The sequence below is a fragment of the Phoenix dactylifera genome, chromosome 11 (assembly GCF_051530095.1).
Source record: "Phoenix dactylifera cultivar Ajwa chromosome 11, Ajwa_hap1_PhDact_Kaust_v1.1, whole genome shotgun sequence".
Lineage (NCBI taxonomy): Eukaryota > Viridiplantae > Streptophyta > Magnoliopsida > Arecales > Arecaceae > Phoenix > Phoenix dactylifera.
Window position 1 is genome coordinate 5,476,772 of NC_143200.1, and position 112,490 is coordinate 5,589,261.

Genomic DNA, 112,490 nt, shown 5'->3' on the forward strand with positions numbered 1-112,490 from the left:
ACGCCAAATTTTTTTTGGGCTTCGGAACAAGATTAGTCCCAAAAAAAATTTGAATAATCCAACCCAAATCCGATTGCGTCAGTCCGAATTACACATTTGGGCCACAAAGAGGTCCAGCCCGAACTCGATTGAAGTTTAATATTTCAGAATATTACTTCAAAAAAATAAGCTAGTTAAAAATTAGGCTCTCTCCTGTAATACAAGTAAATTATATATAATACATTATTCTTAGCTAAATCCATTTTAATTTGTTCTTTACTTCCTTATTATTCTCTCTAAATAACAACATACAAAAACAAATTGATTCGGGCCTACATTCGGGGCTTATTCGGGCTATGGTTTGGGTCGTGCCAGTAACATACCCAAGCCCGGCCCAAATAATAAATGGGTTCTATATTCAAGCCCAAACCTGATTTGAACTCTTTCGGGCCTAGCCCAAAATCCGACCCGAGCCCATTTCCAGCCCTAGCTCTCCAAAACTTTCTTAAGGTTCGATTCAAACCTCCTAGTTACCGGCTCCTTGTGTCAATGGCTCCTTGTTACTGTTTAGTACTCTAATTTAAAGAACTAATGAGTTAAAGTATCCCCAAATTTTTAGCAGTATGTTGTAATTCAATCACGATCTATGCCTAGAGAGGGAATAAAGCTAGAATGCTTTTGAGAGCATTTGTCCTCAAATCTCACAGACATGTACAAATGCACATCTCATATAAATTTGTGTATGTATTTATATATATGTATGCTTTTGTGTCTAGGGAGTAAGCTAAGCTAAAACGCTTTCAAGAGCATTTTTCCTTAAATGCTCACACACATACATTACACATAAATTTGTGTATATTTGTGTGTGCGTGTGTGTGTGTTTCTGTGTTCAGAGAGGAAGTAAAACTATATTGCTTTTGAGCATTTGACCCCAAATGCTCCATATACATGCGCACACATGCACATACGTAGAAGCACATGCACACCCACAGCCGCACATATATATACACACGCCCGCGCCCAACTATACATTACATATAAAGCTAGAATGCTTTATGTTTATGTATGTTTTTGTGTCTAAAGAAGGAGTAAAGCTAGATTGCTTCTGAGAGTGCTTGGCCTCAATGATTTCCAATGAAAATTAATGATAAACCTCTAAAATAGAAATGCATGCCATTGATCATAGTCTGCAACATCTAAAATGCCTAGAAGACACAAAATATAAAATAGCAATATAAATAGTGAGCAAAAGTATATAGTGGATTACATGATTCAAAAATCCAAATCACTGATCTTGACTAAAACACATACTGAACAAAATACAGATGATTTGGATGCTTCTATATGATAAATAAAACCAAAATATGGTATCACACCATTAAAATTGTCCATTACCTAAAAATACATGATTTTTTGTTTCTAGGCAACTTAGATATTGCAAATCATGATCAACAATGTGGATTTTCATTTTCGGATAGAATTATCAATAATTATCATAAGGACGCATTTGGGCCAAATGCTCTCCCAAGCATTCTAGCTTTTCCATCTCTATCTCTAAACATTCTAATAATCATAGCCATCAAGCCTGATCCCAGATATTCGGAGAAAGTTGCAATCCATGTACTCTTAAAAAAAAGTCATGTGCATTCGGACAAGCAGTAACCATATAAATCATGTACATATAGACTTCAGATATTTATAAGGAGAATAGTTTGACGATAATGTACTCAACATTTGGACCAGAAACTTTAAACTAGTACTCAACAATCATATCCTTGATACTTGTGACAAATATGCATGTTGATCTTTGTTTGCTACAGCAGTAAGTGCCTCCAAAAAAGAAGTGTAAAAAGGGAAATGCACAAAATTGATCAATAGATAAGAAAAAGGAGTTGAAGAGGTAAACCTTGTCCATGGTGCTGGTCCGTTATCGCATCGCACAAAAAGATATCTGCAAACCTTAAAACCCTGAACAGGTTCCAAACCATTATCAATAACTACATTTATTTCAAAGCAGTTGCAAACAAGCAAAAAAGGAGGAAATAAACAGAACACCTGAACACCAACTTTACGCCAGCATTTCTCGATCCTGTATATTCCATCATATCTCACACCCTTTTCAGGTGCATATGAAGAACGCTTCTCCTTATGGGATCTGCTCATAATATAAAAAATGGCATTCTAATAAGAGATGTTTGGTAAAGCGGGGATGTTGAAAACTTATTTAGTCAATGACTTCATGCTCCAAAATTAAATTGCAAGAACAGTAAAGCTTCTTAATGAAGTCACGAGCTGATGGCACATCATAAATGCTCATCCTTACTGGTATCAAGAACACCTTTTCAAAGCATGAAAACGTTAATGCTCAACTAACTGGATATTATATAATATATTGTATGAAAGAAATATCATAACCATAACCAACAAGCTTTGTCATAACCATAAAAGAACATATCGTGAATCTAAAAAAGAGAAAGAATGATGTTTACAGATGTCGACATTAATTTTGCTGCATCTATTGCCATTTGAGGAAGAAAAATAATCTGTAACTATAGTAACATGATTTTGCTCTCCAAAAGAGTCAAGCTACCTACCTCACCACTCGAACAGGATAACCCTTTAGGCAACTAACTCGTAATGCTTTGTTCAGCTTCTCGAATTTCTGGTCAAAAGACTGGTTCTTATTTGTTCGCTTGTTTCCACTCAAGTCCCTCCCTCCACTGTCACAATAAAATCAACCACATTCATATTTGTTCATGGAGAATCAAAAAACACTAAAGATTGGAATAAAATAGGTCATATAAAAAAAGAAGTCAATGCCCAATGAACAAAAAAAGGTGGATCTTCTCAATTTTGTTTTATGAAGAAAAACTTGAAAAATGCAGCTCACAACAGATCTCCTAAAAGAGTCTTTATATTATTAGCCAATAAACCAATTAATTTCAATAATATAGTTAAGCTAGCAGCTAGCTCAAACTACAGTACCTCCCAGTGTAGAGGAACCAATCTCCATGATCTTCATCATCTTCATACCCTCCTGACAGTGCAACTGATTGAGCGCCTTGTTCAGACTGCCCTGCAATTCCTGCAACATGAGGCAAGTGGGCACCCCATTGTCTGCATTCCATACGGTCCTCCCATAACTCCCCTACCAACACACCCTTGCTCCTTTTGGGGTCATGCTCAGCAAGGATTGGACCAAAATGATCAGGAGGGACTGTAACAAAGATTTGACCACTGCAAGCATTCGACTTCCCAGCCTTTTTGGCCCGCTCGGTAGTGAATGCTTTCTCAGGTCTGCTCTCATTGCGCACAAAATGATATACACGTATTGAATTACCCGTTGATGCTAATTTTGTGGTCTTTGCCATGCGAATAGCAACAACAAGTGCTGAATTAATTCTTGGCTGGGATGCCATACTGGCTGGGATATGATCCCGACACTTTGCACATTTACGTTTACCTTGCCCGACCCATTTCTGGAAACATTTTAGGCAGAAGTTGTGACCACAGGGCGTCTGCAGGAGCAAGAAAAGGAAATCAACAGGGGATCAAAATTCAAATATAAAACAATTATAAGAAAAAATTCAAAAATTCAGAGATCAATATCTAAAATTGAACAGAAAGAAAATGGAGAGATCTAGAACTGTAAAATTGTTTGCAAACTAAACTACCATCAATATCTACAAAATATAATATGGTTACAAATGTAAACAAGTGATACTTATTTATCGTCATATTCATCGGATCTATATCCTACCTTTTAGTATCTCATATCCACGTCCTTGTTTCGTAGCTAGCCAACTAACACTGATTTTTATACAGGTCCCACTCTTGCTCAGAGTTAACTTAACCAGGAATTCAACACAGTTCTTATATGATTTACAACAAATTAGCAGCCTACCATAATATCTACTAAAATGATCCATGCCTTAACAGGAAAATGTAGGCTTTGGAAATGAACCAACTTGTTCAAAAAAAGCTCGGTCATTTTCAGTTAAATAACAGATAAAGCTTGAATGTGTATGATTTAGCATCGCTCAGACATAGTTCAAGTGTGAATACTTCCTTAATATAGCAACCAAATCCCAAGCAATGAAAAGCTCCATATAGGAAAAACATTTGGAAATAACGGCAATGATGTGATTCTCAAATTAGTTTCAAGTTATTTTCAGAAAATCCTGATAGTGTTCAAGAATGTCTGTTTTAAGCTGTAGCTCATGCCGCTCATCCAATCATGTCTTCAGTGATTTCGTAACTATTTCTTAATACGGTAAATTTTTAAGTTGGTTCCATTTTAATGGTTGTTTGTGCAATACCCCATACAATATACAATTATAAGGTTGTTTCTGAAGGAACTTCATTATTAGGTATATATATGACTTCGCTACGACAGATTTATGTTAACCTAAAGCAGAAACATCAAAAGTCATTGAAAACTCTAGTTCAATCTACACCAGAAATGATGGTTTTACCCACATCAAAACCCATTCACAAATCTAATTCTCTCCAAGCCAACCTCTGACAAAAACAAAAAGTTTCTCAACTCCTGGTCCCATGACAAATGAAAACATGATACCCCAAACATTAATGAGAAGTGGGCTTTCTTTGACTGAGCACTCTTAAATAGATTGCTAATGCACAGCCACCAATCTTTCATATCTTTTCACAATCTGAAACCCCAAATTCTTGATTCCTCATCAGAGATGGATATCTTTTTTTTACTTCAAAGAGGATTATATTGAAGCTTTAAGATACTTCTAAGTTCCAATATCCACTACTTCAATAAACCTATTTGAGCTTCAAATTTGGAGCAATACACAGGCTTTGGACATGATAGTGGTTGGTGAAGTTATTCCTCGATACGCATTGGAAAGGAGTAACAAAATTTTCATGCATTAGAGAGCACAATTTTTGCCTGACAAAGAATAAGAAGAAAAGCTCTCCCTGGACTCTATGACATCTTCTAAGTCTCACATAATTTGAATTTCTCTAGCATTCCACATTTCCAAAAAGATCCTATATTCAATAAAAGGGAAAAATGGAAATATCACTAAAAGGAAGGGCACACACATAAATTAGGGTAAAATATAACAAGTTCTGGATTAAATCCGATGGACGCACACAGAAATTAGGTATAACATCTAAAACATTTCAAGTTCCTTCCATTGGCATGATCTGTTGTAAATATGCATTTTAAAAAATTACGGATTGATCAATAATGCTGACATTTTTCTAGGGCATTATAAGCGAAAAACTTTTTTCTTTACAGAAGGGTTTAGAGAACGTCATAGACTTTTAAAGGACCCAATTAGTGACCAGTACATAGTTTTGAGCTTGCCATAACCTGTTTTGTATAGATTGTATAAGCTGATGAATTTACAGTGAGTCACAAGTGAACTATTATAATCATGTATACCAATGGTGGGCTAACAATAAAATTATCATCTCTTTTTCTCTGTTACCGCTTGTCATTTCTCTCCATTTGAAAAACTCTTATTAAGACACACAACCTCTTGCAAACCTCCATTGTCTTTTTTTCACCTTCTTTTCATGCCAACTAATCAGAAAAGTAGTGATGTTACAACAAGAGAAATATGTCAAAAATCGAGGTGATAAGCTGAAAAACCGATAACAGAAGCAAAAATATGGTGACCACACAAAAACAAGGAGTTAGATAAGATATTTAAGAGGATGTTCAAGATGATGAAGAGCATAAAGCAAAGCCTTCGACTAGAAGTTTCCATCTTCTTCATAATTCTCTTACCGAAGATCGAAGGGGGAAGCATGGGAATGGCTTACAACTCAAAATCAAATATTATACTCAGTATATTGCCACTTACAACCCAAAATCTAAAATTATACTCTGTATAATGCTGTTCTTGCAAGAAATATTGGTTTATTTATGCAAAAATCTCCTTGACAACATCATGATATCCTTCCACAAGTGCAAGTCAGGAGAAGATATTGTGTCAATCCATCTCCAAAAGCATTATCTTCTTTTAGGCTTCATTACCCAAATGAGGATAAGGTGTCAAGGTATATTCAGATGCTGGAGCAGGAAACCAATAATCTCAAATATTTAGAGTAACAAGGAGTAAGTGCAGCAGTGAGATGCAAATAAGGCTCTGAAGTGCACAGAGAACACTAGGTAGAAGTTTCTAGTTACTATGCTTCGACAATAAAAGACTGGCTTGGCTTTTCTCTCAAATCATGACAACTAAGAAGGTTGTTGAATAATATGGTGTAATCAACAAGTTGTGGACATTTGTTAAGCAATAGGGATGAAAAAATAATTTGAGCTTGACTGAGAAAGTTAGGAGAGAAGGCAATCCTATATCGAGTTACAAAATTTGAATAGCCTGGTTGTTTAGTATCAACCAGTCGGTCAAATCTAGTTTACTATGCACCAAGTAAGCTAAGAGGTCTTGGAAAAATTTCTGGAAACAAAAGAAAGACAAGACCATGTAGGTGTGCATAAATGTCATTCTTAACTATACTAATTACTGGCTCCTAACGCTAACCAATTTTCAATAAAATATTCAATGAAATGCATCTGTTAAAATTAGGAAGTTTAATAAATAAACACCAAAAAAGGAATATGAAATTAAAGTTCTTCTTCCTAAATGCAAGTCCAGGCAAAATTATTTGTTCTCGTGCAATTGAATGCCAATTATGGATAATGCAAGTAATTGCTACATTGACATGGAGAATCATGCAAAGCATGTCCCTGCAATTAAAGTTGGATGTAAAAGGATCAACTCACAATTATATAACATATACAACTTTAGCCACAACTAGACCAAATATAGTTCAATTCTCTTTGGATGCTCCAGTTTAAATTAGCTATATGTATATAGATAGAGAGAGAGAGAGATGGACTTGGCTACATACTAATGGATCTCCAATCAAATCTAGCTAGGTCTGGATGAGATGATAGGCCCACATCAATGATTTGAGCCATTAGATGCGATCTATTATCTCGAAACTGCATACATACCAAAAGTCATGTGATTTGGAGATCCCTAGCTTATGCATCAAGGGGTCAAAATATTGGATAGCTTAAAGAACATGAAACAATACATGTTTTCTTAACCACATGATGCATAGGCTAGAAGCCTCAAAATCGCATGAATTTTTTTGTAAGCAATTTACAAGTAGTAGATCACAAGAATAGCTCAAATCATCGATGTAGGACCTCCATCATCTAATCTAGACCTGACCTCATCTAAGTGAGAATCCATTTGAGTGCAGCCAAGCATACCCTCCCTCTCTCTCTCTCTCTCTCTCTCTCTCTCTCTCTCTCTCTCTCTCTCTCTCTCTCTCTCTCTATATATATATATATATATATATATATAACAATTTCATCCAAGGTTGTAATTAGGAAATAGTCGTTAATCACTCAAAGTTTGAGATGGCGAGTAATATATGACCCATCCAAACCGAGGATTAAAGCAAAGGCAATGTCAGTCTATTCAGATAAAACATATCAAGCTAGTCCTATATCAGCATGTGGCACAACTATGTGCCACTAGCACATACTACTATACCCATTATATGCTGGCACAGGACATCATATAGTACTTACAACCTTGATCCATACTCATATATATTATTATAAGTTTACTTAATTAACTATGAAGGCTTGCCATTTAGCTATATAGAGAATCAGAATTTAAGACAAACTGTGAAAAACCTTCTTGGCATTTTCTAAGTCCTTTTGGATTGATTATATAGTTTCCCAAAGTTACTAGCTTACTGCAATATGAAGCAAATTTAGAAAGATCAAACCAAGGTTTTCACCACCTATTAGCATCTCCACCATCCCATTCTAAAGAATATTTGTAGTACACAAAGCAGGTTAATGCTTTCAAGCCTTCCCACATTATTAAGAGAACCTATCAATTGGCAAGCCTGGCAGACAAGTGATTGAGATAAGATCAAGTAGAATTGGAATTGATAATGTCTAAACCTCTGTCAAACCGCACTTAAATTAATAGATCAGGATCTATTTGCTTATTTAATGCTCCATGGGGCTATGCCCTCTATTTGGATAAATAAATAAATATCTATGTGTGTTTTAGGGGAGGGAGTTGTTGATCTCAACCAAGATACCGATTTGCATTGCTACAAGGCACACCAATATGATATATTCAAAATCCTAGCCCATATTATCTCAGCCAACAAAACTAATGTATGCCGAGATATCAAGTAACACAATAACAATATCAACCAAGATTTTTCCTTCCTTTTATATAACCTTAATATATTTTTATAGTATCAAAATAAATGCCTTAAAATAGTATTAGATCTAAATTTTACTATATTTGCCGAGATAACAATATCTTGGCTTTTATATATTAATCTAGCTATTGGATTGCAATATCTCAGTTCTCTTACCACACCTTCCATTTTACCAGAGATAAACTGCGACCTCAATTCATCCAAATAAGAATGTCCCATCAACATGATTTATATCTCAACATTCAAAAACATTGGATTAAACACCTACCTATCTATAGTAAAAATGAAAGTAGGCATGAAATGACTAATGATAGTCATACATGCTTTGAAAAATATGCAACAAGCTAAAATATCAAATCTAGCCTTATTAAATCTAGAATAAATTTCACAGACCCTATCAACCAACTATTTCCTAGAATAAATTTCGCAAACCCTATCAACAAACTATTTGTTAATAGCTTGGACACAAGAGCCTTAAGAAATATTCTAATCTGAAACAACCTATTTGCAGCCATTAACATAGCACAAGTGCCCAATTCTCCACTGCATTAAATTGTTATATGCACAGGTTTCCACTAAAACCAACTGGTAGAATGTAGGAGTTCTAAAAGTACACCAATCTCAAGCAATATCAAGACAACCAAAAAAAGGGAATATATATACCCTTTACATAAATTTGAAAAATAGACTAAATACAAAGATGCCTCCAATGATGAAGAAAAATAACTTTCATGAGCCAAAAATAGGCGAGGCTTCCTTCCCAAAGCCATCCATTTAAAGAAGAGACCAAAAAGGGCTTAACATATTCAAGGCAAAAAAAAACTTGTACAAAAGAGGGTCATAGGCCTTAAAATGTCAAGTAAAGGCACTAAAGACCATGCTCTAAAAGGATTTGATAAAATTGCTCAGAGTATAAAAAATATTATTAGTATAACTGATCGCAAGAAAGTAATAGAAGAAAGGTGGTGCCTTATTTCTATATAAGCATTCAACCATATAAGCCCATATATCAGCTGAATTTGTCCATTAGGGATTGTAGTAGCATATAATGGCAGTTCACATGATGTTGTGTTTGAGACAATTACAGAAAGGGAGCTCCCACACAACTCCCAACTCTCTGACTCCATCATGCAGCCTTTCTTACTCAAATCTTTCCCTGGGCCCTCTATGGGTCCTCTCCAATGCCACAAGTAGTTGAAAGAAGAAACTGTCTCTCAATAAGACCAAAATGCAAAACTACAAACAGCTAGTGGGAACCCATCAAAGTGAGAGTTGATTATGAATTGCACCATTTATCCCCACAAAATTTACGATAAGATCAATTCTTAGTCTCTAAAGAATTAATAGTCTAAATGGATTGCTTATAAGCCTAATATCATGCCTTCTTAAGTCTTCATTTAATGTTCCACTGTAATTTCTTGTTGACAAGTAATCTTTTTTTTGGAACAAGTCCCATGATTATATCTTAAACTTGTCTTAAATGAAGTGAAAGCCCATTTAATATTAGAAATCGCTATGCTAGGCTTATCATGACATATTTTAAATGGGTTCATTTGAAAAGATTTTAGAATAAATCTTAACCAATACCAAGCTCAAACCAAAATGGAAAAAATAAATTGTTTGAACATTTTTCATAAATTTAAATTATCAAGATTCCAAAAATTTCAACCAATATCACAGTTGGATATTAAAATTTGGCGAACATAGCTGAAAATTAAAAAATATTAATATCTCTTCATGAATTAACAAGAAAGAAGCTCAAAACTCAGACATAGTTCAAGAAAAGCAAAAATACAAAAAAGAAAATAGAGACAGTTTTACATTGTTTACATTCAAACACATGTACTTATACTTAAGAAAAGATATAGCATTGTTTATGTAGTAGTGATGTGGTAGTGGCACCACTACATAAACATAGGGATTAATATTAACATTAAATTAAATATAATTTGTACAACATTGTAAACATAACACCACTTACGGCAAATTTAATCATCAAACTTATTATGCAATGTAGTTAAGAAAGTAGCATTAACAAGAATGTTATATAAAATCAATATATTCTATGATCTAGATAAGGTATATGAACTATCATTTTTTGCTTATTCAGCATAAACGAATCTTAATATGATATTAGACCATAACCATACACATTAAATTTGGCAGCTCATGGATTAGCACAAAAAAAGAATTAACATATATTTTCAAACACAGCAGCTTTTTTAACTACTTCTATGACTCTGTTTTTTCTTTTTTGTTTATTTTTGCAGTTAACAGCATAACCTTTTCAAATGCACATATGAAAAAAGATAATTAATTATATGACAAGTGCCTAATAATACCTATAAAAATGTAAGGAATAACAAATGAATACTCACATCAATAAAGAACCAAAACTATGGACATCTCAACTATGTCTTCTAAGATACTAGGGACATATTTTAGCTTGAATTAGAAAAATTTAAAGGACATCTTCATCTCAATCATGATTATCAAGGACATGATTATATCAGGATATATTTTTGCATATATGTTGAAAAATATCAACCAAGACAACAAGTATATCAATCAAACTTTTCAATGTATACTAGCTTATATCAACAAAGAAAAATGGCCAACATATCCATATAAAGCATCTCAACATCTGGCCAATATTGATAAATATTGGCATTTAGGTCAAGAATACTACCATAATATGTGGCAACTAAATTTTCAATTTTGAGTGACTTTGATCATGTTTTTGATAATGAATTTCAAAATGTCGATTCTTCCACTTCTCTGACTTCTACTTTTATCAACTTCGGAGCTCCAACTATTAAATCTAACCACTTCTACCGCTAAAAGGCTATGTCCTTCAAGCAACCACATGAAACATTTTGCATTACATAAATCAGTAGCAGAATAACCATTTATCTAAGCAGTGAGATGCTTTGATGCTAACTAGATTATAGTATCTACACTCGCTGATTTAAGTCCAACCAAAGCAAAATGCAAGACAGAGAACTAAAAGGAAAAGAATTTTATAATAAGCTTGAAGGACAGCTAATTGCAGCAGGTGAGCAGAATTGAAAAACAATAAGGTTCATACTTTCAGCTCATTAATACAGATATAACACAAGCAAAATTTGTATTTAAAAAAGGAATGAGAAAAAAGGACAAATATAGGGAAGAAAACAAGGAGCAAGGTTTTTTTAATGGCTATACAAGAAGAATGAAGGATCACTGACCATTGTTGGGCAAAGGCATGCTGCTTCTCTCTATATATCACTAAGAGCAATTGCAGGTTCAAACAATACTTTATCATTTGTCAAATATGCAGGCCCTCAGCAAGAAACATGAAGAGAAAGAGATAGATGAATGCAATTTAGAACACATGAACCATAGAGTAAATAAAAAAAGAGCATCCCTATGCATGAGGCTCCTGCTTTGCAAGGTCTGGGGAAGGTCAAATTATATAGCCAAGTCACAATAGAGCAACCATACCATTGCACCAAAGCCCACCCCCATGAGCCACAAAACAAATTAATTCATAAAAAAAGGCGTGAAAATAAAAACGTGTAAAACATTTTAACAAGTTCCCGACAATGTAAAATATTAAAAAGGAGAGGGAAAAAAATCATTTCATCGTGAAAGGGAAGGATAAGCATATAATGCAAGATGTATGGTCAGAATTACAAGATAACCAAAATACTCGGGAGAAAGCTGGTTATTTAGAATATAATGCAACTATCCCAAAAAAAATGATTTTTTTTAAAAAAAAAAAACTCTGATGCTCATTTATTAATAAACAGAGATTACAGAAAAAAGGCTGATAAATAAATAAAGAAAACTTTGTTAATATCAACTTTAAGCTACAAGAACCCTGAAAATTAGACATGAACACAAACAACTAATGATCACCTTTTTTGCCTCCTCAATTTTGCTCAGCTTCTCCCACAATCCAACTCTCCTTGGTAAGAGTTCGATCTTTCCTAATGACAAAAAAAAAAAAAAAATCGTATGCATCTCCTTGAAACTTCTCCTATGAAATGAATAGTAAAAACCCTAGCAGATATCAAACAAGGGGTTTGACTTAACTATTTTGTTGGAGTTTGTTGTATTAGAAAAAATCGAACGGATCAGACCACAGAAATTCATTATAGACTCGATTTTAGGCTCTATAATCATACTTATCTGCATGTTCTCTAATTCATGATAAAAAACATACAAGAAAGACAGATATACGGACGGAACGATGCTAACATAAACACTCAAAGATCATATGAATCGAGAGACATCACAGATTAGATACTAAAGATTTGAGTAAAGCTATTATTTTGTCCGGTGAGCAGCCCAAGGAGCAAGATAGCAAATGTTACGTCGAGAAAAAATAAATTGAACAGATATCTTTGACTTTCAAATTATATCTAAAAATCTCTGCAGATCGAGACAAGGGCATCCATCAGTCTCCGATCACAGCTTTTTTGAACAATATTAGTCATCAGATTTTAGTAACAAAAGAGTGGGGAAATGGAGAAAAGGGGGAAATCAGTACTAACGGTGACCGGTCGCTCCGGCAACTGCATGCAGAAGGCACATTTGAACTTCTCGTCGAAGAGATCGAGAACGTCGTCGTCCTCCCCTTCGCCTTTATTCTTCTTTCCCTTCTCCTCATCGACGGTCTGCGCCGCGCCTCCGCTCACCAGCGCCTGCCGCCGCCTCGCCTTCTCCTCCTCGGTCAGCGATGTATCGGCCTCGATCGCCCGGATGGAGGCGATCAGGTCGCCGGAGGCGCCGGACAGGGCGGGGGCGGGGGCGGGGGCGGGGATCGACGTAGCGGCCGACGGGGAGCAGTCGGGGCACTCCCAATCGGCGACGGAGGCGAGGGTCTCCGGCGGGCGGGCGAGACACGGGGCGTGCCACGGTGTGGCGCAGGTCCGACAGAGCACCACCTCCGCCTCCGGCGGTGCCACCTTGCAGACCATGCAGACGCCGTCGCCGTCGCAGGGGAGATCGCAGGCCGGGGCCATCGGAGAAGGCGATGGAGGGTGATCGAGCGAGCGAGGAAGACAGGGAGAGACGATGAGATCTCGGGCTTAGGATTTTGGTGGGGATATGGGGGAGGAGAGGGGCGGGTGGGGTTTTGGTAAACGGGTGGAAGAAAGTGGGCGGGGTTTCGAAAAAACAGGAGGGTGTTTTGAATTTCCCCACCTCCAAGGGGAAAGTCGAAGGTTCGCTTCGCTATATACTGATCTGGTGCTAGATTTTGGGGGCTATATGGAAAATGAGCGAATCATTTCCTAAATAACAAAGAACCTTGCTTTGTGAAATTCTTTTTTTCCTTTTTCCTGGCCATTTGAAAATCTTAGAAGGTTCTAGAGTTATGTTAGCGATTTAGGGATTAGTGTCAGTTTTCTTGTGTGTGACACAATTTAAAATTTTAACAAGGATTAGCATATGCATTAGTATTAATCATAGTGGGAGGAAGAAGAGTCAACGTGATTGTTTTATTTGTTATGATTTTTGTCTAGTGATCATAATATGAAGTTCATGTAGCAAATGTATGTTAATTTGTTATTGTGACTTAAGTTCATGTAACAAATGTATGTTAATTTGTTATTGTGACTTTCTCTGAAAGGCGATTGAGTAAGGTAGCCAAGTCTTTTTTGCAATATATTACGTTTTTGTATTATCCGGCAAATGTCTATTTCTAGTGTCAACAAGCTATGCTAGTATAGGGCTGGCATGATTGCGATATTCAAAAATATCTACCGTCTCATTTTGTTTTTTAAATATATTTGGTAAAGTTAATGTTTTAGAAAGTATAAGCATTATGATATCGGGGAGATGATGGTGATAGACGTGCGACGGTGTTGGTGGCAAGGCTAATTGTATAGGAGAGATGACAATAATAGTAGCAATGGTGTGGCAGTAGCAAATGTAGTTTTAGTAGTGGTGGTGATGACAATGCTGATATTATGGCAATGGCAGATATGGAGTAGAAGATAATGGTGGCAGTGGTGTGGTAGAGGTAACAGGCAGCAATGTTGCAGCGACGATGATGGGGGTGATGGCGACGATAACAGCGATGTGTTCATGAAGATTTGGCGGAAATAATATAGTGGCGACAGTGTGTTTGAGGCAACAATGGCAACATTGGAGGTGGGAGAGGTGACGATGGCAACAATAAAAATAATGGCGATAGTGATGGTAGAGGTAGTGATGTGGATGGTAAAAAAAATATCTATTTTTTTAAAATATTGAAAGTAAGATTTTTTTCTATTTCCTTTTGTATAAATGTAATAAAAATAATTTTAAAAAATAAAATATAAAAATAATAGTACTAAATATATTATTTTCTATTTTAAAATTAAAATTTTAAAATAAGAAATAAAAGCGAGGACAGACCAACACTAACTATGATTTTGGTTTTGATGTTTGTTTAACTTTGAAATTGATATTGCCTTCAAATTTGTGCATGAAATGATGTGAGATAAAATGTAACACTTCGACAAATATATCTGGTGCGTTGAAGAAGACATAATTCACATCATAAGGTGATTTATTTTTTTAATAGAAAAAGATGATAAGTATATCTCATGATTTTGAAAAATACTTAACTCCTATAACAATTTGGGTGACTGCTGGTTAATACAAATCTCATGAATAAATATTACACGTTCTTTTGCCATTAATCCAAAACACAGGTTCCCTACTTTAGTTAATATTCCACAATTCGAGATATACAAAGACATTGAAGCGCTTGTCACAAATTGCACTAAATTAATTTTGTCTAATTGGAAGTTTGAAAAGATTCGTAAAATGTGGATAATATTATTGCTTGAGGAGTGGACGATGCGTCTCGCAGCAATATATTGGTTGACGTAAAAAATGTAAAAAATGTTTAAATTATACAAGTTTCAATTTCTCACTTTTTTGTACAACTGCAAAGAGCACAAGGAAAAGGTGCTCGTGCTCATAAACAACAAAACTAATGTTTCAATTAAAACTATACAATGTTATGCTAATGCTGTTGCAATTTCATTAGTTCTAGTGCTTTACATGTATTTTTTTTTAACCCATGTATTAATCCCATATATCTGTAAAGAAAATTGTCAGACTTTCGATACATATTTTAGAAGAACAAAATAATATTGCCATGGACAATGGTAAAGTTATTTCGAGCCCAAAAAAAGGTCAGTCTTGTCCATATGATGGGGTTTGGAGCAACGATGTTCAATGATTCGAGCCATTAAATATAATTTACTATTTCTAATATGTTCACATCAAAAAATCATGTAACTTAGAGATCTTTGGCATATGAATCACTTATATATTTAGTGGTAAGGATGATTAGTTTAAATAACATGAATAATGCATATTTTTTAACCACTAGATATGTAAGGGCTAAGGTTTTTTAGATCATCCATGTCACGTCCTGATAATTTGGTCTAGATCGATCTCATCTAGACTACCGTATAGGCTCCCACATGTTAGATCTATTATATATGTATGTGTGTATGCGCGTACAATGAGTCGGAGAGGTGTTTAGGATTAAGTTATATTTGGTGTGACTTATTAAATTATACATTTTTTGAATTGGATGATGGGGGTTGCTTATCAATGATTCGAACTTATACACCAAAAAACATATAATTTAGAGACCTCTAGGCTACGCAACGAGTGTTCAAAAAACATATATTGTTTTATGTTATTAAATTATCTGATTGTTGACTACTTAAGGCAAAGGATAGGATTCTTCAAATCATATGATTTTTTATATATAAGCAGGTTAGACGTAATAGCTCCCATTCAATAGCTTAGATCATCATTGTGGGATTCCTATCATCCAATTTAAAAATGATGTAACTTTATCATTATGTTTGGTTAGGGTTATGAGAGGAAGAATGGATGGGGTTAGAATGATAGATAGCCCTCCTATCTACTGTATAGTTCAAAAAATTTTAGGAATGGTGCATAACAAGGAGAGATTGCCCATCGGTCCTCGCTCACCAATTTGGAGGATGCAAAGATGGATAGAGCATGTGAAGGGTGGTTTCTATATATAACCGATATGGAACTAGACACAAACCCATATGAATCTTCACATACACCCCCCGTTTAAACTTTATCATCCTCATTAGGCTAAGGGTTTAAATCTATTAAAATCTAATCATAAGACCACGATTGGCCCATGGTCAGCCTCAATAAGCCTGTACTGCAGTATTCCCTAGTCCATATGGGCCATGGGCTGGGACCACTTTGATATTATTTATAACAACCAAGGATCTCACCTAAAATGGTTAGTCGGAAGATATTTTTTGGATTATTTAGTCCTGTATAAGTACCCCAAATTTTTTGGTGAATAACAAATGTAGGACTAAACACATGTCTGCACATATCCTCACACTTAACCTATGCATTAAGTGATTAAAAAGATGGACGGTTTAAATAACATGTAACAATATATGATTTTTTTTACCACTTGATGCATGGGTCATCATCTAATCTATACTTGACTTATATCTCTATATATATAGCTATCTCTACCATCCTGCTCCTATCTAATCCATATCTCTTGTTATATTTGGACTCATGCAAAACAAATCTCCATCTCTTTTGTGCTCCAGATAGAATTGAGCTCCTGATGAAATTAAAAATCCTATATCATAGTCTTCTTTGAGTCCTCAAATCTCTTCCTTTAAATTAGGAACTGACATCAAATTAACTCGGACTCTCTAAACTATATTAATTCTACTATAATCAATCAAGAAATATGACTATTTTCAAATATTTTAAACTATGTGGGACTCCCCAAAATGTGTCAATTCCACTATAACCAAGTGGTCAAAGGAATGATTACTCCCCAAACCGTGTGAATTCCACTATTAAGACTTAATGAGATTAGAGGAATGATGTTGAATGGTAATTATGAACTCTTCCTAAAATCATTTGACGGTCTGGGATGCTGGAATTCATGGATATTGAAAACTCCATACCAATTCATACTCCTTTGTCCTTGGATCGTGCCAATGGTTTCTTGATCAAAACAAATTTCACATCTAAAAACATATATCAATCAAACATGGAAATGAGAGCAACCTCTTTCCTATGCAAGCTTTTTAAATCTGGAAAGCTTCTACTATAACATAACTCTCAATAGTCTAGTACTAAAGTATTTTGATAAAATCTAATAATTACCTTTCAACAAGAATAACAATTGATAATTTTATTTATATTATCTTTTTATAATTATATTTAAAGATTTTTTGCATGTGTACCATCCAAAATATATAAAATTATATAAATACCCTAGTAAAATTGTTATTTATATGTATATCCTCATAAAATATTTATTTTGCTCATATACCCTTCTCTTTCTTTTTATTATATATATATATATATCCACACTATCTAATGTTGTTAAAAAATAAACGATTCAAATTTGAAATAACTGAAATATTCTTATAGATAGACATGCAAAAAGAAAACTTTATAAGGATACATGTGCAAATAGCAACTTTGTAAGAAAATTCATGCAATTACGCATATTTAGTTGGGTATACACTGAAAATAATAATAAAAAAGATCAAAATTCAGTAAACATAATTTAGTTGTTCTTAATAAAAAAAAAGTGTCAAAAAAAAGATTAATTATCTCATATCAATATCAACTCTTATAGAATGAATTATGCACTTTTTACAAAATTCTTGTCTAAAAAGCAAATAATAACTCAATATTTATAAATCACTAAAAAATATTTTATTAATCTAAGCATCTATAATTAATTTAAATTTGATATGCTTTAATTTTTTAAAAATAATGAAAAATACATAGATATCATAGATTCCATAATGATAATTATATCAAAATCAAATAGAGAATAACATTACTAAAATGATCACCTAATATTCCAATTTGATCAAGTCATGATCTTATAAAAAAATTTGACAATATGGCTCAAGCTTTTTTTTTTTTGACTTGTTGATCCAACCGAATCATAAAAGACTTAGCAATCCGACCGAGCTTTGTTCTTTTTATAATATTTTTTTTGAATGTATACATTTCTAAATATTAAAAAGTATGTGAATACCGTCATAAAGTTACTATTTGCATATATACCCTTATATTTTTTTTTGCATGTCTACCTATAAGGATATTTTAGTTATTTTAGTTTTAGTTTGTTTATTTTTTAACGAAGTTAGATGGTATGTATACACATGTAAAAAAAAAAAAGATATATATGAAAATAAAAGTTTTACGAAGATATTCATGTAATTTTATATATTTACGAAGGTAACTCTATATTTAAACATTCTCTTAGGCCAGCACTAGTGCTACAATGTTGGATGCCAACTACTTTAGTAACTTTAGCTATACACCAGCAGCCTATTATGCACTACTTTATTTTTTTTTTTATTTCAATAAATAGATGAGAGGCAAAATATTTTTGCTATTGATTAAAAGAAAAATCCATTGGCAAGTGACAAGTGAAGTCAATGGACTGTGTCCCACGGTATTATAGCAAAGACTTTAGGTGGCATCTCTAGAAACGTTCTTGATTTTTAATTAAAAAATGAACGTAATTGTCTAGGTCGTATCAGTTTTATAACCTAGATTGACCGGAATCCATGGACTACATTATGATATAAAGGACATTTTAGCTTAAGGGGAAAAGAAGACGGAGATCAAGAAACCAACTGGAGAATATTATTGTCTAGTCCCTACTCCAGGAAAAATTTTGTGATGACTATGTCTGCACGCTTTTTTTTGGTCAAAAGATAGGAGGGGAGGAGGAGGGACCAGCCCACCCGCGTAGCAGCCCCATTACTGAGCCCCCCTTCCACTAGGGAATGTTCGATACAGGTCGCAGGTTTCGCGTGCCTTCTCCGACCCGTGGGCTCACCCCACTGGGTTCACCGCCTCACGTGTGGGTACGTCACCCCAGTGCCACCTTGGTACAAGTGGAAGGAAAGCATAACCGCCAACAAGCCAGCCGAGCGTGGGGCATCCGGTCCCCTAATTTAATCGACGCCCGTGCGTTTCGAACCCGGGCAACTTGGGCGGAATTATCGCCCCCTTACCACCAGGCTACTACCTTGGTGGCAACTATGTCTGCACGCTTAATTCCCGGTACGTGAAGGAATATTTTTATCGCGTGAGACATCAAAATCCCACTGGACGCGTACCTAGGCCTATGCACACGTGCACATGTCATCTGTTAGCCAGGGCAACCGCCCGCACGTAGTTTGCACGCGTGCGGTAACGCCTTCCATGGGCATCGAAATCTTGTCGATTGCGATCCTCGATCTTAGGGCAGCTACAAATTGTTGGGTGGCATCACCCATGGATCCATAGCTAGATTGAAGTTAGGATGGAGAGTAGAAATAGATTTCAGTTATAAAAGCAACTTTTCTTAAGATCTGGAGATAATGAAATAGGGGTCTTTCAATCCATCTTGATCCCTAAAAGTTCTAGATTGTGAATTATACATGATTTATCATCCAAAAACAAGTCCAGAAAGTTTGGGTTTTTTTGAGAAAAAAATGATAGATATTCGCTATACTTTTATGTTAATGCAGGCCAGTCTATCTTTTTTAAAATTTTATAATAATTAATATTTCTTAAGGAAACATTCAAATCAATCCCTGTAGGATCTTAATTTGCATATGCTAACTTCACCTAATTTCCAAATCCCTAATATACTATACACTTTTTAGATGTCTCTCTAATTCACCATCATGTTTATGCAGCCCGATAAACATACAGATTACACTAATTTCTGTTTTTCAGATCAATATCATACAAGACGACACTAATAAACATATAGATAAGTCCATAAGATGACACTACTAAAACGTATATATAAAGTCCTAAGTATCATACATGATATACTGAAGATATACTAAGATGATAATGACCACATATCATTATGACTTTAGCTAGGAGCACTAGGGACACTTCACAATTTGCAGACTAGTCAACTTATTTTTGTACATGCTATAAAAGAGGAGATGGAAGGATGCTGGAAATTGAATATATAAGCACAAAGTAATTTGTATATATGCTTTGACCAAGTTAGCAAATATTTCTGGTAATATGACAACCATGTCTTTATATTTTTGTATATATTTGGAGTAATTTGTACAAATCGTAAGATACGAATAAACAGAGATCTAAGATATATCGTATTTGCTGAGCTTGGTAGGACCTTGCTATTATATTATTAGAGTCATCATGAACTCCAAGGCATCTATTACTTAATTTTTTTCCTTTGTTCTTGGTGTTCGTCTAGGATAAGTAGATTGAGCTTTAGGCTCAGATACAAAACTTTGTCTTTTAGTGGGCGCTGATTTTTTTTTTTTTTTCTGGTGATTTTCAAATTTGGGTGGAGACCTTGTTTGGTCCTATAAGAAGCTCTTTTTAAGAGGCATGAGTTTTTTTTAGGCATCCTTTTTGGTAGCAGGAGGCATCTTGATAGCATGAGGCACGCCGCATAGAGGGAGAGGTGTCCTTGTTTTTTCAGAACAAGAGTCGAGTACGATTGTTGGCTTATAATATTCTTCTTGAATAAATTTGTTTTATTCTCTTCTAATTTTTTTTCCAGCACCTCTTTTTTGTTGTTTGTTTTTTTGGTAGTTATTTTAGATCCTGAGCTGGCACATTTGATCTACAAAAATTATTGTGCCATTCTATACATATATGCTTTGTCCTGGCTTTGGCATTAATTTAGTTGTTTCAGGATTAGGCACAAGTGATAGCATATATATGCAAATTAGCTCAAGCGAACATCTTATGGTAAAGTCTCTTGGCATATAGGCAAGGGTTAGGGAGTGGGTTTCTTCGGTTGTGGTTGGCATACATGACAATATCTAGGATTTATACATTGATTTTTATTTGAATCGATCATATTCTTCAAATATTGTTTACATCCCATCTCAACAAATTAGCCGACGGTTGTGAGCAAACGATGCATGAGCAAGACTAAAGATAAGGATAGAACTGGATTGCGTGAGCCTCATTAGACATAATAAGACTTAGCAATGACACTGGCCACAACATGTGGATGTACATGCCGAATAGATAGGACTCAACCATGATAAGTAGGTCGAAAGGATGGTCATGACCAACCATGACGAGTGGAGACACAAGCGAAGCGGGATAACTTTGCTTGAAATGGAATTCGGCTCACGGTTTTGCCGAATGTGAAGTGTGTGGGATTGTGAGACAAATTTTTGGAAATGTTGAAGAACGTTTCGAGCTAATGTAGATTGTTATAGGAATCAAAGGGTTATTTGGCAATTTCATTTGTGAATAAATAATAGATTGTAAACCAAGCGAAGGACCCTTTGACACATAATGAATCCAGCTTAACTTTGATTATCTTTAATTTATCTTTAAATTTTCTTGTTCATAGTTTACCAATAGGACTCTAATTTAGCATTAGGAGTAGCAGTAGAGTACTCTAATCGTAGCCCTGACTACACCCTATCCTATCATATATATATATATATATATATATATATTTTTAGACAAGTGTGTGATAGTAGCGAAAATCCTTGAAAGTCAAAGCATTTGAACTCATGCTACTTTATCATCATCTTTTGATCATTCTATTTTTAGCTAGTCCAATGCCGTTGACATTCCCGCACATCTACCCAACGTAGCCATAAGGCTTGTTTATCCCCCTTGCTTGTCTCTTTTGAAAGAAAAAGGTGACAACATGCTTTTTTGGCACACTCAGCGAGACAATTGCGTGGCTATCATCATGCAGCCACAAAAAAAGATCGATGTTCTAACAGCCGAATAATCAAGGAGTTCATCATACTATGCCAATGAGGGTTTTGTACTCTCAAGCAGGGCCATCTGAATTACCTTCTCCTGCCCTGCAAAGAGTCGATGACTTTGGCGATCAAGTGATGAGCTCCACCCCTTAAGAGGGGACTTGTCCATAAAAGTCATTCCTCTCAGATCGAGGTGACTCATTCTCAAGCTAGTTCTCTCTATGATATGGTTGTACAAATCAAGTTTCATATAGATGAGAGTCAGCCTGATCTTTTGCGGGCTACTGCCAGTCACATGGCCATGGTCTTAATGCCATTCATGGAACAATATGAAGCTTCTTTAGCATTGTGCCAAAATAAGTTGAAGGGCTTGTTTCAGTTATCACTGGTTAGTATCTTGCTTCGTACTTCGCTCTGTGTACAAGGTGACAAACCTGGCCAATCATGCATCCACCCTTCAATCTTTACAGTATGAAAGTGCCAATCTCTCGGAAAGGCCTGACTTTCAGAAGCTTTCGGCCTATGAGAAAGACAAGCCCGAATTCCATCATGGTGAAACCTTGGGCTTCCAAGACTGGGGCGGTGAAGATATTACTTCGAGGGCAGGTGCTCCCAATGACCAAGCTAAACATATGGCTGAGAATGCTACAATTTCTACATAGCCATCACTTGAGCCTATGGTGGATCTCAGCCCAGCTAATCCCCACAATGCTGTTCGAAAAAATATCAATGATGTCTCATCGACGCTAGTTTTGTTGGCCACAAGAGTTGATCATCTTGCTGGGCTGAATGAAGGACGATAGATTGTCCAGTCTGAGGTGCAACGTATGCATACACCAAGAGATGGAGAGCGACCTTCTCAACGGGTGCCACCACCACAGCAGCCTCTAGCGGCCATCCTCCGTGCTGGAGGGATTGGGAGAGGTAGCGATATTAAAGTCTTGGAACAGGTTGCAACTGGGGGCAAATAAAATTTTCTTGCTTCTTTTATCATGCAAGTTAGTTTGGAACGTTATAGTTTTCAAACCGTAATTATTTCTTCCACCAAGTCCTCCCTGCTCCCTAGGAAGCACGACACATCGCTGTAATTTGGAGCTTTGCCGCATGCTGTGCGGTCTAAATCTATCGCCTTTTTTTTTTTTTGGTGAAATGGCTGCTTACACTACTCCAGCATGAGCACAGCCGGCTACATCAGCATCAAGCAAACAACACAAAGCAAAAGGAACAAAAGACTGCTGCGTCCAGAGAAGATCTCCAGAGTGGTGTGCAACGAAGGAGGCGACCCAGTCAGCAGCCTGGTTCGCCTCCCGCAAGACATGCCTCTGGAGAACCCAGCACTTCCGTAGCATCCGACGGATGTCGCCCAGAAGCGGGTGCTCCAAACCAATATACGTAATGCCTCGCTCTTCGCAAATGTCAATGCCGCGCTAGAGTCATGATCACTCCACCAGCGTTATTGGGTGGAAACTTTTTGAGCCTGCCTGCACTCGTGTCTTCAAGCTTGGGGTAGCCTTATGTAAAGTTGTGCTCGATGGTTCAACATCGAAGGATGTTGCGTTTCCCAAAAAATACTGCATTCTCCCCAGTGCATAGATAGTCAGCGCCTCTCTTCGCTCCAAGGTGGCATGAGGCAGTACGAGAACCTCCCTCCATCTAGTACCAGCAATAAAGTATCTGATTTCGAAGCAGGATCGAAGCGCTGATCGGCTAACTTTGAGGTCGGTGAGAACCAAATTTAATAAAATAATCGAGGTGGGTAAGTACTAATCTTTTCTGGCGATTATCTACAAGAAGTCCTTTTGTCAGAAAATTTTCGGCAAAACCCCTCCAATGCTTAAATCAAAATAGAGAGATAACAATATGAAAGGGAGAATTCTTTGCAGGGTAGAGTTCTCTCGATCAGCTTACTTGATGACTCTTGGACTACCCAGATAATGGCCAGCTGCACATTTACAATGTAGGAAACGTTCCGTATGAGCAGCATACGGCGTGGTTCATGCTGATTGTACATCGACAACAGTATTGCATTAACTGCTGGTCTTTATTAGCATGTGTAGTATGGCTCCTTTGATTTTTTCCGAAGTTGTTCAACTTAGTTTATACTGAAGTAAAGGAGGTAGGTCTAATCTGAGATTGAGATGTCTAATATTTTCTACATCACTACCAACCATGATCTACTGTATAAGTAATTAATTGCCAATTTGTTCTTCCTCTATGTATCATGTATAAAAAACTTCAATACTTGATCAATGCATCATAATTTACACAATTAGTTGGTTTGGATGTAAACAACAAGTAATTATATGGCATGAGGCTAAATTACGGATGATTTTATCCTCAAGTGCTGGATGTGAGGCTACCAATTTATGGTCGTCGCACTTTAATTTTAGACTTAGACAATGATTAAGATGTTTGGTGTTGTGTATAAATTATCATGTGCATTGTGCTATGTTAAGTATGGCTTTTTTTTTTGGTAAATACGGCATATATAGCTCTAACATGAGCACAACTTGCTAGATCAAAAGAAATTAAAAGATAAAAGGAAGGGGGTGAAACTGCTGATGACGTCCAGATGAACTCTCCGGAGTGCCGAGCTACACATAAGGCAACCCAGTCTGCTGCTCTGCTCGTGCCAATCTATGAACCTCACCAATCAGTGAATGGTCATCCCCATACCCGTCCACTCCCTTGATCCAATCAATCAGTGTAAAGGAGTCCCCCTCGAGGAATATCCTGTCGGCGCCAAGAACGTGCCTCGCATAGGACATGCCCTTTCAGGCTGTCTGTAACTCCGCCCCAACAACGGACAGACCCGAGGTACGCCAACCCCTAGCTGCAATCAACCTGCCGTAATGGTCTCTAATCACAAACCCCACACCTCCCCAAACTCCATCCACCGACATACCTCCATCGAAATTCACTTTGAGATGACCCGGGGGTGGGGGTACCCAGGAAAGGAGGGCAAACCTGGGCACTGTGCTAGCGGTACGGGTACCTTAGATGTTCCTAATCATCCCAAAAGAAAGCGGTGTGGTCACTGAGGAAACCTCCGTAGCATGGATCAAGGCTCTCTCCGCCACTGACCTCGGGGACATCCTCCTGCCCTCAACAGGCCGTCATTCCTATCCAACCAAATGTGATAGGCCAGGTATGCTCTCATAATCTCCTCCTCTATAGTGCTAAGACTCCTCATGGAGTCCCTAAGGTGATGTAGTAGGTCCTCAGTCGACTCCCATCTTGGTGGCTGGGTGGGAGTAGGTGACCACCTCCAAATCTACACGGGCTTAGGGCACCGCAGAAGAACATGAGAAATGGACTCCTCGGTATATGGGCACAGCTCACAGACGGAGTAGTTTGCACGCCTCGCCTGGCTAACAAGCTCTTGGTCGGTAGACATCTCTAAGCCACCTTCCAAATAAAAAGCACCACACGAGGTTGAATCCTCAGTCTCCAAATCCATCTCCCATCAATCTGCCGAGTAGGCTTCATGCTAACCAATGCCTGAAGATCTCTGGCCCACACCCTCGATCGCCTTGTCGGCACCCAAACCAATCCATCTGGCCCCTCCCCAGCCGGGATGGGTAGGGCCAAGATCCTCTCCGCCAGCAGCTCATCAAAGGCCTCCCGAAGCAGCCCCTCACTCCATCGCCTCTCTCAGGGAACAAACAAGTCACAGAACCAGAGTCCAGTTAGCTTGACCGTGTCCACCAAGGTCGGCAATCGACTGATCGGTAGCTCGGTCACCCAGCTCTCCTCGAGGATATCTATGGACCGCCCGTCGCCAACGGTCCATCTGATCGATGGGAGCACCAGCGAGGCACTGCCATATATCACCCTCCAGATAGGTGAATGATGTCGACCTGGTCGACCCTCGGTCAGTAGGGCACCGTACTTGGGCCTCAATAAAGAGGCCCACAAGCAATCCGGCTCCAGCAAAAATCTGGCTACGTGTCGCACTGTCAAGTTCTCCCGCCTCGCCACCAATGACATCACCCCCAATCCAACCTGCCTGACCAGTTGGCAAACTACCTCCCATGCCAACAAATGGATGCCTCCTGTATTGTTGCGCCTCCCCCAAATGAAATCCCTGAAGAGCTGCTCAAGTGATCTCAGCAGCGCCACTAGAAGGATAGAGTTGGATAGTAGATAGATCAGGATCGAACTAAGTACCGACCGTACTACAGGGACCCTGCCCATCATAGAAAGTGTGTGCATTTGCCATCCCTCCAGCCTGTGTCTGATGCTAAACTCGATGGAAGAACAATCCCTGCTATGGAGATGCTGACCAGGTATCGGAACCCCCAGATATCTCAGTTTGCCCTCCTGCTCGCCCACCCCTAGAATCTCCATGATGGAAGCTTTCACTTGTGGTCTGGTCTTCGGGCTAAAGCAAATAGTAGACTTTTTCAAGTTGACATGTTGCCCAGAAGCTGAACAGTAGACCCTTAGAATCCTCCTGATAACCTGAGCCACCTGTCTGGTTGCCCGGCCTAACACCAAGCAGTCATCCGCAAATAACAAATGTGAGATCGGAGTGGCCTCCTGCACTAGCCTGTAGACCTCCAAGGCTTGGGTGACCACGGCATACCGAAAGCTCTAGAGAGCGCATCTGCACAAATAATAAATAGCAAGGGGGACAAAGAACAACCCTGACGGAGCCCACCAGAAGACTCAAAGTATCGAAAAGGCGTATCGTTCACCAAGATAGCAAAGGAGGGGCCCGCACGCTCCCCATCACCCATCTGATCCAAGTGTCATGGAAGCCAAAATCCTGAAGAGAGAGCCGCACAAAGTCCCAACACATCCTATCATATGCCCTCTCCATATCAAGCTTGATCCCCATCAGGCTTCTCCTCATCGATGCCCTTCTGAGATCGAACATGAACTCCGGAGTAATGAGGACATTATCTGAAATGCTCCGCCCCCCCCCCCACAAAAGCACTCTGCTCGGAATTGATAAGCCTCGAAAGAACAACCCTTAACCTGGCTGCTAGGATCTTCGTTATAGCTTTATACAATGTGGTGCATAGGCTAATCGGACAAAAGTGGCTAGGTTCAGTAGCGTCCTGCCGCTTCGAGATCAGGGTGACATAGGTCCTCTGCCAATCTGGAGATATCACGGCTGTGCTAAAAAACTCTTGTATGGCCTCCGTCATATCCTGCCCCACTAACATCCAATACCTCTGGAAGAACACTGGTGGAAAGCCATCCGACCCGGATGCCTTGTCCCCCACCAGGGACCAGACTGCCTCCTGAATCTCCCTCTCCGAAATCGGGTTGATCAATGCTAAGCTCTCCTCCTCTGACACCCCCACCTGCGGCCTCGGTAGCTTGGTAGGCCTCCCACTCTCAGTCCGCTCGGTCCATCTATCCCTGAAGAAACACTCCAACACTCTGCGAATCATGTCAGGATCCGACAACTGACCATCCTTCCCCTTGATAACCCTGATCCTGTTTCGCTGCCTCCTAATCACTGTCGACTAGTAAAAAAATTTAGTGTTCCGATCTTCCTCTATGATCCACTGTACCCTCGACTTTTGTCTCCAGAAAATCTCATGTTAACGAAGTAAAGAATCATGCATAAATAGAAGCGATCCGAGCTCACCCATCGCACCCTCCGATAACCCTCCCACCATAGTCTCCTGGGCCTGTAACCTGGCAATGGCCTTCTCAGCCTCCTCAATCCTCCTAAAGATATTACCCACTTCTTTATGATTCCACCTCCATCACCGTCTCCTTGTTAACTCCAACATTCGAGACACACGATAGATAGCATCCTCCCTCACCGGCACACCCCATGCATCCCTCACAATATCCCAAGATCGAAGGTAACAGAGCTAAAACTTCTCAAATCTGAAAGGGCAATGAAAAGAAATAGGGTGCTCAGTACTGACCATAATTGGGCTATGATCCGATGCAGTCCTAGAAAGATGACTCACATGATAATCTGGAAAGCTCTGGACCCATCCTGCAGTGGCAAAAGCTCTATCAAACCTCTCCCAGACCCTGGCCTGTCCCTGCCTATTGTTACACCAAGTGAATCTTGGCCCTAAAAAACTCAAGTCAATCAACCCATTCATTGTAATGAACTCCTGAAACTCCCCGACCTTCCTTTTGTAGGAGAAACCCTCCCCCCCCCCCCCCCAACTTCTCCTGAGGATCATCTATGCAGTTGAAATCCCCCGCTATCAGCATAGGTTGACCTTGATTGATCAGCTTCGAAGCCTCCTCCCATTAGATCCTCTGCTCTCTGTAGTCTGTGCTGGCATAAACCGTTGCAAAAACCCATGGCCTTCCACTACCCTCCGAAATCACCATGATTACCTCCTGACTACAGACATTGAAAATATCAATCTTGCAGCCTTTCTCTCTCCAAGTGACAATAATTCCTTCAGACAACCTTGAAGATTCCATACTGTAGAAACCCCATGATCTTGGCACGACCCTCCTAGCCCTCTGAAGACTTGATAGTCCCTAGACTCTACCACAAGTGCATGGGTCATGACAAGTAGAATAGGGCAAAAAGAGTATCGTTTCCACAAGGAGGCGATTCAAGTACCAATTTATAAATTTCCTATATTATTTAGACAACCCCAAATTGATGTGACTGACTGCAATTTCTTGACCTGAAAAATCAAATGTGAAAGGTTCCTAGGGCTTGGATTTCATCAATTGAATTCCTTCAATGAATTTAAATCTGATTGTTAATATTCTGCTAATTACAATGACCGAATCCCTTTTTTTTATGTGATATCCTCTTTCAAGGTATAACACCTATACCTATATTAATCCTATGTCTACTTTCGTGATCATAGAAATTAATATAAATTCATTATGATCTGTGAAATTCTTGATTGTAGGTCACAAGGGTGTGCATTTATTTCTAAACTACACCACCAATGTTTGATAAATTCACCAACTAATATCGAACTTCAACTTTCGTTACTTCATTCAACATCTTAAGCATGCAATTCATGGCCAGTAAATTGCAAGAATGAAAACCGAAATCATCAAATTGCAATTAACAAAAGATATTCAATACAACCATACTCAATTCATATCAAAAATTCAATGACTACGTCCTAGCCCTAGGATAAGAAAACTAGCAAATCATAACTAATAAATCAATCCAATTATTTCTCAAACATAAATTCGCATTCAACATTCTTAAAAACAATTCAGCAAATAAAAAATAAAAAAATATATATATATGAGAAAGGAAAAGAACTCTGTATTTGCAAAAATCCTCCGTTCCGTTCTTTCTCCCAGAATTCCAGCTTTTTCTTCCTCTCGGAATTTCTAGCTTTTCCTCCTCTCGGAATTTCAGATTCTCTGCTTCTTCTTTTTTTTTTATCTGCTTCTCCTCCTCTTCGTATCTGCTAGCTCTCCTTCTCTTTTTCGGAATTTCCTTTTTTTGAATTTTAAAACAGATTTCTCCCTATCTGCTAGCTGAAATCCCGAAATTCTAGGCTGATTTTTAGACTCGACTCCCAGCTGGATTTAGAGCACCAAAACGATATACTTTGGAGTTGGACCCTTCACGAAAGTTTTAGATATAGTTCTCAGCTTTCCAACGCATCTGGGTTTGCATTATTCTGACTTATATAACTCCAGATACAAGCTGAAAACCGAAACAGGGTCTGGGCCGCAGTAAAATTCTGGACAGATTCGGACTTCTCCGTTTCGGCTAAGTTTTGGACTTTAAAACGGCAGAACTTGGTTTTGTGATCTTCATAAAAGTTTTAGATCTCCATCTTATCTTTCCAGCAAGCTAAACAACATCTAAAACGGAGGTCTGTAGCTCTAGTTAGAACCCAAAAACCGAACAGTGTTCTGGGTTGACTAGACCAGCCCAATTTCAACCAATTCAATAATTAAACACCTGCAAAATACCAAGAATTTTCAAGAATTAAATAAATATAAAAGACACCTAAATTCTAGACAAATGAGCTAAGAACATACAAAACACTCTAAAACAAAATAATTAAGACTAAGAAAATGTGTGAAATAAATTCCCACGTCAAATACCCCCAAACTTGAATGTTTGCTTGTCCTCAAGCAAAAGAAAAAACATAAAAACAAAGGACAATAACCATAGTCAGGCTCAACTCATCACACCCAAAGGACCTATCATGTAAACATCAAATCTTCAACTTAGTACATAAACAATAGCAAATAAAGGAAAACTAAGCATACTCACATTCTCTAGATCAAATATCCATATATAATTCCAAACTCAATCATATTTATCATGCGACCAACACAATTGAATCATGTAACAACTCAACCTGCAATCACCCCTTTTCACTACTACAAACAAGGTAGCAAACTAGAGAGTTTTTTTTTTTTTTTTTTTGAAATTTATTCTTTGTCTTTAAGTTGTCACTTGCCTTTTGACGCGAATACAAGCATTTGTGATGGATGCACCCGGTTACTCAACAAGTCACATACTTAAAGTGCTTTTGCATACTCATATTTCAAGTTGCCGTTTGACGTAAAAGTAAACATTGGTGATGAATACCCCTAGTTACTAAGCAACTCAAAACATTGGAGTAGAAAGAACTTTGTACACATTTATTTATTCGACTGTCTAATCATTATCACTCTATTTACTTAAACCCTGTTTAGGACTAGATCAAAGGGGATAATCACAAGAAAAGCATCACACTCATCTTTTATGCATAATCACACAACTCATACAACTTTGCAAGGAAAGATGTACTTCAATAATCCCAAAGGAAAACAAATATGCTTACTCTTGCTTTATAAGATATTGCCTATCCTAAATCAAAATTCAATGCTTAAACACAATAAAGAACCCAAAAGTGTAATGTTGATCCTAGATAAGTCTCACACAAGTGCAAATGCATGTTCATTTCTCCTAATCTTTCACATAAAAATTTGGTTTGGAAGACATGGATATGATCACCAATTAACTTGCATGAAAGTGAACAAACCAGAATTTCGAAAAAATTTTCTTTCTCAAACAAACATAACCTGTACCAACATTCAGCATAATCAAATATCCACTCCCCCAAATTTTCACATTGTCCTCAATGTGAAAGCAAAGAAAAATGGAAGACTAATACTCCCCTTTTAGCAAGGCTGAACACAATGAATGTCCGACTGAATTGAACACGAACTAGCTTTTTGCTTGATTTTTCTGCACCTACACAACACAACCAAAAAGAAAGGGGTAACAACAATAATTATTCAAAGACTTAAATAAAAACAACAATTAAAACATATAACAAAAGACAAAAGAAAGGATTTTTTTTTTTTTTTTTTTTTTTTTTTTGTGGTTGGGTTGCCTCCCAAGAAGCGCTTGTTTACAGTCATTAGCTTGACTTCCACACCATCAACCATAGGTAGGATTCTTCAAAGAGTAAATCACTCCTTTAGGAACCACATTACTAGCAAGATAAGGCTTCAAACGCTGCCCATTAACCTTGAATGCACCAGTGACCTCACTACGCACCTCAACAGCACCATATGGATACACTTTCGTTACCGTGAATGGGCCAGACCACCTAGAACGAAGCTTGCCTGGAAATAACTTAAGTCTTGAGTTGAAGAGTAATACTTGCTGCCCAATTTCGAAGTTTCTAATCTGAAGATGTTTGTCATGCCAATGCTTTGTCTTTTCCTTGTAAATCCGAGTATTTTCATAAGCATCCAACCTAAACTCCTCCAACTCACTCAACTGTAACAATCTCTTTTCCCCCGCAGCTTTCAAATCCATGTTCAAATCCTTGATTGCCCAATAGGCCCTGTGTTCCAATTCCACTGGTAAGTGACAAGACTTTCCAAAGACAAGTCTGTAAGGAGACATACCCAAAGGTGTCTTGAAAGCTGTCCTATAGGCCCAAAGTGCATCATCTAACTTATTTGCCCAATCCTTTCTTGAACTGCTCACAGTTTTCTCCAAAATTTGCTTCAATTCCCTATTTGCAAGTTCCACTTGCCCATTTGTTTGGGGATGATAGGCAAGTGCCACCTTATGAGTAACCCCATATTTCTTCAACAAAGCCTCAAATGACCGATTACAAAAATGGGAGCCTTCATCACTAATAATAGCTCTCGGCACACCAAATCTTGAAAAAATATTTTTCTTCACAAATCTCATCACCACTCGAGAGTCATTAGTCTGAGTTGCAGTAGCTTCAACCCATTTAGACACATAATCCACTGCTACCAGAATGTACTGATTATTGAAGGAAGAAGGAAATGGGCCCATGAAATCAATTCCCCATAAATCAAACAGTTCAACCTCCAAGATATTGGTCAAGGGCATCTCATTCTTTTTCGAAATGTTGCCAACCCTCTGACATCTATCACACATGCTCACATATTGTCTAGTATCTTGATACATGGTCGGCCAATAAAAACCAGATTGCCATACCTTTGCAACTGTCTTAGAGGTACTGAAATGTCCACCACACTCCAAGGAATGGCAATGGTCAAGTATATCCTCCATCTCATCTTGGGGCACACATCTTCTAATCATCCCATCTGCACAGTGTTTATAGAGTAGCGGTTCTTCCCAAAAATAATGCTTCACATCCCACAAAAACTTTTTCTTCTGATGATAGCTCAAATCAGGGGGAACAATGCCACTCACCAAATAGTTCACCAAATCAGCATACCAGGGGATGACTGAAACTGCCAACAACTGCTCATCTGGAAAGCTTTCATTAATGGGCACCTCATCTGCTCTTGACTGCCCCTTTAATCTAGACAAGTGATCTGCCACCACATTCTCCATGCCTCTCTTGTCTCGAATCTCAAGATCAAATTCTTGAAGCAACAGCACCCACCGAATCAAGCGCGGTTTGGCATCTTTCTTTTTCAGCAAGTACTTGATTGCTGAATGGTCCGTATATACGATTACCTTGGAATCTACAAGATAAGATCGAAACTTGTCAAAAGCAAACACAACAGCAAGCAATTCTTTTTCAGTAGTTGCATAATTCAACTGTGCATTATTTAAAACTCTACTAGCATAATATATAACATGCAACTTCCTGTCTTTTCTCTGGCCGAGAACAGCACCCAGAGCGAAATCACTAGCATCACACATTAGCTCAAAAGGCAAACTCCAATCTGGGGCTGCCATAATTGGTGCTGACACCAACTCTTGCTTCAACCTGTTAAAAGCATTCAAGCAGTCCTTATCAAAATCAAACACAACATCCTTATTCAACAGATTACAAAGAGGTTTAGAAATTTTAGAGAAATCCTTAATAAAACGCCGGTAAAATCCTGTGTGACCAAGAAAACTTCTAACTCCCTTAACATTTGTAGGTGGTGGCAATTTTTCAATAATTTCTATTTTTGCTCGGTCCACTTCAAGGCCTCTTGCTGAAATTTTGTGGCCTAAAACAATACCTTCCTGCACCATAAAATGACATTTCTCCCAATTCAAGACCAAATTGGTCTCCTCACAGCGCTGCAAAACTCGAGATAAGTTATCTAAACAACTATCAAAAGAAGATCCAAAAACAGAAAAATCATCCATGAAAACCTCCATGATCTTTTCAACAAAATCAGAGAAAATAGCCATCATGCAACGTTGGAATGTAGCAGGTGCATTACACAAACCAAAAGGCATCCTACGGAATGCAAAAGTACCATAAGGACAAGTGAAGGTGGTCTTTTCTTGATCTTCGGGGGATATAGAAATCTGGTTATACCCTGAATAACCATCTAAAAAACAGTAATATGCATACCCAGCAAGTCTCTCAAGCACCTGATCAAGAAAAGGTAAAGGAAAATGATCCTTACGGGTAACACTATTAAGTTTCCTATAATCTATGCAGACTCTCCACCCAGTTACTGTCCTAGTGGGAATTAATTCATTATTTTCATTATGCACCACAGTCATCCCACCCTTTTTAGGTACTACCTGCACTGGACTAATCCATAAACTATCAGATATAGGATAAATAATCCCTGCATCTAACCATTTAAGAACTTCAGCCCTAACTACTTCTTTCATGTTCGGATTTAACCGTCTCTGATTTTCAACAATAGGTTTATGGTTATCCTCCATTAAAATTCTATGCATACACAATGAAGGGCTAATTCCTCTAAGGTCTGATATAGTCCATCCTATGGCTTTTTTTCTCAATCTCAAAATACGTATCAATTTGTCAAGTTGCTCATCAGACAAAGAAACACTCACAATCACAGGCAAAGTATTATTCTCACCTAAAAATGCATACATGAGATGTGAGGGTAATGGCTTCAACTCCAGAACTGGTGCTTGCACATTAGAAGGGGGAGGGGGTGGCTTACCTTTGCCGATATCCTCAAAATAAATACCTCTCTTCTTTGGCTTAGGACATGTAGCCTCTAATGCACACGCCACTTTAGCAATCTCTAGATTATCATCTTTACTTGTCCCTGCACTCACTAAACAAGTCTCAAGAGGTTCTTTAGTATTTTCAGCCTTAAAAAACTCTCTGGTCGACTCATCTACAACATCAACTCGAAAAACATGATCAGTAAAAGAAGGATATTTAGTAGCTTCAAATAAATTAAACTCTACCTCTTCTTCACCAACCTTCAAAGTCAACCTACCATTCTTAACATCTATGATAGCTCCAGCTGTGGCTAGAAAGGGCCGGCCTAAAATGATAGGGATCTCGGTGTCTTCTTCCATCTCCAAAACAATAAAATCAACTGGAATGATAAACTTCTTTACCTTGATCAGCACATTCTCAAGAATACCTAAAGGATATTTGACCGATCGATCAGCTAGCTGCAAAGAGATGGTAGTAGGCTTTAACTCCTTCAATCCAAGCTTCCTAGATACAGATAAAGGCATTAGTGAAACACTAGCACCTAAATCACACAAAGCTCTAGAAAAATCAACATCACCTATAGTACAAGGAATAGAAAAACTCCCTGGATCTCTTAGCTTTGGTGGAAGCTTATTCTGGATAATGGCACTGCATTCCTCCGTCAAGGCAATGGTCTCGAAATCTTCCAATTTCCTCTTCTTAGACATGATCTCCTTTAAAAATTTTGTATATGCAGGAATTTGTGCTAAGGCGTCTGCAAAAGGAATATTAATGTGAAGCTGCCTAAACACTTTCAAAAATTTCTCAAACTGTTGATCAATTTTATTCTGCTTAAGCCTTTGAGGAAAAGGAATGGGAGGAACATAAGGTTCGACTGGTGGTAGTGGGGATGGTGTCTTGGCTAGGTCCTCAACTTCTTCACTGACCTTCTTGTTCACCTCTTCATAGTCTACTTTATCACCAACTATAGTCTCACCACTTACCTGACCAAGTTGCTTACCACTTCTCAAGGTGACTGCCTTGCAATGCTCCTTCGGATTGACCTCTGTCTTACTAGGCAAATTACCCTGTCCACGAGAATTGATGGAATTGGCTAACTGCCCCAATTGAATCTCCACATTTCTATTGGAACTCGCCAACTGGTCAACCTTTGCTTCCAGTCTCTCAAATCTCTCTGAACTGGCATTGGCTAACTTCTCAATAGCTATCTCCCAAGACTGTTTACTTTCTGGTTGGGATGGTTTTGGTTGGAAACCAGGAGGATGGAGAGGTCTAGAACTGCTACCTTGGTTACCTTGATCTTTCCATGAAAAGTTAGGATGATTCCTCCATGCTGGGTTGTATGTGTTGGAATAAGGGTTGTTCTGCTGTTGCTGCCTGTTATAATTAGACACAAATTGAACCTGCATACAATCAGAACTCATGTGAGCTCCTCCACAGCAATCACAACTCAATACAGGACTAGAAACGGAATTCACATTACCTAGCTTACCGAACATTTTTACTAGAGAATCAACCTTGGCATTCAACATGTTTATGCCATCTACATCATACATACCTGGAACTTTCTTAGGCATACATCTTTCATTAGACCACTGATAATTGTTAGAGGCCATTTCTTCTAACAACTCATATGCCTCTTCTGTTGACTTACTCATTAAAGTACCTCCTGCAGCTGCATCTATAGTAATTCTGACTGAATGTGTTAATCCATTATAGAAAGTCTGTACAATCAGCCAATCAGGAAGACCATGATGTGGACACTTCCTCTGCAAATCCTTAAACCTCTCCCAGGCTTCATACAAAGATTCACCATCAAACTGAGCAAAACTGGTAATATCATTTCTAAGTTTGGCAGTCTTACCTGGGGGAAAATACTTACTCAGAAAAGCTTGTGACAAGGCATTCCAGGTGGTGAAAGAGTTAGGCGCTTTGGAATTCAACCAGGCCTTGGCTTTATCCTTTAGAGAAAATGGAAAAAGTCGGAGTCGAATAGCATCATCACTAACTCCATTCATCTTGATTGTATCACAAATCTCCAAGAAATTGGCAAGGTGTGCATGTGGATCCTCAGAAGGTCCTCCACCAAACTGCTCCTGCTGCACCATCTGGATGAGACCAGGCTTAATCTCAAAATTATTAGCATTGACTGTAGGTCTCACAATACTGGGTTGAGCACCATTGACATTCGGCACTGCATAGTCACTCAACAACCTTTTATTCTGGTTATCTTGATTATCTGCCATGGCTACTGCTTGTTTTTGCTTTAGCTCTAATCTTTGTTGTTTCCTTAATGCTCGTAGGGTTCTCTCAATTTCTGGATCAAAAGGCTCAATTAGCTCACAGTTTCGTGGCATACACTAAATATAGAAAACGTAAATTAACAAAAAGAACAAAACAGTCTAAATTAATGCAGAAAATTATTTGTATTGATATTAAAAACAATCCTCCCCGGCAACGGCGCCAAAAACTTGATAGTCCCTAGACTCTACCACAAGTGCATGGGTCATGACAAGTAGAATAGGGCAAAAAGAGTATCGTTTCCACAAGGAGGCGATTCAAGTACCAATTTATAAATTTCCTATATTATTTAGACAACCCCAAATTGATGTGACTGACTGCAATTTCTTGACCTGAAAAATCAAATGTGAAAGGTTCCTAGGGCTTGGATTTCATCAATTGAATTCCTTCAATGAATTTAAATCTGATTGTTAATATTCTGCTAATTACAATGACCGAATCCCTTTTTTTTATGTGATATCCTCTTTCAAGGTATAACACCTATACCTATATTAATCCTATGTCTACTTTCGTGATCATAGAAATTAATATAAATTCATTATGATCTGTGAAATTCTTGATTGTAGGTCACAAGGGTGTGCATTTATTTCTAAACTACACCACCAATGTTTGATAAATTCACCAACTAATATCGAACTTCAACTTTCGTTACTTCATTCAACATCTTAAGCATGCAATTCATGGCCAGTAAATTGCAAGAATGAAAACCGAAATCATCAAATTGCAATTAACAAAAGATATTCAATACAACCATACTCAATTCATATCAAAAATTCAATGACTACGTCCTAGCCCTAGGATAAGAAAACTAGCAAATCATAACTAATAAATCAATCCAATTATTTCTCAAACATAAATTCGCATTCAACATTCTTAAAAACAATTCAGCAAATAAAAAATAAAAAAATATATATATATGAGAAAGGAAAAGAACTCTGTATTTGCAAAAATCCTCCGTTCCGTTTTTTCTCCCAGAATTCCAGCTTTTTCTTCCTCTCGGAATTTCTAGCTTTTCCTCCTCTCGGAATTTCAGATTCTCTGCTTCTTCTTTTTTTTTTATCTGCTTCTCCTCCTCTTCGTATCTGCTAGCTCTCCTTCTCTTTTTCGGAATTTCCTTTTTTTGAATTTTAAAACAGATTTCTCCCTATCTGCTAGCTGAAATCCCGAAATTCTAGGCTGATTTTTAGACTCGACTCCCAGCTGGATTTAGAGCACCAAAACGATATACTTTGGAGTTGGACCCTTCACGAAAGTTTTAGATATAGTTCTCAGCTTTCCAACGCATCTGGGTTTGCATTATTCTGACTTATATAACTCCAGATACAAGCTGAAAACCGAAACAGGGTCTGGGCCGCAGTAAAATTCTGGACAGATTCGGACTTCTCCGTTTCGGCTAAGTTTTGGACTTTAAAACGGCAGAACTTGGTTTTGTGATCTTCATAAAAGTTTTAGATCTCCATCTTATCTTTCCAGCAAGCTAAACAACATCTAAAACGGAGGTCTGTAGCTCTAGTTAGAACCCAAAAACCGAACAGTGTTCTGGGTTGACTAGACCAGCCCAATTTCAACCAATTCAATAATTAAACACCTGCAAAATACCAAGAATTTTCAAGAATTAAATAAATATAAAAGACACCTAAATTCTAGACAAATGAGCTAAGAACATACAAAACACTCTAAAACAAAATAATTAAGACTAAGAAAATGTGTGAAATAAATTCCCACGTCAAGACTCCTCCCGGATAACCGGGTCTCAAATAACGCACAGATTTCAAGGTTGTGTTGTTGCACCGACCTTTGAAAAGCCAAGGCGAAGGAGGGCTTCCCAGCCCCTCGGCAGTTCCAAAGGAAGATATTCATGATTCACCTTATTTTTTGGCCCAGCCCTCTTCCTCAAGGCTGCTTTAGCATCATTCTTGTAATGTAAATTGATTCTAAATTCTATTGAATCCAAGTTATTATATTCATGACTTTTGGTTATTCATCGTTTGAGATTTAAAATATGTTTTTACACATTGGTGGATGGATACAAGTCATTTGTGATCTGATTATATATAACTAAATATTAGTATTTAAGAAAAAACATTAAGGTAATTTTATTTTTGCTATATATCATGAATATATGACAAGATAATAAATAAATCTAACAATAAAACAAATATCATATATCAGTTTACAAACAGTTTGACATTGAATATATGTTTAAAACATTATATATCTTATAATATGTTGTAATTGTGTTGATAAGGAAAACAATAATATTATTTTATATTACAAAATTATTATACAAGTAACATTATATTATCATCAATACAAATTATAAAATATAATATAAAGTAATTATACATCATTAGTAATATTATAGTAATATAATAAAATAATTCTCATTGAAAAATCTCACATCCTTGCAGCTCAACCTATGTTTATTTTGATAATGAAAACAAACAACAAGCAAACTGAGTCAGTTGCAATGATTTAAGATGGAGCGAGTTCAATTACATATAAAAAATAGACGCTAACTTTGGTCGCGGTTCTTGGTCATCTTGGCTTGCAGCCGAGCCGACTGAGTCCGAATGCCCCCCCAAGAGTCCAATGGTCCCCTGAAAAACCATAAAAAAGATCTAATGTTGGGGTGAAGATTTTTTCCACTAAAGTCTCTCCTCTCCCTTTATGCGCTTCCGCACTCTATCGTTCTCCACCAGATCCCTAACCCCATCCAAAACCCTCCTCCCCCTCGTCCTCCGCCGCCGCCTCGTCTCCGCCCTCTCCGCCGCGCCGAGCCCCTCGCCCATGGCCGCCACCGAGGAATCCCTCCGGCGGGCCCTCGCCGAGAAGCAGACCGCCGTCGACGCCCAGTCCGAGGCCGTCCGGGCCCTCAAGGCCCGCCCCGGCGTCTCCAAGGACGAGATCGATGCCGCCGTCGAAGTCCTCAAGGCCCTCAAGGTCGAGCACGGCGCTGCCGCGAAGCGACTCCAGTCCGCCGTCAGCAGCAACAGCGACGGCAGCAGCAAGGAGGCGTTCCGGCAGGCCGTTGCGAACACGCTCGAGAGGAGGCTCTTCTACATCCCCTCCTTCAAGATCTACCGCGGCGTCGCCGGCCTCTACGACTACGGCCCCCCTGGGTGCGCCGTCAAGTCCAATGTCCTTGCCTTTTGGCGTCAGGTAACGCCGTCAAAACCTTAGCCTGTTGAGTAGCAGAGCTTTTACACAATAGTACTTTGGAGAAGGAAGCTCCAGCTAGTCGATCCGATCCAGTTCTACTAAGATTTTTTAGTGGAGCGATTCTGTAAGAAATAGATAAATTTCAGGACGTCTTGTTGCCCTATGGAATCGTTGCGGTTACGTTACACTAATTTCTTGGGATTTTAACCCACAAATGAGAAAAAAAGTTCCTCCCATGTCTAAAATGCTTAGAGGCGATTCTTAACTTCTAAACAAATTTCTATAACTAGTACCTGATAATTAGATTTTTTTTTCTTTATATTTAATATTGCATCAGTCGAAGCTTGCAACGATATTTAAACTCTTACATTCAGCGACAATGATGATCATTGTTTGGGAATTTATCTTTACATTTGACTCTTCTTGCTAGTATATACTGCTCGCTGATCTTTTTCCTCGTAGTTTGAATGCTGAGTTGTTCGCTATATGCTGTTTAATTTTGAAAAGAGCATATTATTTCTCATGGATTGAATGCTTAATTATATGTTTTAACACTATTTTATTTTGAAGGCAAAACATAACTGATAGTACACAGAATGCTACAATAATATGTTTAATCTGTTTTTTTAGCACTTTGTTTTGGAGGAGAACATGTTGGAGGTGGATTGTCCCTGTGTCACGCCAGAGATAGTCTTGAAGGCATCCGGTCATGTGGATAAATTCACTGACCTGATGGTGAAGGATGAGAAGACTGGGACATGCTACCGTGCCGATCACTTACTCAAGGACTATTGCAAGGGGAAGCTCGAGAAGGACCTCACATTGTCGCCTGATAAGGCTGCAGAGTTCAAGCATGTCATCTCGGTGTTGGACGATCTTTCTTCTGAAGAGCTAGGGGCGAAGCTGAAGGAGTATGATATCAGATCGCCTGATACCGGGAACCACATCTCTGATCCATACCCCTTCAATCTCATGTTTCAGACTTCGATTGGCCCATCTGGCATGCTTCCTGGGTGAGATAATTTGCACATGGTATGTACTTAATTAGCAGTGATTGGTGTCTGGTATTTAGTTGCTGTTCGATTATCTGTGGATTGTAGGTATATGAGGCCAGAAACAGCACAGGGTATCTTTGTGAATTTTAAGGACCTGTACTATTACAATGGAAACATGCTTCCATTTGCAGCAGCTCAGATTGGGCAGGCATTTAGAAACGAGGTTTGTTTGCTTCCATTTTCTTCCTTTACTGTGGGTATAAAATTGTGCCTTGAGGCATAGAAGATCACATCGTGCAAAACTGCCATGTGTAATGAAGATCTGAGTTGCATTATCTTGTTATTGATTTTATGTGTTAAAAGTTGGTGTTTTAGTACACATGCATGAACCATGATTCTTGGTGGATGTATTTCTTTTCTTTTTGCTAAGAGAAAGTGGATGCATTTCTTTAATGCTTGATCGCATACTAGGTCTCATCTAATTGATTTGTCTATTCTATGGGCTGAGCATCCCAAGTTAAAGAAAGATAACTCTTTCATTGCTGTTTGCTCAGGTCCTAGTATTGGCGTATGTGAACTTAATGCGAGTTGATACCATGAATTTGAGGGCCTCATCCAATCAAATTATTGACTTGAACCATAGCATGCAGAAAGACTTAACATGAATTGGGAATTTGGGATAGTTAAGATGTTGGCTTAACCTAATTAGATACAAAATATGGCTTCAGCGCAGTTAACCTATAGGACTAGGCTAATTTGTTTTGTATCATATAAAAGATTTAGTTGTTATGAAATGAGTCTGCAAGCACAACATTGAAAATTCAAATTTAAACCATGTCAAAGTCCTATTTTATCCATTCTCTTTCCAAGTCTTGTAGAACCTTAGAGGCTTGCTCTCGATTACATGCTCCTGAATTCCATAGCCATGTGGCCTTTTAGTTATTTTTGGTAGATGACTCTCGCCTCAAGTTGAATTGGATAAAATCAATATAGAGATGGCATTTGGTTATCAAATTTTGATGGATCATACCTTGATTCCTCAAGCCAATGCTATGTAGATGGGAGAATGCTTGCCTTAGTTAAGCTCAACCTGTCTATGGACATCTATGCTTGATCTAAAATTTGATAATCATTCAATATGCATATGTTGATGCAAATATATAAGTTTTTGGTTCATACACAAATTTGGGACAAAAAACTGGGACATCATGTGGATGGTACTCTTTTCCCTCTCCTTTGACCACGGTTCTTTCTCTTGTTGTCACTCCCACATTCCGTGTTCCTCTTTGATTTATGCAATGGAGGTGCTAATTTGGCTGGTTGAACATGGGTCAAAGCAAGAATTTTATATAATTCTACTTAAGCTATTGATAATGGATCACTTGGGATTGCATGCTCCAATTTGTTTATAGAGTATGCCTTGAATTATATAGACCTAATTGTTTCCTTCAATGACAGACATGCTCAATTTTGTTGGATTGGGCCTTAGATTTAGTAATATAATAAGAGTTTCTTGGATGTTTTAATCTATTAAGGGTTAAATTTATTATATCTCTTTTAACTCAAGGATAGAAAAGAAAAAAATATTGAAAATTGATGTTATATAGCCTATATAATTAATTAAATAAAAATGACACTTCTATTATTGGAAAAACTAATATAAAACTTTTAAAAAAAATCTATAGCTATCTTTAGTTTTGGCCAACATCAGGCAGAACCACCGAAGTTGACTGAAAATGGAAGTTGGAGGTCATTTTCAATTTGATCTTGGCCTAAAGCAATCCATTCTGGTAGAAACTTAAAATCTTGGGTGAAAATGTGGCTTGAAGGGTGCTATTTGATTGGCACGATGCTTTTATAACTAATATCATTTTAAATGAATTCCCTTTTCATGAGATGAGTTCAATTCAGTGATTTGTTGCCTTGCTGTTCTATTGCAGAAAATGGGGCAGAAGTGAACACTTTAATGGATTGAAGGAAAGTGGGAAGCTTTCTAGGTCCATCCTAGGGTTTAGGGATAGTGTTTGTTGTTACAAAAAAGTTTCTAGGGGTTTTAGGATTAAAGGAGAAGGTTTGATGTTGACTTGAAATTTAATTCAGGCACTAATACATATATTCACAGGTTTTTAAAGATAGGGAAAGACATGCGAAGTAAAGGAGTTGAGAGATGAAGAGGGAGAGGGGAATAGAAGACACTAGAGGCAGGGTGAGAGAGGGAGGAGAGAAATCACTTTCACAGACTCATACAATACAACTCATGACCACCCTTTCGTTTGCCGATGCACTATGTGGCTTGGGGATGAAGCAACCTAATAAAAAAGACATGCAAGGACCCACCAACCACATATATTACAAAACATGTAACTTGGAACCCAATTAACTTGTAGGTCAAGTAATTTAAGGGCCAATTTAATCTCATATCCATTTTTGTAATTAAATGTTAAACAAATAGAAACTTGATGCACGATTAATTTTGGACCATCAAATAATTTTGATGCTCCAATATGTCCATTGATGCTCCGAGTAGTTGGATGAGGGTTTAGATCATCATAATGGAAAAATTTGCCGCATGATCTAGGCCCTTGACTTTATGATTCATTTGCACTGCATGGATCTCATGCTCGAGATCTTGATGTTGCTTTGACACTTTTGATCCATCTCTGCATCTCCAAGACTCGATGATGGAAACTAATATAAAATTTTCTTGCAATTGTCTCCTCAACTGGTTGTTTGGGTGCCTTTGGATCTTCAACCATAAAGCTTTTGATCATCTGATTGATGGTATTCTCTCATCAATCGACAAAATCAACAAGAAATAGATTGTCGAAATGCTGCAATATGGTCACAACCCTTGGGAGATTGCGACCATCTCTTGATTGTTTGGAAGTTGCTCTAGTGTTGGATCATCAATGCTTTAAACGTTCTCGATGAGACTAAAAATTGTTTCTTGATTTCCATTTCAAATTGTTCTCCGGACCTTTTATCAATATGAGGTGATCGTAACACTATATATAAGACTCGTGATTCTGGCAATCCAATCTTCGTGCGTATCGCGTAAGCCCCCCAAAATGGTTCTTTTCAAAAAATGGGTTTTCAAAAGATGATATGGTGCACCTTCTATTGCAGTTTTGAAGGTTCACCATTTGCCATATCTTCGTAAACATATCATCCGTAGAAACATTCTTGTTCTATGAATTTTTAATTGCAAGAATTTTTCTCTGGGGTTCTTCATTTCTTAATTTTTCGTACTTGTGATATTGCTGCTGCACAGCTGGAAGAAGCAGTACAGGAAAACAGCAATGTTTGTAAATGGTTGGGAAAAAATTGACTACTTGATAGTATGGAAGAGGTACACTACTGAATTATGAGGCAAAAATATTTAGATCAAATGGCACATGTTGTGCTCACTTTGTTATGGAGCACGTTGTTAATGTAGTAGGCAACTGAGTTTTGATCACAAACCAACCCAGTTCTTGATTTAAGCTTCCCACAAAAATGTTCTTGGCGTAAACAATTGCTATGAAATTTTACTGAACTAGTTGAGGGTTGGTTGAAAATTTGTGCATTTTTATCTCCTTTCTGGTGATAAAACTGCCAGTTTAAAGAACTGAATGAATGATTGCACTGTTTCCTCTTTTTCTAAAATAGACATGTTCCCTCTGTAACATTGGAAAAGTGAGTTATTTTTTGTTTGTGGCAAGGCTTCACTTTATTATTCACCAGATCTTGTTTCTCCCATATTGATTTTTGATATTTTGTCTGATTATGAGATGATTTTGTGCTTTCTTCAGTTGAAGAAATATAAATGCAATAATTTGGGTGAATAGTTAAATATATTTGATGCTGTTCTCTTAATTCAAAAGTTATGCTAGTAGAAACCATGAGCGTACTGTCTCCTATATTTCTTTTTTGTGTTACAGACTTACAGCCTCTGTTTTATGTTCAACTGTCGGCCTGACATAACTTATTTTCTATGATGAGTAGATTTCACCTCGTCAAGGTCTTTTAAGAGTCCGTGAGTTCACACTAGCTGAGATTGAGCACTTTGTGGATCCTGAGGACAAATCCCACCCAAAGTTTGTTGATGTTGCCAACCTGGAGTTTTTGATGTTCCCTAGGGAGGAGCAACTATCTGGGAAATCAGCCAAGTCAATGATCCTTGGTGAAGCTGTTTCAGAGGTTGGTTTCTTTGGCTTCCTTATTATCAACTTTGTGCTGATCATTTCTTCCTTTACCTTTATTTTATTTTGACACCCCTATTCTTCATTTGGTTTAGTTTCTTTTAAACATTGTTTTAATTTCTTTGTATAGGGAACAATCAATAATGAGACACTTGGTTACTTCATAGGACGGGTGTATCTTTTCTTGACTAGTCTGGGAATTGACAAAGATAGATTGCGCTTCAGGCAGCATCTGCCAAATGAGATGGCTCACTATGCTGCAGACTGTTGGGATGCGGAAATAGAATGCTCCTATGGCTGGATTGAATGTGTTGGGATTGCTGATAGATCTGCTTATGATTTACGAGCTCATTCGGTACGTAATCAAGACCTGTTTGCACTTAAGAGTGCCGTGATGAGTTCTGATTGTGACAAATTATAATCTTATGCGCCTCTTACAAAACTATTCTTCTTCTAAAGAAGTGAGAGGACTAGTTAGCAATGCATTGGGTCTGGTTGAATTGTGATTGGATTGAATTTGGATCGTCATCAAAACTCTTAGCCCATACAACCCACAACATTTGAAAAGTATAAACCCATACCAACTCATTTATTATGGGACCTGGACCTGACTTTGCTATTAGACTTCACTTGTTAGTTATATATCTTATAATTGAAACGAGATAGGTCAAGAAGAGGTGTCTAGGGTGTGGCATTGAGAGTGAGGAGAGGAAATTAAACTGTTGAAGAAAATATGATAAATCTTGAGGAGAGGTGTCTACTCCACTTTCTCTTCAGTAGTTTTTGTTTTTTCTCTTAACTATGAACATCCACAACTGTGTTTCAAGGGCTTGCTCAACCTCTGTTAACCTGTTGGATCTGGGGCTGGAAACCAAACCTGTTTATTTTGGGCAAGTTGGGTCAGGTGTTGGGTTGGTCTTCATCAGAAACTGCCATACCTATGAAGAGTAAATGGAAAACAATGTCGAATAAGAAACCAAACCTTCTGTTATCCAATATATAATAGTGCCCTTTTTACACTAGTTTGCAATTTTCTTACTAGTTTGGTTCATATGTAAATGGCCTTCAGATTTGCTTCTTTAGAACATCACAAGCTCATGGCTTTGTGCCTCTTTTCAAAAGTTGATTGTTATTTTCATGTCTTGGACAGCCTTATCTTAGAGACCCATCTTAGCTATTGTTTACTTTTAGTTGCATAGAAAGACAATCCTCTTATGCTTATGCCTGCCATTCTTTTGCCAGAGCTTTCGCTAAAGCTCTTCTTGTCGACTATTTATTCAAGTTTTTATCTATCGGCTGATTAAAGGTTCGTAGATTGATGCTGAAGTATGATGATTTTATTATGCTGTTCAACAGGAGAAAAGTGGTGTCCCTCTGGTTGCTCATGAGAAGTTCTCAGAACCTAGAGAGGTGGAGGTAGGATTTTCTTTTCCACTTTTTTTATGTCTAATTCCACATGTCGAATGGCAAATCACTGACCTCCATACTTTGCTGCAGAAGTTATGTTGCACTTTTTCTATCGATTGTCCAGAAGATACTGACATTCCTATTTTCTACTTGCTTATTGTTGATTTTTTAAATAAATTTCAGAAGCTGGTTATTACCCCATCAAAAAGAGAACTAGGTCTTGCATTTAAGGGTAACCAAAGAATGGTGGTTGAAGCATTGGAGGTAACCTTTGCACAGATTCCATGCTGCTAATTACTTGCCTTTTCATTTGTAGCTTCTAACAAGCTCTTTGGATAGGCCATGAGTGAAAAAGAAGCACTGGAAATGAAAGAAGCGTTGGATGATAAAGGAGAGGTGGACTTCCAAGTCTGTACACTTGGAAAATCTGTACGTATAAAAAAAAGCATGGTATCCATCAGTATGGAAAGAAAGAAGGAACATCAAAGGGTTTTTACCCCCTCTGTTATCGAACCATCTTTTGGAATTGGACGAATAATCTACTGTCTCTTTGAGCATTCTTTCTATATAAGACAAAGAAAATCAGAGGATGAACAGTTGAATGTGTTCCGCTTCCCTCCTCTAGTGGCTCCTATTAAGTGCACCGTTTTCCCATTAATCAAGTCTCAGCAGTTTGATGAAGGGGCCAAACTCATATCTAAATCACTAACGGCGGCTCGGGTGTCACATAAATTAGATGTTACAGGTATGCCTGTAAAATATCAGCATCTGATAATTAACTGAACTCTGGTCTTAGTCATAATTCTGAAATGCCATTATTTTATAGGTTGTGGCGGGTAATGTTACTTCTCTTCCCATGGATTCTAAAATGGTCTTTTTTTTTTGCCTATTAATTCTACTGTTAAGTTTCTCAAATGTTTTATTATCAACTTACTTTTAGACAGCTAGAACTTGGTTTGTGGATCGACAATTTAGTAGATGATTGCATGACATTTAAATATACTGATTGTTGTGATTGTGCTGATGCGATGAATATATAAGTCTATTTAACTAGAACACTATACAGAAACAGTAGCTTTTAAAATCCACATTGGTGGATTAATGGTTCATATGATTCAGCATCAGACTGAGCTGCTTATAAATTATGATTTTGTTGGTGTTTTTTGCAGGCACGTCAATAGGGAAACGTTATGCCAGGACGGATGAGCTTGGTGTCCCCTTCGCCATAACTGTCGATTCGACTACTAGTGTGACCATTCGTGAGAGGGACAGCAAGGAACAGATCCGTGTAAGCATTGAGGAGGTGGCCTCGGTTATGAAAGAAGTCACGGATGGGCAACGCACATGGTTTGATATGCTGTGGAAATACCCAACCCACGTTACTACACATGCTGATGAGTTGTGAAGAGGCTTCTGATGGATGAAGTGATGAAAGCAATCTCTTATCTTGCTGAATTTTGAAACTACTGGAACTTTATACTCTTAAGTTCGTTGTTGTATCCTTCGCGTGAAAGAAGGATTCACATTTCTTTGGATTGCATATTTTAGACAATCAATTAACTCTATTATGCATAACTGCAGTTTTAGACAATCAATTTCAAGCACCATGCCGGAATTTTATGCTCACAAATCAATCTAATTTATCGATATTCTGCCATGTTTGTCTTTTGAGTAATTTAATATAAACTATAATTTCATATGCATATAATTTTGAAATAAAAAGAAAAATACATCATTATAAGTTTATTTCTTGGGTGTGTTCTCATTGCGCCCAAAATGATACACACGTGATGAATTACCCATTGATGCTAATTTTGTGGTCTTTGCTATGCGAATAGCAACAACAAGTGCTGAATTAATTCTTGGCTGGGATGCCATACTGGCCGGGATATGATTCTGGAAACATTTTAGGCAGAAGTTGTGACCACAGGGCGTCTGCAGGAGCAATAAAAGGAAATCAACAGGAGATCAAAATTCGAATGTACAACAATTATAGGAAAAAATTCAAAAATTCAAAGATCAATATCTAAAATTGTACAGAGAAAATGGAGAGATCCAGAACTGTCAAATTGTTCACAAACTAAACTACAATCAATATCTACCAAATATAATATGGTTACAAATGTAAACAAGTGATATTTATTTATCGTCATATTTGTATCAGATCTATATCCTACCTTTTCGTATCTCATATCCATGTCCTTGTTTCATAGCTAGCCAACTAACACTGATTTTTATACAGGCCCCACTCTTGCTCAGAGTCAACTTAACTAGGAATTCAACACAGTTCTTAGATGATTTACAACGTACACATTAGCAGCCTACCATAACATCTACTAAAATGATCCATGCCTTGACAGGAAAATGTAGGGTTTGGAAATGAACCAACTTGTTCAAAAAAAGCTTGGTCATTTTCAGTTAAATAACAGACAAAGCTTGAATGTGTATGATTTAGCATGGCTCAGCCATAGTTCAAGGGTGAATACTTCTTTGATATAGCAAGCAAATCCCAAACAATGAAAAGCTCCATATAGGAAAAACATTTGGAAATAATGGTAATGATGTGATTCTCAAATTAGTTTCAAGTTATTTTCAGAAAATCCTGATAGTGTTCAAGAATGTCTGTTTTAAGCTATAGCTCATGCCGCTTATCCAATCATGTCTTCAGTGATTTCGTAATTATTTCTTAATATGGTAAATTTTTACGTTGGTTCCATTTTAATGGTCGTTTGTGCAATACCCCATACAATATACAATTATAAGGTTGCTTCTGAAGGAACTTCATTATTAGGTATGTATATGACTTCGCTAGGACAGATTTATGTTAACCTAAACCAGGAACATCAAAACTCATTGAAAACTCTAGTTCAATCTACACCAGAAATGATAGTTTTACCCTCATCAAAACCCAATCACAAATCTAATTCACTCTAAGCCAACCTCTGATAAAAATAAAAAGTTTTCTCGATCTGGTCCCATGACAAATGAAAACATGGTACCCCAAGCATTAATGAGAAGTGGGCTTTCTTTGACTGAGCACTCTTAAATAGATTGCTAATACGCAGCCACCAATCTTTCATATCTTTTCACGAACTGAAACCCCAAATTCTTGATTCCTCATCAGAGATGGGAATCGTTTTTTACTTCAAAGAGGATTATATTGAGGCTTGAAGATACTTCTAAGATAACAATTTTCTCTATCCAAATCTAAGTTCCAATATCCACTACTTCAATAAACCTATTTGAGATTCAAATTTGGAACAATAGACAGGCTTTGGACATGATAATGGTTGGTGAGGTCATTCCTCCATACACATTGGAAAGGAGTAACAAAATTTTCATACATTAGAGAAAGCACAATTTTTGCCAGACAAAGAATAAGAAGAAAAGCTCTCCCTGGACTCTATGACACCTTCTAAGCCTCCCATAATTTGAATTTCTCTGACATTCCACATTTCCAAAACGGATCCTATATTCAATAAAAGGCAAAATGGAAATATCACTAAAAGGAAGGGCACACAGATAAATTAGGGTAAAATATATCCAAGTTCTGGATTAAATCAGATGCACGCACACAGAAATTAGGTATAACATCTAAAATATTTCAAGTTCCTCCCATTGACATGATCTGTTGCAAATATGCATTTTAAAAAAAGTAGGGATTGATCAATAATGTTGGCATTTTTCTAGGGCATTGTATGCGAAAAACTCTTTTCTTTACAGAAGGGTTTAGTTAGAATGTCATAGACTTTTCAAGGACCCAATTAATGACCAGTGGATAATTTTGAGCTTGCCATAACATGTTTTGTATAGATTATATAAGCTGATGAATTTACAGTGAGTCACAAGTGAACTAATACAATCATGTATACCAATGGTGGGCTTACAATAAAATTATCATCTCTTTTTCTCTGTTATCGCTTGTCATTTCTCTTCATTTGCAACACTCTTACTAAATTCACATCTCCTCTTGCAAATCTCCATTGTTTTTTTTTCACCTTCTTTTTATGCTAACCAATCAGAAAAGTAATAATGTTACAACAAGAGAAATATGTCAAAAATCGAGGTGATAAGCTGAAAAATTAAAAATATAAGCAAAAAGACAGTGGCCACACAAAAACAAGGAGTTAGATAAGAAATTTAAGAGGATGTTCAAGATGATGAAGAGCACAAAGCAAAGCCTTCGACTGGAAGTTTCCATCTTCTTCCCAAATTCTCTTACTGAAGATCAAAGGGGGAAACATGAGAATGGCTTACAACCCAAAATCAAATATTATACTCAGTATATTGCCGCTCACAACCCAAAATCAAATATTATATGCAGTATATTGCAGCTCACAACTTTAGCCACAACTCAACCAAATAAAGTTCAATTCTCTGTGAATGCTCTAGTTTAAATTAGCTATATATATATATATATATAGAGAGAGAGAGAGAGAGAGAGAGAGAGGGAGAGATGGACTTGGCTACATACTAATGGATCTCCAAAATCTGGCTAGGTTTGCATCAGATGATAGGCCCACATCAATGATTTGAGTTATTAGATGTGATTTAGTATTTTAAAACTGCATACGTACCAAAAGTTATGGGATTTGGAGATCTCTAGCTTACGCATCAAGGGGTCAAAATATTGGACAGCTTAAAGAATATGAAAAAATACACGTTTTCTTGACCACATGATGCATAGGTTAGAAGCCTCCAAATCACATGATTTTTTGTGTGTAGGCAATTTACAGAAAGTAGATCACAAGAATGACTCAGATCGTCGATGTAGGACCTCCATCTTTTAATCTAGACCTGATCTAATCTAAGTAAAAATTCATTAGAGTGCAGCCAAGCCTACCCCCACCCTCCTCTCTCTCTCTCTCTCTCTCTCTCTCTCTCTCTCTCTCTCTATATATATATATATATATATATATATATATATATATATATGTCAAAATTTCATCCAAGGTTGTAATTAGGGAATAGTCGTTAATCACTCAAAGTTTGAGATGACGAGTAATATATGACCCATCCAAACCGAGGATTAAAGCAAAGGCAATGTTTGTTTATTGAGATAAAACATATCAAGCTAGTCCTATATCAACATGTGGTACAACTATGTCCTGCTAGCACATACTACTTGTTGCTGGAATTGGACCCGGGGGTGACCGCGGACCGAGAAGGAGGAGCTCCGGCAGGTGGTGCGGCGGCGGACGGCTCTTTCCGAGGGACCTGCAAGAAGCCGGTGGCCGGGGGTTCCGACGCCGACTCTCTGATGCTTAACTCAGAGAGGATTTTTTTTGTGGAGAAAAGAGAGAGATTATGTGAAAGGTCCTCCTCCGGGAAGGAAGAAGTCTCCCCTTTTATAAGAGGGGTGTAGGGGTTACCTGTGACTGGACGTGACTGTGCGAATTAATGAGTTACCGTAGTGATTAGACGTGATCGTGTGAATTAATGAGTTATCATAGACGACACGAGATTTTGGGCTGGTTGGCGGTCCGTTGAGATTGTGCGCATTTAATCGTTGGCAGTCGTTGAGGCGGAGATCGCGGGATTGGACCCCGGATGAGGAGGAGGGGAACTTGATTTTTGGTGGAGTGGAGGGGGTCTGCTTCTCCCTTCGACTGGGTCTTCTTTGGACTTGAGGTCGACCGGGCTCAACTTAGCCGAGATCAAGGTTGTAAGCTCTGGGACCGGACGCGCTGAGGTTGGGCATCTTGAGGTTGGATGCCTTGAGGTCGGGCGCCGGAAGAGTATGCTCATCGGTTATTCGCTGGGTAGATCTTGGGTATTTATACAGGATCAAGGAACCCAAACAATACCTTCCGGCTAGCCATTTTGGGTGAGGTTCTGGGTTGTTACAAATGGTATCAGAGTGGACCCAGCCCATAACCTATGTGGACTAGGAGACACTGCAGCACGGATTCATTGGGGCTGACCATGGGCCAATCGTGGTGTTTGTGATTTGATTTGAATGGATTTGAACCCTTAGCCTGACGAGGACGTCAGGGCTTGAACGGGGGAAGTATGTGAGGACCCGTGCGGGCGTGTATTTAGTCCCACATCGGTTATTCGTTGGGTAGATCTTGGGTACTTATACAGGATCAAGGAACCCAAATAATACCTTCCGGCTAGCCATTTTGGGTGAGGTCCTGGGTTGTTACAAATGGTATCAGAGCGGACCCGGCCCATAACTTATGTGGACTAGGGGACACTGCAGCACGGATCCATTGGGGTTGACCACGGACCGATCGTGGTGTTTGTGATTAGATTTGAATGGATTTGAACCCTTAGCCTGACGAGGACGTCAGGGCTTGAACGGGGGGAGTATGTGAGGACCCGTGCGGGCGTGTGTTTAGTCCCACATCGGTTATTCGCTGGGTAGATCTTGAGTACTTATACAGGATCAAGGAACCCAAACAATACCTTCCGGCTAGCCATTTTGGGTGAGGTCCTGGGTTGTTATAAATGGTATCAGAGCGGACCCGGCCCATAACCTATGTGGATTAGGGGACATTGCAGCACGGATCCATTGGGGCTGACCATGGGCTAATCGTGGTATTTGTGATTTGATTTGAATAGATATGAACCCTTAGCCTGACGAGGACGTCAGGGCTTAAACGGAGGGAGTATGTGAGGATCCGTGCGGGCGTGTGTTTAGTCTCACATCGGTTATTCGCTGGGTAGATCTTGGGTACTTATACAGGATCAAGGAACCCAAATAATACCTTCCGGCTAGCCATTTTGGGTGAGGCCCTGGGTTGTTACACTCCTCCGTTTCCATATTTCCAAACTCTATTTTTTCCCTCCTATTTGTAACACAACAGAGCCTCTTTGATTGCTGCCTCCTCTTGGCAGCACCAGGCTTTTGTATTCATTGACAATTAATAAATTACGGGTGGTTTCAACCTCCCTTTCAATTAAAAAAGAAAAAGAATATCTGATAGATGTGGCAAATTGAAATGCCTAACCTAGTCCTCCTGAAAGTGTTTTTTCCAGTTTGGATCATTAAGCCAGATATAGATTTTCTCTACAGACTATTTATTTTATTTTTTCACATGCTATAAAAGAGGAGAGGAAGGATGCTGGAAATTGAATATATAAGCACAAAGTAATTTGTACATATGCTTTGACCAAGTCAGCGAATATTTTTGGCACTAGGACAACCATGTCTTTATATTTTTGTATATATTTGGAGTAATTTGTACAAATTACGAATAAACAGAGATCCAAGATATATCGTATTTGCTGAGCTTGGTAGGACCTTGCTATCATAATATTAGAGTCATCATGGACTCCAAGGCATCTAATTACTTAATTTTTTTTCCTTTGTTCTTGGTGCTTATCTAGGATAAGTGGATTGAGCTGTAAGCTGAAATACAGAACTTTGTCTTTCAGTGGGCGTTGGTTTTCTTTTTTCCGTGGTTTTCAAATTTGGGTGGGAACCAAACAAGTGTTTTTTTTAGAGGCATGAGTTTTTTGGGTGGCTCGGGATGCTCTTTTAAGAGGCATGAGTTTTTTTCAGACATCGTTTTTGGTAGCAGGAGGCATCTTCATAATATGAGGCACATAGTAGTGATGTCCCCTTTTTTTTTTTGAGAACAAGGGTCAAGTACAGTTGTTGGCTTATAATATTTTTCTTGAATAAATTTGTTTTACTCTCTTCTAAATTTTTTCCGGCATCTCTTCCTTGTTGTTTCTCTTTTTGGTGGTTGCTCTAGATCCCGAGCTAGCACATTTGATCTACATCAATTAGTATGCCATTCTACAGATTTATGCTTTGTCCTGGCTTTGGCATTTATTTAGTTGTTTCAGGGTTAGGCACAAGTGATAGCACATATATGCAAATTAGCTGAAGAGAACATCTTACGGTAAAGTCTCTCGGCATATAGGCAAAGGTTAAAGAGCAGGTTTCTTCGGTTGTGGTTGACATACAAGCCAATATCTAGGATATATTTATACATTGATATTTATATAAATTGATCATATACTTTGAATATTGTTTATACCTCATCTCAACAAATAAGATGGCGGTTGTGAGCAAGCAACGCATGGACAAGACTAAAGATCGGGATAGGACAGGATCATGTGAGCCTCATTAGAAATAATAGGACTTAGCAATGACACTGGCCACAACATGTGGAGGTATAGGCCGAATAGATAGGAGTCAGCCATGATACTGACCATGATAAGTAGGTCAAAAGAATAGGACTTAGTCACGACCAACCATGACGTGACGTGTGGAGATACAAGTGAAGCATGATACCTTTGCTTGAAATGGAATTTGGCTCATGGTTATGCCGAATGTGAAGTGTGTGGGATTGTGAGACAGACTTTTGGAAATGTTGAAGAATGTGGCGAGCTAATGTGGAATGTTATAGACATCTAAGAATTATTTGGCAATTTCAGTTATGAATAAATAATAGATTGTAAACCAAGCGAGGGACCCTTCATCACATAATGAATCCAGCTTAACTTTGATTAACTTTAAATTTTCTTGTTTATAGTTTACCAGTAGGACCCCAATTTAGCATCAAGAGTAGTAGTAGAGTACTCTGATCGTAGCCCTAAATACACCCTATCCTACCTTATCCTTTTTTTAAACAAGCAGTTTGACAGTAGTGAAAGTTCTTAAAAGTCAGGCACCTAAACTCGTGCTGCTTTTTCATCATCTTTTGATTATCCTATTTCTGACTAGTCTAATGTCGGTGACATTGCCATGCATCGACTCAGCGTAGCCATAAGGCTTGTTTATCCCTTGCCCGTCTCTTTGTAAAGAAAAATGTGACAACAAGCTTTTTTGGCACACTCAATGAGACAATCGCATAGCTATTATCATGCGGCCACAAAAGAAGACCGATGTTCCAACAGTCGGATAATCAGGTAGTTCGTCTTACTATGTTGAAAAGCCTTTATACTCTCAAGCAGGGCCATCTGGATTACCTTCTCCTGCCATGTAAAGAGTCGATGACTTCGGCAATCGAGTGAGCTCTACCCCTCCGAGGGAACCTGCCCATAAAAGTCATTCCTCTCATATGGAGGTGGCACATTCTTAGGCCAGTTCTCTCTATGATATGGCTACACAGATCAAGTTTCATATAAATGAGAGTTAGCATGATCTTTTGCAGGTTGCCACCAATCACATGGCCACGGTCTTAAGGCCATTCATGGAACAGTATGAAGCTTCTTATGCATTAGTGGCAAAATAGGTTGAAGAACTTGTTTCAGTTATCACTGGTCAATATCCAACTTCGTATTTCGCTCTGGTGTACAAGGTGGCAAACCTGGCCAATTATGTGTCCACCCTTCAATCTTTACAATATGTAAGTGTCAGTCTCTTGGAAAGGCCTAACTTTCAGAAGCTTTCGGCCAATGAGAAAGACGACCAAATTCTATCATGGCAAAACTCCGGGCTTCTAAGATTGGGGTGGTGAAGATACTACATCGAGGGCAGGTGCTCCCAATGACCAAGCTAAACATATGGCTGACAATGCAACAATTTCTATATGGCCATCACTTGAGCCTAAGATTGATCTCAGCCAGCTAATCCCCACAATGCTATTCATGCTAGTTTTGTTGGCTATAAGAGTTGATCGTCTTGTAGGGGTGAATGAAGGACCGCAGATTGTCAAGTCTCAGGTGCAACTTTATCATACATCAAGAGATGGAGGGAAACCTTCTCAATGGGTGCCACCACCACCCCAGCAGCCTCTAGCGGCCAATCTCCATGCTGGAGGGATTGGGAGAGGTTGTGATATTGAAGTCTTGAAACAGATTCCAAAAGGGGGCAAATAAAATTTTCTTGCTTCTTTTATCATGCAGGTTAGTTTCGAGCATTATAGCTTTGGAGCCGTAAATATTATTTACTTCCAAGTTCCACCAAGTCCTCCCGGCTCCCTATGAAGCACAAGACATCGTTGTAATTTGGAGCTTTGTCGCTTGCCGTGCGGTCTAAATCCATCACCTTTCTAATTAGTTAGTTTTGATGCAAACTAAAGGTAATTATATAATATGAGGCTAAATTATAGTTGATTTTATCCTTAAGCGCTGGATGTGAGGCTACCAATTTATGGACATCGCATTTTAATTTTAGACTTAGACAATGATTAAGATGTTTGTTGTTGTGTATAAATTATTATGTGCATTGTGCTATGCTAACTAGGGCATCATTCCCCTAATGTAAATTGATTCAGAATTCTATTGAATCTAAGTTATTGTATTTATGACTTTTGGTTATTCATTGATTTAGATTTACAATATGTTTTTAGACATTGGTGGATGGATACAAGTTATTTGTGATCTCATTATTTATAATTAAATATTAGTATTTAAAAAAAACATTAAGATAATTTTACTTTTGCTATATATCACCAATATATGACAAAATAATAATAAATCTAACAATAGTACAAATGTCATATATCAGTTTACAAACATTTTGACATTGAATATATGTTTAAAACATTATATATCTTATAATATGGTATAATTGTGTTGATAATGAAAATAATAATATATTTTTTTATACTACAAAATTATTTCACAAGTATCATTATATAACATCAACACAAATTATAAAATATAATATAAAGTAATTATACATCATTAGTAATATTATAGGAATATAATAAATTAATTTTTATTGATAAATCTCACTTCCTAGCCGCTTAATCTACACTTATTTTGATTACATACTGGATATTAAATCGCATGAAAACAAACAAGCAAACTTGCAATGATTTAAGATGGAGCGAGTTCAAATAGGCCCTAACTTTGGTCGGAGTTCTTGATCATCTTGGCTTGCAACTGTGTCACGCCCCGAACCCGGGGGCCCGGGGCGCGAGCAGACGCCGTGCACCTGCAGGGCGGACCCCGCAGGCACGCAAGGCAGATTGATCAGATTCCACATCAATAGCTAAACAAAGATAAATTCCAACTTTCAATTCAAATGTCCATATATACATAAGTCAAAAGAAAGTTCATATCTATTAGCTAATTACATCATGATCACTCTATCCCGTAATCCCCATAATCATATATCATCACCTGCAAAAATGTAAATGGTAGGAGTGAGCTAACAGCTCAGTAGGCGACATCATGCAATAAAGTCATCATATAACATGTCATAATGCATATAAAAGCAGCTAAACACATAAATCCAAAAATCCACACAATAATCTGTAAACCCAATCCGAGACTCAAAATAACTCAACCGCATGACTACGGCCACATCACCCAGTGGCATGGTTACACCGAAGTGCCAATACAACTCTCCGAAGAGCCGCTCCACTGAGCCAACGCACCACTGTGCCGCACCCCCTGGTGCCAAACTCACGCTCCACTGAGCCGCTCCGAAGAGCAAAATGCATCCCTGTGCCGCCACTATTCTATCACCGGTGGTCGCGGTGTCGGAACTAGTTCCTCAGTACAAGTCGACAGGGCCAACGTATCATCCCATTGGCGGGGCCTAGACTATAGTCACGCGGATTTTAAAAATCAATAAATCAACTTTCTGTATTAAAGTCATAATCATACTCCCAACAGTAAAGCACATAACAATTTATGAAATTAAATATTTAATTCTAAATCTAACAATAATGCCAATAATAAATCAATAAATCAACATATGCAAGATACATGTTAAAATTCTACTTTAAAGCAATAAGTCACCTACCTGGGTTCGCTTAAAAATCCCTGTCACAGATATCACGAACCCCTGATTAAACATAAATATTAATTATTTAATTAATTTAGAAACATAATTTAAACTAATTCCAATCCCTTAAATTCCTAAGTTCAAAGATCCAAGAATAAATAGACTAAATCCCAAAAATCAGAATCCTTTAACCCAAAACCAATTGTGGCCCAACACAGATTAGGCCCAACTGAACCAAACCAGATTATAGGTCCAGATCAGATCTCGGGCCCAAACCAACCCAGCCCACAGATCCAATCAGGCCCAACTCAGCCCAAAAACAGTTCCCTAGCCCAACCCAAACCAGGTCTGATCAGACCATAACAAAACCCATTCATGAAATAGGTGGAACCGGTTCACAATATAAACCCAGTTCAAGATCTGGTTCCCAAATAAAGCACGGATTTCAAAGCGAGGAAAAACACCCAGGCCGAATAAAGAAGAAGAAGAAGAAGAGAAGAAGAAAGAAGGAAGAGAAGAAGAAGAAGAAGAAGAAGAAGAAGAGGGAAAGGAAGAAGGGGGGGGGGGGGTGGCTGGTGGCTCCGGTCGGCCCTCGGCGGCCGACCGTGGCCCTCGGCGGCGGCGCTCGGCCCGCCGCTGTCGGCCATCCCACTGTCACAAGCCGAGCGAAGGAAGAAGAAGAGAAGAAGGAGAGGAAGAAAGGGAGGAAAGAGAGGGAGACCGGGGCTGGAAGCCCGGCCCCCGTTCACCCACCTCCGGCCGAACTCGTTTCGGCCGGATTGACCCCGGCCGGCCTCCGTCGGCCGGCTGAAATTCATCAAAAACTTCCCCCGAAACAGGGGAAGTGAAACCGACTGATCCCCCATCATTTCTCTCCCTTAAATCCACAAAAAAATAGATCCATGTTGTCTTGCTCACCTCCGGTCGTCGACGAGTGGTTTCCCCGGCGGCGATGGCGGCTCCGGCGACGACGGGCTCCTGCGATCTTCTCAAAAGAGGGGAAAAGAAGGGGAAGGGATGGGCTCTCAGAGAAAAGAGAAAGGGAGAGAGAGAGAGATAGAGAGGGAGAGGGAAGAGGGGAAGAGGGAAGAGGGGGGGGTGGTGTGCGGAGATCCCGCTGGCCGTTCGGCCGGCGTGGTCATCGTGGGGAGACCACGATGACTCAACTAAAGTCGGCACTCCTTGCCGACTTCAGTTCGTTGGGCCCTAGGATGGGCCCAATTCGGGTCTTCACACTCTAACCAACTAAAAAGAAATTTCGTCCTCGAAATTAAAGAGATCTAGGCCTTTCAGATGCTCAGCCCATTGAGTAATATAAATCCAAGATCTTATTCTTCTCGATCAAAATCAGTGTGATAGATAACTTTAAATCAATTAGCAAAAATTTCATATAAACTCGTAAGATTAGCACTAGATAAATGACTGACTGAAATCTCAGATTGAAATTATCATCTTGATGCATGTTTACTCGAGATCGAATCAGGATCGATTCACAACAGGATTGATTAAAAGTAGTTGTGTTTGGGATAGAACTTGAAATGAAATAGATCTCATACACTTCTCATGGTAGTGTGTTGATCCCTCAAAGAATAATGGCCAACCTTAGAGTCAAATCATTAAATGGCTAGAAATGTAATTCACAAAATGAACATGTACTTATGATCATTAGATAGCAACGGTCTATCTCAAAGATGATTTGCATCAAATCACAAGAGCAGGTCTGAGAAGGCAAAGTATTGATACCATGATTCAATATGCCACGAAGCTTTTAACTTAAACCTATAAGATGGGAGCAAATAATGCATGGTTTATGTAGATACTTAACAAATTAGACCATATTTGGCCAACAATCAACTAACCCGAGTCATGATACGCTCAAATTATTATTATTATTATTATTATTCTCTTAGCATATCCAAAAATAGCAAATTCTATCCAAGAGATAACATAATCATATCATGATTGACCTGAGAATCAACAAAATCTTTCATCATTGAACAACATAGTCTTTCATAATAACATGTTACCAAAATTCAGTCAATATTTTTGACCAGTTTAGATTGACTCAATCCATCATACTTTCGCTGCGTAACTCTGATCAATATTCTCCAAAATTTCTTAATGATCTCAGATCATCAACATTTTTTTTATAATATCCAAGCAAAATTTTATCCTTGCTTTCCAAGTTCACTAGGTCATTATTAACCCTTGAGATAGTTGTCGTATTTGTACCATCATATAATCAAGTAATCATATTCTAGATCCAAATTTGAACTAAGCCAATTCTAGTTTCCCTTGACAATTCCATTATACATGTTGATATTTATTTTAAGCTTCGATAATTAAAAGATTCTAGATTAACCTAATCAGGAGCTTACTTAATCATTCTGAATCTTTTCTTTTAGGCTAAACTTATTTGGGCCTCTCATGAAATCCCACTTGCATTTCTCATATGGTGATACAAAATCCACAATCAACTCATAGCCTTGATTTATAAATATTTAACTTACAAGAATCTAATAATCTGGTTCAAAGATTTACAAGAAATTCCACCAAGATATAAGCTCCATGATTTTACATTGAGATCAACTCCTCAAATAAGTAAAATATTTTTTATTTGCAGTACTGCAAACATTTCGGGATCTTGTAAATCTACTAGACTTAGAGAATCTACTAATAACACAATGATATCCATATCGATCAAAATCCAAAGAACTATACTTTCCAATGATCTTTTTTTTTTTTTTTTTTAACAAGGAAAAACATCAAGAACTTTTCCAAATCAACAAGTCCTATTTTCGACTAACCCAAAAATATTTTAATCCACCAATATTCTCAAGATTTACTAATTGACTTTCCATCAAAATATCAATCTTAATTGTTTCAAGTCTCAAGTAGAGCCAAATAAAAATTCTTAAGTCTCATCCCCAAGTATATTTTCCTTCTATATACGAGTTCCATGCATGATCCACATACAGATTTCAATAAATATTTTCTAGTCCAAGCTTTAAACATCTTTTTATAGATGAATCTTAATTTGCTACCAAAATAATTAACTTCAACTAGAAGCAATATCCACAGTGCCTGATATCAAGTTAAACTTCCAAAATAATTATATTGCACAATAATATCTCATGATTAATATTCCTTCGCTTAATTTAGTCAAAATTTAATTAATCATAACTTGAAATACAAATTGCTCTACCAAAGAAAACTCTCAGAATAGCTCATTCACACTTCGGTTACGACCATAATTAGGTTGCATTCTAATTTTAGCATTTCAAAATCATGATAAATTAACTCAAATTTATCAATAACAAAAGCAAATAAATGCCTTTTAGATCAAATATTAATGATCTTAACCAGTTTCAAAATAAGTCAAACCACCACACTTCCGCTGCACTCTCTGATTTAATTCATTTAATTCTCTAAAGTCACAAAATGATTTCTGACTAAAGTATCATTTTGCATTGAAACTAAGAAACTCCAAATTTCAAATTTTCAAGTAGAACTAGAGCAAAACCTCTAGATCTTTTTGTCCTCAATTTATATAGAGTGTACATACCATAACTAACCCCCGATCCTTTAGTCAAATTTAAGGTCACTATGTGATCTCCACAACCTTTTTAGAATCCAAAATATCTAGGTTTAATTTAAAGGGGTAATTCTTGTATTCTCTTTGCAATTTAATTAGAAAATCTACATTGATTTTCCTTCCAACAGAATTTACCTCAAACTCAATGGGTTAGAACTGTTGAGCCAATATCACTATGAGTAGGAATTAACTCTATCAACTTCCAAATCCTTCTTTACCAAAATCCTTAATGTCTATGATTAATGCTACCCATGATAACTCACATAAGCATCTCAAAATCGAAATTTCTACTCAATTTTGTATTTTACAATGACAAAGATTTCTAGTTAGGTCATAAACCTTGACTTGAGTTTAAGTTAACACATCCAATGGTCTCCAACAATTATAAGAAAAATTTAGTAGCCCAATCCAAATATACAAATTCAAATAATTAGAATACTCCACCAATTTGCATACTATATGGCCTTAAGAATTTAATCCACTAATAGAAATATGCCGATTTACAATATTCAAACATGTCAAATCCAAATATAATCTCCATACAGATTTAACCTCGAAAACATTCTACACTAATACTACAAAAAATCTTTCTTAGCCCACTCCAATGATACGGAAGATGTATGTATAAATCACACTCTGATAATTAGTAGCAAAACCAAAAGTACGATCATATTACAACCCATATCAAGTTTGAACTTCCAAGTCGTTTAAATAATATCTGAACATGGTATAACCGGTATGCCATTGTTAATTTTCCTACACTTATCTTAGGTCAAACCTCTCTTATCATGATCAAGATAATTTATACTTTCCTTCCACACTCATCGAAAACCAGACCCGATGCATACATTTTATCACAATGCCCAGTGATCTTACACCTTAAGCACCAAATATAATTGTCATGTCCCAATTGATCATAACCTTAAGCTATGATATATTTATGTCACAATCCCTAATGATCTTAAACGTCAAACTCTAATGCCATTAAGCCTACAGTCCCTAGTGGTCTTAAGCCGTAGGTTATAATATCATTTATGTTACAATCTCAAGTGACTATAAACCAAGGCTTTGATAGTTTTTCTATCATAATTCCCCACTCACACTTACCTGAACCTAAACCCTAGGATACTTTAACCTTAAGCTCTGATACCAATAAATCTGTCACGCCCCGAACCCGGGGGCCCGGGGCGCGAGCAGACGCCGCGCACCTGCAGGGCGGACCCCGCAGGCACGCAAGGCAGATTGATCAGATTCCACATCAATAGCTAAACAAAGATAAATTCCAACTTTCAATTCAAATGTCCATATATACATAAGTCAAAAGAAAGTTCATATCTACTAGCTAATTACATCATGATCACTCTATCCCGTAATCCCCATAATCATATATCATCACCTGCAAAAATGTAAATGGTAGGAGTGAGCTAACAGCTCAGTAGGCGACATCATGCAATAAAGTCATCATATAACATGTCATAATGCATATAAAAGCAGCTAAACACATAAATCCAAAAATCCACACAATAATCTGTAAACCCAATCCGAGACTCAAAATAACTCAACCGCATGACTACGACCACATCACCCAGTGGCATGGTTACACCGAAGTGCCAATACAACTCTCCGAAGAGCCGCTCCACTGAGCCAACGCACCACTGTGCCGCACCCCCTGGTGCCAAACTCACGCTCCACTGAGCCGCTCCGAAGAGCAAAATGCACCCCTGTGCCGCCACTATTCTATCACCGGTGGTCGCGGTGTCGGAACTAGTTCCTCAGTACAAGTCGACAGGGCCAACGTATCATCCCATTGGCGGGGCCTAGACTATAGTCACGCGGATTTTAAAAATCAATAAATCAACTTTCTATATCAAAGTCATAATCATACTCCCAACAGTAAAGCACATAACAATTTATGAAATTAAATATTTAATTCTAAATCTAACAATAATGCCAATAATAAATTAATAAATCAACATATGCAAGATACATGTTAAAATTCTACTTTAAAGCAATAAGTCACCTACCTGGGTTCGCTTAAAAATCCCTGTCACAGATATCACGAACCCCTGATTAAACATAAATATTAATTATTTAATTAATTTAGAAACATAATTTAAACTAATTCCAATCCCTTAAATTCCTAAGTTCAAAGATCCAAGAATAAATAGACTAAATCCCAAAAATCAGAATCCTTTAACCCAAAACCAATTGTGGCCCAACACAGATTAGGCCCAACTGAACCAAACCAGATTATAGGTCCAGATCAGATCTCGGGCCCAAACCAACCCAGCCCACAGATCCAATCAGGCCCAACTCAGCCCAAAAACAGTTCCCTAGCCCAACCCAAACCAGGTCTGATCAGACCATAACAAAACCCATTCATGAAATAGGTGGAACCGGTTCACAATATAAACCCAGTTCAAGATCTGGTTCCCAAATAAAGCATAGATTTCAAAGCGAGGAAAAACACCCAGGCCGAATAAAGAAGAAGAAGAAGAAGAAGAAGAAGAGAAGAAGAAAGAAGGAAGAGAAGAAGAAGAAGAAGAAGAAGAAGAAGAAGAAGAGGGAAAGGAAAAAGGGGGGGTGGCTGGTGGCTCCGGTCGGCCCTTGGCGGCGGCGCTCGGCCCGCCGCTGTCGGCCATCCCACTGTCACAAGCCGAGCGGAGGAAGAAGAAGAGAAGAAGGAGAGGAAGAAAGGGAGGAAAGAGAGGGAGACCGGGGCTGGAAGCCCGGCCCCCGTTCACCCACCTCCGGCCGAACTCGTTTCGGCCGGATTGACCCCGGCCGGCCTCCGTCGGCCGGCCGAAATTCATCAAAAACTTCCTCCGAAACAGGGAAAGTGAAACCGACTGATCCCCCATCATTTCTCTCCCTTAAATCCACAAAAAAAATAGATCCATGTTGTCTTGCTCACCTCCGGTCGTCGACGAGTGGTTTCCCCGGCGGCGATGGCGGCTCCGGCGACGACGGGCTCCGGCGATCTTCTCAAAAGAGGGGAAAAGAAGGAGAAGGGATGGGCTCTCAGAGAAAAGAGAAAGGGAGAGAGAGAGAGATAGAGAGGGAGAGGGAAGAGGGGAAGAGGGAAGAGGGAAGAGGGGGAGGGGTGGTGTGCGGAGATCCCGCTGGCCGTTCGGCCGGCGTGGTCATCGTGGGGAGACCACGATGACTCAACTGAAGTCGGCACTCCTTGCCGACTTTAGTTCGTTGGGCCCTAGGATGGGCCCAATTCGGGTCTTCACAAACTGAGCCCACCCAGTAGTCTCTCCTCTCCCCATCATGCGCTTCTGCACCCTATCATTCTCCACCATTTTGAGATCCCTAACCCCATCCGAAACTCTCCTCCCCTTCCTCTCTGCTGCGCCGCGACCCTCGCCCAAGGCCGCTACCAAGGACTCCCTTCGGTAGGCCCTCGCCGAGAAGTAGACTGCCGTCGACGCCCAGTCTGAGGTCCTCAAGGCCCGCCTTGACGTCTCCAAGGAGAAGATTGACGTTGCCGTCGAGGTCCTCAAGGCCCTCAAGTTGGAGCACTGCGCCACCGCGAAGCAACTCCAGTCTGCCGTCAGCGGCAACGGTGACGGCAGCAGCAAGGAAGCGGTTCGGCAGACCATCGTGAACATGCTCGAGAGGAGGCTCTTTTGCATCCCCTCCTTCAAGTGTCACTGGCCTCTACAACTACGGGCCTCCTGGGGCTGGGTGCAACGTCCTTCCCTTTTGGCGCCAGGTAACGCCGTCAAAATCTTAGCCGTTGAGAAGCAGAGCTTTTAAAATTGTACTTTGGAGAATGAAACTCTAGCAAGTCGATCCGATCCAGTTCTACTAAGATTCTCGAGTGGAGCGATTATGTAAGAAATAGATATATTTCAAGACATCTTGTTCCTCCATGTATTCGTTGCGGCTACGTTAAACTAATTTTTTGGGATTTTACAAGTTCCCCCCATCGTGTGTCTAAAATACTTATAAGTGATACTTAACTTTTAAACAAATTTCGATAACTAATACCTAATAATTAGATTTTTTTTTCTTATATTTAATATTGCATCAGTCGCAACGATATTTAAACTCTTACATTCAGCGATAATGGTGATCATTGTTTGGGAATTTATCTTTACATTTGATTCTTCTTGCTAGTATATACTGCTCGCTGCATCTTTTTTCTCGTAGTTTGAATGAGTTGTTCGTTTTATGCTGTTTAATTTTGAAAAGAGCATATCATTTCTCATGGATCGAATGCTTAATTATATGTTTGAACACTATTTTATTTTGAAGGCAAAACATAACTGCTAGTCCACAAAATGCTACAATAATATGTTTGATCTGTTTCTGTAGCACTTGTGTGTTGTCCCTGTGTCACGCCTGAGATAGTCTTGAAGGCATCGGTCATGTGGATAAATTCACTGACCTGATGGTGAAGGATGAGAAGACTGGGGCGTGCTACCGTGCCGATCACTTACTCAAAGACTATTGCAAGGGGAAGCTCGAGAAGGACCTCACATTATCGCCTGATAAGGCTGCAGAGTTCAAGCATGTCATCTCGATGTTGGACGATATTTTCTGCTAAAGAGTTAGGGGCGAAGCTGAAGGAGTATGATATCAGATCGCCTGATACCAGGAAAAAGAATCAAATGTAAAGATAAATTCCCAAACAATGATCACCATTGTTGCTGAATGTAAGGGTTTAAATATCGTTGCAAGCTTCCACTGATGCAATATTAAATATAAAGAAAAAAAATCTAATTATCAAGTACTAGTTATAGAAATTTGTTTAAAAGTTAAGTATCACCTACAAGCATTTTAGACACACGATCGGGGGAACTTTTTTTTCCGTCCTGAAATTTATCTATTTCTTACAGAATCGCTCCACTAAAAAATCTCACTAGAACTGGATCGGATCGACTAGCTGGAGCTTCATCCTCCAAAGTACAATTGTGTAAAAGCTCTGCTACTCAAAGGGCTAAGGTTTTGACGGTGTTACCTGGCGCTAAAAGGCAAGGATATTGGACTTGACGGCGCCCCAGGGGGCCCGTAGTCGTAGACGCCTCCTTGCTGCTGCCGTCGCCCTTGCTGCTGACGGCGGACTGGAGTCGCTTCGCGGCGGCGCCGTGCTCGATCTTGAGGGCCTTGAGGACCTCGACGACGGCATCAATCTCGTCCTTGCTTGACAGATTTTCTTTCCTCGGCACTCGGCAAGGGGTCAATAGTTGGGGAAGTACAAGCATCTGTAGAGAGGAATGTTCGCGACAAAGAATGATTTTCGAATCAAAAGGGTGTGTTTCACGGCCCGGACGACCTCGGACTGGGCGTCGACGGCGGTCTGCTTCTCGGCGAGGGCCCGCCGGAGGGAGTCCTCGGTGGCGGCCGTCGGCTAGGGGCTCGGCGCGGCGGAGAGGGCGGAGAGGAGGCGGCGGAGGAGGATGAGGGGAGGAGGGTTTTGGATGGGGTTAGGGATCTGGAAATGGTGGAGAACGATAGGGTGCGGAAGCTCATAAAGGGAGTGAAGAGACTTTTTTACCCCAACATTAGATCTTTTTTATGGTTTTCGAGTGGACCGTTGGACTCTTGGGGGGGCATTCAGGCTCAGTGGGCTCGGTTGCAAGCCAAGATGACCAAGAACTGCGACCCAAGTTGGCGTCTATTTTTTATACGTAATTGAACTCGCTCCATCTTAAATCATTGCAACTGACTCAGTTTGCTTCTTGTTTGTTTTCATTATCAAAATAAACATAGGTTGAGCTGCAAGGAAGTGAGATTTTTCAATAAGAATTACTTTATTATATCACTATAATATTACTAATGATGTATAATTACTTTATATTATATTTTATAATTTGTATTGATGATAATATAATGTTACTTGTATAATAATTTTGTAATATAAAATAATATTATTGTTTTCCTTATCAACACAATTACACCATATTATAAGGCATATAATGTTTTAAACATATATTCAATGTCAAAGTGTTTGTAAACTGATATATGATATTTGTATTATTGTTAGATTTATTATCATCTTGTCATATATTCATGATATATAGCAAAAATAAAATTATCTTAATGTTTTTTCTTAAATATTAATATTTTGTTATAAATAATCAGATCACAAATAACTTGTATCCATCCACCAATGTGTAAAAACATATTGTAAATCTAAATCGATGAATAACCAAAAGTCATGAATATAATAACTTAGATTCAATAGAATTCAGAATCAATTTACATTACAAGAATGATGCTAAAGCCATAGTTAACATAGCACAATGCACATGATAATTTATACACAACACCAAACATCTTAATCATTGTCTAAGTCTAAAATTAAAGTGCGACGACCATAAATTGGTAGCCTCACGTCCAACACTTGAGGATAAAATCATTTGTAATTTGGCCTCATATCATATAATTGTTGTTTACATCCAAACCAACTAATTGTGTAAATTATGATGCATCGATCAAGTATTGAAGTTTTTTATACCTGATACATAGGGGAAGAACAAATTGGCAATTAATCACTTATACAGTAGATTATGGTTGGTAGTGATGTAGAAAATATTGGACATCTCAATCTCGGATTAAACCTACCTTCTTTACTTCGGTATAAACTAAGGTGATAAACTTCGGAAAAATCAACGGAGCCATACTACATATGCTAATAAAGACCAGCAGTTATGGCAATACTGCTGTCAACGTACGATCAGCATGAACCACGCCGTATGCTGCTCATACGAAACGTTTCCTGCATTGTAAATGTGCAGCTGGCCATTATCTGGGCAGTCCAAAAGCCATCAACTAAGCTGATCAAAAGAACTCTACTCTGCAAAGAATTCTCCCTTTCATACTGTTGTCTCTTTATTCTGATTTAAGCGTCAGAGGGTCTCTGCCGAAAATTTTCTGGCAAACGGACTTCTTATAGGTAATCCTTAGAGGAGATTACTACTTACACACCTCAGGTATTTTATTAAATTTAGTTCTCTCCAACCTCAGAGTTAGCCGATCGACTTGCTGGAGCTTCGTTCTCCAAAGTACAATTTTGTAAAAGCGCTGCTCCTCAACAACTAAGGTTTTGATGGCGTTACTTGGCGCCAAAAGGTAAGGACATTGGACTTGATGGCACACCCAGGGAGGCCGTAGTCGTAGAGGCCGGCGACGCCGCGGCATATCTTGAAGGAGGGAATGTAGAAGGCAACTGAGTTTTGATCACAAACCAACCTAGTTCTTGATTTAAGCTTCCTACCAAAAGTTCTTGGCGTAAACAATCATTATCAAATTTTACTGAATTAGCTGAGGATTGGTTGAAAATTTAATGCATTTTTTATCTTGTTTCTTGTGATATAACTGTCAGTTTAAAGAACTGAATGAATGATTGCACTGTTTCCTCATTTTCTAAAATAGACATGTTCCCTCTGTAATGTTGGAAAAGTGAATCAGTTTTTTTTGTGGCAAGGCTTCGCTTTATTATTCACCAGATCTTGTTTCTCCCATATTGATTTTTGATATTGTAACAACCCAGGACCTCACCCAAAATAGCTAGCCGGAAGGTATTATTTGAGTTCCTTGATCCTGTATAAGTACCCAAGATCTACCCAGCAAATAACCGATATGGGACTAAACACACGCCCGCACGAGTCCTCACATACTCCCCCTGTTCAAGCCCTGACGTCCTCGTCAGGCTAAGGGTTCAAATCCATTCAAATCTAATCACAAGCACCACGATCAGTCCGTGGTCAGCCCCAATGGATCCGTGTTGCAGTGTCCCCTAGTCCACATAGGTTATGGGCCGGGTCCGCTTTGATACCATTTATAACAACCCAGGACCTCACCCAAAATAGCTAGCCGGAAGTTATTATTTGGGTTTCTTGATCCTGTATAAGTACCTAAGATCTACCCAGCAAATAACCGATATGGGACTAAACATACGCCCGCATGAGTCCTCACATAAAAAAAGGAGATCTGTGAGAAACTTGGGTTGTTCACCATCGGGCTTGCTGGAGGCGAGGTGAGCACCTTCTCCTCCTTCTCCTTTGTCTTTGGACCATTATTTCTTTGGAACTACAGCCAGTAAGCTGCTGGATTGATGGAGAAACCGAACCTCTATTCGGTCTTTTCCCCCCTTACGTTCGGCCGACGTCGCCGGGAGTGGCGCATGGCCGAGTGCAATGCCACCAGTCAACAATCAATCAGGTATTGCTGGCTGGGTCAAAAACCCGTCATCGGGCGTGCACCACGTTGGGGCCGTCGACCGCTGGGGTCGTCGGCCACGGGCGGCTACTGCCGCTGGGCATGCCCATGGGGAGTAAAAAGAATGAGAGAGAGAGAGAGGGGGAGAGCCACTCGGTTCTCTCCTCTTTTTCCCTTCACTCTTCTCTCTCTAGTTTCTCTCTCTAGTTGGGGTTCTCTCTCTAAGCTTGGATATGGGGAGATCATTATTTTGAGGGTTCTAGATTGTCATATATTTTGGATAATTTTTAATGATGACTTGATTCTATAGGGGAACAAATAGTTGGACGAGAGGATGCTGAGCGGGGTTCTGCACATCCTGATTCATAGATCGTCGTAAGGGCGGGTGATTAGTCTGTTTGAGTTTTTCAACAATGTGTAAGAATCCTTGTACGCCAATCTTGCATGATATAAATAATTTTTGCACCTATTTATGTATGATGTTTTATGATCCAGATAAGGAAGAAGCAAACTAGTTTTATATTAAATTGTGTTTTGATCGTATTCGCTTGTGGTTGGTATCATGCATGCGCATAACCTACACCTGCATAATTGGACTAATGGATGTGGTGCTCTAGACTAACCATGTGATATTGGTTGCTCCGTCACGGGCTGAAAACGTGACTGTGGTTAGTCTAAAGCCGGAAATAAAAGAAAAAAAAAGAATTGATGTGTGGATGTGAATTGGATTGAATAAATATGGACTTTGGGTTATCCCGTTATTATGGCAGGCCCCGTCACAGGCTGAAAATGTGGTACTTTGGCAGGCTCATCACAGGTTAGAAATGTGGAACTATAATGTGCAGGCCCTGCCACAGGCTGAAAATATGATACTTTGGCATGCCCCCTCACAGGCTAGAAATGTGGAACTATAATGTGCAGGCCTCGCCATAGGCTGAAAATGTGATACTTTGGTAGGCCCCATCACAGGCTAGAAATGTGGAACTATAATGTGCAGGCCCCGCCACAGGCTGAAAATGTGATAATTTGGTAGCCCCACCACAGGCTGAGAAATGTGACCAAGATTTGGCCCAAAGTCAGAAAGATAATTGATCCGGATCAAGTTGAAGAAAAAGTATTAAAAACGGTAATGAAGATTTATGAGCTATCATATATTATATCATTCTTGTGTGGCTAGACTTTCATTGATGTTTGACGTACATACTTATATTGATTATTTGAGTCTTTTGATAGCCGGTTTATGATTTCATGAAATGTGTATCGATTTGTCATAGTTTTCAAATTCATATTATTATTGTGTTGGTATGGATGTGTAGGGGTTCTTACTGGGCTGTAAAGCTCACCCTCCTTCTTCTTTCTCTTTCCAGAGTTGCAGGATGCATAGACATGGATGGGTTGGGCGCGGAGCGCGAGTATCAGAGTTCTTAGTTAGTTAGTTAGTTTATCTTTCCTTGATGCCGATGAGCATTTGAAGATCTTGTAATTGAACCAATTTGATTATCTGGACATGTTGGATTTATCTATTTGAATTAAGTGATTAACTGTGGAATTATCCGATTTTTGTTCATCTTAGGCCTTGCATGATTTTTAGGGCACTGATCTAGGGTACTTATACAGGATCAAGAAACCCAAATAATAACTTCCGGCTAGCCATTTTGGGTGAGGTCCTGGGTTGTTACAAATGGTATCAGAGCGATCCCGGCGCATAATCTATGTGGACTAGGGGACACTGCAGCACGGATCTATTGGAGCTAACCATGAGCCGATCGTGGTGTTTGTGATTAGATTTGAATCCTTAGCCTGACGAGGACGTCAGGACTTGAACGGGAGGAGTATGTGAGGACCCGTGCGGGCGTGTGTTTAGTCCCACATCGGTTATTCGCTGGGTAGATCTTGGGTATTTATACAGGATCAAGGAACCCAAATAGTAACTTCCGGCTAGCCATTTTGGGTGAGGTCCTGGGTTGTTACAGATATTTTGTCGGAGTATGAGTTGATTTTGTGCTTTTTTCGGTTGAAGGAATATAAATGCAATAATTTGGGCGAATAGTTAAATATATTTGATGCTGTTCCCTTAATTCAAAAGTTATGCTTGTAGAAACCATGAGCGTACTCTCTTATATTTCTTTTTTGTGTTACAGACTTACAGGTCTCTGTTTTATGTTCAACTGTCGGTCTGACATAACTTATTTTCTATGCCGAGTAGATTTCACCTCGCCAAGGTCTTTTAAGGTCCCGTGAGTTCACACTAGCTGAGATTGAGCACTTTGTGGATCCTGAGGACAAATCCCACCCAAAGTTTGTTGATGTTGCCAACCTGGAGTTTTTGATGTTCCCTAGGGAGGAGCAACTATCTGGGAAATCAGCCAAGTCAATGATCCTTGGTGAAGCTGTTTCAGAGGTTGGTTTCTTTGGCTTCCTTATTATCACCCTGGTGCTGATCGTTTCTTCCTTTACCTTTATTTTATTTTGACACCCCTATTCTTCATTTGGTTTAGTTTCTTTTAAACATTGTTTTAATTTCTTTGTATAGGGAACAATCAATAATGAGACACTTGGTTACTTCAGAGGACGGGTGTATCTTTTCTTGACTAGTCTGGGAATTGACAAAGATAGATTGCGCTTCAGGCAGCATCTGCCAAATGAGATGGCTCACTATGCTGCAGACTGTTGGGATGCGGAAATAGAATGCTCCTATGGCTGGATTGAATGTGTTGGGATTGCTGATAGATCTGCTTATGATTTACGAGCTCATTCGGTACGTAATCAAGACCTGTTTGCACTTAAGAGTGCCGTGATGAGTTCTGATTGTGACGAATTATAATCTTATGCACCTCTTACAAAACTATTCTTGTTCTAAACAAGTGAGAGGACTAGTTAGCAATGCATTGGGTCTGGTTGAATTGTGATTGGATTGAATTTGGATCGTCATCAAAACTCTTAACCCATACAACCCACAACATTTGAAAAGTATAAACCCATACCAACTCATTTATTATGGGACCTGTACCTGACCTGCTATTAGACTTCACTTGTTAGTTATATATCTTATAATTGAAATGAGATAGGTCAAGAAGAGGTGTCTAGGGTGTGGCATTGAGAGTGAGGAGAGGAAATTAAACTGTTGAAGAAAATATGATAAATCTTGAGGAGAGGTGTCTACTCCACTTTCTCTTCAGTAGTTTTTATTTTTTCTCTTAACTATGAACATCCACAACTGTGTTTCAAGGGCTTGCTCAACCTCTGTTAACCTGTTGGATCTGGGGCTGGAAACCAAACCTGTTTATTTTGGGCAAGTTGGGTCAGGTGTTGGGTTGGTCTTCATCAGAAACTGCCACACCTATGAAGAGTAAATGGAAAACAATGTTGAATAAGAAACTAGACCTTCTGTTATCCAATATATGATAGTGCCCTTTTTATGTAAATGGCCTTCAGATTTGCTTCTTTAGAACATCACAAGCTCATGGCTTTGTGCCTCTTTTCAAAAGTTGATTGTTATTTTCATGTCTTGGACAACCTTATCTTAGAGACGCATCTTAGCTATTGTTTACTTTTAGTTGCATAGAAAGACAATCCTCTTATGCTTATGCCTGCCATTCTTTTGCCAGAGCTTTCGCTAAAGCTCTTCTTGTCGACTATTTATTCAAGTTTTTATCTATCGGCTGATTAAAGGTTCGTAGATTGATGCTGAAGTATGATGATTTTATTATGCTGTTCAACAGGAGAAAAGTGGTGTCCCTCTGGTTGCTCATGAGAAGTTCTCAGAGAGGTGGAGGTAGGATTTTCTTTCCCACTTTTTTTATGTCTATATCCACATGTCGAATGGCAAATCACTGACCTCCATACTTGGTTGCAGAAGTTATGTTGCCCTTTTTCTATTTATTGTCCAGAAGATACTGACTTTCCTATTTTCTACTTGCTTATTGTTTGATTTTTTAAATAAATTTCAGAAGCTGGTTATTACCCCATCAAAAAGAGAACTAGGTCTTGCATTTGAGGGTAACCAAAGAATGGTGGTTGAAGCATTGGAGGTAACCTTTGCACAGATTCCATGCTGCTAATTACTTGCCTTTTCATTTATAGCTTCTAACAAGCTCTTTGGATAGGCCATGAGTGAAAAAGAAGCACTGGAAATGAAAGAAGCGTTGGATGATAAAGGAGAGGTGGACTTCCAAGTCTGTACACTTGGAAAATCTGTACGTTTAAAAAAAAAGCATGGTATCCATCAGTATGGAAAGAAAGAAGGAACATCAAAGGGTTTTTACCCCCTCTGTTAGCGAACCATATTTTGGAATTGGACGAATAATCTACTGTCTCTTTGAGCATTCTTTCTATATAAGACAAAGAAAATAAGAGGATGAACAGTTGAATGTGTTCCGCTTTCCTCCTCTAGTGGCTCCTATTAAGTGCACCGTTTTCCCATTAATCAAATCTCAGCAGTTTGATGAAGGGGCCAAACTCATATCTAAATCACTAACGGCGGCTCGGGTGTCACATAAATTAGATGTTACAGGTATGCCTGTAAAATATCAGCATTTGATAATTAACTGAACTCCGGTTTTAGTCAGAATTCTGAAATGCCATTATTTTATAGGTTGTGGCGGGTAATGTTACTTCTCTTCCCATGGATTCTAAAATGGTCTTTTTTTTTGCCTATTAATTCTACAGTTAGGTTTCTCAAATGTTTTATTATCAACTTACTTTTAGACAGCTAGAACTTGGTTTGTGGATCGACAATTTAGTAGATGATTGCATGACATTTAAATATACTGATTGTTGTGATTGTGCTGATGGATTAATGGTTCATATGATTCAGCATCAGACTGCGCTGCTTATAAATTACGATTTTGTTGGTGTTTTCTACAGGCACGTCTATAGGGAAACGTTATGCCAGGACGGATGAGCTTAGTGTACCCTTCGCCATAACTGTCGATTCGACTACTAGTGTGACCATTCGTGAGAGGGACAGCAAGGAACAGATCCGTGTAAGCATTGAGGAGGTGGCCTCGGTTATGAAAGAAGTCACGGATGGGCAACGCACATGGTTTGATATGCTGTGGAAATACCCAACCCACGTTACTACACATGCTGATGAGTTGTGAAGAGGCTTCTGATGGATGAAGTGATGAAAGCAATCTCTTATCTTGCTGAATTTTGAAACTACTGGAACTTTATACTCTTAAGTTCGTTGTTGTATCCTTCGCGTGAAAGAAGGATTCACATTTCTTTGGATTGCATATTTTAGACAATCAATTAACTCTATTATGCATAACTGCAGTTTTAGACAATCAATTTCAAGCACCATGCCGGAATTTTATGCTCACAAATCAATCTAATTTATCGATATTCTGCCATGTTTGTCTTTTGAGTAATTTAATATAAACTATAATTTCATATGCATATAATTTTGAAATAAAAAGAAAAATACATCATTATAAGTTTATTTCTTGGGTGTGTTCTCATTGCGCCCAAAATGATACACACGTGATGAATTACCCATTGATGCTAATTTTGTGGTCTTTGCTATGCGAATAGCAACAACAAGTGCTGAATTAATTCTTGGCTGGGATGCCATACTGGCCGGGATATGATTCTGGAAACATTTTAGGCAGAAGTTGTGACCACAGGGCGTCTGCAGGAGCAATAAAAGGAAATCAACAGGAGATCAAAATTCGAATGTACAACAATTATAGGAAAAAATTCAAAAATTCAAAGATCAATATCTAAAATTGTACAGAGAAAATGGAGAGATCCAGAACTGTCAAATTGTTCACAAACTAAACTACAATCAATATCTACCAAATATAATATGGTTACAAATGTAAACAAGTGATATTTATTTATCGTCATATTTGTATCAGATCTATATCCTACCTTTTCGTATCTCATATCCATGTCCTTGTTTCATAGCTAGCCAACTAACACTGATTTTTATACAGGCCCCACTCTTGCTCAGAGTCAACTTAACTAGGAATTCAACACAGTTCTTAGATGATTTACAACGTACACATTAGCAGCCTACCATAACATCTACTAAAATGATCCATGCCTTGACAGGAAAATGTAGGGTTTGGAAATGAACCAACTTGTTCAAAAAAAGCTTGGTCATTTTCAGTTAAATAACAGACAAAGCTTGAATGTGTATGATTTAGCATGGCTCAGCCATAGTTCAAGTGTGAATACTTCTTTGATATAGCAAGCAAATCCCAAACAATAAAAATCTCCATATAGGAAAAACATTTGGAAATAATGGTAATGATGTGATTCTCAAATTAGTTTAAAGTTATTTTCAGAAAATCCTGATAGTGTTCAAGAATGTCTGTTTTAAGCTATAGCTCATGCCGCTCATCCAATCATGTCTTCAGTGATTTCGTAGTTATTTCTTAGTATGGTAAATTTTTAAGTTGGTTCCATTTTAATGGCCGTTTGTGCAATACCCCACACAATATACAATTATTAAGGTTGTTTCTGAAGGAACTTCATTATTAGGTATGTATATGACTTCGCTAGGATAGATATATGTTAACCTAAACCAGAAGCATCAAAACTCATTGAAAACTCTAGTTCAATCTACACCAGAAATGATAGTTTTACCCTCATCAAAACCCATTCACAAATCTAATTCACTCTAAGCCAACCTCTGATAAAAATAAAAAGTTTTCTCAATCTGGTCCCATGACAAATGAAAACATGATACCCCAAGGATTAATGAGAAGTGGGCTTTCTTTGACTGAGCACTCTTAAATAGATTGCTAATGCGCAGCCACCAATCTTTCATATCTTTTCACGAACAGAAACCCCAAATTCTTGATTCCTCATCAGTGATGGGAATCGTTTTTTACTTCAAAGAGGATTATATTGAAGTTTGAAGATACTTCTAAGATAACAATTTTCTCTATCAAAATCTAAGTTCCAATATCCACTACTTCAATAAACCTATTTGAGATTCAAATTTGGAACAATAGACGGGCTTTGGACGTGATAATGGTTGGTGAAGTCATTCCTCCATACACATTGGAAAGAAGTAACAAAATTTTCATACATTAGAGAAAGCACAATTTTTGCCGGACAAAGAATAAGAAGAAAAGCACTCCCTGGACTCTCTGACACCTTCTAAGCCTCACATAATTTGATTTTCTCTAACATTCCATATTTCCAAAACGGATCCCATATTCAATAAAAGGCAAAATGGAAATATCACTAAAAGGAAGGGCACACACATAAATTAGGGTACAATATATCCAAGTTCTGGATTAAATCAGATGCACGCACGCAGAAATTAGGTATAACATCTAAAATATTTCAAGTTCCTCCCATTGACATGATCTGTTGCAAATATGCATTTTAAAAAAAGTAATGGCTTACAACCCAAAATCAAATATTATACTCAGTATATTGCCACTCAAAACCCAAAATCTAATATTATACGCAGTATAATGCTGTTCTTGCATGAAATATTGGCTTTATTTATGCAAAAATCTCCTTGACCACATCATGATATCCTTCCACATGTGCAAGTCAAGGAGAAGATATTGTGTCAATCCATCTCCAAAAGCCTTATCTTCTGTTAGGCTTCATTACTCAAAGTAGGATAAGGTGTCGAGGTCCATTCAGGTGCTGGAGAAGGAAACCAATAATCTCAAATATTTAGAGTAACGAGGAGTAAGTGCAGCAGTGAGATGCCAAAAAGGCTCTGAAGTGCACCGAGAACACTAGGCAGAAATTTCTAGTTACTATGCTTCGACAATAAAGACTGGCTTGGCTTTTCACTCAAATCACGACAACTGAGAAGGTTGTTGAATAATATGGTGTAATCAACAAGTTGTGGACATTTGCTAAGCAATAGACATGAAAAATAATTTGGGCTTGATTGAGAAAGGTAGGAGAGAAGGCAATCCTATATCGAGTTACAAAATTTGAATAGCCCGGTTGTTTTGTGTCAACAGTCAGGTCTTGGTAAAATTTCTGGAAACAGAAGCAAGAGAAGACCATGTAGGTGTGCATAAATGTCATTCTAAACTATCCTAATTACTAGCTCCGGATGCTACCCAATTTTCAATAAAATATTCAATGAAATGCATATGTTAAAATTAGGAAGTTTAATAAAAAATACCAAAAAAGGAAGATGATATTAAAGTTCTTCTTGCTAAATGCAAGTCCAGGCAAAATTATTTGTTCTCATGCGATTGAATGCCAGTTATGGATAATGCAAGCAATTGCTACATTGACAACAAGGGAATGGAGAATCATGCAAAACATGCCTCTGCAATTAAAGTTGGATGCAAAAGGATCAACTCACTATTATACAGATACACACAGAGAGAGAGAGAGAGAGAGAGAGAGAGAGAGAGAGAGAGAGAGAGAGAGAGAGAGAGAGAGAGAGAGAGAGAGAGAGATGGACTTGGCTATATACTAATGGATCTCCAATCAAATCTGGCTAGGCCTGGATCAGATGATGGGGCCACATCAAAAATTTGAGCCATTAGATGTGATTTACTATCTCTAAACTGCATATATACTAAAAGTCATGTGATTTGAAGATCCCTAGCTTATGCATCAAGGGGTCAAAATAACAGCTTAAAGAACATGAAACAATATACGTTTCTTGACTACATGATGCACAGGATAGAAGCCTCCGAATCGCGTGATTTTTTTGTGTCTAGGCAATTTACAGATAGTAGATCACAAGAATGACTCAGATCGTCAATGTAAGACCTTCATTATCTAATCTAGATCGTCAATGTAAGACTTTCATTATCTAATCTAGACTTGACCTAAACTGAGTGAAACTTCATTAGAGTGCAGCCAAGCCTATCCCCCCCCCCCCCCCCCTCTCTCTCTCTCTCTCTATATATATATATATATATATATATATGTCAAAATTTCATCCAAGGTTGTAATTAGGAAATAGTCGTTAATCACTCAAAGTTTTAGATGACGACTAATATATGACCCATCCAAACCGAGGATTAAAGCAAAGGCAATGTCTGTCTATTGAGATAAAACATATCAAACTAGTCCTATATCAGCTTATGGCACAATTATGTGCCACTAGCACATACTACAATACCCATGGTATGTTGGCACAAGACCTCATATAGTACTTAAAACCCTGATCCCTATTTATATATATATTATTATAAATTTACTTCATTTACTATGAAGGCTTGCCATTTAGCAATATAGAAAATCAGAATTTAAGACAAATTGTGCAAAATCTTATTGGCATTTTCTAAGTCCTTTTGGATTTATTATATATTTTTCCAAACTTAGTATGAAGCATATTTAGAAAGATCATAACAAGGTTTTCGCCACCTATTAGACAAGTGATTGAGTTAGGATCAAAATAAAATTGGAATTAATAATGCCTAAACCTCTGTCAAACCACAAATTAATGTCATTCTCCACCATTTCCGGATCCCTAACCCCATCCAAAACCCTCCTCCCCCTCATCCTCCGCTGCCGCCTCCTCTCCGCCCTCTCCGCTGCGCCGAGCCCCTCGCCCATGGCTGCCACCGAGGACTCCCTGCGGCGGGCCCTCGCCGAGAAGCAGACCGCCGTCGATGCCCAGTCCGAGGCCGTCCGGGCCCTCAAGGCCCGCCCCGGCGTCTCCAAGGACGAGATCGATGCCGCCGTCGAGATCCTCAAGGCCCTCAAGGTCGAGCACGGCGCCGCCGCGAAGCGACTCCAGTCCGCTGTCAGCAGCAACGGCGACGGCAGCCGCAAGGAGGCGTTCCCGCAGGCCGTCGCGAACACGCTCGAGAGGAGGCTGTTCTACATCCCCTCCTTCAAGATCTACCGCGGCGTCGCCGGCCTCTACGACTACGGCCCCCCTGGGTGCGCCGTCATATCCACCGTCCTTGCCTTTTGGCGTCAGGTAACGCCGCCAAAACCTTAGTAGCAGAGCTTTTACAAAATTGTACTTTGTAGAATGAAGCTCCAGCAAGTCGATCCGATCAAGTTCTACTAAGATTCTCGAGTGGAGCGATTCTGTAAGAAATAGATAAATTTCAGGACGTCTTGTTCTCCAATGGATTACGTTAAACTAATTTCTTGGGATTTTAACCCACAAATGAGAAAACAAGTTCCCCCCATCATGTCTAAAATGCTTACCTTTTAAACAAACTTCTATAACTAGTACCTGATAATTAGATTTTTTCTCTTTATATTTAATATTGCATCAGTCGAAGCTTGCAATGATATTTAAACTCTTACATTCAGCGACAGTGGTGATCATTGTTTGGGAATTTATCTTTACATTTGATTCTTCTTGCTAGTATATACTGCTTCCTGCATCTTTTTCCTCGTAGTTTGAATGCTGAGTTGTTCGTTATATGCTGTTTAATTTCGAAAAGAGCATATTATTTCTCATGGATCGAATGCTTAATTATATGTTTTAACACTGTTTTAATTTGAAGGCAAAACAGAACTGCTAGTACACAGAATGCTACAATAATATGTTCGTTCTGTTTTCTTTAGCACTTTGTTTTGGAGGAGAAAATGTTGGAGATGGATTGTCCCTGTATCACGCCAGAGATAGTCTTGAAGGCATCTGGTCATGTGGATAAATTCACTGACCTGTTGGTGAAGGATGAGAAGACTGGGACTTGCTACCGCGCTGATCACTTACTCAAGGACTATTGCAAAGGGAAGCTCGAGAAGGACCTAACATTGTCGCCTGATAAGGCTGCAGAGTTCAAGCACGTCATCTCGGTGTTGGACGATCTTTCTGCTGCAGAGCTAGGGGCAAAGCTGAAGGAGTATGATATCCGATCGCCTGATACTGGGAACCACATCTCTGATCCATACCCCTTCAATCTCATGTTTCGGACTTCGATTGGCCCATCTGGCATGCTTTCTGGGTGAGATAATTTGCACATGATATGTACTTAATTAGCAGCGATTGGTGTCTGGTATTTAGTTGCTGTTCGATTATCTGTGGATTGTAGGTATATGAGGCCAGAAACAGCACAGGGTATATTTGTGAATTTTAACTACCTGTACTATTACAATGGCAACAAGCTTCCATTTGCAGCAGCTCAGGTTGGGCAGGCATTTAGAAACGAGGTTTGTTTGCTTCCATTTTCTTCCTTTACTGTGGGTATAAATTGTGCCTTTAGGCATAGAAGATCACATCGTGCAAAACTGCCATGTGTAATGAAGATCTGAGCTGCATTATCTTGTTATTGATTTTATACGTGTTAAAAGTTGGTGTTTTAGTATACATGTATAAACAATGATTCTTGGTGGATGTATTTCTTTTCTTTTTGCTAAGAGAAAGTGGATGCATTTCTGTAATGCTTGATCGCATGCTAGGTCTCATCTAATTGATTTGTCTATTCTATGATCTAAGCATCCCAAGTTAAATAAAGATAACTCTTTCGTTGCTGTTTGCTCAGGTCCTTGTATTGGCATATGTGAACTTAACACAAGTTGATACCATGAATTTGAGGGCCTCATCCAATCAAATTATTGACTTGAACCATAGCATGCAGAAAGACTTAACATGAATTTGGAATTTGGGATAGTTAAGTTGTTGGCTTAACCTAATTAGATACAAAATATGGCTTCAGCACATTTAACCTATAGGATTAGGCTAATTTGTTTTGTATCATATGAAAGATTTAGTTGTTACGAAGCACAACATTGAAAATTCAAATTTAAGCAACTTGCCCATTTTATACATAAAGTTCTTAGTGTACTTTATGGGGATCATGTTTTAATTTATCTAGTTGCTCTGAGAAACTTTCCTTAAAGATGAATATCGTTCCCTAATTTAAACCATGTCAAGGTCCTATTTTATCCATTCTCTTTCCAAGTCTTGTAGAACCTTAGAGTCTTGCTCTCAATTGCATGCTCCTGAATTCCATAGCCACGTAGCCTTTTAGTTTTTTTTGTTAGATGATTCTCGCCTCTAGTTGACTTGGATAAAATCAATAGAGAGATGACATTTGGTTATCAAATTTTGATGGATCATACCTTGATTCCTCTAGCCAATGCTATGTAGATGGGAGAATGCTTGCCTTAGTTAAGCTCAACCTGTCTATGGACATCTATGCTTGATCTAAAATTTGATAATCATTCAATATGCATATGTTGATGCAAATATGTAAGTTTTTGGTTCATAGACAAATTTGGGGCAAAAAGCAGTTGACATCATGTAGATGGTACTCTTTTCCCTCTCCTTTGACCATGGTTCTTTCTCTTGTTCTCACTCCCACATTCCGTGTTCCTCTCTGATTTTTGCAATCGAGGTGCTAATTTGGCTGGTTGAACATGGGTCAAAGCAAGCATTTTATATTATTCTACTTAAGCTATTGATAATGGATTACTTGGGATTGCATGCTCCAATTTATTTATAGAGTATGCCTTGAATTATATAGAACTGATTGCTTACTTCAATGACAGGCATGATCAATTTCGTTGGATGGGGCCGTTGATTTAGTAATATAATAAGAGTTTCTTGAATGCTCTAATCTATCAAGGGTTAAATTTATTATATCTCTTTTAACTCAAGGAAAGAAAAGAAAAAGCATTAAAAATTGATGTTATATAGCCTATATAATAAAATAAATAAAAATGACCTTTCTATTATTGGAAACGCTAATATAAAACTTTTTAAAAAAATCTATAGCTATCTTTAGTTTTGGCCAACATCAGGCAGAACCACTGAAGTTGACTGAAAATGGAAGTTGGAGGTCAGTTGCAATTTGATCTTGGCCTAAAGCAATCCATTCTGGTAGAAACTTAAAATCTTGGGTGAAAATGAGGCTTGAAGGGTGCTATTTGATTGGCACGATGCTTTTATAACTAATATCATTTTAAATGAATTCCCCTTTCATGAGGTGACAATTCAGTGATTTTCATCTTGGTTCCTCATGTAAGGTGATCCTTCTTGACTTGGAGAGGGATGACAATGTGAATGACTGAATGGTGTCAATTACAACATTGACAGGCATTAGTAGGTTTCATGCCACTAGATTGTTAACATTTAAACTTATGATTTTTGTGTTTGATAAGTCACTTTCTGTGTAGGAATGATTTTGCAGTATATGACGATGCCTTAAAGAGAAATTTTTCTCAAAATAGATTGGTATTATTGTTGAATTCAAGATATGTTAATGTAATTTCTATGTGAAACTATTCTATCCACCCAATTTATTTCTTTTTTCTAATTATTGTGCGGCTGATGAAATATCTAATCAACTTAATGATGATGGGAAAAGCGGGTCTTGTTATGATTGCTTTGAACCAAAAGGAGTAACCCTTGACACAATGAGGAGTACTAGTGGATTGGAAGGATGACTTCAGCCATCCCTTCCAATGGGTGTGTAGACTCATAATTTAAAGTAGTCACGACAAATCATCATCGATTTATACGTGATTGTAGGCTGTCCGAGAGTCCACATTTGGTTATGCTCTTTCCTCCATGTCTCTCTGATTGTATACCTGTTCATTTGCCATCAGTGCACCTTTTCCACCAAAATTGAAAATGCCACAAAAAGAAGGGTCTAGTATTATATGGTGGCTAGTTATGAACACACTTTTTTTGAAAAATACGAGCCTTAGTGTATCACCTTTATGCCCTTGATGTTCGATGCTATCTAGCTAGATGGTCAACTAATGTGCTATATCTTAATTTCTTCTCTCAAAGTAACATATCAGTTAGCGTAAGTGCTCTTGTGAACATACATACATAAATGATATTTCGAGCTTTTGTACGACTTATATCACACTGACAACTTACAAATTCGAAAACAAATTGGCCGCAACTTTTTAATTGCAAGAATTTTTCTCTGGGGTGCTTCATTTCTTACTTTTTCGTACTTGTGATATTGCTGCTGCACAGCTGGAAGAAGCAGTACAGGAAAACAGCAATGCTTGGGAAAAAATTAACTACTTGACAGTATGGATGAGGTACACAACTGAATTATGAGGAAACAATAATTATATCAAATGGCCAACATTGTGCTCACTTTGTTGTGGAGCACGTTGTTAATGTAGTAGGCAACTGAGTTTTGATCACAAACCAACCTAGTTCTTGATTTAAGCTTCCCACCAAAAGTTCTTGGCGTAAACAATCATTATCAAATTTTACTGAATTAGCTGAGGATTGGTTGAAAACTTAATGCATTTTTTATCTTGTTTCTTGTGATATAACTGTCAGTTTAAAGAACTGAATGAATGATTGCACTGTTTCCTCATTTTCTAAAATAGACATGTTCCCTCTGTAACGTTGGAAAAGTGAATCAGTTTTTTTTTGTGGCAAGGCTTCGTTTTATTATTCACCAGATCTTGTTTCTCCCATATTGATTTTTGATATTTTGTCGGAGTATGAGTTGATTTTGTGCTTTTTTCAGTTGAAGGAATATAAATGCAATAATTTGGGTGAATAGCTAAATATTTTTGATGCTGTTCCCTTAATTCAAAAGTTATGCTAGTAGAAACCATGAGCGTACTCTCTTATATTTCTTTTTTGTGTTACAGACTTACAGGCCTCTGTTTTATGTTCAACTGTCGGTCTGACATAACTTATTTTCTATGCTGAGTAGATTTCACCTCGCCAAGGTCTTTTAAGAGCCCGTGAGTTCACACTAGCTGAGATTGAGCACTTTGTGGATCCTGAGGACAAATCCCACCCAAAGTTTGTTGATGTTGCCAACCTGGAGTTTTTGATGTTCCCTAGGGAGGAGCAACTTGCAGGGAAATCAGCCAAGTCAATGGTCCTTGGTGAAGCGGTTTCAAAGGTTGGTTTCTTTGGCTTCCTTGTTATCACCTTTGTGCTGATCGTTTCTTTCTTTACCTTTATTTTATTTTGACACCCCTATCTTCATTTAGTTTAGTTTCCTTTAAACATTGTTTTAATTTCTTTGTATAGGGAACAATCAACAATGAGACACTTGGTTACTTCATAGGACGGGTGTATCTTTTCTTGACTCGTCTGGGAATTGACAAAGATAGATTGCGCTTCAGGCAGCATCTGCAAAATGAGATGGCTCACTATGCGGCAGACTGTTGGGATGCGGAAATAGAATGCTCCGATGGCTGGATTGAATGTGTTGGGATTGCTGATAGATCTGATTATGATTTACGAGCTCATTCGGTACGTAATCAAGACCTGTTTGCACTTAAGAGTGCCGTGATGAGTTCTGATTGTGACAAATTATAATCTTATGCACCTCTTACAAAACTTTTCTTCTTTTAAACAAGTGAGAGGACTAGTTAGCAATGCATTGCGTCTGCTTGAATTGTGATTGGATTGAATTTGGATCGTCATCAAAACTCTCAGCCCACACAACCCACAACATTTGAAAAGAATAAACCCATACCAACTCATTTATTATGGGCCCTGTACCTGACCTGCTATTAGACTTCACTTGTTGGTTATCTATCTTTTAATTGAAACAAGATAGTGACAAGAATAGGTATCTAGGATGCGGCATCGAGAGTGAGGAGAGGAAATTAAACTGTTGAAGAAAATGTGATATATCTTGAACATGCTGTCTACTCCACTTTATCTTCATTATTTTTTGTTTCCTCTCTTAACTATGAACATCCACAGCTGGGTTTCAAGGGCTTGCTCAACCTCTGCTAGCCTGTTGGATCTGGGGCTGAAAGCCAAACTTGTTTATTTTGGGCAAGTTGGGGCAGGTGTTGGTTGGTCTTCATCAGAAACTGCCACACCTATGAAGAGTAAATGGAAAACAATGTCGAATAAGAAACCAAACCTTTTGTTATCTGAAAGCAATATATAATAGTGACCTTTTTACCCTAGTTTGCAATTTTTCTACTAGTTTGCTTCGCATGTAAATGGGCTTCAGATTTGCTTCTTTAGAACATCACAAGCTCATGGCTTTGTGCCTCTTTTCAAAAGTTGATTGTTATTTGCATGTCTTGGCCAGCCTTATCTTAGAGACCCATCTTAGCTATTGTTTACTTTTAGTTGCATAGAAAGACAATCCTCTTATGCTTATGCATGCCATTCTTTTGCCAGAGCTTTTGCTAAAACTCTTCTTATCGACCATTTATTCAAGTTTTTATCTATCGGCTGATTAAAGCTTCGTAGATTGATGCTGAAGTATGATGATTTTATTATGCTGTTCAACAGGAGAAAAGTGGTGTCCGTCTGGTTGCTAATGAGAAGTTCTCAGAACCTAGAGAGGTGGAGGTAGGATTTTCTTTCCCACTTTTTTTTATGTCTAATTCCACATGTGGAATGGCAAATCACTGATCTCCATACTTTGCTGCAGAAGTTATGTTGCACTTTTTCTATCTATTGTCCAAAGGATACTGACGTTCCTATTTTCAACTTGCTTATTGTTTGATTTTTAAATAATTTCAGAAGCTGGTTATTTCCCCATCAAAAAGAGAACTAGGTCTTGCATTTAAGGGTTACCAAAGAATGGTGGTTGAAGCATTGGAGGTAACCTTTGCACAGATTCCATGCTGCTAATTACTTGCCTTTTCATTTATAGCTTCTAACAAGCTCTTTGGACAGGCCATGAGTGATGAAGAAGCACTGGAAATGAAAGAAGCTTTGGATGATAAAGGAGAGGTGGACTTCCAAGTCTGTACACTTGGAAAATCTGTGCTTATGAAGAAAAACATGGTATCTATCAGTATGGAAAGAAAGAAGGAACATCAAAGGGTGTTTACCCCTTCTGTTATTGAACCATCTTTTGGTATTGGACGAATAATCTACTGTCTCTTGGAGCATTCTTTCTACACAAGCAAATCAGAGGATGAACAGCTGAATGTGTTCCGCTTCCCTCCTCTAGTGGCTGCTAGTAAGTGCATCATCTGCCCATTAATCAAGTCTCAGCAGTTTGATGTAGTGCCCAAACTCATTGCTAAATCACTAACGGCGGCTGGGATCTCACATAAGCTGCTTATAAATTACGATTTTGCTGGTGTTTTGTGCAGGCACGTCTATAGGGAAAGCTTATGCCAGGACGGATAAGCTTGGTGTTGCCGCTGCGAAGCGACTCCAGTATGCTGTCAGTGGCAACGGTGACGGCTGCAGCAAGGAGGCGTTCCGGCAGGCCGTCGTGAACACGCTCGAGAGGAGGCTCTTCTACATTCCCTCCTTCAAGATCTACAGCGGTGTCGCCGGCCTTTACGACTATGGGCCTCCTGGGTGCGTCGTCAAGTCCAACGTCCTTGCCTTTTGGCACCAGGTAATGCCGTCAAAACTTTAGCCGTTGAGTAGCAGAGCTTTTACGAAATTGTACTTTGGAGAATGAAGCTCCAACAAGTCGATCCGATCCAGTTCTACTGAGATTCTTGAGTGGAGCGATTCCGTAAATAGATAAATTTCAAGACGTCTTGTTCCCCTATGGATTCGTTGCGGTTACGTTAAACTAATTTCTTGGGATTTTAACCCACAAATGAGAAACAAGTTCCCCCCATCGTGTGTCTAAAATGCTTATAGGTGATACTTAACTTTTAAACAAATTTCTATAACTGGTTACTGATAATTAGATTTGTTTTTCTTTATATTTAAGATTGCATCAGTCGAAGCTTGCAACGATATTTAAACTCTTACATTCAGTGACAATGGTGATCATTGTTTGAGAATTTATCTTTACATTTGATTCTTCTTGCTAGTATATACTGCTCGCTGCGTCTCTTTCCTCGTAGTTTGAATGCTGAGTTGTTCGTTTTATGCTGTTTAATTTTGAAAAGAGAATATTATTTCTCATGGTTCGAATGCTTAATTATTTGTTTGAACACTGTTTTATTTTGAAGGCAAAACATAGCTGCTAGTACACAGAATGCTACAATAATATGTTTGATCTGTTTTTTTTAGCACTTTGTTTTGGAGGAGGGCATGGTGGTGATGAAGTGTTCCTGTGTCACGCCAGAGATAGTCTTGAAGGCATCTGGTCATGTGGATAAATTCACTGACCTGATGGTGAAGGATGAGAAGACTGGGATGTGCTATCGTGCCGATCACTTACTCAAAGACTATTGCAAGGGGAAGCTCGAGAAGGACCTCACATTATTGCCTGATAAGGCTGCAGAGTTCAAGCATGTCATCTCGGTGTTGGACGATCTTTCTGCTGAAGAGATAGGAGCGAAGCTGAAGGAGTATGATATCAGATCGCCTGATACCGGGAACCACATCTCTGATCCATACCCCTTCAATCTCATGTTTCAGACTTCGATTGGCTCATCTGGCATGCTTCCTGTGTGAGATAATTTGCACATGATATGTACTTAATTAGCAGTGATTGGTGTCTGGTATTTAGTTGCTGTTCGATTATCTGTGGCTTGTAGGTATATGAGGCCAGAAACAGCACAGGGTATCTTTGTGAATTTTGAGGAATTGTACAATTTCAATTGCGAGAAGCTTCCATTTGCAGCAGCTCAGGTTGGGCAGGCATTTAGAAACGAGGTTTGTTTGCTTCCATTTTCTTCCTTTACTGTGGGTATAAAATTGTGCCTTTAGGCATAGAAGATCACATCGTGCAAAACTGCATTGTGTAATGAAGATCTGAGCTGCATTGTCTTGTTAGTGATTTTATACATGTTAAAAGTTGGTGTTTTAGTATATATGCATGAACAATGATTCTTGGTGGATGTATTTCTTTTCTTTTTGCTACGAGAAAGTGGATGCTTTTCCTTAATGCTTGATTGCATACTAGGTCTCATCTAATTGATTTGTCTATTCTATGGGCTGAGCATCCCAGGTTAAATAAAGATAACTCTTTCATCGCTGTTTGCTCAGGTCCTTGTATTGGCATATGTGAACTTAACACAAGTTGATACTATGAATTTGAGGGCCTTATCCAATCAAATTATTGACTTGAACCATAGCATGCAGAAAGACTTAACATGAATTGGGAATTTGGGATAATTAAGTTGTTGGCTTAACCTAATTAGATACAAAATATGGCTTCAGCGCAGTTAACCTATAGGACTAGGCTAATTTGTTTTGTTTCATATAAAAGATTTAGTTGTTACGAAATGAGTCTGCAAGCACAACATTGAAAATTCAAATTTAAGCAACTTGCACATTTTATACATAAGGTTCTTAGTGTAGTTTATGGGGATTGTGTTCTAATTTATCTAGTTGCTCTGAGAAACTTTCCTTAAAGATGAATATCGTTCCCTAATTTAAACCATGTCAAAGTCCTATTTTATCCACTCTCTTTTCAAGTCTTGTAGAACCTTAGAGGCTTGTTCTCGATTACATGCTCCTGAATTCCATAGCCATGTGGCCTTTTAGTTTTTTTTGGTAGATGACTCTCGCCTCTTGTTGAATTGGATAAAATCAATGGAGACATGGCATTTGGTTATCAAATTTTGATGGCATTTGGTAACCATTCAATATGCTTATGTTGATGCAAATATATAAGTTTCTGGTTCATACACAAATTTGGGACAAAAAAAAGTGACATCATGTGGATGGTACTCTTTTCCCTCTCCTTTGACCGCAGTTCTTTCTCTTGTTATCACTCCCACATTCCGTGTTCCTCTTTGATTTATGCAATCAAGGTGCTAATTTGGCTGGTTGAACATGGGTCAAAGCAAGCATTTTATATAATTCTACTTAAGCTATTGATAATGGATTACTTGGGATTGCATGCTCCAATTTGTTTATAGAGTATGCCTTGAATTATATAGACCTGATTGCTTACTTCAATGACAGAGATGCTCAATTTTGTTGGATTGGGCCTTAGATTTAGTAATATAATAAGAGTTTCTTGGATGTTTTAATCTATCAAGGGCTAAATTTATTATATCTCTTTTAACTCAAGGAAAGAAAAGAAAAAGTATTGAAAATTGATGTTATATAGCCAATATACTTAAATAAATAAAAAATGACCTTTCTATTATTGGAAACACTAATATAAACTTTTAAAAAAATTCTATAGCTATCTTTAGTTTTGGCCAACATCAGGCAGAAGCTCCGAAGTTGACTGAAAGTGGAAGTTGGAGGTCAGTGTCAGTATGATCTTGGCCTAAAGCAATCCATTCTGGTAGAAACTTAAAATCTTGGGTGAAAATGAGGCTTGAAGGGTGCTAGTTGATTGGCACGATGCTTTTATAACTAATATCATTTTAAATGAATTCCCCTTTCATGAGGTGAGTTCAATTCAGTGATTTTCATCTTGGTTCCTCATGTAAGGTGATCCTTCTTGACTTGGAGAGGGATGCCGATTTGAATGACTGAAGGGTGTCAATTACAACATTGACAGACATTAGTAGATTTCATGCCACTAGATTGTCAACATGTAATCTTATGATTTTGGTGTTTGATAAGTCACTTCTGTGTAGGAATGACTTTGCAGTATATGACAATGCCTTGAAGTGAAATTTTCCTCAAAATAGACTGGTATTATTGTTGAATTCAAGATATGTTAGTGTAATTTCTATGTGAAATTATTTTATCCACCCAATTTCTTTTTTTTTCTAAATATTGTGTGGCTGAAGAAATCTCTAATCAACTTAATGATGATGGGAAAAGCGGGTCTTGTTATGATTGCTTTGAACCAAAAGGAGTAACCCTTGACACAATGAGTACTAGTGGATTGGAAGGATGACTTCAGCCATCTCTTCCAATGGGTATGTAGACTCATAATTTAAAGTGGCAGTGACAAATCATCATCGATTTATACGTGATTGTAGGCTGTCCGAGAGTCCAAATTTGGTTATGCTCTTTCCTCCATGTTTCTCTGATTGTACACCTGTTCATTTGCTATCAATGCACCTTTTCCACCAAAATTGAAAATGCCAGAAAAAGAAGAGTCTAGTGTTATATGGTGGCTAGTTATGAACACCCTTTTTTGGAAAATATGAGCCTTAGTGTATCACCTTTATGTCCTTGATCTTCGATGTTATCTAGCTAGGTGGTCAACTAATGTGCTATATCTTAATATTTTCTCTCAAAAGTAACATAGCAGTTAGCGTAAGTGCTCTCTCAAACATACATACAGAAATGATATTTTGAGCTTTTGTACGACTTATACGAGAATGACAACTTACAAATTCGAAAACAAATTGGCCGCAACTTGTAGTTATTAAATTCGGCACCTTGGTTTATAGTCTTTTCTCATTTTTTTAAATTTACAATTTATTTCCATAGATTTATTGCCTTTTCCATAAAAGTTAAGCAATCATGGTTGTTTAACTGGCCATGCAATAGGTGATAGTTTAGCCTTACAGCCTAGGGTGATTACCGTTGTCTCTTCTTGTGCTTTTCCTATTTTATTGTATTTTAGTTCTTTTCATTTATTTTCATGACTATTTTTTTGCCTTTTTCAATAAAGTTAGGTAATCCGGGTTGTCAAACTGTCGAAGTGACCCTAGGTAATAGTTTAGCCCTAGAGTCTAGGTGGCTGAATAGGCATCTCCACTTAGTACAACAACCAATCTTTCTCTGGTCTATCTACTTCATTTATGTCATTAGATTTTTCATTTTTCATTATATTTGGCAAAATAGCATTTTAAGTTTTTAACACACATTCAGTAGCTTGTGAAAGATAGAACCCGGGTTTGTGGTTTCTAATAAAAGAATTTTTCGAATGCATATGTGAAGTGAGATATTGCTTTGTATGCGTACTGATGTAGGACAACTTAGGGGATGACCTGCCATAGCATGGTGGGAGGACTTGGGGAATACCTAATTTGTTGCCTTGCTGTTCTATTGCAGAAAACAGGGCAGAAGTGAACACTTTACTGGATTGAAGGGAAGAGAGAAGCTTTCTAGGTCCATCCTAGGGTTTAGGGATAGTGTTTGTTGTTAGAAAAGAAGTTTCTAGGGGTCTTAGGATTAAAGGAGAAGATTTGATGTTGACTTGAAATTTAATTCAGGCAATAATACATATATTCACAGGTTTTTGAAAATAGGGAAAGACATGAGAAGTGAAGGAGTTGAGAGATGAATAGGGAGAGGGGAATAGAAAACTCTAGAGACAGGGCGAGAGAGGGAGGAGAGAGATTACTTTCACAAACTCATACAATACAACTCATGACCACCCTTTTGGTTTGCCGATACACCAACCTGGGGATGAAGTAACCTAATAAAAAAGACATGCAAGGACCCGCCAACCACATATATTAAAAAACATGTGACTTGGAACCCAAGTAACTTGTAGGTCAAGTAATTTAAGGGCCAATTTAATCTCGTATCCATTTTTATAATTAAATGTTAAACAAATAGAAACTTGATACACGATTGATTTTGGACCATCAAATAATTTTGATGCTCCAAGTTGTTGGATGAGGGTTTAGATCATCATAATGGAAAAATTTGCCGCATGATCTAGGCCCTTGACTTTATGATTTGTTTCCACTGCATGGATCTCATGCTCGAGATCTTGATGTTGCTTTGACACTTTTGATTCATCTCTACATCTCGAAGACTCGACGATGGAAACTAATATAAAATTTTCTTATGATTGTATTCTCAACTGGTTGTTTCGGTTCCCTTGGATCTTCAGCCATAAAGCTTTTGATCATCTGATTGATGGTATTCTTTCATCAATACACAAATCAACAAGAAATAGATTGTCAAAATGCTGTAATATGGTCACAACCCTTGAGAGCTTGCTGTTCATCTCTTGATTGTTTGGAAGCTGCTCCAGCGTTGGATCATCAATGCTTTAAACCGTCTCGACGAGATTCTTAGGATATGGTGCACCTTCAATTGCTGGTTTGAAGGTTCACCATTTGCGATATCTTCGTAAACATATCTTCTGTAGAGACATTCTTGTTCTATGAATTTTTAATTCCAAGAATTTTCCCTGGGGTGCTTCATTTCTTAATTTTTCGTACTTGTGTATTGCTGCTGCACAGCTGGAAGAAGCAGTACAGGAAAACAGCAATGCTTGGGAAAAAATTAAATACTTGACAGTATGGATGAGGTACAAAACTGAATTATGAGGGAACAATAATTAGATCAAATGGCGAACATTGTGTTCACTTTGTTGTGGAGCATGTTGTTAATGTAGTAGGCAACCGAGTTTTGATCACAAACCAACCCAGTTCTTGATTTAAGCTTCCCACCAAAAGTTCTTGGCATAAACAATTATTATCAAATTTTACTGAATTAGCTGAGGATTGGTTGAAAATTTAATGCATTTTTTATCTTGTTTCTTGTGATATAACTGTCAGTTTAAAGAACTGAATGAATGATTGCACTGTTTTCTCATTTTCTAAAATAGACATGTTCCCTCTGTAACGTTGGAAAAGTGAATTCTTTTTTTTTTTTTGGCGCAAGGCTTCGCTTTATTATTCACCACATCTTGTTTCTCCCATATTGATTTTTGATATTTTGTCGGAGTATGAGATGATTTTGTGCTTTTTTCGGTTGAAGGAATATAAATGCAATAATTTGGGCGAATAGTTAAATATATTTGATGCTGTTCTCTTAATTCAAAAGTTATGCTAATAGAAACCATGAGCGTTCTGTCTCCTATATTTCTTTTTGTGTTACAGACTTACAGGCCTCTGTTTTATGTTCCACTGTCGGTCTGACATAACTTATTTTCTATGATGAGTAGATTTCACCTCGCCAAGGTCTTTTAAGAGTCCGTGAGTTCACACTGGCTGAGATTGAGCACTTTGTGGATCCTGAGGACAAATCCCACCCAAAGTTTGTTGATGTTGCCAACCTGGAGTTTTTGATGTTCCCTAGGGAGGAGCAACTAGCAGGGAAATCAGCCAAGTCAATGGTCCTTGGTGAGACTGTTTCAAAGGTTGGTTTCTTTGGCTTCCTTATTATCACCTTTGTGCTGATCGTTTCTTCCTTTACCTTTATTTTATTTTGACTCCCCTATTCTTCATTTGGTTTAGTTTCTTTTAAACATTGTTTTAATTTCTTTGTATAGGGAACAATCAACAATGAGACACTTGGTTACTTCATAGGACGGGTGTATCTTTTCTTGACTCGTCTGGGAATTGACAAAGATAGTTTGCGCTTCAGGCAGCATCTGCCAAATGAGATGGCTCACTATGCTGCAGACTGTTGGGATGCGGAAATAGAATGCTCCTATGGCTGGATTGAATGTGTTGGGATTGCTGATAGATCTGCTTATGATTTACAAGCTCATTCGGTACGTAATCAAGACCTGTTTGCACTTAAGAGTGCCGTGATGAGTTCTGATTGTGACAAATTATAATCTTATGCACCTCTTACAAAACTATTCTTCTTTTAAACGAGTGAGAGGACTAGTTAGCAATGCATTGGGTCTGGTTGAATTGTGATTGGATTAAATTTGGATCGTCATCAAAACTCTCAGCCCACACAACCCACAATGTTTGAAAAGAATAAACCCATACCAACTCATTTATTATGGGCCCTGTACCTGACTTGCTATTAGACTTCACTTGTTAGTTATATATCTTATAATTGAAACGAGATAGGGACAAGAAAAGGTATCTAGGATGCGGCATCGAGAGTGAGAGAAAATAAAACTGTTGAAGAAAATGTGGTATATCTTGAACATGCTGTCTATTCCACTTTATCTTTAGTATTTTTTGTTTCCTCTCTGAACTATGAACATCCGCAGCTGGGTTTCAAGGGCTTGCTCGACCTCTGTTAGCCTGTTGGATTTGGGGCTGAAAGCCAACCTGTTTATTTTGGGCAAGTTGGGGCAGGTGTTGGTTGGTCTTCATCAGAAACTGCTACACCTATGAAGAGTAAATGGAAAACAATGTCGAATAAGAAACCAAACCTTCTGTTATCTGAGAGCAATATATGATAGTGACCTTTTTACCCTAGTTTGCAATTTTTCTACTAGTTTGCTTCGCATGTAAATGGGCTTCATATTTGCTTCTTTAGAACATCACAAGCTCATGGCTTTGTGCCTCTTTTCAAAAGTTGATTGTTATTTGCATGTCTTGGCCAGCCTTATCTTAGAGACCCATCTTAGCTATTGTTTACTTTTAGTTGCATAGAAAGACAATCCTCTTATGCTTATGCATGCCATTCTTTTGCCAGAGCTTTCGCTAAAACTCTTCTTATCGACTATTTATTCAAGTTTTTATCTATCGGCTGATTAAAGCTTCGTAGATTGATGCTGAAGTATGATGATTTTATTATGCTATTCAACAGGAGAAAAGTGGTGTCCGTCTGGTTGCTAATGGAAAGTTCTCAGAACCTAGAGAGGTGGAGGTAGGATTTTCTTTCCCACTTTTTTTATGTCTAATTCCACATGTCGAATGGCAAATCACTGACCTCCATACTTTGCTCCAGAAGTTATGTTGCACTTTTTCTATCTATTGTCCAGAAGATATTGACTTTCCTATTTTCTACTTGCTTATTGTTTGATTTTTTAAATAAATTTCAGAAGCTGGTTATTACCCCATCAAAAACAGAACTAGATCTTGCATTTAAGGGTAACCAAAGAATGGTGGTTGAAGCATTGGAGGTAACCTTTGCACAGATTCCATGCTGCTAATTACTTGTCTTTTCATTTATAGTTTTTAACAAGCTCTTTGGACAGGCCATGAGTGAAAAAGAAGCACTGAAAATGAAAGAAGCTTTGGATGATAAAGGAGAGGTGGACTTCCAAGTCTATACACTTGGAAAATCTGTACTTTTGAAGAAAAACATGGTATCTATCAGTATGGAAAGAAAGAAGGAACATCAAAGGGTTTTTACCCCTTCTGTTATTGAACCATCTTTTGGTATTGGACGAATAATCTACTGTCTCTTTGAGCATTCTTTCTACACAAGACCAAGCCAATCAGAGGATGAACAGCTGAATGTGTTCTGCTTCGCTCCTCTAGTGGCTCCTATTAAGTGCACCGTTTTCCCATTAATCAAGTCTCAGCAGTTTGATAAAGTGGCCAAACTCCTAGATGAATCACTAACGGCGGCTGGGATCTCACATATATTAGATGCTACAGGTATGCCCGTAAAATTTAAGCATCCGATAATAACTGAACTCCAGTTTTAGTCAGAATTCTGGAATGCCATTATTTCATAGGTTGTGGTGGATAATGTTACTTCTCTTCCCATAGATTCTAATACTGTTTTTTTTTTTTTTTGCCAATTAATCCTACTGTTGGGTTCTCAAATGTTTTATCATCAACTTACTCCTAGACAGCTAGAACTTGGTTTGTGGATTGACAAGTTAGTAGATAACTGCATGATATTTAAATATACTGATTGTTGTGATTGTGCTGATGTGATGAAATATACAAGCCTACTTAACTAGTACACTATACAGAAACAATAGCTTTTAAAGTCCGCATCGGTTGATTAATGGTTCAGATGATTCAACATCAGACTAAGCTGCTTATGAATTATGATTTTGTTGGTGTTTTGTGCAGGCACGTCTATAGGGAAACGTTATGCCAGGACGGATGAGCTTGGTGTCCCCTTCGCCATAACTGTGGATTCGACTACTAGTGTGACCATACGTGAGAGGGACAGCAAGGAACAGATCCGTGTAAGCATTGAGGAGGTAGTCTCAGTTGTGAAAGCACTCACGGATGGGCAAACGACATGGGCAGATGTGCTGCGGAGATAACCCAACCCACATTGCTAGGCATGCTGATGAGTTGTGAAGCGGCTTCTGACGGATGAAGTGATGAAAGCAATCTCTTATCTTGCTGGATTTTCAAACTAGTGGAACTTACTAGGCTATAATTGTCAAGTTACCCGGGAAAAAGATTCGCAAACATTTTTGTCACAAATTGCACTAAATCATTTTTGTCTAATCACAAGTTTGAAAAGATTCGTAAAGTGTTGATAATATTATTGCTTGAGGAGCGGACGGTGCGTCTCCCAGCAATATATACAACTGCAAAGAACACAAGCAAAAGGTGCTCAAGCTTATAAACAACAAAACTAATGTTTCAATTAATACTATACAATGTTATGCTAATGCTGTTGCAATTCCATTAGTTCTAGTGCTTTATATGTTTTTTTTTTTTTTTTAGCCCATGTATTAATCCCATATATCTGTAAAGAAATTTGTCAGGCTTACAATACATATTTTAGAAGAAGAAAATAGTATTGCCATTCAAGCCCAAAAGAAAGGTCAGTCTTGTCCAGATGATGGGGTTTGGAGCATCACTGTTTGATGTTTCGACCCATTAAATATAATCTACTATTTCTAATCTTCTCACATCAAAAAATTCATGTGACCCTTAGCATATGAACCGCTTATATATCTAGTAGTAAAGATGGTTAGTTTAACTAACATGAATAATGGATATTTTTTTTTACCACTAGATGTAAGGGCTAAGATTTCCAAATCACAAGATTTTTGACTACAAGCAAAGAAAGTAGATGCATTCAAAATCTTCAATCTTGATTATTTTGTCTAGATCGATCTCATCTAGACTACTGTATAGGCTCCCACATGTTAGATCTACTGTACATGTATCTATGCGTGTACAAGGAGTCAGAGAGGTGTTTAGGATCAAGTTATATTTGGTGTGACTTATTAAATTATACCTTTTTTTTCAGTTGGATGATGGGGGTTGCTCATCAATGATTCGAGCTTATACACCAAAAATCATATTATTTTATAGCAAAATATGGCAATTAATTAACGCCCGCATAGTTGGTGGTTCACCACGAGAAGTGAAAGCTATGGGTAGGAAGCGTCGTTATCCCGATCAGAATTTACGGGGTCATTTTGCTGAGTTCTTTCGACATGGTTCTCTCGACGCGCCCTAGTATACTCTACTTGTTCACCTGTGTCGGTTTGGGGTATGGTCAGTTCACCGGGAGGATCGCCCTCCCAATTCGAAGTTTTTTCCTGGAAGTATAGAGACTCCCGGACTATGCATCGAGATGCTCAAAAAAATGTGTTGTTTCATATTATTTAAATTATCTGATTTTTGACTTCTTAGGGTATAGGATAGAGTTCTCCAAATCATATGATTTTTTATGCATAAGCAACTTAGAGGTAATAGCTTCCATTCAATAGCTTAGATCATCGTTGCAGGATCCCATCATCCAATTTAAAAAAGATGTAACTCTTGATGTAGGACAACGCAGAGAAGAGGAGGAAGAAGAGGAGAGGAGGAGAGGAGGAGAAAGAACTAGGCTTTGCACCTAGCCCCACTCATGATTTTGCACGCCAGAGTTAAGAAGAAAGGAAATCATAATTTCATTAAACCATTCATTAACCTTAAACAAGCACGTGGACCCATATATATAGGGTCACAAAATAACAAAAAGAACCCTACAAATAAAACAATCCCAAAAGGCTCTAAAATGGCAATACGTAAATAAATCCAATCAACATAAAATAAACCCAACTAAAATAAATCAATCCAAAATAAAATCAAGCTGACTGAACTAGCTGGACTGGCTGGATCTGCTGGACTAGCTGGATCCCATGGCGACCGACTGACCTGGCACTGATGTCCGCACCAACTCTCCTCGGGTGGAAAGAAGTTGACCTCGACGAAGGTGGCTTGGTGTAGCTCCGGTAGTACTCTAACAAATTGGGGTCGATCTGCTGTAGCTCCTCGCGCGGGATCCAAGTGTAGTCGGACTTTGGTCATCCTTGCCAACGAATCAGGAAGTGCTGAATGTTCCCATTATTAGATAAAATGATCTGCTCGTCTAAAATGACTTCAACTAGTTCTTTTTGTGCTGGTGGGAGAGGCGAAGAAAATGGAGATGGGATGGAATCAGGAATAGGGGAGTCATCGGGCGCAAGAGAAGACTCCATGAAAGGGTCACCAGGGATGGATGGTTGACCCTTGAAAGCAACCAGATCTTCAATATTAAAAGTAGAGCCGATATCAAAATCAGATGGAAGATCAACAACATAGGCATTCGTGCCAACTCAATGCAATACCCGAAATGGCCCAGCACTACGAGCTTGCAGTTTCTTAACGGTTCTATGTGGAAACCACTTGGCCGAATACGTACCATAACATAATCCCTAGTTTGAAAGTCCATAGCATGGGAATCAGCCTGCAATTTGTATTGAGCATTACTTGTATGAATGCACTTTTGGATTTTCTGATGTAACTCATGAATGTGTTGGGCAAATGCATGTATAGACTCAGGAATTTTAACATGGGGTGGCATGCGTAAAAGACCTGGAGGTTTTCTAACTTTGTAAATATGCACTACCTCACATGGACTCATGCCTATGGGCCTATTAACTGAATTATGGAGGTGAATTTCTTGGACAACTAGAGCGGATACCAAAGAGTCATTGACCTCTTTCTGCTCAAATTCAACAGGATGCATGATGTGGACTACACTCATGGTGGACCGATCAGACTCTCTCTCTAAAGGTGCAAATAGTATAGGTGTAGTGCGGATGCATCCTAGGGTATTAGGTCCTTCATCCCATGCTTCTTCATCAATGTTCTGAACGTCATCGATGTCTGGTTCGTAGACTTATTCCTCTAAGTCATTTGTGTCACCACCCTGCTCTTGCCGAGCAATGATGAGAGATTTGTTAGGACATTGAGAGGCAATGTGACCAAAATCTTGCCATTTGTAGCACTGAATTTTGGAATGTAGTTTGGGAGGCTCACCAAGGATTCCCTTACCTTTAGTGTCTTGGCTTGGGACAGGAGCGGTTGATGGGGTTTTAGTGGCAGAGGAGAGGACCTTATAGAAGGTTTGGACCCCGAAGAATGAGGCCTAGTGCCCTGATTGTTAGAGCGCCTCACAAACATGGAATTGAAGACCTGCTCATAGTTTTTCACGAATGTATATGCCTGGTTTAAAGTGGACACCTCTCGGAGGACGAGTTCTTTCCTAAGTTCATCATTAAGACCTCGACAGAACTGACTTAGGACCATCTTCTTATCCTCAGTCACATTACATCGCATCATGTAATCATCAAATAGGGCAATGTAGTCAGTAGCTGATCGGGTGCCTTGTCGTAAGTTATTCCATCAGTCAAGGAGATCATCTTGGTAGCTAATAGGTAAGTATCTTTTTTTTTAGTTTTTCTTTTATTTCTATCCAGTCAGTTATAGCCGGTTGACGTCTCCTAACCAAAAGCTGTTCGGTTTTTTGCCAAAAGAGTTTAGCTCGACCAATAAGCTTCATTCTGGCAAATCGGACCTTCTTTTCGTCGGACAAATTATACCACTCAAAGAAGTGATCCATTTCGTGCAACCAGTCTGAAAAGACCTTTGGGTCAAGGCGACCATCAAAGGTGGGGGCTTCAACTCGGATGCCTTTCATCACATTTTCAACATTGTCACGAGGGCCTCTGGGTTCTACGTTGTATTGATAACCCTTATTGATATTAGAAAAAGGGCCCTGTCCTCTAAGACGAGGGTAAGTTTGATAGCGGCCTAGAAAAGGGCTAGTGTCGAACTGCTCTGTCAGTTCGATCCTAGATGGTCTAGGATTTTATTCTCGACCTCTGGACCTTCGAAATGAAAGGCATTACCTTTTTTTGGATCCCATAATCCTCTAAAGGGAAGCCTCAGCTGAGTCTAGTCGGGCGCAGACCTGGGTGGACACTGTGGTCAAGTCTTGGATAGCCTTCATGAGGGTGTTGATGAGGGTATCCATGATAGATTGGGTTTCGAATGCGGGATGACACGACTACTATGAAGGTGTATATGATGAATGAACTTAAATATGTACTATCCGACAAAATGGAGACAATATTGGCTCCGAGGCAAACCTATTGCATGCAATGAATTCTAAATATCAGTGCGTATGCTCAATAAAATTCAGAACTATTCCCTAGTAAAAAAATATTTCAAATTGAGAACCAGTAAGTGACGCAAGCCAACAAGTAGCTGCAGTCAAGTAGTACAGGTGTCTAGTAGGTTGTCGAGTGGCACGGGGCCTCGTAGGTCTTCTAACGAGGGTTTAGCTCTACAATTAACAATAAAAAGGGCTACTACTATGGTTTTTTTTTTTTGTGTGTTTCGTGGAGGTGTGTGAAGCATGTGTTTTAAATTTTTGGGTAAACCACTAAGCACAAAAATAACTATTAAATGCCAAATTTAACAAACTTGGTCCGATGGAGGGCGACGAACAAAGTGCGGCACACGAGCTCGACAATTGGCTTTATTGACGCCAATTATTGCCTTCCTCCAATATCTCATGACAGGGCCTGCTCTCCTCTTCCCTTACTGACCGCCAACTCCCCTGCTCCACCACCACCACCACCTCCTCCGCTGTCGCCGATCCAGTCCTCCACCTTTCCTCCTCTAGTCTCTTCGTCAATACTACCCCCTCGGCCACCAACTCTAGATGCAGGGCATCGTCTGGCTCGACAAGCCAGTGAAAGATTTTAGCAACTCTGCCTCCGCCGCCGGCCTCCCCGCCCTCAAGTTCTCCGGCGACACCACTCGCTTCCCTTACACCCACCGGTAGGGCCGCTCAGCCATCCGCATCTCCTGCGTTATCTCGGAGACCTACCGCCTCGGCCTGAACAACGTCCGGTGGTTCGTCATGGGTGATGACAACATCGTCTTCGTCCCCGACAACCTCGTCCATATCCTCTCCCAGTTCGACCACCGCCAGCTCTACTATATCGGCTCCAACTCTGAAAGCCACCTCCAGAACATCTTCTCCTACGCCATGGCCTACGGCGGCGGCGGGTTTGCCACCAGCCGCCTCCTCACCGCTGTCCTCGCCCGCGTGCAGGACCGTTGCCTCCACCGCTACTCAGCCCTCTATGGCAGCGACGACCGCATCTAGGCCTGCATGGCCAAGCTTGGCGTTCCCCTCACCCGCCACTCGGTCTTCCACCAGTTCGATGTCTACGGCGAGCTGCTCGGCCTCCTCGCCGCCCACCCCGTGGCCCCCTCGTCTCCCTCCACCACCTCGACGTCGTCCAGCCCGTCTTTCCCGATGCTCCCTCCTCAGAAGATTTCGGGGAAACAACGATGATTTTGGGGAAACATCCCGTCTCGCCGCCGCCCTCCCAAGACTAGGAGAGCTGGAGAGGAGGCCTTGGCCCGTTGGATGCAGGGTTTCTAAATGATCTCGACCGTGGAATTCCGAACTCATTTGGTCGTGTTAAGCCACGAGCTTGTTTGGGCTCGTGAGCTGCTCGGGCTCGAGCTCGGGCTCGGATTTAAACGGGCCTCATTTTGAGCTCGGGCTCGGACTCGTTTGACTAACGGCCCGAGCCCAAGCTAAGCTTTTACTGAGTCGAGCCCGAGCAGCTCGGCCGTTAACAGTCCTAGCTCTTTGGATGGGCCATGAGTGAAAAAGATGCATCGGAAATGAAAGAAGCTTTGGATGGTAAAGGATAGGTCTTGCATTTATACCATGTTTTTCTTTGAGTATAGATTTTTCAAGTTTGTACACTTGAAAAATCCGTAGTCAAAAAATCTGTAGTCATAAAGAAAAACATGGTATCTATCAGTATGGAAAAAAAGAAGGAATATCAAAGGGTTTTTTTTACCCCTTCTGTTATCGAGCCAACTTTTGGTATTGGACGAATAATCTACTGTCTCTTTGAGCATTCTTTCTACACAAGACCAAGCAAATTAGAGGATGAACAGCTGAATGTGTTCCGCTTCCATCCTCTAGTGGCTCCTATTAAGTACACCGTTTTCCTATTAATCAAGTCTCAGCAGTTTGATGAAGCAGCCAAACTCATAGCTAAATCACTAACGGCGGCTGGGATCTCAAATAAATTAGATGTCACTGGTATGCCTTTAAAATATTAGCATCTAATAATAACTGAACTCTAGTTTTAGTCAGAATTCTGGAATGCAATTGATCGGACGGTTCGTACCCCAGACTATCCCATCAAGTATATAGACTACATGTTTTATGTAAAATCTAGTTGATTGTGGTGACACTACTAGGAAAATTCTGCCCAAAAAGCCAAAAAAAAAAACTTCAAAGAATGCATTACCAAGTAATGCGGCAATGTACAATTTATATAAAATTTAATCTTGATAAGACTTCTTGTGATGTTACTTGGGAAAAAAAGGAAAATTCATGTAACACGTGGACTACGCTATACTTCAAGTTATCTGTAAAATAAAGGAACTTAACTGGAACGGAAATTTCACAGAGAAAAGGACTTGGAGTTTGTCTCCTTTATTTGGCTTCTATTTGTAAAGCATGGAGTCATTAAAGAGTGAAATGACAATTTCATCTAGTATAGCAGTTATCATGTTCAACTTAAGAAAGCAAATTAGGTTATTTTAACCTAAAACTAGCTTAACCCAACCGATAGTTTAGGCCGAGCTTGGGTTGGAAAAAAAAATAACCTGATTTCAAATTGGTTCATTCTGATTAGATGCTCGAGCAATCCGATCCAATCCATGGCTAGCTGAAATTCATATAAGAAGATTAATATCTTGACTTGAAACTCCCAAATTAATCCAACCCAAACCTCTCCCACATTGTGTTATTGGCTTATAATCAAAACTGTATTAAGTTAAAACCCGATTGAACCTGGCCTTACCCAATTAACCAACGGCCTCTTGGTCTGGTTGGGCTTGAGCCGGCACTTACTTCAAATCAGCCCAACCAAGTTGCATAATTAGTTGGTGGATTTATAATATAACCATAAATATATTATAAAACTTATTTATTTATAATGTACTCATAAATATATGGTGATTGCTTGTTTTAGACATGCTTTAAAGATGTTTAGACTAACATCTTTATTACAACTAAAAATTTCTTTAATTTCATGTGCAATAATTTACTTTACTTTTGGTGGCAAATATTGAAAATATTTTTCTTTATTTGATGTATTTTTCCTATTGAAAAGATTTTATTTGGCAAAATTTTTAGTAAAAATAATAATTAGAAATGGCAAATGATTACTATCAAGGAATATATTAAATTCTGTTGCCTTAAGATATTGGAGGAAACCAGGGAAGAAATGTAAGACATAAATCTCTGTCATGTAAAATCTACATATATAAAAAGTGATTTTGAAAACTAAACAACTATAGTTTTAGATATTTCTAATTATTCTTGCTTTCACCATTTCTTTCTTTTTAAGATATTTTTTTCTCATCCAATTTTTTTTTTTTAAATTCCATTATTAACTTTTCAATCTTTCCATGGATTCTAAAACAGTCTTTTTTTTTCTGCCAATTAATCCTACTGTTAGGTTTTCGAATATTTTATCATCAACTTACTCTTAGACAGCTAGAACTTGGTTTGCGGATCGACAGTTTAGTAGATGATTACATGACATTTATTCAAGTTTTTATCTATTGCTAAAACTCTTGTTATCGACTATTTATTCAAGTTTTTATCTATCGGTTGATTAAAGCTTCGTAGATTGATGCTGAAGTATGATGATTTTATTATGCTGTTCAACAGGAGAAAAGTGGTGTCCCTTTGGTTGTTCATGAGAAGTTCTCAGGACCTAGTGAGGTTGAGGTAGGATTTTCTTTTCCATTTTTTTATGTGTCTAATTCCACTTGTGGAATGAAAAATCACCAACCTCCATACTTTGCTGCAGAAGTTATGTTGCACTTTTTATATCTATTGTCCAGAAGATACTGACGTTCCTATTTTCAACTTGCTTATTGTTTGATTTTTTAAATAAATTTCAGAACTGGTTATTACCCCATCAAAAGAAGAACTAGGTCTTGCATTTAAGGGTAACCAAACAATGGTGGTTGAAGCATTGGACCTTTGCACATGTTCCCTGCTGCTAATTACTTAGCCTTTTCGTTTATAGCTTTTAACAAGCTCTTTGGATAGACGCTGGAAATGAAAAAAGCTTTGGATGATAAAGGAGAGGTGGACTTTCAAGCAAATCAGAGTATGAACAGCTGAATGTCTCTTCTGCGATCAGCCATCTTTTGGTATTGGACAAATAATCTACTGTCTCTTTGAGCATTCTTTCTACACAAGACCAAGCAAATCAGAGCATGAACAGCTGAATGTGTTTTGCTTCCCTCCTCTAGTAGCTCCTATTAAGTGCACTGATTTCCCATTAATCAAGTTCCAGCAGTTTGAGGAAGTGGCCAAACACATTGATGAATCACTAACGGCGGCTGAGATCTCACATATATTAGATGCTACAAGTATGCCTGTAAAATATCAGCATGTGATAATAACTGAACTCCGATTTTAGTCAAAATTCTGGAATGCCATTATTTTATAGGTTGTGGTGGGTAATGTTACTTCTCTTCCCATGGATTCTAGAACAGTTTTTTTTCTTCCAATTAATCCTACTGTTAGATTCTCAAATGTTTTATCATCAACTTACTCTTAGACAGCTAGAACTTGGTTTGTGGATCGATAATTTAGTACATGATTGCATGGTATTTAAATATATTAATTATTGTGATTGTGTTAATGCGATGATCGTGTCTCTTCCCATGGATTCTAAAACAGTCTTTTTTTTTTGCCAATTAATCCTACTGTTAGGTTTCAAATGTTTTATCATCAACTTACTCTTAGACAGCTAGAACTTGGTTTGTGGATCGACAGTTTAGTAAATGATTGCATGACATTTATTCAAGTTTTTATCTATCGCGAAAACTCTTGTTATCGACTATTTATTCAAGTTTTTATCTATCGGCTGATTAAAGCTTCGTAGATTGATGCTGAAGTATGATGATTTTATTATGCTGTTTAACAGGAGAAAAGTGGTGTCCCTTTGATTGCTCATGAGAAGTTCTCAGGACCTAGAGAGGTGGAGGTAGGATTTTCTTTCCCACTTTTTTTTTTATGTGTCTAATTCCACTTGTGGAATGGAAAATCACTAACATCCATACTTTGCTACAGAAGTTATGTTGCACTTTTTATATCTATTGTCCAGAAGATACTGACGTTCCTATTTTCAACTTGCTTATTGTTTGATTTTTTAAATAAATTTCAGAAGCCGGTTATTACCCCATCAAAAGAAGAATTAGGTCTTGCATTTAAGGGTAACCAAACAATGGTGGTTGAAGCATTGGAGGTAACCTTTGCACATGTTCCCTGTTGCTAATTACTTAGCCTTTTCATTTATAGCTTCTAACAAGCTCTTTGGATAGGCGCTGGAAATGAAAGAAGCTTTGGATGATAAAGGAGAGGTGGACTTCCAAGCAAATCAAAGTATGAACAGTTGAATGTCTCTTCTGTGATCGGCCATCTTTTGGTATTGGACAAATAATCTACTATCTCTTTGAGCATTCTTTCTATACAAGACCAAGCAAATCAGAGTATGAACAGCTGAATGTGTTTTGCTTCCCTCCTCTAGTGGCTCCTATTAAGTGCACTGATTTTTCATTAATCAAGTCTCAGCAGTTTGAGGAAGTGGCCAAACACATTGATGAATCACTAATAGCGGCTGGGATCTCACATATATTAGATGCTACAGGTATGCCTGTAAAATATTAGCATCTGATAATAAATGAACTCTGATTTTAGTCAAAATTCTGGAATGCCATTATTTTATAGGTTGTGGTGGATAATGTTACTTCTCTTTTCATGGATTTTAAAACAGTCTTTTTTTTTTCTAATTAATCCAATTGTTAGATTCTCAAAAATTTTATCATCAACTTACTCTTAGACAGCTAGAACTTGGTTTATGGATTGACAATTTAGTAGATGATTGCATGACATTTAAATATATTAATTGTTGTGATTGTGTTGATGCAATGATTGTGTCTTTTCCCATGGATTCTAAAACAGTCTTTTTTTTTGTTGCCAATTAATCATACTATTAGGTTTTCAAATGTTTTATCATCAACTTACTCTTAGACAACTAAAACTTGATTTGTGGATCGACAGTTTAGTAGATGATTACATGACATTTATTCAAGTTTTTATCTATTGCTAAAACTCTTGTTATCGACTATTTATTCAAGTTTTTATCTATCGGCTGATTAAAGCTTCGTAGATTGATGCTGAAGTATGATGATTTTATTATGCTGTTCAACAGGAGAAAAGTGGTGTCCCTTTGGTTGCTCATGAGAACTTCTCAGGACCTAGAGAGGTGGAGGTAGGATTTTCTTTTCCATTTTTTTTATGTGTCTAATTCCACTTGTGGAATGAAAAATCACCAACCTCCATACTTTGCTGCAGAAGTTATGTTGCACTTTTTATATCTATTGTCCAGAAGATACTGACGTTCCTATTTTCAACTTGTTTATTGTTTGATTTTTTAAATAAATTTCAGAACTGGTTATTACCCCATCAAAAGAAGAACTAGGTCTTGCATTTAAGGGTAACCAAACAATGGTGGTTGAAGCATTGGAGGTAACCTTTGCACATGTTCCCTGTTGCTAATTTCTTAGCCTTTTCATTTATAGCTTCTAACAAGCTCTTTGGATAGGCGCTGGAAATGAAAGAAGCTTTGGATGATAAAGGAGAGGTGGACTTCCAAGCAAATCAGAGTATGAACAGCTGAATGTCTCTTCTGTGATCAACCATCTTTTGGTATTGGACAAATAATCTACTGTCTCTTTGAGCATTCTTTCTACACAAAACCAAGCAAATCAGAGTATGAACAGCTGAATATGTTTCGCGTCCCTTCTCTAATGGCTCCTATTAAGTGCACTGATTTCCAATTTATCAAGTCTCAGCAGTTTGAGGAAGTGGCCAAACACATTGATGAATCACTAACGACGGCTGGGATCTCACATGTATTAGATGCTATAGGTATGCCTGTAAAATATCAGCATCTGATAATAAATGAACTCCGATTTTAGTCAAAATTTTGGAATGCCATTATCTTATAGGTTGTGGTGGGTAATGTTACTTCTCTTCTCATGGATTCTAGAACAGCTTTTTTTTTTTTCAATTAATCCTACTGTTAGATTCTCAAATGTTTTATCATCAACTTACTCTTAGACAGCTAGAACTTGGTTTGTGGATCGGTAATTTAGTAGATGATTGCATGGCATCTAAATATATTAATTGTTGTGATTGTGTTGATGCGATGATCGTGTCTCTTCCCATGGATTCTAAAACAGTCTTTTTTTTTTGCCAATTAATCCTACTGTTAGGTTTTCAAATATTTTATCATCAACTTACTCTTAGACAGCTAGAACTTGGTTTGTGGATCAATAGTTTAGTAGATGATTGCATGACATTTATTCAAGTTTTTATTTATCGTGAAAACTCTTGTTATCGATTATTTATTCAAGTTTCTATCTATTGGCTAATTAAAGCTTCATAGATTGATGCTGAGGTATGATGATTTTATTATGCTGTTCAATAGGAGAAAAGTAGTGTCCCTTTGGTTGCTCATGAGAAGTTCTCAGGACCTAGAGAGGTGGAGGTAGGATTTTCTTTCCCACTTTTTTTTTTATGTGTCTAATTTCACTTGTGGAATGGAAAATCACTAACCTCCATGCTTTGCTGCAGAAGTTATGTTGCACTTTTTATATCTATTGTCCAGAAGATACCGACGTTCCTATTTTCAACTTGCTTATTGTTTGATTTTTTAAATAAATTTCAGAACTGGTTATTACCCCATCAAAAGAAGAACTAGGTCTTGCATTTAAGGGTAACCAAACAATGGTGGTTGAAGCATTGGAGGTAACCTTTGCACATGTTCCCTGCTGCTAATTTCTTAGCCTTTTCATTTATAGCTTCTAACAAGCTCTTTGGATAGGCGCTGGAAATGAAAGAAGCTTTGGATGATAAAGGAGAGGTGGACTTCCAAGCAAATCAGAGTATGAACAGCTGAATGTCTCTTCTGTGATCAACCATCTTTTGGTATTGGACAAATAATCTACTGTCTCTTTGAGCATTCTTTCTACACAAAACCAAGCAAATCAGAGTATGAACAGCTGAATGTGTTTCGCGTCCCTTCTCTAATGGCTCCTATTAAGTGCACTGATTTCCAATTAATCAAGTCTCAGCAGTTTGAGGAAGTGGCCAAACACATTGATGAATCACTAACGACGGCTGGGATCTCACATGTATTAGATGCTATAGGTATGCCTGTAAAATATCAGCATCTGATAATAACTGAACTCCGATTTTAGTCAAAATTTTGGAATGCCATTATCTTATAGGTTGTGGTGGGTAATGTTACTTCTCTTCCCATGAATTCTAGAACAGCTTTTTTTTTTCAATTAATCTTACTATTAGATTCTCAAATGTTTTATCATCAACTTTCTCTTAGACAATTAGAACTTGGTTTGTGGATCGGTAATTTAGTAGATGATTGCATGGCATCTAAATATATTAATTGTTGTGATTGTGTTGATGCGATGATCGTGTCTCTTCCCATGGATTCTAAAACAGTCTTTTTTTTTTTGCCAATTAATCCTACTGTTAGGTTTTCAAATGTTTTATCATCAACTTACTCTTAGACAGCTAGAACTTGGTTTGTGGATCAATAGTTTAGTAGATGATTGCATGACATTTATTCAAGTTTTTATTTATCGTGAAAACTCTTGTTATCGATTATTTATTCAAGTTTCTATCTATCGGCTAATTAAAGCTTCGTAGATTGATGCTGAGGTATGATGATTTTATTATGCTGTTCAATAGGAGAAAAGTAGTGTCCCTTTGGTTGCTCATGAGAAGTTCTCAGGACCTAGAGAGGTGGAGGTAGGATTTTCTTTCCCACTTTTTTTTTATGTGTCTAATTTCACTTGTGGAATGGAAAATCACTAACCTCCATGCTTTGCTGCAGAAGTTATGTTGCACTTTTTATATCTATTGTCCAGAAGATACCGACGTTCCTATTTTCAACTTGCTTATTGTTTGATTTTTTAAATAAATTTCAAAAGAAGAACTAGGTCTTGCATTTAAGGGTAACCTAACAATGGTGGTTGAAGCATTGGAGGTAACTTTTGCACATGTTCCCTGCTGCTAATTACTTAGCCTTTTCATTTATAGCTTCTAACAAGCTCTTTGGATAGGCACTGTAAATGAAAGAAGCTTTGGATGATAAAGGAGAGGTGGACTTCCAAGCAAATCAGAATATGAACAGCTGAATGTCTCTTCTGTGATCAAGCCATCTTTTGGTATTGGACAAATAATCTACTGTCTCTTTGAGCATTCTTTCTACACAAGACCAAGCAAATCAGAGTATGAACAGCTGAATGTGTTTTGCTTCTCTCCTTTAGTGGCTTCTATTAAGTGCACTGTTTTCCCATTAATCAAGTCTCAGCAGTTTGAGGAAGTGGCCAAACACATTGATGAATCACTAACGGCGGCTGGGATCTCACATATATTAGATGCTACGGGTATGACTGTAAAATATCAGCATCTGATAATAACTGAACTCCGGTTTTAGTCAGAATTCTGGAATGTCATTATTTTATAGGTTGTGGCGGGTAATGTTTCTTCTCTTCCCATGGATTCTAAAACAGTCTTTTTTTTCTTCTAATTAATCCTACTGTTAGAGTCTCAAATATTTTATCATCAACTTACTCTTAGACGGCTAGAACTTGGTTTGTGGATCGACAATTTAGTAGATGATTGCATGACATGTAAATATATTAATTATTATGATTGTGTTGATGCGATGAAATATACAAATCTACTTAACTAGAACACTATACAAAAGCTGTAGCTTTTAAAGTCCGCATCGGTGGATTAATGGTTCATATGATTCAGCATCAGACTAAGCTGCTTATAAATTACGATTTTACTGGTGTTTTGTGCAGGCACGTCTATAGGAAACGTTGTGCCAGGACAGATGAGCTTGGTGTCTCCTTTGCCATAACTGTCGATTCGACTATTAGTGTGACCATACGCCAGAGGGACAGCAAGGAACAGATCCGTGTAAGCATTGAGGACATTAAGGAGGCGGCCTCAGTTGTGAAAGAAGTCACGGATAGAGATACCCAACCCATGTTAGTACGTGCTGTGGACCAAGAGTAACCGCGTTCCTCCCATGCGAAGCAAGACCCAGGTTCCCCGCCCCCTCAGGGTACGGGCCTGGTGAGCTCGAACGTAGGTCTCCCACCCCTCACGATTTTGCCCCACAAAAGGCGCCTCTGAGAGAAAGAGGGGAGCCCCCCCATTTAAGGCACAGCACTCTTCGTCACACAAGCGGTATGGGATTAAAGAGGTCCCCCATCCCCAACACAGCCCCCCCTGATGGAGAGTGCTGTGATTCCACACTTAAGTTTTACAGGGTGTAGGGGTAGGCCCTCCTTCTAGCGCCAACTATTGCGGACCAAGAGTAACCGTGTTCCTCCCAGAGGTATTGTCCGCTCTGGGGTGGGCTATGCGAAGCGAGACCTAGGTCCCCCGCCCCCTCAGGGTACGGGCCTGGTGAGCTCGAACGTAGGTCCCCCACCCCTTACGGTTTTACCCCACAAAAGGCGCCTCTGAGAGAAAGAGGGGAGCCCCCCATTTAAGGCACAGCACTCTCGTCACACAAGCGGTATGGGATTAAAGGGGTCCCCCCATCCCCAACACAGCCCTTAGGTCGGACGCCTCCGATCACGTGTTTTGCCTTTTGTGGGGCAAAATTGTGAGGGGTGGGGGACCTACGTTCGAGCTCACCAGGCTCGTACCCTGAGGGGGCGGGGGACCTGGGTCTCGCTTCGCATGGCCCACCCCAGAGCGGACAATACCTCTTGGAGGAACGCGGTTACTCTTGGTCCACAACAGTTGGCACTAGAAGGAGGGCTCACCCCTACACCCTGTAAAACTTAAGTGTGGAATCACAGCACTCTCGTCAGGGGGGGCTGTGTTGGGATGGGGGGACCCCTTTAATCCCATACCGCTTGTGTGACGAAGAGTGTTGTGCCTTAAATGGGGGGGCTCCCCTCTTTCTCTCAGAGGCGCCTTTTGTGGGGCAAAACCGTGAGGGGTGGGGGACCTACGTTCGAGCTCACCAGGCCCGTACCTGAGGAGGCGGGGGACCTGGGTCTCGCTTCGCATGGCCCACCCCAAAGCGGACAATACCTCTGGGAGGAACGCGGTTACTCTTGGTCTACAATAGTTGGCGCTAGAAGGAGGGCCCACCCCTACACCCTGTAAAACTTAAGTGTGGAATCACAGCACTCTCCGTCAGGGGTAGCTATGTTGGGGATGGGGGGATCCCTTTAATTCCATACTGCTTGTGTGACGAAGAGTGCTATGCCTTAAATGGGGGGGCTCCCCTCTTTCTCTCAGAGGTGCCTTTTGTGGGGCAAAATCGTGAGGGGTGGGGGACCTACGTTCGAGCTCACCAGGCCCGTACCCTGAGGAGGTGGGGGACTTGGGTCTCGCTTCGCATGGCCCACCCCAAAGCGGACAATACCTCTGGGAGGAACGCGGTTACTCTTGCTCCACAATAGTTGGCGCTAGAAGAAGGGCCCACCCCTACACCCTGTAAAACTTAAGTGTGGAATCACAGCACTCTCCATCAGGGGGGCTATGTTGGGGATAGGGGGACCCCTTTAATTCCATACCGCTTGTGTGACGAAGAGTGTTGTGCCTTAAATGGGGGGCTCCCCTCTTTCTCTCAGAGGTGCCTTTTGTAGGGCAAAATCGTAAGGGGTGGGGGACCTACGTTCGAGCTCACCAGGCCCGTACCTTGAGGGGGCGGGGGACCTGGGTCTCGCTTCGCATGGCCCAACCTAGAGCGGACAATACCTCTGGGAGGAACGCTGTTACTCTTGATCTACAACAGTTAGCGCTAGAAGGAGGGCCCACCCCTACACCCTGTAAAACTTAAGTGTGGAATCACAGCACTCTCCGTCGGGGGGGGGGGGCTGTGTTGGGGATGGGGGGACCCCTTTAATCCCATACCGCTTGTGTGACGAAGAGTGTTGTGCCTTAAATGGGGGGCTCCCCTCTTTCTCTCAGAGGCGCCTTTTGTGGGGCAAAACCATGAGGGGTGGGGGACCTACGTTCGAGCTCACCAGGCCCGTACCCTGAGGGGGCGGGGGACCTGGGTCTCGCTTCGCATGGCCCACCCCACAGCAGACAATATCTCTGGGAGGAACG

General features: G+C 38.8%; 2 protein-coding genes, 1 long non-coding RNA gene, 1 other non-coding gene and 3 pseudogenes across 8 annotated transcripts in view; 5 read left to right on the forward strand and 2 right to left on the reverse strand.

The window, feature by feature from the left end:
* LOC103702448 (E3 ubiquitin-protein ligase ORTHRUS 2-like) overlaps positions 1 to 13,558 on the reverse strand; it is a 16,051-nt gene extending 2,493 nt beyond the window's left edge. The window contains exons 1-6 of one of the 3 annotated variants that reach the window (XM_026802736.4): positions 12,762 to 13,479; positions 12,124 to 12,194; positions 2,965 to 3,497; positions 2,574 to 2,699; positions 2,035 to 2,134; positions 1,886 to 1,947 (exon numbers count right to left, since the gene is read on the reverse strand). In XM_026802736.4, the coding sequence (XP_026658537.2) occupies positions 1,886 to 1,947; positions 2,035 to 2,134; positions 2,574 to 2,699; positions 2,965 to 3,497; positions 12,124 to 12,194; positions 12,762 to 12,801 (932 nt within the window). In that variant the 5' untranslated portion in view covers positions 12,802 to 13,479. Of the gene's footprint in view, positions 1 to 1,885; positions 1,948 to 2,034; positions 2,135 to 2,573; positions 2,700 to 2,964; positions 3,498 to 12,123; positions 12,195 to 12,757 lie in introns of all 3 variants that reach the window. The other 2 variants (XM_088706602.2, XM_008784886.6) reach the window with 2 other exon arrangements.
* Positions 13,559 to 36,037: 22,479 nt separating this feature from the next.
* On the forward strand, positions 36,038 to 36,144 carry LOC148700659 (small nucleolar RNA R71). Its single transcript, XR_015971604.1, has one exon. It is a non-coding gene; the product is annotated as a small nucleolar RNA R71 (small nucleolar RNA).
* A 2,989-nt stretch (positions 36,145 to 39,133) lies between these two features.
* Positions 39,134 to 47,967, forward strand: LOC120109251 (glycine--tRNA ligase, mitochondrial 1-like). Its single transcript, XM_089926084.1, has 9 exons — positions 39,134 to 39,754; positions 40,385 to 40,767; positions 40,855 to 40,972; positions 44,734 to 44,928; positions 45,061 to 45,285; positions 46,287 to 46,346; positions 46,521 to 46,601; positions 46,677 to 47,082; positions 47,507 to 47,967. Exons 1-9 carry the CDS (start codon positions 39,263 to 39,265, stop codon positions 47,740 to 47,742), a joined length of 2,196 nt encoding a protein of 731 aa, XP_089782210.1. The 5' UTR covers positions 39,134 to 39,262; the 3' UTR covers positions 47,743 to 47,967.
* Positions 47,968 to 57,035: 9,068 nt separating this feature from the next.
* LOC149751600 (uncharacterized) lies at positions 57,036 to 64,475 on the reverse strand. Its single transcript, XR_016397792.1, has 2 exons — positions 63,598 to 64,475; positions 57,036 to 62,969 (listed from the first exon to the last, which is right to left on the reverse strand). It is a non-coding gene; the product is annotated as an uncharacterized LOC149751600 (long non-coding RNA).
* Positions 64,476 to 65,188: 713 nt separating this feature from the next.
* On the forward strand, positions 65,189 to 75,075 carry LOC120111267 (glycine--tRNA ligase, mitochondrial 1-like; annotated as a pseudogene). The gene is made up of 9 exons (XR_016397835.1): positions 65,189 to 65,294; positions 65,900 to 66,126; positions 71,890 to 71,897; positions 71,955 to 72,149; positions 72,282 to 72,506; positions 73,471 to 73,519; positions 73,688 to 73,779; positions 73,855 to 74,261; positions 74,615 to 75,075. The product of XR_016397835.1 is annotated as a glycine--tRNA ligase, mitochondrial 1-like (transcript).
* A 4,066-nt stretch (positions 75,076 to 79,141) lies between these two features.
* On the forward strand, positions 79,142 to 96,591 carry LOC120108411 (glycine--tRNA ligase, mitochondrial 1-like; annotated as a pseudogene). The gene is made up of 17 exons (XR_016397791.1): positions 79,142 to 79,625; positions 80,228 to 80,610; positions 80,698 to 80,815; positions 84,301 to 84,495; positions 84,627 to 84,851; positions 85,857 to 85,916; positions 86,091 to 86,171; positions 86,247 to 86,535; positions 86,672 to 86,925; positions 87,558 to 87,940; positions 88,028 to 88,145; positions 93,259 to 93,453; positions 93,586 to 93,810; positions 94,812 to 94,871; positions 95,047 to 95,127; positions 95,203 to 95,608; positions 96,035 to 96,591. The product of XR_016397791.1 is annotated as a glycine--tRNA ligase, mitochondrial 1-like (transcript).
* A 4,319-nt stretch (positions 96,592 to 100,910) lies between these two features.
* On the forward strand, positions 100,911 to 101,596 carry LOC149751601 (uncharacterized; annotated as a pseudogene).
* Positions 101,597 to 112,490: the final 10,894 nt, after the last annotated feature.

Bases quoted from the DNA above. Each gene is read 5' to 3' on its own strand.
- LOC120109251 (XM_089926084.1), top strand. From the start codon at position 39,263: ATGCGCTTCCGCACTCTATCGTTCTCCACCAGATCCCTAACCCCATCC. The intron at 39,755-40,384 runs GTAACGCCGTCA...CTGTTTTTTTAG, and splicing joins TCCTTGCCTTTTGGCGTCAG to CACTTTGTTTTGGAGGAGAA. The intron at 44,929-45,060 runs GTTGGTTTCTTT...TTCTTTGTATAG, and splicing joins TTGGTGAAGCTGTTTCAGAG to GGAACAATCAATAATGAGAC.